The sequence below is a fragment of the Bos taurus genome, chromosome 25, assembly GCF_002263795.3.
Source record: "Bos taurus isolate L1 Dominette 01449 registration number 42190680 breed Hereford chromosome 25, ARS-UCD2.0, whole genome shotgun sequence".
Classification (NCBI taxonomy): Eukaryota; Metazoa; Chordata; class Mammalia; order Artiodactyla; family Bovidae; genus Bos; species Bos taurus.
In genome coordinates this window covers 17,642,645-17,786,823 of record NC_037352.1, presented here as the reverse complement: position 1 = coordinate 17,786,823, position 144,179 = coordinate 17,642,645, and the positions used below count along the sequence as shown (strand labels likewise).

The 144,179-nt window shown below is 43.3% G+C and overlaps 1 protein-coding gene across 1 annotated transcript; it reads left to right on the top strand.

Moving 5' to 3' along the window:
• The first annotated feature begins 98,855 nt into the window (after positions 1-98,855).
• Positions 98,856-141,422, top strand: GPR139 (G protein-coupled receptor 139). The gene is made up of 2 exons (NM_001192765.1): positions 98,856-98,979; positions 140,488-141,422. The coding sequence occupies exons 1-2, from the start codon at positions 98,856-98,858 to the stop codon at positions 141,420-141,422; spliced, it is 1,059 nt and encodes a 352-aa protein (NP_001179694.1).
• The last annotated feature ends 2,757 nt before the right edge of the window (positions 141,423-144,179 follow it).

Sequence of the window (144,179 nt, the reverse complement as noted above, 5' to 3'; positions counted from 1 at the left end):
TCAATAGAAATTTATGTCTCATAGTTCTAGAGACTTGGTGGCACCAAGACCCATGTGCCACCAAGGTTGAGGGAGGGCTATCTTCTAGGTCATATTCACACACACTGGAAGAGACAAGGGAGCTCTGTGGAGTCTCTTTTCAGTTCAGTTCAGTTCAGTTCAGTTCAGTCGCTCAGTCATGTCCAACTATTTGCGACCCCATGGACTGCAGCATGTGAGGCCTCCCTATCCATCACCAACTCAGGGAGTTTACTCAAATTCATGTCCATTGAGTCAGTGATGCCATCCAACCATCTCATCCTCTGTTGTCTCCTTCTCCTCCTGCCTTCAGTCTTTCCCAGCATCAGGGTCTTTTCCAGTGAGTCAGTTCTTTGCATCAGGTGGCCAAAGTATTGGAGCTTCAGCTGAAGCTGAACACAACCCAGACTAGTACCTTGCAGTGAATATTCAGGACTGATTTCCTTTAGGATGGACTGGTTATATCTCTTTGCTGTCCAAGGAACTCTCAAGAGTCTTCTCCAACCTCATAGTTCAAAAGCATTACTTTTTTGGCACTCAGCATTCTTTACAGTCCAACTCTCATGTCCATACATGACCACTGGAAAAACCATAACCTTGACAAGATGGACCTTTGTTGGCAAAGTAATGTCTCTTCTTTTTAATATGCTGTCTATGTTGGTCATAACTTCCAAGGAGCGACTGTCTTTTAAATTCATGGCTGTAGTCACCATCTGCAGTATTTTGGAACCCCCCAAAATAAAGTCCGTCATTGTTTCCACTGTTTTCCCACCTATTTGCCATGAAGTAATGGGACCAGATGCCATGATCTTCATTTTCTGAATGTTGAGCTTTAAACCAACTTTTTCACTCTCCTCTTTCACTTTCATCAAGAGGCTCTTTAGTTCTTCTTTGCTTTCTTCCATAAGTGTAGTGTCATCTGCATATTTGAGGTTATTGAAATTTCTCCCAGCAATCTTGATTCCAGCTTGTGCTTCATCCAGTCCAGCATTTCTCATGATGTACTCTGCATATAAGTTAAATAAGCAGGGTGACAGTATACAGCCTTGATGTACTCCTTTCCCGATTTGGAACCAGTCTGTTGTTCCATGTCCAGTTCTAACTGTTGCTTCTTGACCTGCATACAGAGTCAAGAAGTCTCTTTTATAAGGGCTGTTGCTACTGCTAAGTCACTTCAGTCATCTCTGACTCTGTGCTCTCTCTCTCCATGGATGGCAGCTCACCAGCTCACCCTCCCCCATCCCTGGGATTCTCCAGCAAGAACACTGGAGTGGGTTGCCATTTCCTTCTCCAATGCATGAAAGTGAAAAGTGAAAGCGAAGTTGCTCAGTCGTGTCCAACTCTTAGCGACCCCATGAACTGCAGCCTACCAGGCTCCTCTGTCCATGGGATTTTCCAGGCAAGAGTACTGGAGTGGAGTGCCATTGCTTTATAAGGGCAGTAATCTCATTTAAGAGTGCTCCAACCTCATGACCTAATCACCTCCCAAACGCACCACCTCCTAACACCATCTCATTGGGGATTTAGGATTCATCATGTCAATTATTCAGACCATGGGCGGGGGGGGGGGGGGGGGGGGGGGCTTTAGCAGAGAGATTCCACATAGTTTAGGAACCAGGAAAGTCTCCTTGAAGAAATCTCAGTGATTAGTAAGGGCCAGAGGCAGAGAAATCTGTGTGTGCAGAGTTCCTGATGTGAAAGATGCAGTCTAGAAACTGAAAGTCTGATGTAACTGGAACTTCATACTTGAAGGACAGAGCAGTGTGAGATGAAGCAGGGGTAGATCACACAAGAAGCATTTAGCCATTTCAAGTACTTGGGTTTGAAGTAAGGAAGGAAGGAAGCTGTAACCCAAAGAGGTTAAAGTGGTTTCCCCAACTAACTCACCCATGGTGAGACTAGAATTCAAAAATAATAAAAGTAAACATTGAGAGTTGGACCATAAAGAAGGCTGAGCACGGAAGAATTGATGCTTTCAAACTGTGGTGCTGGGGAAGACTCTTGAGAGTCCCTTGAACAGCAAGGAGATCCAACCAATCAATCCTAAAGGGAAATAAACCCTGAATATTCATTGGAAGGACATGCTGAAGCTGAAGCTCCAATACTTTGGCCACCTGATGGGAAGGGCTGACTCACTGGAAAAGACCCTGATGCTGGGAAAGATTGAGGGCAGGAGGAAAACGGGATGACAGAGGATGAGATGGTTGGATGGCATCACCAACTCAACAGACATGAGTTTGAGCAAACTCCAAGAGATAGTAAAAATCAGGGAAGCCTGGCATGAGGCAGTTCATGAGGTTGCAAAGAGTTGGACACAACTGAGCAACAACAATCACTGATAAAACCCAGTAAGAATGTACTTGACACTGGTCTAAATGTTCTACAAATAGTAATTCATTTAATCCTGCCAAAAACTCTCTGGGGTATTATCATATCCTTTCTACAATGAAGAAATTGAAGTACAAAAAGTTAAATAACTTGTCCAAGATCATTAACTATTAACCAGCAGAGCTGTGATTAAAACTCTAGGATATTTGCTGCAGAGCTTCACCTCCTAGCCACCTTGCCATCCTCCCTCTTAAATCAAAGTGCTTATTACATCTTTACTGAGGATCCACCAGGTGTGAAGCACTGTTCTTGGTCCTGGGATAAAGCAGAGACAGAAACAAAATCCCTACTCTTGTGGAGCTTTCCTGGTGGAGAGAAACAAAGACAAACATCACCTACTCAATGGACATGAGTTTGAGCAAGCTCCAGGAGATTGTGAAGGACAGGGAAGCCTGGCTTGCTGCAGTCCATGGAGTTGCAGAGTCAGACATGACTGAGTGACTGAACAACAATAAAACATAAATGTAGAAGGTTATTAAGGTCATACAGAGAAATAGATCATGGAAGAGGGTAGAAACTGATGGAGGCTCTTGGATAAGCTAGTCTTGAGCAGAGATGTAAAGAATTTTTGTGAGCAGGTCAGAGGTTATCCCAGGAAGCAGTGACAGCATCCAGGCTTTGAGGTAGGAAAGTTCTTACTAAATTCAAGGCCCTTCCAAGAAGGCATTGACCTTGGAGGAGTGAGAAGATGTGGTGGGAGCCTTGGTTTGAAGGTTTCAAGAGGCACATGATGCACAGCCTTGTAAATAAAGGTGGAGACCTGGGATTGCCCTTTGCATAGATGAGGAGCCCCAGGGGCAGTGAGGAGAAGAGTGATGGAATGTGCCATGTTTTTAAAGTCTCACTCTGCCTTTAAGAAGTGAAGATGGGAGCAGAGAGAACATTTAGAAAGCTGTTGTAACAGTCCAGGGATTCATTTTTTTTAATTTAAATTTCTTTATTTTAATTGGAGGCTAATTGCTTTACTATATTGTGTTGGTTTTGCCATAGATCAACATGAATCTGCCACGGGTGTACACGTGTTCCCCATCCTGAAACCCCCTCCCACCTCCATCCCTGTACCTTCCCTCTGGGTCATCCCAGTGCACCAGCCATAATGGCTTGAACCAGGAGATGATGACAGGAGCAGTCAGATTCTGGATGTATTTGAAGAGGACGCCAATAGGACTTGCTGACAGATTGAATGTGAGTTAGGAGGAGAGCACTGAGGTGTTTGGTTTAAACATCCATAAGGAGGGAACTGCCTTTAACCAAGGGGGAGGAAGAGAGGGAGCGAGAGAAAACTGAGGAGAGTGAAGTCTCCCTCCTGACATTTGGGGAGGGGCCTAGAGGGTGAAGGAAGGATAATGAATGAGTCTTCTCACCTGATACAGATACATGAACTGAGTCATATCAGGTCAAGGCTGTAAACAGGGCTAGATTTTTTTTTTAATTTTATTTTATTTTTAAACTTTACATAATTGTATTAGTTTTGCCAAATATCAAAATGAATCCATCACAGGTATACATGTGCTCCCCATCCTGAACCCTCCTCCCTCCTCCCTCCCCATACCATCCCGCTGGGTCGTCCCAGTGCACCAGCCCCAAGCATCCAGTATCGTGCATCAAACCTGGACTGGCAGCTCGTTTCTTACATGATATTTTACATGTTTCAATGTCATTCTCCCAAATCTTCCCACCCTCTCCCTCTCCCACAGAGTCCATAAGACTGTTCCATACATCAGTGTCTCTTTTGCTGTCTCGTACACAGGGTTATTGTTATCATCTTTCTAAATTCCATATATATGCGTTAGTATACTGTATTGGTGTTTTTCCTTCTGGCTTACTTCACTCTGTATAATAGGCTCCAGTTTCATCCACCTCATTAGAACTGATTCAAATGAATTCTTTTTAATGGCTGAGTAATACTCCATTGTGTATATGTACCACAGCTTTCTTATCCATATTTTAAAAAAGGCAAAATCATAGGGCACAGAAAGATGAACTCCCCAGGTCGGAGGGTGCCCAATATACTACATATCAGTGGAGAAATAACTCCAGGAAGAATGAAGGGATGGAGCCAAAGCAAAAACAATACCCAGTTGTGCATGTGATTGGTGATAGAAGCAAGGTCCAATGCTGTAAAGAGCAATATTGCATAGGAACCTGGAATGTTGGGTCCATGAATCAAGGCAAATTGGAAGTGGTCAAACAGGAGATAGCAAGAGTGAATGTCGAGATTCTAGGAATCAGCGAACTAAAATGGACTGGAATGGGTGAATTTAACTCAGATGATCATTATATCTACTACTGCGGGCAGGAATCCCTCAGAAGAAATGGGGTAGCCATCATGGTCAACAAAAGAGTCTGAAATGCGATACTTGGATGCAATCTCAAAAACGACAGAATGATCTCGGTTTGTTTCCAAGGCAAACCAATATCACGGTAATCCAAGTCTATGCCCCAACTAGTAATGCTGAAGAAGCTGAAGTTGAACGGTTCTATGAAGACCTACAAGACCTTGTAGAACTAACACCCCAAAAAAGATGTCCTTTGCATTATAGGGGACTGCAATGCAAAAGTAGGAAATCAAGAAACACCTGGAGGAACAGGCAAATTTGGCCTTGGAATACAGAATGAAGCAGGGCAAAGGCTAATAGAGTTTTGCCAAGAAAATGCACTGGTCATAGCAAAAACCCTCTTCCAACAACACAAGAGAAGACTCTACACATGGACATCACCAGATGGTCAACACCAAAATCAGATTGATTATATTCTTTGCAGCCAAAGATGGAGAAGCTCTATACAGTCAGCAAAAACAAGACCAGGAGCTGACTGTGGCTCAGATCATGAACTCCTTATTGCCAAATTCAGACTTAAATTCAAGAAAGTGGGGAAAACCACTAGCCCATTCAGGTATGATCTAAATCAAATCCCTTATGATTATACAGTGGAAGTGAGAAATAGATTTAAGGGACTAGATCTGATAGATAGAGTGCCTGATGAACTATGGACGGAGGTTCATGATATTGTACAGGAGACAGGGATCAAGACCATCCCCATGGAAAAGAAATGTAAAAAAAGCAAAATGCTGTCTGAGGAGGCCTTACAAATAGCTGTGAAAAGAAGAGAAGCGAAAAGCAAAGGAGAAAAGGAAAGATATAGTAAGGAGAGATAAGAAAGCCTTCCTCAGTGATCAATGCAAAGAAATAGAGGAAAACAACAGAATGGGAAAGACTAGAGATCTCTTCAAGAAAATCGGAGATACCAAGGGAACATTTCATGCAAAGATGGGCTCGATTAAGGACAGAAATGGTATGGACCTAACAGAAGCAGAAGATATTAAGAAGAGGTGGCAAGAATACACATAAGAATTGGACAAAAAAGATCTTCATGACCCAGATAATCACGATGGTGTGATCACTTACCTAGAGCCAGACATCCTGGAATATGAAGTCAAGTGGGCCTTAGGAAGCACCACTATGAACAAAGCTAGTGGAGGTGATGGAATTCCAGTTGAGCTCTTTCAAATCCTGAAAGATGATGCTGTGAAAGTGCTGCACTCAATATGCCAGCAAATTTGGAAAATTCAGCAGTGGCCACAGCACTGGAAAAGGGCAGTTTTCATTCCAATCCCAAAGAAAGGCAATGCCAAAGAATGCTCAAACTACCGCACAATTGCACTCATCTCACATGCTAGGAAAGTAATGCTCAAAATCCTCCAAGCCAGACTTCAGCAATACATGAACCGTGAACTTCCAGATGTTCAAACTGGATTTAGAAAAGGCAGAGGAACCAGAGATCAAATTGCCAACATCCGTTGATTCATCAAAAAAGCAAGGGAGTTCCAGAAAAACATCTACTTCTGTTTTATTGACTATGCCAAAGCCTTTGACTGTGTGGATCACAACAAACTGTGGAAAATTCTGAAAGAGATGGGAATACCAGACCACCTGACCTGCCTCTTGAGAAATCTGTATGCAGGTCAGGAAGCAACAGTTAGAACTGGACATGGAACAACAGACTGGTTCCAAATAGGAAAAGGAGTACATCAAGGCTGTATATTGTCACCCTGTTTATTTAACTTATATGCAGAGTACATCATGAGAAACGCTGGGCTGGAAGAAGCACAAACTGGAATCAAGATTGCTGGGAGAAATATCAATAACCTCAGATATGCAGATGACACCACCCTTATGGCAGAAAGTAAAGAGGAACTAAAAATCCTCTTGATGAAAGTGAAAGAGGAGAGTGAAAAAGTTGGCTTAAAGCTAAACATTCAGAAAACAAAGATCATGGCATCTGGTCCCATTACTTCATGGCAAATAGATGGGGAAACAGTGGAAACAGTGTCAGACTTTCTTTTTTGGGGGGCTCCAGAATCACTGCAGATGGTGATTGCAGCCATGAAATTAAAAGATGCTTACTCCTTGGAAGGAAAGTTATGACCAACCTAGATAGCACATTAAAAAGCAGAGACATTACTTTGCCAACAAAGGTCTGTCTAGTCAAGGCTACAGTTTTTTCAGTAGTCATGTATGGATGTGAGAGTTGGACTGTCAAGAAAGCTCAGCACCAAAGAATTAATGCTTTTGAACTGTGGTGCTGGAGAAGACTCTTGAGAGTCCCTTGGACTGCAAGGAGATACAACTAGTCCATCCTAAAGGAGACCAGTCCTGGGTGTTCATTGGAAGCACTGATGCTGAAGCCGAAACTCCAATACTTTTGCCACCTCATGCAAAGAGCTGACTCATTGGAAAAGACTCTGATGCTGGGAGGGATTGGGGGCAGGAGGAGAAGGGGACGACAGAGGATGAGATGGTTGGATGGCATCACCGACTCGATGGACATGAGTTTGGGTGAACTCCGGGAATTGGTGATGGACAGGGAGGCCTGGCGTGCTGTGACTCATGGGGGTCACAGAGTCAGACACGACTGAGCAACTGAACTGAACTGAAAGAACAAGGGATTAGGATTAGTACGAAAGGATGAGGAAGCAGTGATCTGTAGGAATCCTTGGACCAGGGTGCCTGCAAAGGTATTTCACCTAGGGTTATTTAAAGAGGTAGGGCACTGGACATTTGGCATTCTGTACTGAAGGAAGAGGAAGAAACAAGGAAGCACAGATAGCATCATGGCAACCAGGTGGGTAAAGGTGCAGAGTGAGGCATGGCTTTGACATGTGAGTGGTACTGTCAGTGTCCCCAGTGACCATCAGATGAAGTTTCCAGTGACCATCAGATGAAGTTTCCAGTGTCCAGCTTTCAGCCCTGCCCAGAGAGTGGATGGGAAGACATGTCCTTTTTGAGTTTCCCGGGAAGACACATTAAGATTAATGGAGAAACACAGATGGTGCAGCAGTAGCAACAAGCCACCCCTTTCCCAACCTGGCTGTTTGGATGATAAATTATTGATGGAGGCTGAGTAAGTGGAACCTGGGGAGGTGCAATTCACTTTAGTGATGTCTCAAGAACTTTCTCAGACACAAGTGATTTAGAGAAGATGTGAACAGTCCCCCTTTACTGTGGATCCCCACACCCCTTTCTACTCAGCCCTACTCCCCCCTACTGCTACCCTGGGCTAGACCACAGCCTTTGGTGGAGCTGAGAAGGGGTGACAGGGACCCATGGGGAAAGCCATTCTTCCACCTGCTAGACATGTGACCACATGGAGTGACACTCATAGGGACTCCTCACAGGGTACTTGTCACACTGAGTGAGTTAAGTTATGGAGAGCATGTGGAGCAGGGGTTGGCATGTACTAAGTACTCCATAAAAATTAATTGTAGTTAGTATTATTCAGTTCTACATCCACTGAGCTGAGAATATAGCCCAGCACATGACTAGAGTTCAATAAATAGTTGTTTAATAGAATTTGATACCATCGGCATTGTCTTCATCATCATCATCATCAACAACAACATCACTGAGCCTTTACAGTGTCCAGTTCTTTGCAGAGCAGTTTATAGACACTTGAGTGTCTTGGGTTATGGTGAAGGGGAAAATTCAAGGATCTAAAGGGTGTGTCAGGCACCAATTTTCCTCAGAAGCTCAGGCATCACTTTTAAAAGATTTTGGTCTTGCAGTTGGATATGGAGGATGGCAAAGCAAAACAGAAAGAATGAACTGAGAAGAGGTCATCCTGAGCACAAACCTGAGCTTTTTGATGTGTTTGGGGGATGAGATGTGTTCATACAACACTTTTTAATTTTTAAATTGGAGCTGGGAGTTAGTCAATGTCAGTTAATTAGTTTTACTTCAGGATTGATGTCTTTCCATCCTTCCTTTCTACCTCATCCCCCCTCTTCTCTCTCCCTCATTTCTTTCTTTCATTCTCTACTTCTTTCCTTCTTTTCATGAAAGAAAGACCGACGGTTAATGAACAATAAGATATAGCTCAGGTCAACACACAGACAAATTGGTACACCAAACACCAATTCCACAACAGCCAATTCCCTGAATGCTAATTTTTGAAATTTCCCACTTAGCAATTGACTTTCCTTGAATTTACCTAAATCTTTGAGGTATAGCTGAAGATAAGAAAAAGAGAGACAAGTGTAGGCAAGGAGGCCCTTGGAGAACATGAGCTATCAAGTATTGCTTAGAGAGTTGTTCATTAAGAGGTACCTGTGACTGAGAGGCGGTGGGGGGATTTGTCCTCAATAGGCCCAAAGGGAACTGGCTATCACAGGCTTTAAATATTTAGGAATAATTCTTAAGGGAGGAAGAAATCCTCAAGCAAAAGCTGGAGACTGGACGCCGCCTCAGAAACCATCCGAATGTGACAAGGAAACCAGTGTGAATTTGTTAAGTCCCACGCTCTGAAAGAGGAGGTAGGTTACAACACAGAGGTGGATTCTCCCCCAGAATAAGGAAAGCAGAGGTTCACAACCTCTACATGGGAGGTTTTTCCCAACTGAACTTAAATTCATGGTTCTTAAATTCCACACAACTGGTATAAAGTGTCCAGCATCCAAGTGAAGCAAAAGTTATGGAAGTTGTCTTCATTTTCCTCGTATTTTCTGTCTCCACCTTCCCCAGATAAGACTTTAATTGACCTCCAAAGATACTGCTGCTGCTGAGTTGCTTCAGTCGTGTCCGGCTCTGTGCGACCCCATAGACAGTAGCCCACCAGGCTCCCCCGTTTCTGGGATTCTCCAGGCAAGAACATTGGAGTGGGTTGCCATTTCCTTCTCCAATGCATGAAAGTGAGAAGTGAAAATGAAGTCACTCAGTCGTGTCCGACTCTTAGTGACCCCATGGACTGGAGCCTACCAGGCTCCTCCATCCATGGGATTTTCCAGGCAAGAGTACTGGAGTGGGGTGCCATCGCCTTCTCTGCCAAAGATACAGAGATATGTAATTTAATGATCAGGATTCAGGAAATGCCTGCCATGTGACCCTGTCTAAATCACATAACCCTAGAAGGGTGGTTGTGAATATCAAATTAATATTGAAAGTGCTTAGGAGAGTTCTTGACTCGTAGTAAGTGATCAGCACATGGTAGCAATGATCACTGTTCCTATGACTACTACTACCACTGTCGTTATCACTATTAACACAGTTGAATGAAACTACTCAGACTAAGATAAATCAGAGTTAAAATTGGGAAGGGGAGAACTGCAGACTTTAACTTCTTTGAACTTTAATTTAGAAGGAGAATGGGACAAGGCATGATCACTAGGAAGCTATGCTAGAAACATCACTGGGTATAATTTGAGATAGTCATTGAAAAAGAGAATTAATCTTTATTCTCTGTGGGTGCAAGGAGGCTTCACTTAATGAATGAGTTGTCAGAATTTATGTCAAAGGATTCTGGTGGGCTAGAGTTGAACCATATATCCCTCAGGTTCCAGGAAAACACCTCCGGTTCTGTTAGGAGGGAATTCTCTGGAAAGTACAAGCAGAACTGCCTACTTATGTTTCCAGTCCTCCCCCAAGGAGGAAAACTCTACTCCAGTTGACCACTGACTAAACTTTTTAACCCAAGAGTAGAGAAGCCTTTCAAAACTAGACAACATTTCAGAGGTGCATTTCTTCCTTTCTGCTCACATTTCTAGACTCTTCTTCAAAGGAAAAGAGAATTCTTGTCCTGTACCCTATTATCTGCCTGTCATGCAGTCCCACAGAAGGAGAAATCACCAGTCTAACATTCTCTGAGCCAAGCTTTGCTGCAGATCACAACACTGAAAGGAAAACCATTTTCTCCCACTATATGTGACAGATTCAGTATGGCTGGTCCTAGCAGCTCTTCCTTTGCATTTTCTTCAGCTCCCTCTGCAAGGTAAATGAAGGGTGTTACTTCTCAGGGTAAGCTGAATTATATGCTAGCCTCAATGAATAGGGAAGCAGATACATTCCCTATTCTTTTTCATTTTCTTTTTCCCTGTGCCTCCATATAGACAGTCAACAGGCAAAGTCAAAGCCAGCCTTCCTGCACGCAGTGTGGAAGGTAGGTCCACCATTCCCTTCCACCCAGTGTTCTTTGACTGACTTCTACCCAGCTCTCTTTCTCCCAACTGGCTTTCGTTCAGTGTGTAAAGGTACATTGTATGATGACCATATGCAGGAAAGTAGAGATAAGAGCACAGATCCAGTTACTTTGCATCTAATTCTTGTGTGCATGCTCAGTTGTGTCCATCTCTCTGTGACCCTATAGACAGTGAGATTCTCCAGGCAAGAATAGTGGAGTGGGTTGCCAGCTCTTCCTCCAGGATCTTCCTGACCCAGGGATTGAACTTGCATTTTCTGCAAGGAGAGGTGGATTCTTTACCACTGAGCCACCTGGGAAGCCCTTGTATCTAATGATAGATACCCAAAGAGCAATAGCTTGCATTGCTGTATTATATTGTATTGTAATATTATATTTTATTATATTGCTTATATAATCCCCACTTTGTAGAAGGGAAAAGAGACGTCCAGAAGACTTATACATCTTAAATATAGAGGTATGAAGCAGAGCTAGGATTCTGTGATTAGTCTTCAAATTCTAAATCCTCTTGCCAGTTCATCATGCCTTTTATACACATTCATTGCATATTGCCTTAATGCCATAATCACCGTAGAAAAAAATGTACATGGATATATCTGTATATACGTGTGTGTAGAAAACTAAAGTACATACGTATATATATGAAAATACAGTATGCATATGTATTATAAGATAAAATCATAAAATATGCCATCCAATGTCTAGGTGTCTGGAGGACTGTGTGAAAATCAAAATCTGTTATCTACCACCTCGATTCATTGGGCTCAACTCTTCTCACTTCCTGATTCACAGTGGACTCTCAAGACACTAGCCCCTTCCTCGCTGGCTCCCAGCCTAGCAGTCAGGTTCTGAATTCCACCCTCAGCATAGCACAGCCTCTGATGGAGGCTCCCTGGAGTCCTGGATGATCAACTCTGCTGGCAGTTCCAATCAGATCGATCTGAGGGAGAGAGGCCATGCTCAGCCCAGAGTGTGGACAGTGAATAACGGAGCTGAAGGTGGACCCGACTAGGCACGGATAACAGCAGAGGTTGTCGCAGAACGGGAAGCTGGAGCTTCCTCCTCCTGCCCAGCGTTGAGGCAGGGATCTGGGAGGAGGCAAGGTCTGTACGGAGTGTTGAGTGATGGGTGCAATAATGCCGACCAGACCGCCAGGTGCTCTGGGGTCGAGTTTGTTTCAATTAACGAATTAATGTTTGTAACACAGGGACAACGTGTGCACTGCGGTGCCTTGTGACAGAACAAGGCAGCTCTTCTCCCATTAATCCTGAGAAGGATTTTCTCCTCTTCTGGATGCGAGGGCAGGGGCTGGAGGTGCCAGGGCTGGAAGTACCACCAGCTCTGGAGTCAGAAACGTGGGCTCTAATCCCAAATGCATTCATACACAAGCTGCAAGACCTTGGACAAATCACCCCGTTATCCTGGGGCATAGCTTTTGCACTCTCATCCGTATAGAAATAATAACTATTTTATATGACATATATATTATATACTATATATTATACTATATATAAAATTTATATTACATATAAATTGTATATTTGTATATGTATACAGTTGGCCCTCTGTGGCTGCTTATGCAGAATCTGTGGGTATGGAGGGCTGACTAAAGGACTTCAATATCTGTAGATTTTTGGTATCCACAGGGGTCCTGGAACCAATCCCTCAGGGACACTGAGGGACAACCATACATGTCTATATATCTATAACATACATATGATGTACATAAAGTCATATGTCTATATATTATGTATATATATATATATGTATATAGACATTTATACCCCTCACATCAGGGGGACTGATGTCAAGATAAGACTAACTCTTATCTGTCCCAAGAAAGACTAACTCTCATAAGATATGGAGATACTCAAAAAGTGATACCTGTTTCCCCTTCATAACACTTAGGACAATTGTAATTTTAGGATATATTTATTTTATTTTGTGTCTCCTGTCTGTCTCCCCTGCTGGATTTTAAAATGGATGACAGTAAGAACTATATCTGCCTGTTCATGACTCTCCCCAAGTCCCCACCAGGGTGGGTGTTCAATAAATTGTGTTGCTTGAGCAAATGACTAAATGAAGACATTAGTGCCTACCTCCAGGAACTATAGTGGAATTCAGGAGATTGCATGCAGTAGAATGCATTATACGCCATTAAATTCTGTGAAAACAGGAAAGATTAGTATTGCCACAGTCTGTGAGATGTAGAGGGAATCTGAGACCACTGGGTGGGACAGGGATGAGAAAGAGGAGTATTAGAACTTAGGCAAAGAGTTGGAGGGAGATACAGGGAGGAGTCTTTAGGAGGTGACTTAAGGGAATGGAAAGATGAGTGACAGAGAGAGTGACATCATAGCTGGTCCAAGCACTCTGATTCCAAGATGAGATTTCTCCAAGGCTGCGAAGGTAGAAACTGAACAGATCCTGGAATGAACCCCCCAGTTCAACACTTTATATATATATATACATATATATATGTATATATATATATATATATATATGCCTTTACATATATATATATATATGTAAAGGCACCACGAGGTGGAAAAGTGTATATGTGTGTGTGTGTGTATATATATATATATGATTTACTTTTTTGCACATAGTATAAAATTTGAAAGTTATTATCATTATCCCTTCAGTCTCTGTGGTTTTGGAGAAGTAGATCCACAAAAAGCAACTGCACTTTAGAGGTCAGGGTAAAATTAAGAACAACTTGCTTTTCATCTAAAATTTATGTGTTATACACCACGTACTTCCCAAAAAGATTTGAGACAGTTTTACAATAACAATCATCTTTAAACCATCTGCACAGCCACAAAAATCATGTTTTCAGCCTTAATGGCACAAGGAAATTCTCAAAATGTAACTTTAAATGAAAAAGACCAGACAAGACACTTTATTTACTATCATATTGTTACATAATATAAAGATGGATGGGGAAGGGGAGAAGGAAGAGAGAGACTGAGAGAGAAGGAGACAAAACAGGGGACAAGAGGGGATAGGAGGGGAAAATAAAGTGGAAGGAAGTGTTAGCAATAGTCATTTCCCTCCTTAAAACTGTACTGAGAGACTTCATTGCTAACAGCAAAATTTCCCCCAAGATGTTGTAAATAAGATTGTCTTCAAAGGCATTTAGTGTTAATAGCTATGCATTCATAGTTCAAATGTGTATTTTTTGAAATATAACTAATGTATTAAAACTATATGTGCTGGTTCAATTTCATTCGCCCTGATCCATTTGCCCACTGCCTCTGCCCTGCTCTGTTCAGAGAAGGCTCCTTTGTCCTCTGGCTTTGGGTTGGTTGGAGCCAACAGGGACTTCAGTTAAATTATAGAGGGCAGAGGAGAGAGGGGTGACAGTAGTTGCTGCCCTCCCCCTAACCCTTCTGGCCTTGCCCCAACTCTGAAGAAGCTGTGTCCCCCAGTGCCTGAGGGTCTGTCAGACAGGCTCTCTTCCAGGGCCCCAGGGCACTTGGGTCCCCTTTATACTGTTCAGTTCCCCTCTACTAGTTCCTGCTGTTTTGCAGTCCTTTGCTGCTTCTCTTAACCCTGCCCTCAACTCTATAGTACAAGTCTCTTTATTAAACTCTTCTTAGTACTAATTAAAGTTTAATGGGCACAAGAATCCCCTGCAGGGCTAGTTAAAACACAGGTTTCTGCCCACCCCTGCACCCCCACTCCCACCCCTAGAGTCTGATTCAGTAGGTCTAGGGTGGAGCCTGAGAAGTTTCATTTCTAACAAGCTCTCAGGTCTCGGCGGTTGCTTATATTGCCAGTCCGAGGACCACACTTTGAGAGGCAGTCTCTTGGTTAACTCTTTGGGTAAACCTTCTACTTCCTGAAAGCTCCTACCAATACTTGATGAGGGCAGTTCAACAGAAGTTTTTCTGATGGCGAAAATGCTCTATAATATTCTTCACTCTCCAGTGGGGTAGCTACATATGGCTTACAAGCCCTTGAAATGCACCAAGTGCACTGACGAACTGGATTTTTAATTTTATTGAGTTTTCATTAATAAAGATAATTAGCTCTAAACCAAAAAAAGTCAGTTGGCACTCTCAGCATTCTGCCTGGAAATTTCCTTAACCAGATTGACAGGTTCATTAGGTACTATTTCTGTTTCCATGTTACTGCGGGTGACATTTTGCTAATCATTCTGGCAGTTCATTATTTAAGTCTCATTTTCTCCTGCCTCCAATAGCCTCCAAACTCACCCTTCCAGGCTTCATTAACAGTCTCCTAAAGGTGCCTCAGGCCTCCACCTACTGCCTGGTTCCAAGGTCATTGCCATGCATTTTAGATTTACGTTTCAGCAGCACCGTACTTCTGGCTACTGAGTTCTCTTTCAGTTATGTACTGCTGCATAACTAACTACCTGAGTGACTTAAATCAACACCCGTTTTTAGTATCTTTCCTGATTCTGTGGGTTGACAGGGTTCAGCTGGGTGACTCTTCTGCTCAATGTGGTGTTGGCTGGGGATACACTTGTCTTAATGGGGATGTAACATCCAAGGTGGTTTACTTATTTGACTGGCAGTTGGGGTCTTCTAGATGCTCAGATGAGGCTATCGACCAGAACCTCAATTCTTACCCATGTGTCTTCTCTGTGTAGCTTGATCAGGGCCGCTGGGTTCCAAGAGGCAAGAAGTAGAAATAGAAGCTGCTTGGAAATCCCAAGACATTATTTCTGGTACATTTTAGTGGTTAAAGCCAGTCATAAGAACCACACAGGCTTAAGAGAAATAAGTTTCACCCCTGAATGGAAGGAGTGGTGTATGCATTAAGGGAGGGGGTGGATTCTTGGGCACCTCTTTGGAGAGTAGCTGCCACAGTGCCTCTGCAAGAGTGTCTTTCCACAGCAAAGATGGGCTATACAGACCTTTGTTTCTCAAACCCCAGGGTTCCCGCAATTCCCTGAGGATTTAGATTCAGTAAATCTAAGTGAGTCCTAAAAGGCTACATTTTCAGGAGGCTGCTGATGCTGCTGAGTCACAGATCACAGTTTGAGTAGCAAGGATGTAGATTATACAGTGGAGTAGCAGACCTAGATTCAAACCCTTTTCTATCACTTTTTTGTAGGTCTTTGAATAAACTATCTAACACCCTCTAGCCTCAGCTTTCCCATCTGTTAAAATGGAATTATGGGACAATTGTAGCAACCAATAGCAAAAAGTACAATATAGCAGGATTTGAGTCTCTTTGAGTCCCTCACTAGCTGTATGTCTTAAGACATGTCCCCTCACCAAATGTTAGTTTCTTCACTTAAAATTAAAGTGAGAATGGGAATGCTAATACCTATATTGTAGGGTGTTTGTGAACATTCAGTGAAAGAAACCTAGAGTTAACGGATGGTGATTATATGAGAAGTCATGGGAAATATGCCTCCTGCTCAGCCTCATCAAACACTCCCCTGCAAAAGCAGCATTTTCTGCTATTTAGTGTAAGCATCGGCTACATGGAAGAAAGGAAGGACTGAGCTTCTGAGTTAACTGAGGTCTAAAGCTAACTCATGGTCTGCCTCTACCAATTACTGCTCCATAGAAAGTTAGGACTTTGCTTCTCCTTCTCTCCCAGTGGGTTGGAACCAAATGTAGAATCAAGAACTATATTTGTATTAGATGCCTGGAAAGTAGCATCAGTCACACACTTTGTAGTATCAGTGGCTGGCATGACTGATGATTCTTGCTGGGAAATTATGGAGAAGGCAATGGCAACCCATTCCAGTACTCTTGCCTGGAAAATCCCATGGACAGAGGAGCCTGGTGGGCTGCAGTCCATGGGGTTGCTAGGAATCAGACACGACTGAGTGACTTCACTTTCATTTTTCACTTTCATGCATTGGAGAAGGAAATGGCAACCCACTCCAGTACTCTTGCCTGGAAAATCCCATGGATGGGGGAGCCTGGTGGGCTGCTGTCTATGGGGTCGCACAGAGTCGGAAACGACTGAAGCGACTTAGCAGCAGGTGCAGCAGCTGGGAAATTCTACTGAGGGCTTCTGACAATAAGAAGAGTCATGAAGCACTGAGTCCCAGAAGGTTTCTGAGCTGGTTCCACTTGGGCTGGTCCCCATAGTGGGAAAGGGGGGCAGTCCTTGGACCATGCTTGGGAATCAAATGCTCTTGACTACTGAGGACAGTTCAAGTCTGTTTGGTCATATTCTTGGACTTTCTTCTGTTCATTGAGACCTGTGTAGAAAAAAAAAATGGCTCTTAAGACTTTGGGATTATGTCAAGATGTGAACCAAAGCTGTCATACCTGGAAATAATGCTATAGATAACAAGGTGAGAAACAATGGTTAATGCTCATTACACACTTGCTCCATGCTATGTTCTAAGATAAATGTATAAATATGTGTTATCTCATCCTTACAATAGCCCTAGGGAAAAGGCAGCCTAATTATCCTTACTTTACGAATAAAGAAACTGAGGTACACAGAGATCAGGTGTCTGCTCAAGGTCACACAGTAAAGTAGTAAGGCTCCAACTTGAATTCAGATCTTCCTCATGACAAAGACTGTGCTGAAATGAATTTTAAGACTTGACGGAGTCTGACTGGGGTCAGAGGGGGATATCATCTCACAATAAAACAAGATTTCTTCCTTGGTTCAGTTTAAACACACACATTCACATGCACACACATCTTGGGAAAGTGAAAGTATGAATGAAGCAGGAATTTAGGAAGCTGACTCGTGTAAGCTATTGACCAAGGCAGAATTGGAAGGAATTGTGGATCTAATCTTAATCACTGCTCCATGCATGTTATACTTGGCACTGGAAGCTTGGTGACCAGGTGCTCCAGCTGGATGCCCTATACAGATAAGGCTTGGCACCATCTCCCCTGCTGTGTGACTTCCTCTTCCCCACTGGGTGGTGTCTTCCTTGAGGACCCAGACCTCCTCAGAGTCCATGAGACAAGATCCTCTCTCTGTTGTCACTCTGCACTGGACTCCTTCAGCCTACCCTCTGCAATGACCTCTGAAATTAATTTATGCCATTAATTAATTAGTACAGTCAGTTCAGTTCAGTCGCCCAGTCACGTCTGACTCTTTGCGACCTCATGGACTGCTGCACGCCAGACCTCCCTGTCTATCACCAACTCACGGAGTTTACTTAAACTCATGTCCATTGAGTCAGTGATGCCATCTAACCATCTCATCCTCTGTCGCCCGCTTCTCCTCCTGCCTTCAATCTTTCCCAGCATCAGGGTCTTTCCCAATGAGTCAGTTCTTCACATCATGTGGCCAAAGTATTGAAATTTCAGCTTCAAAATCAGTCCTTCCAATGAATATTCAGGACTGATTTCCTTTAGGATGGACTGGCTGGATCTCCTTGCACTCCAAGGGATTCTCAAGAGTCTTCTCCAACACCACAGTTCAAAAGCATCAACTCTTAAGTGCTTAGCTTTCTTTATAGTCCAACTCTCACATCCATACATGACTACTGGAAAAACCATAGCCTTGACTAGATGGACCTTTGTTGGCAAAGTAATGTCTCTGCTTTTTAATATGCTGTCTAGGTTGGTCATAACTTCTCTTCCAAGAAGCAAGCATCTTTCAATTTCACAGCTGCAATCACGATCTGCAGTGATTTTGGAGCCCCCAAAAATAAAGTCTGTCACTGTTTCCACTGTTTCCCCATCTATTTGCCATGAAGTGATGGGACCAGATGCCATGATCTTCATTTTCTGAATGTTGAGCTTTAAGCCAACTTTTTCACTCTCCTCTTTCACTTTCATCAAGAGCCTCTTTAATTCTTCTTCACTTTCTACCATAAGAGTGGTGTCATCTGCATATCTGAGGTTATTGATATTTCTCCCGGCAATCTTGATTCCAGCTTGTGCTTCATCCAGCCCAGTGTTTCTCATGATGTATTCTGCATATAAGTTAAATAAGGAGGGTGACAATATACAGCCTTGATGTACTCCTTTTCCTATTTGGAACCAGTCTGTTGTTCCATGTCCAGTTCTAACTATTGCTTCCTGACCTGCATACAGATTTCTCAAGAGGCAAGTCAGGTGGTATGGTATTCTTACCTCTTGAAGAATTTTCCAGAGTTTGTTGTGGTTCACACAGTCAAAGGCTTTGGCATAGTCAATAAAGCAGAAGTAGATGTTTTTCTGGAACTCTCTTGCTTTTTCAAGGATCCAACGGATGTTGGCAATTTGATCTCCGGTTCCTCTGCCTTTCTAAATCCTGCTTGAACATCTAGAAGTTCACGGTTCACATACTGTTGAAGCCTGGCTTGGAGAATTTTGGAGATTTAAGTGATATCACTCAGCTTAACTATCCCTCGGGGTCTCCCACTGTCTTTTGGGTCAGAGCATCTAAAATATTTTCCAAACTCATCTCCTACCCTCCTTCACCCACAGCCACTCTCCAACCACATCCAGTTACTTGCAGCAATCCCATGTTGGTCCTCACTTCCTCACTTTTACTTATGCCATTTCCTGGATGATCCTCTCCTCAACATATCAACTTAGCAGTGTGGCTTTCAGCAAGTCACCTCCCTTCTCTGAAATTCAACTGACACCTCACTATGCTATGCTATGCTAAGTCACTTCAGTCATTTCCGACTCTGTGAGACCCCATAGACGGCAGCCCACCACTATGGTGAGCTAATAGTCATGCTTCCCTCACAAGTGGTTAGACAATTAAGGAAAGCAAGATGGGTAAATGTCCCAAACAGGACCTGACAGCCATTAGCATCCCACCTAGCTATGGCGGGAGGAGTCTGTTCCTTGGTCAAAATCCTCCTTTCCAATATCCCCTAGGAAATTATATACTTTCCCAAGGAAGCTTCTCACATCATCCTTACCTCTACTGAAGGCTTTTTTCCCCCAGAAAAGCTAACCCTGATGATTTATAGGGAACAAAGTAAAGTGGTACATTTTTCTCTCCTGTGGACAAGGGAGAAGGGATGGGGAGGGACAGAGAGCCCAGGAGGAGAGAATTTGGGGCTGGTCCCTGGAGTGCTAGAGACTCAGGCTCAAGCTGGGGGATAGGTGGCAGGAGGCTGATCACGTCCCTTTCTCTTTGAGAGTGACTTGAGGCATAAGGACAGTCTCATTCAAGACCATAGACTGCACTTTCTTGGCAAACTACTAGTATTTGTCACCCTTTGGGAAAAGCATGAGCAGAAGGGAAAAAATATTACAGAAGTATTTTACCCTAAAAGCCCTGCAGTCATCTGGATGAATTGTCTGCCATGCCTAGAGCCACAGGGAGGTTTTGAGCAGTTACCCGCCCAAGATTCTCATAAATTGTCGGCTTCAACAGTTGAATGTTAAACTGAACTTGAGAGACAAGAGGAAGAGGCATAAACATTAAATTCATAATCATTCAAGTGTGTCCCTTCATTTCCTGACTGTTTCTTCTCTGAAGGGAACCATTTTCCCTTTTCTTTCTCTTTTTCTCTCCTGTGTAACACTGCATGGAAGAGTCAGAGATCACCAGTTTGATTTATGATTCAACACCCTGATAGTGGAGAAGAGGGACAAAGAGGTTCAAGGAAAGCAGAGGTAGAAGAAGCAGCCAGTGTCCATTCCCATTCCAACCAAGTCTCCAGCGATGTGTTCTCTGGCAAGATATTAACCTTTCCAAGCCACAGCCTCCTCATTTGTAAAGTGGTTATAATCTGCCTACCACTCAGGATTGTTGTGAAATTTAAATGGAGGCATATGTATGGCAAGGGAATGTGTGGTAGGCACTCAACCAATGATTGATACTGTTGCTGCTGCTGTTATTACACTTGAACATACTTAAAATACTCCAGTAGCCACCAGTAAGAATCCTAGGATCCCTGTCTGTGCCTCAGCCCTGTCATTTCCCTCTCCTGCTTGGTTTTTCTCTGTAGCCCTTATCAGCACCTGATGTTAAAAAAAAAAAAAAATTCTGAATTTGTACTTGTCACCTTTCCTCATGGGGAATGTAAACTCCTGGGGGCAAAAAGCTAGGTCTACTTTGTCTCATTGCCAAAATTCCAGTGCTTATCAAATGCATGGCACATAGCAGATACTCAATAAATATTTTCTGGATGGATAAATAAATGAACCCATATTGTACTCTGATCTCTAGTTCTCACTCTAGCCTTCAGAAAAGGAAGAATCACATCTTCTTCTTGTGTACCCTCTGCAAACTCAATGACTGTCAAAGTAGACTAAACCAGAATATTGATTATAGATGTGTTTGCTGTGAAATAAACCACCCCAAATTTAATGACCCTAAGCTTAAAGTGTGCAGTATTAGTTGCTCAGTCACATCCAACTCTTTGTGACCCCGTGGACTGTAGTCTGCCAGGCTCCGCTGTCAATGGGATTTCCCAGGCAAGAATACTGGAGTGGGTAACCATTCCCTTCTCCAGGGAATATTCCCAACCCAGGGATCAAACCTGGGTTTCCTGCATTGCAGACAGATTGTCTACCATCTGAGCCACCAGAAAAGCCCCACTCTGTTTTTCTCATGACTTTTCCAGACAGAAATTCTGGTGTCACAAGCAGTTACCGTCAGATGTTGGCTGGGCTGCAACCATCTGAAGGCTCAACTAGGGCTGGAGATCCAGTTCCAAGATGACTTACACACATGGCTGGCAGCTGATGCTGGCCTCAGCTAGGAGCTCAGCTGGGGCTGACCCCAGGCATAACTACCATGACCTCTCCAGCATGGCAGTCTCAAGGGCAGTCAGATCTCTTACATGGCAGTTGGCTTCCCCCAAAGCAAGTGCCCCAAGGTGACAAGGCAGAAGCTTTGCCTTTTATTGATGTAAAGTCACACAGGGTCACTTCTGCTATACTCTATTAGTCGAGTAGCCACCTGCCCACCCAGGTACAAGGGGGGACATGGATCTTATCTCTTGAAGGGAGGAGCATTAAAGAACTTGAGACCATGTTTTAAACCACAGACATGATCTCAGACGGCTGTAGCAACTAGGCAGGTCTAAGAAGTGAGGCAGACGTGGGTGAGTGTTTAACAGGAGTGATGGGAACTGTGGGGCAATAGAGCCTCTTTCTCTGTCTGAAAGGACCATCCATAATTTAGCTCAAGTGAAATGTAGAATTTTTAGCAGTTGCCCAATTTTAAAAACACTGTATGAGCCAAAGTGGGAAAGACCTGTGGATTTTTTTTTCACTCATTGACTCTTGATAAATTATGTGAAGTGCTTTGTGATAACAGAGCAAGAAGTCTGCCCCTCATTCCTTCAGACTGGGTGACCTTGAAGGAACTTTTGAGCTCCCCTCCTCAGAACAGGAAACAACAGGTACCAGACAAAAGACCTCTTTGGTAGAAATGAGTAGTCACCAATTGTGAGAGCTGGGGAAAAATAAGTGGAATTAAGTGAAACATTTGTCGACACACCTCTCATCATGTGCCAGGCATTTTACATGTATTACTGCATCTAATTCTCACCAACAACTCCATGGCATGAGCAGTATTGCCTTCCCATCACAAGCAAATATATTGCTCCTCAGAGCAGTTAGATGCTGTGCCTGATTTCACACAGGCAGAAGGTGGTGGAGTCCAGGTGGACAGGACCCCAGAGCCCACACACACAGCCCTCCCCACCAGACAAGGCCCTTGACATTGCCAGGGCTGCATAATTAGTGTGGTGGCCCAAACTGGCTCAACCAAATCTGAGGTCACTGAGTAAATGGCATAATGGGAACCATGGGACCTTGAAGTAGCCCAAGCTTTACCATCCTATACTTACACTTCCTGGTTGATGGTCTCTATTCCATTAGAACTTCCTTATGGTAATAAAAATGATAATAATAAAGGTACTGTTTATGGAGTGCTCCTTATGTACCATCTTCTGTGGGGGGGGTGGGTAGGGAGAGTGGGGTGGGGGGAGGTGCTTCCCTGGTGGCTCAGATGGTAAAGAATCTGCCTGCAATGCAGGAGACCTGGGTTCAGTCCCTAGGTAGGGAAGATCCTCTGGAGAAAAGAATGGCTACATTTTTCAAACTTAATCCTTAAAATGATCCATTTTAGAGATGAGGAAACTGAAGTACAGAGAGGTTAAACAAACTGGCTGAGATAATACAGTAGCAAGTGACAGAGTTAATCTGTTTGACTCAAAGTTTGTTCTCTGTAAACCTAGGCTACCCTGCCCATGCGGGCTTCCTACATGCAATATTAATCAATGAAGCTTGAATGGACTGTGTCTATCAATATAAGACTACCACTAGGAGAGGATATAGAACTGTCTCTCAAGGGGCCACGTGGGATGACCTTACCTTGGTCATTCATTCTTGGCAAGGCACAAGGACTCAGCACCCTAGAGTCAGTGACGTTCAAGGAGACTGAAACGTGCTGGCAAAACTCACAAGAGACAGACATATATACTAAAATGAACATATAGTAAATGCCTTCATTTATAATGATTATTAGAATTGCCAAGAGGACCAGAATGCATCTGCTGGCATTAACAGAACATTCATTCCTTGTCTGGAGCCAAGTTGTAATCATTTATTCATTAAACAAATATTTATGAAACAGATGCACTGGGGTCAACAGAATCAGACATAGCAAAAAGAAGGTTGATGGTGAGCATGTAATCAGCAAACGGACACAGATTCTTTGGGTTGTAGGTAAGAGAAGGCCACTTATATTTGCTTAAATGGAAGGATCAGTTTATTCCCCTCCTCCCCTTAAATATAGGAGTGTCTCTTGGAATCCAAGGACAGGAATTAAACTTTCATCTCAAGAGGGGGATAGAAATTAAGAATAGGAAATACTGTGTGTGTGTGTGTGTGTGCACGCGCGCGTGTGGTATGTTTCTTTCTCTCCTGCTCTCTGTCTCTTTCCACCCATATTTGTCATCCCGTCATCTTAGCTTCTCTCTGTACATCAGCTTTATTCTTTTCTTGTATCAGTCAGAAATATTTGCTGCACAGTAACTGACTCTGGTTAATCTAAACAGAAAGAGAATATATTGCAAGGATATCAGAAGACTCAGAATCTCCAGGAAGCCCAAAGAACAAGAAAAAATAAAAATAAGAACAAGGAAGGGCTAGACAGCCAGACCCAGCCAAAATCATGCTACAGCCCATGCAGGGTGAGGATGTACATCCTCACTGCTGAGGCTTTGGAGAAAAACCAAATTCTCAGCTGGCATCCCTCCCCCACTGGCCGGGGTATTGTGTGCTGCTGGGGCACTGCTGCCAGACCAGTCTCCACTACGCCTGGATCATGTGTGTTAGCTTTTGTTATGAAAATATATACATGCACACACACATGCATATATATATACATACTATATATGTGGTATATACATGTGCATAGATTGATAGATATAGACATGCTTGCAAGGAGAGAGACTAGTATAATGAATTCTCCTTACCAACTTAAATAATTCTCAGCTTGTGGCCCATCTTGTTTTATCTGCACCCTATACACTTCTTTCTGCCCTCTTCTGCCAATGATATCTTGAAGCAAACACCTTGATCTTATAAAACTACAGGATCAAGGTATAACTATGTCAATGTGTATCTCTAGAAGAAGCTTTTGCAACATCAGCATTATCAACATTTTCAACCAGATCATTTTTTGTTGTCACTGTCCTGTGTGTAATAGGATGTTTAGCAGCATCCCTGGTCTTATCCCTAGTACCAAGTGGCAGTACTCTCCTCACCCCTAAATATGTCTCTTGTTGTTTGGTTGCTCAATCGTGTCTGACTCTTTGTGATCCCATGGACTGTAGCACACCAGGCTTCACTGTCCTTCACTATCACCCAAAATTTACTCAAACTCATGTCCATTGAGTCAATGGTGCCATTCAATCATCTCATCCTTAATCACCCCCTAGACATTGACAAGAGCAAAACTGCCCTTGATTGAGAAATGTATATATATATCCACCAAACTATTATCACTCTTCAAAGTGTTAAAATAATTCCTCAATATCATTAAGTATTAAGTCAGATTTCAAAGTTATCCAATAGTCTCATAAATATTTTTACAATATTTATTTGTTAAATGCTGGGTTGAAATAAGGATGATATCTTGCAGTTGATTAATATATAATATATTAATAATATTATAATATATAATAAAAGAGTCTCACAAGCCTTTTTCAACTACAGGTTTCTATTTCCCCTTTTCAACCTGTTTGTTTAAGACATCAGTTCCTATAGAATTTCCCTCAGTCTGAATTTTACTGATTATTTCCCCATGGTTTAACCTACCGTGTTCCTGTTTCCTGTACATCCTGGAAACCAGCTGTTAGATCTAGAGGCTTGATCCAATGCAGGTTCTATCATTCCCTGCCTCAAGGTCATGGAGCACACTTCTATTAGAAAGCCCTGATGACCACTTGCCTCTTTTGTTGGATACCAGCAGCAATAGGCAATGCCTTCCTAAATTCCATTAGGTATTAACAACAGTGAACTTCTATCATTCCTTCTTCATTTATTAGCTGGAATACTTAAAAAGATAAACTTGCCTTTCAATTGTAGGGTTACCTCGACAGTTTCTAAAGGGAAAGCAGAATGATTTGTTTCCTTTATTTATCAGTTTTCAAAATAATTCATTTGGAAGCCAGCATTCTCCAAAGGAAACCTGTGAGCTTTGTTGTTATTGATACAATCTTGAATTCATGAGATAAAACAAAATAGAAATGTTTTCAGTCCCTTGCAGTTATATTCCTTTTGATGCTCAATTGTTCCAACTCTGGCCAGTAGGAGCCCCTTCAAGTTGGCTCGCAAGTCCTTTGGCAGACTCCAGTCCTGGGCAGCTCCCTGGTTCCTGATATGGAAAAAAAAAAAATATATATATATATATATATATATATTGCAGATTCATTGTGTACATTTCCTGCCCCTGATCAGGAATCAGACATTTCTCAAAGGAGCCTTAGTTCCTTCTAGTGTGTCCCCACTTCCTGACCACCCTGTCTCCAGACTCCAGCCCAGACTGGAGCTGCTGATCCCATCTGGCCAAGGACCACTTGCCCCTGCACCAGCAGCCAGGAAGTCAAGGGGCCAAGGATCTGGCTTTGACGACTTCTGTAATGTGTTTCTTTGCTCCCACCAAGCTGACAGAAAGGAAGGCTCCCCAGATATGGGGAAGATGGTGAGACAATAGACAGCCCCCAAATGCCACATGCCCCCCACCAGTCTCTCTCCTCCTCTAGACATTCTCATTATACAAAGCCCAATATGGTTGTCCGACAGCCCCTGAGTTCACACATTCTCCCAGCTCAAGAGCTGTAGAAATTGATTCTAAATTTTCAGAAGCTTTCATCTGATTGCTCCAATCAGGGTCAAGTATAATCAGCTTTAGCCTAAGGGCAGGATCAGGCAATACACACCTGTCCATAGGGCCTCCCCACTGAAGAGAGAAAATAAGTTTCAAGAAAGGGAGACCTACCTGAGCCAGCACCCCCAGAATACACCCTCTGCCTAGAAGCAGAGTTGAGAACTGGATAATGATTCAGACTTTGGAGGCTCTGTGTTCTGGAATCATCAGTTCAGTTCAGTCACTCAGTCATGTCCGACTCTTTGCAATCCCATGGACTGCAGCATGCCAGGCCTCCCTGTCCATCATCAACTCCCAGAGTTTACTCAAACTCATGTCCATTGAGTCGGTAATGCCATTTACCATCTCATCGTCTGTCATTCCCTTCTCCTCCTGCCTTCAATCTTTCCCAGCATTAGGGTCTTTTCCAATGAGTCAGTTCTTTGGATCAGGTGGCCAAAGTATTGGAGCTTCAGCTTCAGCACCAATCCTTCTAATGAATATTCAGGACTGATTTCCTTTAGGACTGATGGGTTTGATTTCCCTGCAGTCTAAGGGACTCTCAAGAGTCTTCTCCAACACCACAGTTCAAAAGCATCAATTTTTTGGCGCTCGGCTTTCTTTATGGTCCAACTTTTACATCCATACACGACTACTGGAAAAACCATAGCTTTGATTAGATGGACCTTTGTCAGCAAAGTAATGCCTCTGCTTTTTAATATGCTGTCTAGGTTGTTCATAGCTTTTCTTCCAAGGAGCAAGCATCTTTTAATTTCATGGCTGCAGTCACCATCTGCAGTGATTTTGGAGCCCCCCAAAATAAAGTCTGTCACTGTTTCCATTGTTTTCTCATCTATTTGCAATGAAGTGATGGGATTGGATGCCATGATCTTCATTTTCTGAATGTTGAGTTTTAAGCCAACTTTTTCACTCCCCTCTTTCACTTTCATCAAGATGCTCTTTAGTTCCTCTTCACTTATAAGGGTGGTGTCATCTGCATATCTGAGGTTATTGATAGTTCTCCCAGCAATCTTGATTTCAATCTGTGATTCATCCAGCCCAGCATTTCACATGATGTACTCTGCATAGAAGTTAAATAAGCAAGGTGACAGTATATAGCCTTGACGTACTCTTTTCCCAATTTGGAAGCAGTCTGTTGTTCTATGTCTGGTTCTAACTGTTGCTTCTTTGTGTGTGTGTGTGTGTGTGTGTGTAATAAAGTTTTATTAAAGTATAAAGGAGATACAGAAAGCTTCTGACATAGGCATCAGAAGGGGGTAGAAAGAGTACCCACTTGCTAGTGTTAACAATGAGGTTATAGAATCCAAAGAGTGTCTGGAGGTTGTAAAGACCTCATCAGACCTATGACCTGCATACAGATTTCTCAGGAGGCAGATAAGGTGGTCTGGTATTCCCATCTCTTTAAGAATTTTTCACAGTTCATTGTGATCTGCACAGTCAAAGGCTTTGGCATAGTCAATAAAGCAGAAGTAGATGCTTTTCTGGAACTCTCTCTTTTTCTATGATCCAACAGATGTTGGCAATTTGATCTCTGGTTCCTCTGCCTTTTCTAAATCCAGTTTGAACATCTGGAAGTTCTTGGTTCATGTACTGTTGAAGCCTGGCTAGGAGAATTTTGAGTATTATTTTGCTAGCGTGTGAGATGAGTGGAATTGTGCTCTAGCTTGAACATTCTTTGGCAGTGCCTTTGTTTGGGTTTGGAATGAAAACTGACCTTTTCCAGTCCTGCGACCACTGCTGAGTTTTCCAAATTTGCTGACAAATTGAATGCAGAACTTTAACAGCATTAGCTTTTAGGACTTGAAATAGCTAAGCTGGAATTCCATCACATCCACTAGCTTTGTCCATAGTGATGCTTCCTAAGGCCCACTTGACTTCGGACTCCAGTATGTCTGGCTCTAGATGAGTGATCACACCATTGTGGTCATCTGCGTCATTAAGATCTTTTTAGCCCTTTCTGCAGTTCAGTATGTGAAGCTCCAAGGATCACACACTAAGCCATCTATAAGCCTACCTTGCCTCTTGTCTCGGTAACACCAGTTAGTGATCCCTCTTTCTTCAGCTAACAATCACAGCCCACACTCACAGAATCATCACTGCAGGCCTGTCAGCCTGCTACCCATCATACATGCCTCATTTCTCTGAATCTTTGAAGCTTCTTGTGGTGGGCACTACTGTCATTGTCCTTATTGTTCTGATGGAGAAACTAAGATTTGGTGACATTAATTTCAACACACCACTAGTTAGAGATGAAGCCAAGATTTGAATGCAGAAGATTTAAAGCAGGAGCCTATGCTCTTCAATTGGACACCATCTTGCCTCATCAGCATCTGCAGGCATTTGAGTCTTCCCCTGTCCTGTAACCATAGGGTCTCATGAAGGTGACTACCCCTCTAGTTTCATCTAAGTATCTCCCATCTGCAGTTATCTCTTAGTGAGCCACCTGATTTTAAAGTCAGCACCCATGCACCAACCACAAAATAGAATTCAAGAGCCAAACTGTTTACTGTGGTCTCATATAAGAGTCTAGTTATCATAACAAACAAAGCTTCATCATAAAACTTGCATCCTTTGTGTAGATAATGTGGATTTTTACAAACTATCAGAAAAGTATAAACTTATATGTTGAAACTTAATCCCCAATGTGATGTTGTTAGGAGGTGAGCCCTTTGGGAGGTGATTAGGTCATGAGGGTGGACCTCTCATAAATGGGATTATTGCCCTTATAAGAAAGACCCCAGAGAACTCTTTTATCCCTTCTTCCATGTGAGGTGCAGCAAGAAGGCAATCTATGAACAAAGAAGTGGGATCTCACCAGATACCAAAACTTCCAGCACCTAGATCTTGAACTTCCTAGCCTTTAGAAATGTAAGAAATCAATTTCTGATGTTTATAAGTTACCTTGTTAATAGTGTTCTGTTATAGAAGCCCAAATTGGCCAAGATACTCATTTGATCGTGTGAGAAATATTTGCTAAGAACTGTTTCAGGCAAAAACATTAGAAACATTTTAGGCAAAGAGTAGGACATGACTGAGTGACTGAACTGAGAACTGAGTTTTAGGCATGGGGTGAAGTAGGTAAGAAAACAATCAAATAAAATTCTGGATGCAGAATGGGGAAGTGAGACAGGCAGCAAACAAGAAAGATAAGTAAAGTTCTCTGGGGAAAAAAATTAAAAGGGATGATGAATGTAAAGTGTTGAAGTTGTTATCATTCAGTTGCTAAGTTGCATCTGACATTTCGTTATCCCATGGACTATAGCATGCCAGGCTTCCCTGTCCTTCACTATCTCCTGGAGTTTGTTCAAACTTGTGTCCATTGGGTTGGTGATGCTACACAATCATCTCATCTTCTACCACCCCCTTCTCCTCTTACCCTCAATCTTTCCCAGCATCAGGGTCTTTTCCAGTGAGTCGGCTCTTCGTATCAGATGGCCAAAGTATTAGAGATTCAGCTTTTAGCATCAGTCTTTCCAGTGAACATTCAGTGTTGATTTCCTTTAGGACTGACTGGTTTGATCTCCTTGCTATCCAAGGGACTCTCAAAAGTCTTCTCCAGAACTGTAATTCTAAAGTATCAATTCTTCAAAATGTTGAAGGCAAGGAGTTAAAATTTTAGATTGGGCAGTAGGGGATCCATATAAGAGTCACATGAATAAAGTACAAAAGGAAGTGAAGTAGTATGTCAGTCTCTGAGGAACAACATCCCAGGCAGAAGGAACAGCACAAGCAAAGAAACTGAGGTTGGAGCCTGACCACAGGATGCTCACGGCCCAGTGAGGCCATTGTCAGGAAGGTGAGTGGAGGAGAGGCAGAGCAGAGGAGGTGGGAGGGCCCTGAGCCAGTCCTGGAAGGCACTGACGGCCAAGGTGAGGACTTTTGGCCTTTACTCTGGGTGAGGCTGAAGGCAGTAGAAGAGTGACATGATCTGAATATGTCTTCACAGCAACATTCTGACTGTGGTGCAGCAAAGAGACACCCAGCAAGGAAGCCAGGAAACAGTTAGTAGGCTGCTGCAGTAATCTAGTGGGAGCTGCTGTGGTTTGAACCTGAATGGTGGCAGAGGAGATGGATGTATTTCTCTTCCTTCCTCATAAAAATAGAAGCAACGAAATTGATGTGGCATATAAGAGAGAAGGAGAAGTGTCCAGGCAGCTCCCCAGCATGGCCTGAAGTTCACTTCCTCTGAACTTTAAACTTCCAAGTGAGACAGTGCAGCTCAAGTCACCTCAAAGCTGGCCAGGCTGCCAGCCTGAAGAGAAGTTGTTCTTTCCCATTATATATTTTCTTTTTTCTTTAACAAGGCCAGCTTGAAGTCAATTTGTTTATAACTTAAAAACCTCAAAGGATCTTTGCAGGTCAATACAGTGCTGCTGCTGCTAAGTCGCTTCAGTCGTGTCCGACTCTGTGCGACCCCATAGATGGCAGCCCACCAGGCTCCCCCGTCCTTGGGATTCTCCAGGCAAGAACACTGGAGTGGGTTTCCATTTCCTTCTCCAAAATAGTGCATCTCCTCCCTAAAAGATGCCTGCTGTATTTTCAGATCACTAATAAGATCTCTCACTGCCTGCCCAGCCCCCGCCCCAGGCACACAAAGGTGTTATTTTCCTGAGAGCCAATTTCAAATAAAAATAAAAATTTCTGGTTCACTATCCCAGACAAAAATTCCATATACTGCTTAAATACTGTCAGTCCATTAGTTAAAGTTTTGTAAATGCACACAGGTGCTACAGGCTAGGAGTGTATGTAGATGTATGTCTGTGTGTATTATACAGTTTCTCAGAGTATGCTGAAATTAGGAGAAAACTGTGGAATAGAAAGAAAAGCAGAGCTAGAATGAGAGGGGTTAGACCTTTGGATTTAAGACAGCAAATTAACAAATACTTGGGTACTAAGAAAGGAATTTAAAAGAAAAACATCTATCTCAAATCTGCTAATACACAAACACACACCTTAAACACTTGTCTCTAGGGAAACATCTTTAGATGTTAACCCATTAACCATCAAGCTGGAATAGATTTCTCCCCCTATAGATTTGCAATGCTGTTTCACAGTATATTGAATTTATCTTTGGAACCAAGGCATTTTGATAGACACAGGCATGTCCTATCACAGAAAGAAAAATAATGTCTTCTAACCACAAGTGACCAAAAATTCTAAGCTTGATGCATAAGATGTTCTATCATCTGACATACTTCCTGGCTAAGAGGAAGCTTAGTGGTGTGGTTGAAAACTCTAAACAGAACAGAGTTGAAATCCCAACACTGTCCCTTTGGAAATCTTTAAAAGGACTAACCTATCTAAGCCTCATTATCTGTAAAATGGGAACAATTCTACTGTAACTCATAAAGGAGCTGTGGAAATCAAATAATGGAAAGCCAACTTCAGCTTAGTACAGTGCGGGGCATAGAGTAGGACCTCAATAAAGGTTGGTTACAACCCTGTCACTACTTACAAGAAGGCCTGGGGGTATTGATGGCTCTGTCCCCAGACTCATCACCAAGCTTCCCTCCTGGTCTGTTGTCACACCCCACCAGTGGGCCGTGAATGTTTAACGGAACACAGAAGCCTGTTCCAGCAGCATGTTTTCCTTTCTTGGGCTGCAATTTCTTAATTGCTCTAAAGCAGATGTACTTGGTTTGCCAGCCAAGTTGCAGGAGATTGGTTTCAGGTTTTAGGTTTCAAAACACAACATTGGCACGGGATTGTTTCATGATTACAAGACAGTCTCTGGAAGCAACATGAGCAGAGTTGGGGATGGGAGGTAGGAGACAGTTGTAGCATTTTCTGGATTAATTAGAACATGCCCAGGGGAGTGACCCCTTGGTGTCCTACCCACCTAGTGATCTAGACACAGACTGCAGGATGGAAGAGGAAGGGCACTGGTGGCTACAAAGAGCCCCAAATAAAGTGAGAGCAGAGGAAGAAGCCTCGGGTGTCATTAAGGGCAGAGGTTGTCAAACTGTGCTCCACAGAGCTCTTTAAGGGGGCCCATGGGCCCTGTCAGCTCCCCCTCCCTTTTAATAGCATCAGTTATCATCATGATCAGGGCCAGTTCACTGTGCTCACACTGTGCTGAACATAGTTCTAGGCACTTTGCACAGGCTGAGGCGTTACATCCTTACAAGAGTTCCCAGGGGTGGGTGCTATCATAAATCCCTTTTCAAAGAAAAGGGAACCAAGGCTCAGAGAGGTTAAGTAGCAAGCTGAGTACAAGGTCACCCAGCTGTAAGCAGCAAGTCCAGGACTCTGACCCAGACGGTGTGGGCTCTTAAACACTCAGGTTTTATCTTTATTTGTGCAGATTTCTGTGTGAGATTCCATTTTATTGCCATCTGTGTGCACACACTCGAAGGCACACATATGCACCGGTGTGTGTGTACTCAACATGAACACACATGGAAATCATTGATCTAGTCTACAAGAGGATAAACTACTTCTGACAACATTTAAGGAGTATTAGGATCCCTTGCTCTCTCAGCTGCTTCTTCCTACTCAGTCAGTTGTTCATTCATTCATTCAACAATTTCCACAGGGTCGAATGGGAGTATAGCCCAGGGAGCACTCTGTAGGACACAGCAACAGCCTGACAAACAGAAGATGGGTTCTTGGGGCAGAGGAGATCTCAGAACCATCCCCACCAAATGCAATGGGAGATGCAAACGGATCTTGATTTGAAAAATCTCACAGACTTGTTCAAGACAATGGGGAATGTGAATGCAGGTGGGTATAGAAGATACTGAGGATTATTGTTAATTTAGTGAGAGTGATCCTGGTATGTAAAACATGGCTTTGATAGCCTGGTTTCTCTAACAAATAAACTGCAAGGGAGAGAAAGAGCGACGCCATTGGTTAAAACAGATCAACTGCGACATATGGTCCTTGCTGCTACACTGACTCAGACAGACTGTAAAAAGAGAAAAGGTGAAGAAAGAGGGAGAGAAGGATGCAGAAAGAGAGGTAGAGAGAAGAAAAACAATAAAATAGTATGACAGGATCAGAAATATGTGAGTATCAACTGAATGTTTGAGGATATGAATAAAATGATTGTAAAATGTTTAGGTGTGAGAATCGTATTATGGCTATTTTTAAAGAGACCTTATCTTTTATAGACACATGCTGAAATATTTACAGATGAAATGATAAAATATCCAAGACTTGCTTCAAAATAACTGACAGGAGAGAGAAAACAAAATATAGATGAGGGTGTAATGCAACAAGACCAACCAATATTTGATAACTGTCAAAGCCTGTGATATACATGAGGGAAGTTATTATATTATGGTCTCTACTTTGGGTACATGGGTTTAAAATTTCCCACAATAGGGTTTTCTTATGTTTGCATAAGTTAGAGATACAAACTAACATATATGTGAAATAACATTATGTCTGGGATTCACTTTAAAACTTTCAAGCAAAAAGATATAAAATAGAGGAAAGATTAAATGATAAAGCTGTGACTTAATTTCTGGAGTTAACTGATGTAGCCATGGTTATATGTTATTCTATTCTACTCTTCCTAGTTTGTTTATGTTTGGAATTCTCCTTAATACAGAGGTGGGAGGAAGAACTTGGACTCTGGACTGACAGTACTTTTGTCTGCAAGTGGCTTTGCCATTTATGAGCTCTGTGTCCTTAAGCAATTGATATACCCCCTTCCTCAGTTCCCTCATCTGTAAAAAAATAGGGCAAAATAAAACTTGTCCATACTATCTTTCTTTTAATAGCTCAAAACGAGAGACAACCATATGCCCATCAACAGGTAAATAGATAAATAAATTGTGATGCACCTATACAATGGAATACTTGTGTTTTTGTTTAGTCGCTAAGTCATATCCAACTCTTTGTGACTCTATGGACTCCATAGCCTGCCCAGGCTCCTCTGTCCATGGGATATCCCAGGCAAGAATCCTAGAATGTGCTGCCATTTCCTTCTCCAGGGGGTTTTCCTGACCCAGGGATTGGACCTGTGTCTCCTATATTGGCAGGCAATTCTTTACCACTGAACCACCAGGGAAGTGCCACAATGGAATACTACTCAATAATAAAGAGGAATGAACATTGATACATTCAACAAAATGAATGAATCTCAGAATAATTACACTCTTTAAATTAGCCAGACCAAAAAAGGAGCATACAACATTTGTCTAGTAAGGGGGCATTGCCAAGAGGGCTGGAATAGAAGAATTATAAAGGGGAACAAGGGAAGTTCAGGGTTGATGGCAATATTCATTATCTTGATTGTGGTTTAGTTCTCATAGGTGTATACTTGTCAAAATTTATCAAAGTGTACACTGTAAATAGATGTACTTTATTGTATGTCAAACATAGTTCAATAAAGCCATTAAAAATAAGGAAAAATTATTTCAGAAAGTTGTGAGAATTAAACAAGTTGATACATGTGAAGTACATAGAACCAGATCAGGCCCCCAGCAAGCTCTCAGGCAACCATTAGTAGGTGTCAGATTCTGTACTAGGTACTGGGAGTACAAGAGAACACAAGACAGATGGGGTCTTGAATCCTGCCCTCATGAGACTTTTAGGCTTCTCAGAAGAGAAAAGAAACAAATTCTAAAATATTACAATAGGGAAGAACCATTTGTAGGAAGGGAGGATATAAGTCAATGCAGGCTTCTTGGAAGAAGAAACATATCAGCTGAGTAAGAGTTGTCCAGCAAAGAGCCTGGATGAAGAATATTCCAATCAAAGAGAAAACATGTGCAAAGGCCCCGAGGCAAGGGAAAACATGGTATAGTTGGGGTGGACAAATTGTCATAATGGGTAGAGTGCAGAGGGCATTAAGTTCTGGGAAAGGAAGTGGCAGAGAAAAGAGTGAAATGAAGAAGAGAAGGAGGAGAAGGGAAGAGGAAAAGGAGAAGAAGGAGGGGAATCACTAGTATGTACAGTTTCATATCAGCCAGGCTCTGTACTAAGCATTTCACATTCATGAAATTGTTTATGTTCAATAACAAACTTATTAGGTGAGTATGGTTATTCCTGTTTTACACTTGAGGAAATTGATGCACAAAATGATTAAGCCTCTTTATTCAAGATCACACAGCTATTAAGGATGGCAGGGAGATTCGAATGCAAGCCTGGATGATTCCAACTTTCAACCATACCTTAACACTCTAGCTCCCAAGAAAGTATCAGAGAGTTCTTGCAAGTATTGAAGAGGTGTTAAAGACAGCCAAATGGAGTATTTCTCTTCAATGTAAAGAAAAGGATTAAATGTGGGAAACATTGCCTTGGCAAATATTACCAACCTCCATTTAACGAATAAGGAAACTAAGCATCGGAAAAGTCAAGTAACTCGCCCAAAGTCACAGAGTTTGGTAAGCTCTGGAGTCTGACTCCAAGTCCCAGCCAACACTGTATCTTGAAATTATCTCTCCCTGAAGGTACCATTTCACCATTCCTCTTTTGTATCTCCCCAGCCTGTATCTCTGCAGGGCTCCCCAGCCTGTATCTCTGCAGGGCTCAGGACTTCCGTTTTCCTCCCCTTTACCAATGCCTGGCATCTAGCAAAACTGAGGAAGGTCATCATGACCCCTGTGGGCATGGGAGGCCATCAGACTTCTACCTCTTGAAAGTGGGTGTCAGAGTCTTATGACACTGTGCTCTCAGTCAGCCCCTCTTTCCTATTGAATTAGCACTGCATGATACAATCCCTCTTTTGCCATTTTAATGTCATAAGTGGCTAATTTGATTGGATTCAATGAGATGTAAATGATTGGATTCAATAAAGAGCCAGAGAGAGTTTCCCTCCACCCTGCTGACCTCGTTTCTCATTGAAGGTACTGCTTTCTGCCCAGGAGCACTAAAGAGGAAATGGAAGCCCCTGTTTGCACCTCGTTGATAAGGAAGACTTCGGGTTCCTCCCTCCTCCAGCTCCTGGGGTCCTGGGGTAGACAAGCCTTGATTCTCTATAATAGGATCGTCAGGTACCCAAATCATTACCATACCTGATCTCTTTGCCTCTAAACTCTTCCCTCCTCAGGCACACTGTCCCAAAGGGCAGCCTCAAAGTGTTTTGTTCATGTTCCATCACATCACTCCCAGAGTACTATCAGCCACCCGACACAGAGGTGCAAAGCAACCAAGACACTCTCAGAGGGATGGGAGTGGTAAGTACCTGATGTAGTGAAATCCCTTGAGGAGAGGTCCTGGGGTCCAGATAGGGTTTCCAGATAAAATATAGCCCAGGTAACTCTGAATTTCAGATAAGCAATACATAATTTTTAATATAAATATGCCCCAAATTTTACATGGGACATTTGAAATTCAAATTTAAATGGACATTCTATATTTTTATTTGCTAAATCTGGCAACCCTTGATCCACAAGTATAAATAGATTAACCTTCAACCAGGAATATAACATGTCTTCCATTGTAAGAGTAGAGGATGAGTTTTCTTTTTTTTAGTTAATTAATTTATTTTAATTGGAGGCTAATTACTTTACAATTTTGTGGTGGTTTTTTCACACTAAATGCAGTGTGTCTTGTGCAAGTTACTTAACCTCTCTCTGGGCTTTATTTCCTCATGTGTTTTTGGAGATGATATGAATACCTGCTGTGAGTTAATATATGTAATGTATTAAATGGGTTAATGAACGTAAATTATTTAAAACAGTCTCTGACACATAGTTGGCATTAATAAAAGAGATTGTGATGATGATATTGAGGGTGAAGAAGAAGAGAAGGAAGAAGATGAAGAGGATGGTGTCTATAACCATATAAATCTAATGGTGGCTATAACTACAACTTCCTGTTAAAACAGGAAGTAAAGATACGAAGTGCCCATCTGATGGCTTGTATTTTCTCTGTGAAACTTTTAGAATGCAGGAGCCATACCCTTCTTGTTTTGGTCACTGCTAATTCTCCGTGCATGCTATGTCGCTTCAGTCATGTCCACTTCTTTGCAACCCCATGAACTGTAGCCCTAGAGGCTCCTCTGCCCATGGACTTCTCTGTAAATATATCTGCCACATATTAGATGCTCGATAAGTATTTGGTGAAAGAAAGGACAAAAGGAAAAAGAAGTGGGAAAATGGTGGTAGGGAAGGAGGTTTAAGACAAGTTTAAAAAGTTGGAAATAAGAGTGTTGACTATAGTAACAGAAAAGGAATTCTAGGCTATGCTGAAAGTGGATCTCTTGAATTATAGTGGTGCCAACAAAGAACTTTATAGGATTTAATCCAAGACAGCTCACCAGAACAGACGTATGTGCAGGTAGTCAGAAAGATGGGGAATTCACCAATGGTACAAGAGAGAGAGAATGAAGCAAGAGGTTGAAGATATTGCTAAGAAAGTAGCTCAGGGACTTCCCGGGCGATCCAGTAGTTAAGAATATGCCTTCTAACACAGAGGATGCATGTTTGATCCCTGGTCAGGGAACTAAGCTCTCACATGCTGTGGGGCAAGTAAGCCTGCATACTACAACTGCAGAGAAGCCCACAGGTCACAACGAAGATCCCTCGTGCCACGACTAAGACCCAACACAGTCAAATAAATGAATCTTTAAGAAAGTAGCTCAAATGATGGACTATGCTTCCTGGACTTGACAGGGGAGGAAGTGAAGACAAGTGGAAGTTGATAAGCATAAAAATATTGAAGAGCCAACAGCCAGCTTTAGTAGGAGTAACTGAATAAAAACTTCAAGGACAAGAGGGTGTGACCTGAGTGCAAGGTGGTGTTCACATGTTTTATTTTAGTGACAGAACAATTCTGGGTGACCATGAGGCTCAGATTATGGCCGGAGAGATCTGAGTTTGACACTCTCACTTAAAATGTAACAGCTCAAACTTATTATGGACACCTATGTTAAGAACAAGAACATTCTTTTCATACATTATCTTTTCTATCATTACCTCATTTGATTCTCACAACACCCCTGGGAGCTACTCTAATTATCTCTGTTTTAAGGAAGGGTAAATTGACACGTACAGGGTTAAATACCTAGATTAATACCTAATAATTACAGGGTCACAGAAATAATGAGGCTAGAACCAGGATTTGCATACAGGTGAACACCAATGCCTGTGGTCATAGTCTCTTCACTATGCTGCCCAGGTAGGGCTCAAGGAGAAAAACAGAGAGCCAGAATGAGCCATGACTCACCCAGAGTGAGGGACTCAGAACCTAAATCATTTTCTTCTGACCTCTAAGAAAAGTAAATCTGGTAAAGTATCTGGCACAAAATGTCTGGTACGTGATAGGAGTCCAGTCCCTGGGGTGATAGCTAACTTCCAAGATGGCATTTAATGATCCTCACCTCCAGGTATTCACACCCTCTACAGTCCCCTCTGATAATGTACCAGTGTTGGTCTGTGTGGCCTATATAATGACAGAATAATGACAGAAATATTACCATCAATATTTATTGATGGTAAATAATGGTAACCTGGTCACTTCCAAATTAGATATAGATGATACTTTGACTTTTGTCTGGGCTTGCTGTTTCTCTTGGGTCACCCACTCTGAAGAATCTGGGTGCTGTACTATGAGGACACTCAGGCACCCTGTAGAGAGGTCCACGTGGCAAAGGAGTGAGATTCCCATTCAATAGCCAGCCGAGAACTGAGGCTGCCAACAACCACAGGACTGAGCAGGGAAACAAAGCCTCTCTACTTAAGCCTTCAGCTGAGTGCAGCCCCAGGCACACAGGAGACCCTGAGCCAGAACCACTGACTAGCTGACCCACAATTCCTGACACATCAAAACTGTGAGACAACAAATGTCTGTTGTTTTAAGTTGCAAAGTTTTGGAGTAACTTGTTACACAGCAATAGATAACCAACACATCTAGTGACTATTCTTAGAGTTCAAGTCAAGTTCATCTCTGAGGCTCTCTGACCCTCAGCTTCCTCATGATTTTTTTTTTCAAGAAGCAGACAATAAAAGCACATTATTAAAATCTTGAATGTTCCTCAGTTTAGACCTTTCAGTCAAGAATGGGATCTGGAGCTAGTCTCTTCAGGTCTGTAACCCAACTCTAATCCCATGACTTTGGATATATTATTTAAACTTTCTGAAACGCAGTCTCCTCTTCTTCAAAACGGGGATAATATTAGAACTCCCCTCAGAGAGTTGTACAGATGAAACAGAATAATGACTAGCTTAAGAGCCTGGTACATAATAAGTACTTAATAAACATTGACTGTTGTGGTATTAGTGTTATTGTTAGAATTAGCAGTATAAGGCTAACTGAATTTAAAAAACTGTAAGAATTTCTGTTACCTAAACTGTTGGGGATTCCCAGGTGGCAGTAGTGGTAAAGAACCCCCCTGACAATGCAGGAGATATAAACTATTTAAAGACTAAACAGAGATTTGAAATAAGATTTAAAACAAAACAAAAACCTGCCAACACAATGACCTGCAAAGGGTACCAATGAATGCTGATTGTGCAAGGTGTGGAAAATCACTCCAAATGGTACTCCCAGGTACCTCCACCTCAAACACCCAAAGGTGGGCCAGAACGTTGGGCCCAGATGTGAGCTGACTTCTGGGCACTGCAGATTTCCTCAGAGCCTGACTCCTCAGGCCGTAATAGAAATGAGTCAATGGCTTAGTCACTGCTTGGCATGTAACAGAGGTTAGATTAGGAGAGAAACTGAACCCAGAAGCAGAGTCTGGTCTGAAAAAAACCCCAACTATTCCATCTTTCCTTGGTTGCTAGAAATCCCCACTTGCTCCAGAGCGGTCCCCTCTTCAGGGGACGGCATCTGGGGTTAGGATGTCCAAGATGAAATCTGTCCTGTGTTTAAAGAAATCTTAGATAAGGGCTTCTTTCCAAACACCAGTGGAAAGAACTAGAACCCTGGGGTCAAAAACAGAAGTCAATCCCAAGACCCAGTTCAGCCACACACCAGCTGTGTGTCCTTGGGAAAGTCACCTTATACAACTAGGCCTTAATTTTCTCAACATAAAATGGTACAAACTGATGCCTACTTGGCAGGATTTTGTGAGGCTAAAAAACAAGATCAACATGTAAAGCAAGGTACATAGCACACAGTAGGCCCTCAATAAATAGTTGCTGGATATTTATCAGGTTCCGCTGGTAGCTCAGATATTAAAGAATCCACCTGCAATGCAGGAGACCTGGGTTTGATCCCTGGGTCAGGAAGATCTCCTGGAGAAAGGAGTGGCTAACCACTCCAGTTTTCTTGCCTAAAGAATTCCATGGACCGAGGAATTCCAGCTGAGCTATTTAAAATCCTAAATGATGATACTATTACAGTGCTGCATTCAAAATGTCAGCAAATTTAGAAAACTCAGCAGTGGTCACAGGACTGGAAAATGTCAGCTTCATTCCAATCCCAAAGAAAGGCAATGCCAAAAAGTGTTCAAACTACTGTACAATCGCACTTATTTCACATACTAGCAAGGTAATGCTCAAAATCCTCCAAGTGAGGCTTCAGCAGTATGTGAACTGAGAACTTCCAGATGCATAAGTGGAGAAGGCAATGGCACCCCACTCCAGTATTCTTGCCTGGAAAATCCCATGGATGGAGGAGCCTGGTGGGCTGTAGTCCATGGGGTTGCTAAGAGTCAAACACGACTGAGCGACTTCCCTTTCCCTTTTCACTTTAATGCATTGGAGAAGGAAATGGCAACCCACTCCAGTGTTCTTGCCTGGAAAATCCCAAGGACAGGGGAGCCTGGTAGGCTGCCGTCTATGGGGTCACACAGAGTCAGACAGGACTGAAGCGACTTAGCAGCAGCAGCAGCAGCAGATGCATAAGTTGGATTTAGAAAAAGCAGAGGAACCGAGATCAAATTGCCAACATGCATTGGATCATAGAAAAAGAGAGTTCCAGAAAAACATCTACTTCTGCTTCATGTTCTCTCCCCCATCCTCTGAGTGGATACAGGAGACTCCAAGGCCCTAGATGAGAGAAAAGAGCCTGAAGATGAAAAGAATCTGGGCCAGGAATCATCCCATGCACAATCATCTCAGTGACTAGGAATACCTATGTTAGGCCAATATATGAGCAAGAAATATACTTTTGTAGTATTAATCTACTGGATTTCAGGATTTGATTCAGCATCTGGAGAATCCAATTCCTACGATAAAGTGGACCAAATGAATAAAATGAACTTGGCTGCTCCAGGGATTTGAGAGATAGATATTCCACCTACAAATGAATTGCTGTGACTTCAAAATTGCCATAAAGGAAAAGCTTGTGGGGAATTAACCTAGGAGGTACTATCCATAATAATATTCACCATTTCTGAGAGCTTTCTTGTGCCACACACTGTGTTAAGCATTGCTAATGCCTTATCTCAGATACACCTCATAATAACCATAAACAATATTAGTAAGCCCATCTTACCAAGAAGGGAACTGAGGTCAGTGAAATTAAGGAACATTTTCTCATTTTCACAGCAGAGAACTGACTCTATGTCATGAGACACTGATGGCTCCATTTTATCCAGAGATGGGGGAGGAATATGCCCTAGGGTCCTCTGGGAGCTGACAGTGGACAGGAGGGTCCCCAGATCACTGAGTACAGAAATTAGAGAATGATATCATTTCCAGATGGCAGCGGAAAGCCAGTGTTCAGACTTCAAAATATTTGCCACAGGTCAGCCCTGCCCACTGTCTCATGCTTTACTAAGATATTTTATTTATTTATTACCTATATCCACCTGATGCATATTCACATCTGTGGGTTTGAAAGCCTTCCCCTACCTTTTTAAGTCAACCACTAAATGACTGTCTTTTGAACTCTCACTGTGTGAACTCAGGCAAGTTATTTAACCTCTCTGAGTGTCATTGCTCCCATCCAAAGTATAAAGATAACAAAGTGCCAACTCCCTTGGGTTGTTGTAAAAATTAAACAATGCGATACATGTGAAGTGCTTGCCTTGGCATATGCTCAGTCAGTTGTGTATATGCCAGTATGTATATGCATGTACAAATATGGTGTGTGCCTACCTAAAACAGAGATAACATTAACTCCTTTGGTACCAAGAGAACTGACTAAAATAACATACTTCCAGTCAGGATAGCATCTTGCACAAAGAAAACTTTCAAATAATCTTAGCTGTTAATAGTATTTCAAGTCACCCACCATCGGCATTGAACATGGATGAAGAAGTTCCTGGTTTGAGTTCTGGGTCTCCTGGGTAGCAGCCTCAGCCAGGGCAGCTGAACTATCTATGCCTTAATCAACAACATGGGGATAATGATGGTCACTGCAGAGGATTTTTCTAAAAGCATTGACTAATGTATAAAAATACTCTACAGATCGGAGAAGGCAATGGCACCCCACTCCAGTACTCCTGCCTGGAAAATCCCATGGACGGAGAAGCCTGGAAGGCTGTAGTCCGTGGGGTCACTGAGGGTCGGACACGACTGAGCGACTTCACTTTCACTTTTCACTTTCATGCATTGGAGAAGGAAATGGCAACCCACTCCAGTGTTCTTGCCTGGAGAATCCCAAGGACAGGGGAGCCTGGTGGTCTTCCATCAATGGGGTCACACAGAGTCGGACACGACTGAAGTGACTTAGCAGCAGCATTCTACAGATAGAAACAAACTTTTTAAATGTGTGTAATTAGAGTTACTTAGGGACATATCCTCTATTCTTATTATTAACAGGAAGAAGAGTTTGCTTTGTTAGTAGTCCCCCAGTACCCAACACAATGACTGGCACATCGTAGGTACTCAATAAATGCTGAACAACCAAATGAATGAACAAATGTATGAATGAATGGGTTGCATGTCTGGGACTATTTTAAGCTTCCAGAACTCAGGGTTATTGTCTCTGATGCAAATTTCTTTTGGAATAATTATCTGTATAATCCACTGGCCCAGGGCCACTAGCTTGGTTTTCAATAACAATAATGAGGACTTTCCAACCCTTTCCGATAAACATAACAATAATAATAATTGAATGCTTTACTTTGAAAAGACCTTAACATCTATCATTTCATTTTATTCTGTCAGCACCCTTATAAAAGCAAGAGTTATTATTTTCATTTTGCAAATGGAAAAAAAATTGAGGCTGATAAAGGAAATTCAATTTTTACAATTCTGCAAGCCAGTGGCCTGTCTGGAATTTCTAGAAGAAACTTTATTTCAGTTATTCTTTCCCTTCCTCAGAAATCTGGCATCTTGATTTAGGGATTTGGAAAAATGCCATCATTGTCAGTGTTCCTCAGTGTTCATTCCAGAGTGGATATTTGCTCTACTCTAAGAGGTAAATGGCATCATCTTCTATACCATTGTCCAATCTAGAAATCTGGAAATTATCCTGGGTTCCTCCTTGTGTCTTATGCCCCTCCAGTCCATAGCCCACACATTATTCCACTCTGGCATGTGCATTCACAAACCAGTCACCAAGTTTTGTCCATTCTTCCTCTAGATCATCTCTAGAAACTTTTTGTCCGTCTCTACCATTCCTGCAGTAGATGAGGACACCATCACTTCCCATCTGGATGACTTCAATTTTCTGATTGACCGCTTTCCTTCCATCCTAGCTGCTCTGACAATTCCCCACATTCTCAGTGGTCTTTTAAATATATATATATATATATTCTATGTCATCACCTTAAGATGGAATATAAACTCTTCTCATAGCCTTGGAGAGAATCCAAACTCTTCACATGACCCACTGGCCCTTCAAGATCTGCCCTCTGCCCTCCTGACTTCCTCTCTGACTACCATCCTCTCATACATTCCCACCACAGAGAAGTCCTTGAAATTTCTAGAGTGTTCCCTGCCCTCTCTTACCTCTGACCCTTCACACACATTGTCCCCTCCTCTCTATATCATTCTGTTCCCCAAGGCCTGCTTCCCTTCTATATCGTCCTATTCTCCAAGACTCGTCACAAATATCTCAGACTCAACTTTCCCTTGTTCTTGCAATCCCCTTATTCATGCATTCAACACTTGTTGCTATTTACATGGTCCCATCACCAGCTGTGAGAGCTAAATAAGGTTGCATTGAGCCACTATTTCTCAATGAATTTTACTCCTTCCCAAAGCACTTCCAAATACTCTGAATTCCAGGGCAATATAACTTCATAGGTTCCTCTGACAGACCACATTGTGCCCACTGGGAAACTCAAGCTTTTCTCCAGTTTTCACATTAGAAAACCAGTCTCACTGATACAAAAGGGATTGTTTGACTGTCCTATAATATTTGGAGGTTCCCATAGAGGGAGTTTGGGGCCTGTGGCTCAGATGGTAAAGAATCTGCTGCAGTGCAGGAGACCCAGGTTCAATCTCTGGGTCAGGAAGATCCTCTGTAGAAGGAAATGACAACTCACACCAGTATTCTTGCCTGGATAAGTCCATGGGCAAAGGAACCTTGCAGGCTACAGTCCATGGGCTTGCGGAGTTGGACACAACTGAGCAACTAACACATGCACCAAGAGAGGTATTTCAAGATGCTATGTAGAAGCACATATCCTTCTGCCACTTTTCTGGAACATTCTGCATTTAGATGCCCTTCACACTCACCCTCCTTATATCTTGCAAAACAGCCTAACAAATCCCATCCAAAATGTTAGCCAGTAGCCACATACAACTACTGAACACTTGAAATGTGGCCAGTCCAAATGAAGATTTGCCATAAATGTAGAAAACACACTAAATTTCAAAAACTTCATACACAAAAAGAATGCAAAGATATCATTGATAATTTTAATATGATAATATTTGGATATATTAAATTAAATTATTTCACTTTTTTTTTAATTTTTGATGTGGTTACTAGAAAATTTAAAACTTTGTATGTAACCTAAATTGTATTTCTATTAGATAGCATTTATCTACACCACTGGGCTCACCAATGGCAGTTGTTTTCTCAGGAAAAATTCCAATGCCAGGTTTTAAAGTGATGTTTAATATCTTTCTCCCCTTCGTACACTATACGGTGAAAACACTGTAACACAAAAGTTCATCTTCTCATAGTTTATTTTCCCAGTGATAAAGTAAGAGGGGGTTGTTCCTTTGACAAACAGTTCTGGAACTTCACAATACAACTGGTACTAGGGATTTGAGGTGAATGAAATAACATAGAACCCACCCTCAGGGCTGGATCCAGAAGAACTTTATGATCCCTTCTATTTCTAAAATATTCAAGTCACCTCAAACCTTCAATTTTCAGTTGCACAATCTTTGGACCACTTGTGGTCCAAACACGAAGTCAGAGTCTTGGAACTTGAGAAATGTTTTTCCATAGACGTTCCATTGTAAAACGTGAAATATAGGCCTTAGACGACTATATTTTTTAATTGATAATTACAGTGATATATTATTATTCTGCAAACACTATACATTTTTAAGAATGGTCTCATTTAATTTTCAAATCAACCATGAGAGTTCAACATTAATATATTGGCTTTTCAGATGAAGGAACTGACATTCAAAGAAGTTTAGCAACTGTCCAAGTTCACACAGCGTAAAATACTAAAACTGGTTCTTGAATTGTACAGATGTGGAGGAGAGGAGGGCTGAAAACCATAGCATGTGTCATTAAACCCAAGTAGAATTGGAGGAAAAAACTCTTCTTCCTTTCCCTCTACTGGACACTCCATTAGATTTTCTTGCCTTCTCTGTTGGAATTTGATCCAGAGCATGAAAGCTGTTAAGAATCCTGAAATAAATGGGACTTTTTCTCTTACAACTTGTAGCTTACAAAGGATGGAAAATCCAACATACCCTGATTTAAGCCAAACAAAGATGGAGACAGAGTCAGAATTATTGCCTCAGCAATTACAAAGTTTATGGATATTTGGCTTCCAGCATAGCTTGCAGTAGTTCAACCCATGTCATCAGGCCCTGGTTATCTATCCATTTCTTGGCATCTTGTTCTCCTGATTCCCTCTCCTGTGCTCTATGATCCTACAGCTTCTATCCTTCATAGCAGTAAGACTTCCCTTCCCTACCTGCTGCTGGGTGTGCGCTCAGTAGTGTCTGACTCGTGACCCCCAGGCTCCTCTGTCCATGGGATTTTCCAGACAACAATACTGGCGTTGTTGCCATTTCCTACTCCAGGGAATCTTCCCAACCCAGAGATCAAACCCGTGTCTCTTGGGTCTTCTACATTGCAGATGGATTTTTTACCACTGCACCTCCTGGGAGACCTCACTTCCCTAGAGATGCTGCCAAAGCTTCATAATTAGCTCTGATTGGCTGTGAGTCATGTGTTCATTTATGAACTCTTTGTGGCAAGCAGAATGAAATGCTCTGGCTGGCCAAACTAGATCACATGTTCACTCTGACCTGGGGAATATAATCAGTCCCACTCAAACCACTGGCCTGAATTGAGGGAGGAGTAATTCCTCAAAAGAAATCTGCTGTTACCAGGGGAGGCAACTGCTGCTGCTGCTAAGTTGCTTCAGTCGTGTCTGACTCTGTGCGACCCCACAGACGGCAGCCCACCAGGCTCCTCTGTCCCTGGGATTCTCCAGGCAAGAACAATGGAGTGGGTTGCCGTTTCCTTCTCCAGTGCATGACAGTGAAAAGTGAAAGTGAAGTCGCTCAGTCGTGCCTGACTCTTAGTGACCCCGTGGACTGCAGCCTACCAGGCTCCTCCATCCATAGGATTTTCCAGGCAAGAGTACTGGAGTGGGGTGCCATTGCCTTCTCCAAGGGGAGGCAAAAGAACAGACAAAACCCACAAACATCAACTGTGGGTGTTATGACCAGTATGCAGGTAAACTGGCTCTCAGAAAACAAACAGACCCTGATTTATAACATTTGAAGATGTCATTGATGTAAATAATCTCACCATGGCTAATTTTAAGCTACCAACAGTTTAACAACTCCTTCTAAAATTCCCTAATATTTAACAGTGTGTTCTCTTAAGCAAGTCAGAGGTGACTTCATCATGCCACTACATCCTCCAAAGGAAGAAGAGAAGAACCCTTCAGAGAGGAGGTATTTATAATAGGAAAGGGATTTCTTAATCCCTTTTATATTTGGTATTTTATTAAATAAAAGTGTAAGTATACTCTGAGAAGATGTCCTTCCTCTAATCCCTAGAGCTCAGGGAGAAGCAGGTGACAGCTCCAGTGACCTCAGGGTAACCAGTTCTAATTCTTCAGATACTGTCAGAAGCTCCACCATCCATTTATGCAGAATCTCTCCACAACAACACTTATTGCCCACACTAAAGCTCCTCTTTCTACCTTAGGATTTGGGTTTAATGTTATTATCAAAACACCAATTCAAAGAAGATTCTGCTTTCTGTGAATATCTGTTGTCACTGGTTAGAAACCACTCAGACCCAAGCTATTTCCCATCTTGCTCAAATTAACAGCAAAGAGACACCATGGCCAAGTTCTTCTAAACAACATTTAAGAAACTGAGATGTTTCCTTAAATGGGCAGGCAGATGAGAACTCACCATAACAACCATGAGTACCAGGAAGTGCAATGCATATTGCAAACGTGGAGGTAGCTGTATTAGTCTGGGTTCTCAGAGAAATAGAATCAATAGGAGATAGATATGGATACCAGTTGAACTATTTCAAATCCTAAAAGATGATGCTGTGAAAGTGCTGCACTCAATATGCCAGCACATTTGGAAAACTCAGCAGTGGCCACAGGACTAGAAAAGGTCAGGTTTTATTCCAATCCCAAAGAAAGGCAATGCCAAAGAATGCTCAAACTACTGCACAATTGCACTCATCTCACATGCTAGTAAAGGAATGCTCAAAATTCTCCAAGCCAGGCTTCAGCAATATGTGAACTGTGAACTTCCAGATGTTCAAGCTGGTTTTAGAAAAGGCAGAGGAACCAGAGATCAAATTGCCAACATCTGCTGGATCATGGAAAAAGCAAGAGAGTTCCAGAAAAACATCTATTTATGCTGTATTGACTATGTCAAAGCCTTTGACTGTGTGAATCACAATCAACTGTGGAAAATTCTGAAAGAGATGGGAATACCAGACCACCTGACCTGCCTTTTGAGAAACCTATATGCAGGCCAGGAAGCAACAGTTAGAACTGGACATAGAACAACAGAATGGTTCCAAATAGGAAAAGGAGTACATCAAGGTTGTATATCATCACCCTGCTTATTTAACTTATATGCAGAGCACATCATGAGAAACGCTGAGCTGGAAGAAGCACAAGCTGGAATCAAGATTGCTGGGAGAAATAACAATAACCTCAGTTATGCAGATGACACCATCCTTATGGCAGAAAGTGAAGAGCAACTCAAAAGCTTCTTGATGAAAGTGAAAGAGGAGAGTGAAAAAGTTGGCTTAAAGCTCAACATTCAGAAAATGAAGATCATGGCATCTGGTCCCATCACTTCATGAGAAATAGATGGGGAAACAGTGGAAACAGTGTCAGACTTTATTTTTGGGGGGCTCCAAAATCACTGCAGATGGTGATTGCAGCCATGAAATTAAAAGACGCTTACTCCTTGGAAGGAAAGTTATGACCAACCTAGATAGCATATTGAAAAGCAGAGACATTACTTTGCCAACAAAGGTCCGTCTAGTAAAGGCTATGGTTTTTCCTGTGGTCATGTATGGATGTGAGAGTTGGACTGTGAAGAAAGCTGAGCGCCGAAGAATTGATGCTTTTGAACTGTGGTGTTAGAGAAGACTCTTGAGAGTCCCTTGGACTGCAAGGAGAGCCAACCAGTTCATTCTAAAGGAGATCAGCCCTGGGTGTTCTTTGGAAGGAATGATGCTAAAGCTGAAACTCCAGTACTTTGGCCACCTCATGTGAAGAGTTGACTCACTGGAAAAGACTCTGATGCTGGGAGGGATTGGGGGAAGGAGGAAAAGGGGACAACAGAGGATGAGATGGCTGGATGGCATCACTGACTCAATGGACGTGAGTTTGAGTGAACTCTGGGAGATGGTGATGGACAGGGAGGTCTGGCGTGCTGCTATTAATGGGGTCACAAAGAATCGGACATGACTGAGCAACTGGACTGAACTGAACTGAACTGAACTCCTTGGAAGGAAAGTTATGACCAACCTAGATAGCATATTCAAAAGCAGAGACATTACTTTGCCAACAAAGGTCCGTCTAGTCAAGGCTATGGTTTTTCCAGTGGTCATGTATGGATGCGAGAGTTGGACTATGAAGAAAGCTGAGCACCGAAGAATTGATGCTTTTGAACTGTAGTGTTGGAGAAGACTCTTGAGAGTCCATTGGACTGCAAGGAGATCCAACCAGTCCATCCTAAAGGAGATGAGTCCAGGTTGTTCATTGAAGGACTGATGCCAAAGCTGAAACTCCAATACTTCAGCAACCTCATGTGAAGAGTTGATTCATTGGAAAAGACTCTGATGCTGGGAGGGATTGGGGGCAGGAGGAGAAGGGGATGACAGAGGATGAGATGGCTGGATGGCATGACCGACACGATGGACTTGAGTTTGAGTGAACTCCAGGAGTTGGTGATGGACAGGGAGGCCTGGCATGCAGCAATTCATGGGGTCACAAAGAGTCAGACACGACTGAGTGACTGAACTGAATTGAACTGAACTGATAGATATTTATGATAAAGAATTGGCTCACATGATTATGAAAGATAAAAATTTTAAGATAAGCCATTGGCAAACTGGAGATCCATAAAACTCAGTGATTTAAGTTCCAGTCCAAGTCTGAGGGTTGATTGTATAATTTTTAATCTGAATCCAGAGGCAGAAGACTGGTGTCCCAGCTCAAAGACAGCCCAGTAGAAAGGATGCTTTCTTTCTTACTCAATTATTTACTCAGGCTTTCAGCAGATTGGATGAGGCCCACCTACTTTGGGGAGGGCATTCTGCTCTACTGTCTTATTATTCAAATGCTAATCTCATACAAAAACACCTTCACAGACTCACCCAGAAGTGTTTAACCTAATGTCTGGGCACCCCCATGGCTCAGTCAAGTTGACACATAAAATTAAGTATCAAAGAAGCTACTTCCCCTATATTCCAAGTGTTCAGCAACAGTATATTAGTCTGAGACCTTATATTATGCATTTTATAGTGGAGTTCTGTAGAGAAATATCACACAAGTTCAATCCTCCTCACTTCCTCATGTTTGGATTCCAAGTGAGTGGAGTGATTCTTAGGTTGCACCACTGAATATCGGAAATTTGATGTTTTTATGCTGGATGTCTTCATCCAGAGGGTTAGCATAACAAAATAAGAACTCAGCTTTTGAGTTTGGATCAGTTCAGGTCAGTTCAGTCACTCAGTCGTGTCCAACTCTTTGCAACCCCATGGACTGCAGCACACCAGACTTCCCTGTCCATCACCAACTCCCAGAGTCTGCTCAAATATGTCCATCAAGTCGGTGATGCCATCCAACTATCTCATCTTCTCTCATCCTCTTCTCCTCCTTCCTTAAATCTTTCCCAGAATCAGGGTCTTTTCCAGTGAGTCCCCTTTTCCCATCAGGTAGCCAAAGTATTGGAGCTTCAGCTTCAGGTTTACAGAACCCAGACTAAAATCTTCTAATGAATATTTAGGACTGATTTCTTTTAGGATTGACTGGTTTAATCTCCTTGCAGTCCTTGGGTTCGGATAGACCTGGGTATACATCCCATCACTACCACTTTCTAGCTGAGTGGCTCTGAGCATATCTCTTTTAATGTCTCTGAACTTAAGTTTCATATCTATGTGCTGGGAATAATAACAGCACTTCTTCCCAGAGAATAATGGTTTGAGAAAATACAAAGAATTTTAGCACTGGGGCTCCCAGTTGATAGGCTCCCAAGTAGTAACAAATAATTTTTGAATCTCAATATTATTCCCTTATTGAAAATGCCCCCATGACTTAGGTGTTAAGCCACTGAAGAGAAGGTTGATAAACACATGAGCTGTGTCTAAGGGGGTCTATAAAAGAGGCTGTCTCATAGCCTGTTTGCTTTAAAGAATGCAAGACTTCAACTAGGTAAGTTTTAAACTTCTTTTGCTGTGAAGTGCTTCTTTCTGTCAGCATTTATTATAATCTATTACACTAGGTGCTGTAGAGGTCACAAAAGAAATAGAAGAGACGGAAGATGAGGAAATGCAGTGATCAGTGTGAATTCAGAGCCCAGCTCTAGAACTTTTTTTTCCCCCAACTCTACTACCTTTTGAATGTGTGACTTTGGGCAGGTTATCTAACCTCATCAAGAAAATGAAAACTGTCCCTATCTAACAGTATGATTTTGAAGATTCAGTGAGATAATGCCTGAAAATATCTAGAATTTAGTTAAGAACAATGTTAGAACTCCTCTGCCCACAGGTGGGAGCTGATTTTCTAGGAGAGAAAATAAGATACACAGAGAAGCCATTTGTATTATGTTTACAATGGACCGGAATTTGCATGCTGATTTATCGTGTTCTTCACCTTGTTACTGTCACAGCAAAAAAAAAAAAAAAACACGATACTTTCCCCGCCTCCACCCATGCTGGAATAAAAGGACTTTGTTGGGGGAAAAATGCAGCCCCATCAAGGAATCAAGCTGAAGTGATCTTAGAGAGGTGTAACGAGAGTGAAGGGAGCACTAAGAGCAGAGAGGGGAGTATCCTAAGACTGGGAGCACCCGGTGAGGGGCGGGGAGGCTATCCTCAAGAGAAGAGTCCTGGACCCTAAGGAATCAAGTCACTCCACCCTAAGGAATCAAGACCCCACCCAGAAAAAAAACAACTTCCGGAGTCTCTTCCTTTGAGCCTGGGCAGGCTAGGTGAGCATAGCTAATTCCCAAGCGCCTCCAGCGATCAGAGGACCAACTGTCAGCTAGGGTACCCACAAAAGCAACCTCAGATGGAGATCTCTGAGGATCAAGAATGAGCCTTTCTTCAATTTTCTTTAGCCTGTGGAGTTCTTTTAAAATCCCAGTGGGAAGACAGACTGAACTCCACCAACCAAACAGATGAGCCTTGAGGATCGATTTGATTTGTTGCAGTAATAATGATAATATATTTCTTGAATCTGAATGCCATTTATAGGTAAGGCTTTGCTAAACATGTTCACTCATATTCTGTCTAGCAAACGTTAATCAGGCAACAAATTGTCCAAATTACCCTATGAGACAGGCTTCAATACTTCCACCTAACAGAGAAAGAAACTGAGGCTACAAGATTATAACAAATTGTTTTAGATCACAATTAGTGAGAAATGGTTAAAGAACATTTATAGCACCGACTATATATTTGACACAGGGTAGGTGGTTAATACATATGTGTTGAATTGATGACTGAATGAACAAAATAGGTAACTTCTCAGTAAAATCCAATTGAAATAAAACTGGATAACAATAATAGCTGGCATGTGCCAAAATTGTTTTAGAACTAGACTCATCTAATCCCCAGACAAACCCTAAGAGATATGCTGTCTCTGTTCTACAGATGAAAAAGCCAAAGCCAGAAAAGTTCGGATGTTTGCTCTGTTAATTGCCTAGGAAGTGGCAAAGTCAGCATTTAAACTCAGTATGTCACTTGGCTCCACAGGCCAAGTGTTTAAGTGCTGTATTACCTAGTGTCTGGATGGGATACGGAGTGAAGGAACAATCCTAGGAATTGGCACAACAGGACCTCACTTTTTCTTTCTAAGATTGGGAAACAGGTAACATGAAGGTTAAGAGCAAGAGCTCTGGAGAGAGAAAAACTTAACCCAGATCCCAGCTCCAACACTTTCTAACTCTGTGATCTCAGTCAAGTGACTTTGTTCTTCTGGGACCCAGTAAGCTAGAGGTGACAATCAATTGTGGAGAGAGGCAAATGTTACAGCCCCTAACTCAGCACACAGGACCTGGTGTAATGGCAATAAATGGGTTAATCATAATAATAAAAGCAGTAGCTAGAATGGCAGTTATGATAATGATGTTGATGATACCAGTGATGAGGAAGGAGGAGGAGGAGGTGGAGGTGGGGAAGAGGAGTCCCTTCCAGGAAGAAGGGACTTCTAAGATGGGTTTTGAAGATAGAGAGGGATACAAAGTCAGAGAAGAGAATATTCCCCAAATTGGGCAAGGGCATCAGGGAGGATAGTACATCAAAAGACACAGACATTAACTTTGGAACCCACTCCTTGCCAAGCATGTGCTGGACACCAGGAAGAGGAGAGCCCCAGACAGGCAGATGAAGAGGCAGCCCCTGCCAACCCAAGGCCCAGCAGCTTAGCCCCTACAGTCTACAGCCATTTTTCAGCAAGTCTGTTATTACAGCCCAGATGACTTCACTTGGAGACATTGGATGGCACACACAACAAGACTGAATTTCCAGCCACATCCTCCACATCCATTTTGGCACAGATGCTATTTGCAGGGACCAATCAGAAGTGTCATCTTAAATGCAACTCGCTTGATTGGAGTAACATCCTCCCAGGGCCTTGAGTGCCTCAGTACACGCAGACAGACACTGCTTGTGCTTGAAGTGTTAGGTTTGCCTGAAGCAGTTGAGCAGAGACCCAAATTCAGAAAACAATTTGCCACTCATACGGAGCCATCACTCAGAAATGCACTAACCGGATTTGGAGCTTTCACTCAGAAATGCACTGACCGGATTTGAAGAATCAAGGCCATCACCTGTGGCTCCTTATTGCTCTACTTAGATTGGATGACCTTGAGACATGGGGTTTCCAAGGTTCAGGGTCTAATAACATTTTTGTTGACTAAACAAAGACCCCATGCACTGGGGCCAGGAACCAGAGAAGCCAGCATAAGAATCTCAAAGCCAGGAGAAGACAGAATGAGTCTCATGCTTCCTCCTCCCTCTTCTGTCAATGGGATTTCCACTTGTTGCAGTCGTTAAAGACCTTGGTTGTTCAAATCATGGTCCATGGAAAAGCAGTGGTAGCATCATCTAGGAACTTGTTAGAAATGCAGAATCTTAGGCCTTATCCCAGCCTTGCTGAATCAAAATCTGTATTAAGCAAGATCCCAGGTGATTCTTGGGCACATCACAATGTGAGAGGCATGGTTTGGAATGAATCACAGCCTCTGAACTCATGTGCATAGCTGGAAACACATCACTGTAGACTTAACTAAAGGCAAAGCAGTCATACGTTTATGAAAGCATCAGGACAGTTACATTTATCAAGGGCCCCTGGCATACCAAGGATAATCCACTTCCCTTCTCCCACTTTCCAGATTCAGCACTGAGACTCAGAGAGGTAATGCAACTTTCACAAGGTTATCCATCAGGTAAGTGACAGAGCTGGGCCAGTTCTGGTTTATCCCCAGACCAGGGGATATGGCTCACTTTCCCAGAGCACATGGCCATAGGCTATATTATCAAGGAAGATGGAAATGGTTATTGGATGGAACACCAACAGTGTCAGACACATCTGGACTGGAAGAGTAGACTCTATTCACAAAGCCCTGACACTCATGAAATGAGGGACATGTCTCTCAAGAGAGAGCAGTCATTGCCTCAAAGAAGGGAGGGTCTGAAGGAGGAAATGATTCCTCTGCTAGTGTCTGGGTACCCAAGTGCTAGTTCTGATCTATTGCCTGTCCTCATAATAGTACAGGAAGGAAGGGAACTGATTTTGTTCGGTGCTTGAACCACCTGATCTCACTTCTTCCTCAAATAGGTCCTATCATTGTTCTCACTATACAGATGAGTAATGTGTGGTTTGTAAAGTGAAAGTGAAAGTTGCTCAGTCATGTCTGACTCTTCGCGACCCCATAGACTATACAGTCCACGGAATTTTGCAGGCCAGAATATTGGAATGGGTAGCCTTTCCCTTCTCCAGGGGATCAAGGTGATATCAATTCTCCAAAGACAGCTGAGACTCAGATCCCCTCTGGTACTACAGCAGAACCCAAGCCCGTCTTACAATATGACACAAAAGATGATAATGTCCTGAACAGCAAAAGAAATGATAAAGGAGATAAATAGAGGAGACCTCATAGAAGGAGAATCTGCCAGTCTGGGTCTTTCTTTAATATTGCAAAGGCAATATTAAAGGTCATTCTGAAATTTAAAGTTGACCACTGTTAAGCATGGTCAAGTGACTCATCATCTTTGTCAAAGTTAATTGCTTAGCATTGAATTTCCAAGGGTTGGAGAAAGAACACTTTCAATCACAGGGGATCCTGTTCAATTACATAGCATCCTCTTCCTCCACATCCTTCTCCCTAATGTTTACAATAATTTCCAGAAGGAATATAAGTGAGATCAGAGGCAACCACCTCCAAATAAAATATCCCAGGTCCATGGGAAGATGGCCAAAAGAGCCTGCAACATCTTTTACCCACTGGAGAGGCCTGGGAAACACACCCTCCTCCCACCCATTCCCCAGATGCTATTACTCACCTAACATCCACACACACTCTCTTTTCATCTCACCATCTTTACCTCCATTTCATCTCATGGAACTGACCATTCTTCTTAGGGCGTAACACAGTTCCTCCCACCTCAACTCCCTATCTCCTCCAAAGCTGGAGAATCTTTTGGACTAAATATTTGAATATTAAGGAGGAGCTTCTCTCTCATGTAAAACTGCTAAGCCTATTTCCCAACTGACAACAAATCCAGAATGAACATTAACATGTCCTCCCATATACAGAACCCCAATCAAAGTTAATGCATCTACAGAAAAGCATCACCACAGTTAGTGGTGATGGCCTTCTAACTGCTCATTCGATTCTCTGTTGATTGAGCATTCACATCTACTCTCACCTCAGTCAAACTGATCTTCCACACAACCTTCAGAGTGATGTTTTTAAAAAATCCAAATTGGATTATGTCATTATTCTGCTTAAAGCTTTCAGTGACCTCCCATTGCATTATGATAAATTCCAAACTTGTTAACATGGCCTGTGAAGTTCCACATGATTGGGTCCCTGCCTTCTTCTTACATATTCTCTGATGCTTCTTAGTAAGTAAGTATCACCCTTAGATCTGGAAAAAGAGGAGTCCTCATCCTAGGGCTGTGTCCTCACAGTGTACACAGCCCACAAACACAGAAAAATAAATTTTTAAAGAACACTAGGACAACTCTTAAAACCACTTGAGATCTGTCATTCAATTTCAGCACACGGGGGCCTATACCCTTAAAGATGCGCTCTTATGAGTAACACTATTCAAGCCCCAGGGAAATGCTCCCTGCATCTTTTGCTCAGTATCTTTAAAGAGGCAACTGCTTCCAAATGCCTTGAAGGATTGTCTCTGATGTCCCTGCTGATTTTGGAAACAAACACTGCTTGGAAGTCAGAGATTTCAGCATTTCACTTAGGTAAGAGAAAACGAATTAGTTGACTCGTCACATCCTTCCTCTCAGATAACACAAATGCAATACATTCTTACAAAATGAAGCAGTGTTTCCTAATAATGTCAAGCAGCCATTTTGTTGCTTCCCTTCATGTTTCAATTCATGAATCCAGAGGTACTCATAGATTAGCACAGTATTTGCAATGGTTGGACATGATAGCTCAGAATATTTAGCAATATTAAATGATGTATATTACCCTGAAGTTTATATGTAGGTCTAGATTCTATTCAAGGCAAGCATAAAGCGTGATATCTAATCTTTACATGGATAACTTGCTGAACCTTGAATGCTAAAATTAGTTAATGAGTTTGAATTTAAGTTCTTTTTAAATAATCTTATTTATTTTACTTTCTTAGCTGTGCTGTATCTTCATTGCTGCACAGGCTTTTCTCTCGCTGTGTCTAATGGGGTCTACTTTTCATTATGGTGGGCAGGCTACTCAGTGTGGTGGCTTCTCTTGTTGCGGAGCACGGGCTCTAGGGCACATGGGCTTTAGTAAGTGTGACGTGGGCTTTAGTAGGTGTGACATGGGCTTCAGTAGGTGTGACATGGGCTTCAGTAGGTGTGACAGCAGGCTCGGGAGTTGCAGTTCCTGGGCTCTAGAGCACAGTCAATAGTTGTGGTACATGAGCTTACTTGCTCACAGCACGTGGGATCTTCCCAGGCCAAGGACCAAACCCTTGTCTCCTGCATTGGCAGGCAAATTCTTTATGGCTGAGCCACCAGAGAAGCCTTTCTATTTAAGTTCTTAAAGCCTTGATTTGCTTTATTCAAATCATTTTGATTTGTATTTTGATATTCATATAATATCAATCTCAGTAGAATCCCTTGAGTTCCTCAAGTGCAATGTCCTCTTTCTTACCTCAGGCCTTTGCACATGTAGCTTCCCTCACTTGGGTCATACTTCCCCTCAGTACACTTCTGGACAACTCCTCTCACAGTTTATGAGTGAGTGGGTGAAAGTCACTCAGTCACGGCCCACTCTTTGCGACCCCATGGACTGTAACCCTGCAGGCTTCTCTGTCCATGGAATTCTCCAGGCAAAAATATTGGAGTGGGTAGGCATTCCCTTCTCCAGGGGATCTTTCTGACTCAGAGATTGAACCTGGGTCTCCTCCATTTCAGGCAGACTTCTTACCATCTGAGCCACCAGGGAAGCCTCTCACACTTTATATGTCAGCTTAAACTTCTCACTCTTTAGGAAGCCTCCTTGGTTCCTGGCTGTGTTCCTTTATCATGTATACCCATCAACTTCGTTTTATCATGTATACCATACAACCTCTTTTGTATGTTTTAGTTCAATATCTGCCATCCCCAGTAGACTGTAAGCTCCTTGAAGGTAGAGACTGGGTCTGTCTTGTTGACACCTTTCTCTCTAGCACCTGGAAGAGAACACAGTATACATCAGATTCTCAGTAAATGTCATTCAACTAAACCAATAACTGGGCAGAGCACCAGCTCCAACCAAACTGAATTGGAATTGCTTATTTAGGTCTTTCCAGTCATATCATGAGCCTGAGGCCCCAAACTGGCAAACCCTGGGCTAAAAGTGGCCTGCAGTTTGATTAGTTTGTCCTGCAAAATACTGCCAACACCATGTCTTTAAATTTTTGAATTAACTGCCAATGTTTACACACTGGGAAATCACACTTTAAAAATCCAGGTTTTTGTCTTGTCCTGAAAAAACTAAAGATCTGGTAACATTTTCACACTGCAATGCTTCTCTGAGCTGAGATGCATCCACTCCTACAGAGTGCTCACTTGCTCTGCCCACCACTGTCCTGATCTACTCTATCTCACTCCTTCCATTACATGCCTGTGGCTGAGAGTAACATTCCATCACCAAACATTTTCCTCTTCTCCCTGAGCTCAGAGCTATATTACATTTTGCTGCCTGCCTTGTGGGTAGGTATGGCCACGTGACTGAGTACTAGCCAATGAATTCTGATAACATGTGATGAAGATCACTTCCGGTCCCAGCCCATAAAAAACTCCTATGCAAGGTTTTCTCTCTCTTCCCTCATCTGTCATCTGAATATTTATATTCAGGGCAATTCTGGAAGGCACATGTTGAAGATGGAAAAACCTCATCAGCCTAGGTTCCTGAAAGATTGGGTAGAAACTTCCCCACCTAACTGCTGCCCACCAGGAACACCCATTTGGGACTGTTTCATTAGAGAGTAAAACATTCTTATTGTGTGAAAGCCACTGAAATGTTGGGTTTTATTTTTCACAGCAGTTAATGTTACTCCAAGACAGCCTCCATAAGGCATTTGAATTTGGTACCCCTGCATAGGGTTTTGCTGGTAGCTCAGATGGTAAAGAATCCACCAGCAATGCTGGAGACTCAGGTTCAGTCCCTGGGTCAGGAAGATCCCCTGGAGAAGGGAATGAATACCAACTCCAGTACTTTTGCCTGGAGAATTACATGGACAGAGGAGCCTGGTGGGCTACAGTCCATAGGATCCCAGAGTTGGACACAACTGAGTGACTAACACACATATATGCACACATATCTGGGCATAAGCTTTTGGAAAACAGAGATGATATCTTACTCACTCCTTTATCTGCAAGACCTACCACAGTGCTGGGCCCATGGTGGATGTTCAAAACATGTTTTGAGCACATTTGCTCGTGAATGAATTACAGCAATAGAAAGAATCCATGTAAACTGCAAAAGAGATGAGACAGGCCAACTCTACCGCACCACACTCCTTAATGGCAGCACCAGCCCTACCTATCACCAACTCCTAGCCTTGCAGTTCAGATTTCTCCTACAATACCCTCTCCATTTGGACTCAGATCTCCCTTATCTCCCATGCTGTCATGGCCCATACCTGTGCAAAGGACAGTAGGAAGTGACATGTGGAATTGGCAGTAAGAGATAGGCACATAGTTAAAGAAGCTGCTTGGAAAATAAATTGCATGGAACCAACTGCTACTCCTACTCAAATCTCACCTGGAAACTGCTCTTGGAGTCCCTGCTTCTGCTTCCTTCTCTTGGTTGCACAATGCCCTGGAAACAGAGTTCCATTGGCAAGAGGAAGAACAGAACAAAATCTACCTTCAAAATCATGCATCACCAAATATTTATTAACATGACTAGCTTAGATAATAGTGGATGCTGAGCAATTTCTATGTATGCCTTCTTGTCCAGGAATGTGAATATTAACAACTTGTATTTTAGATCACAGCTTGAAAATCCCATTTGATACTGAAACACCCATGTGGTAATATGCAGGCAGGATAGGGATAGAGGCATTACACACATGCAAAAAGTTCTCAAATTTTTGCTTTATATATGCCAGGCACTATGCCTCTTGAGAAACCCGTATGCAGGTCAGGAAGCAACAGTTAGAACTGGACATGGAACAACAGACTGGTTCCAAACAGGAAAAGGAGTACGGCAAGGCTGTATATTGTCACCCTGTTTATTTAACTTATATGCAGAGTACATCATGAGAAACGCTGGGTTGGAAGAAGCACAAGCTGGAATCAAGATTGTCGGGAGAAATATCAATAACCTCATATATGCAGATGACACCACCCTTATGGCAGAAAGTGAAGAGGATCTCAAAAGCCTCTTGATGAAAGTGAAAGAGGAGAGTGAAAAAGTTGGCTTAAAGCCCAACATTCAGAAAACAAAGATCATGGCATCTGGTCCCATCACTTCATGGGAAATAGATGGTGAAACAGTGTCAGACTTTATTTTGGGGGGGCTCCAAAATCACTGCAGATGGTGATTGCAGCCATGAAATTAAAAGACACTTACTCCTTGGAAGGAAAGTTATGACCAACCTAGATAGCATATTCAAAAGCAGAGACATTACTTTGCCAACAAAGGTCTGTCTAGTCAAGGCTATGGTTTTTCCAGTGGTCATGCATGGATGCGAGAGTTGGACTAGGAAGAAAGCTGACCGCCAAAGAATTGATGCTTTTGAACTGTGGTGTTGGAGAAGACTCTTGAGAGTCCCTTGGACTTCAAGGAGATCCAACGAGTCCATTCTAAAGGAGATCAGCCCTGGGTGTTCTTTGGAAGGAATGATGCTAAAGCTGAAACTCCAGTACTTTGGCCACCTCATGCGAAGAGTTGACTCATTTGAAAAGACTCGGATGCTGGGAGGGATTGGGGGCAGGAGGAAAAGGGGACGACAGAGGATGAGATGGCTGGATGGCATCACCAACTCGATGGACGTGAGTTTAAGTGAACTCCGGGAGATGGTGATGGACAGGGAGGCCTGGCGTGCTGCAATTCACGGGGTCACAAAGAGTCAGATACAACTGAGCAACTGAACTGAACTGAACTGATGCTATGAACTTTGTATGCATTATTTCATTCAAAGCTCAAAACTACTCTGAGGCATTTTCTATTACCTACCATTGTGTCTATTTTACTACTGAGGACTCTGAGGCCTAAAAAGATGAAGTGACTTGCTTTGACCCATAAGATAGGAAGACTTAGAGCCACAAATTGAACCCCTGTCTGTCTGACTCTAAGGTGCTATATATTTCTTAGCTTAGTAGAATTTGAATAGTAATTGAGTTATTTTTGTTATGTATATGTCTGTCTTCTCTACTAGATTACGAGCTCCTCTAGGCAAAGACCGAGCCATAACACTCTTCCCAGCAAGCACGGTGCCTGACACCTCCAACAGTATATATGTGATAGATGACACACAAAAAAGGAAGAGTGAGTGAGACTTTAAATGACCTGCCCACAGTCACAGACCCAGTAGCTCCCTGACTTGAGACTCAGAGTTTTGAATCCAAAAACTTTGCAATAATAGTAATGGGAATAACAATAATGATAGCTATCATTTATTGAGAACTCACGTCAAGCATTTTTATGCCTACACTGTTTCATTTAATTATTGAAATAACCTTGTGAAATGGGTATAATAATACCCTCATTTTGAAACAGAGACTCAATGAGATTAAATAACTTGCCCAAGATCACCCAGCTAACTAAAATCAAAGACTCAGTTTGTCATATCTGGGTGACTTAACACTTCACACCTTACTTCTCTGAGAGTTGGACCCAGTCTCTGTAACTGTTCCAAGCTGATTGAATCTTTCCAAACCATGACTTTCCACATTTGACTATAAGAACCTCACTACTCAGATGGAGCTGAGATGGAGTTCCACCTCCAGAGGAAGCCCCTTAGATAAGAAGAATGCTCCTCAGAATTATACCAGAGGGGCCAGTAGCAGGAGCTTCTGCACCAGGCAGACCACGTTCCAATGCTCTGCTGCTTTCTAGCTGCATAAGTAGTTAGAAGAAAGAAAGGACTTACTGCAGGCTATTATTTCTCTATTTAGTGTGGTCTTCAGATAGATTATATTCTTTGCAGCCAAAGATGGTCAGCAAAAACAAGACCGGGAGCTGACTGTGGTTCAGATCATGAACTCCTTATTGCCAAATTTAGACTTAAATTGAAGAAAATAGGGAAAACCACTAGACCATTCAGGCATGACCTAAATCAAATCCTTTATAATTATACAGTGGAAGTGAGAAATAGATTTAAGGGACTAGATCTGATAGACAGAGTGCCTGATGAACTATGGACTGAGGTTCGTGACATTGTATAGGAGATAGGGATCAAGCCCATCCCCATGGAAAAGAAATGCCAAAAAGCAAAATGGCTGTCTGAGGAGGCCTTACAAATAGCTGTGAAAAGATGAGAAGCAAAAAGCAAAGGAGAAAAGGAAAGATATAAGCATCTGAATGCAGAGTTCCAAAGAATAGCAAGAAGAGATAAGAAAGCCTTCCTCAGAGATCAATGCAAAGAAATAGAGGGAAACAACAGAATGGGGAAGACTAGAGATCTCTTCAAGAACATTAGAGATACCAAGGGAACATTTCATGCAAAGATGGGCTCAATTAAGGACAGAAATGGTATGGACCTAACAGAAGCAGAAGATATTAAGAAGAAGTGGCAAGAATACACAGAAACTATACAAAAAAGATCTTCATGACCCAGATAACCATGATGGTGTGATCACTCACCTAGAGCCAGACATCCTGGAATGTGAAGTAAAGTGGGCCTTAGGAAGCATCACTATGAACAAAGCTAGTGGAGGTGATGGAATTCCAGTGGAGCTATTTCAAATCCTGAAAGATGATGCTGTGAAAGTGCTGCACTCAATATGCCAGCACATTTGGAAAACTCAGCAGTGGCCACAGGACTGGAAAAAGTCACTTTTCATTCCAATCCCAAAGACAGGCAATGCCAAAGAATACTCAAACTACAGCACAATTGCACTCATCTCACAGGTTAGTAAAGCAATGCTCAAAGTTCTCCAAGCCAGGCTTCAGCAATATGTGAACTGTGAACTTCCAGATATTCGAGCTGGTTTTAGAAAAGGCAGAGGAAACAGAGATCAAACTGCCAACATCCGCTGAATCATGGAAAAAGCAAGAGAGTTCCAGAAAAACATCTATTTCTGCTTTATTGACTATGCCAAAGCCTTTGACTGTGTGGATCACAATCAACTGTGGAAAATTCTGAAAGAGATGGGAATACCAGACCACCTGACTTGCCTCCTGAGAAACTTGTATGCAGGTCAGCAAGCAACAGTCAGAACTGGACATAGAACAACAGACTGGTTCCAAATAGGAAAAGGAGTACGTCAAGGCTATATATTGTCACCCTGCTTATTTAACTTATATGCAGAGTACATCATGAGAAACGCTGGGCTGGAATAAGCACAAGCTGGAATCAAGATTGCCAGGAGAAATATCAATAACCTCAGATATGCAGATGACACCACGCTTATGGCAGAAAGTGAAGAGGAACTCAAAAGCCTCTTGATGAAGGTGAGAGAGGAGAGTGAAAAAGTTGGCTTAAAGCTCAAAATTCAGAAAACAAAGATCATGGCATCAAGTCCCATAACTTCATGGGAAATAGATGGGGAAACAGTGGAAACAGTGTCAGATTTTATTTTAGGGGGCTCCAAAATCACTGCAGATGGTGACTGCAGCCATGAAATTAAAAGACGCTTACTCCTTAGAAGGAAAGTTATGACCAACCTAGGTAGCATATTCAAAAGCAGAGACATTATTTTGCCAACAAAGGTCCATCTAGTGAAGGCTGTGGTCTTTCCAGTGGTCATGTATGGATGTGAGAGTTGGACTGTGAAGAAAGCTGAGCACCAAAGAATTGATGCTTTTGAACTGTGGTGTTGGAGAAGACTCTTGAGAGTCCCTTGGAGTGCAAGGAGATCCAACCAGTCCATCTGAAAGGAGACCAGTCCTGGGTGTTCATTGGAAGGACTGATGCTGAGGCTTAAACTTCAATTCTTTGGCCACCTCATGTGAAGAGTTGACTCATTGGAAAATACTCTGATGCTGGGAGGGATTGGGGGCCAGAGGAGAAGGGGACGACAGAGGATGAGATGGCTGGATGGCATCACCAACTCAATGGACATGAGTTTGGATGAACTCTGGGAGTTGGTGATGGACAGGGCGGCCTGGCGTGCTGTGATTCATGGGGCTGCAAAGAGTCGGACATGACTGAATGACTGAACTGAACTGAACTGGGATCTGTAACACATCTTATATTGTGACTATATATTTCAAGATGTTCCATCCATCCATCCATTCATTTATGCACCCATTCCTTTTTTTTTAATATAAATTTATTTATTTTAATTGGAGGTTAATTACTTTACAATATTGTATTGGTTTTGCCATACATCAACCCAACCCATTCCTTTTTAAATCTATCCATCAATCCATCAAACTTGTATCCTTTACTTTCTTTTATCCATCCTTTTAACAATGTACATTCCATCATCTTTCCTTCTTCCTTCGTTCATTGCTTCCTTTCTTCCTTCAATCCATCTACTCAGGAATTGTCTACTAAACAATTGTCAACTGAAAACAAAAATGCACCATCTAAAAGTTGAGAACTGTCTCTTACTCAGGAAACAGACTGAAGACTAAAGCCTGGGGGAAGCCTCTCAGATACCTCTGAGGGACTCTTCTGAAGAGGTAAGGGAAGAGCTAGGATATATAAGAGGTTTTGCAAAAAAAAAAAAAAAATACATCCAGGTAGTCAGAACATCGAAACATTGCTGTTAATTAAATAAAACCAGATATCTTAAGTTAGTGAATTTAGCACTTTTCTATGTATGGGAAAATACAAGAATCTGGGCTCACTGAAATTATTCCTTTGATATACACCATAACTATCTAAGACCAGTCTCCTGCTGTTGTCCATCCTAAACCTCTTCAGGGTGCAGTACGGGGCAGGTGCAGTGACTGACACTTGATGGCCACAACGTCCTTTGATTACTGGTGTGGCAGGTAACATTTTTCACCCACACATAATAATCCCACTACTGTGTTTCCAACATTGTACTAGGCTCTAGGTTTACAAAGGTAAGACACACACATGATATAGTATGGTAGTCAAGAAAGGGGTCAGCAAAGAGAGAGAACTGAGTTAACATCTGGGCTCTGTCACTGACAATCTGACTTGCAAGTGACAATTACAATTGTCTGAGCCTCTCTGAATCTCAGCTTCCACTTAAATAAAATGGGGGGAGGTAGTTCATGACACCTAAAGTTACTTGTGAGGAGAAGACAAGATGAAGCATACAGTCAGTGCACAAACACCCTCAGCTAGCATTGTTATTATAAAGCCAGTTCCTGCCCTGGAGGAACTCACAGGAAGGCACACTTGTAAATAAGTTAAGACTTGTGATAAGAGACCAAGTGGCGGGAAGTAAATAAAATCAGCCTGAGGCATTAAGGCATCAAGAAAGAGAAAGATCCCAGCTTTTTTTCTAATAAAAAGGTACCTCTTCCAAGAGAAGATACATCCTGAATTACTTGATGACCTTGAGGCATTTAAAATGACTTTACGAGTAATCACCTCTCTCCTCCCCTTGACCAAGGTCTCTGCCAAAGTATTTTTAACACCCTGGTTCTGTGCTAATATCCTGTGTCTGTTTTTGAGTTTAACAGAGCTTCATTCTTCCATATACTGCATCTAGAATGTACTTGGATCTTAATATATCTTAGATACATCATAAAATTACAGCAATGAAAAGTACCTTAGGTACCATCTACCCTACACTTCTACACTCACTAGAAGAAAAGGCCCAGAGAGGTTAAGTGAGTTGTCTGAGATCACACAACTAGCCTTGTGACTCAATTGAGATCTGATCCAAGGTATTGCAAAGCGTATTCCAAGGTTACTTCCAGCCTACCATGATGCCTACTCCTGTAATTTCTTATGCCACCTAACACCAAACTGCCACCCTATAGTTCTCTTTCCGTGTGTTACTTTCTCTCTTCCTCACCCATCATGGGGTCACAAGTTGAGGGCCAAATTATTTGAGAAAACTACTTTGCCTTTCACTGAGTCTGTTTTCCCAACCGTAAATGATCTTGAGAAAGCCAACTTCGTGGATTTGATGTAAGAACCAAAGGAGAGAAGTTAAGTGAAAGCACTTCAAGAAATGCTATATATTGCCTTTGATTTTCAGAACAGAGTATAAGTGATAGAATCAGGACTCAGACTTAGCTGGACCTGATGGCAATGTATATGTGCTTTGCACTACATTTCTGGCACTTAGTTGATGATTAACAAATAAATTCGGGAAGGCAATGGCACCCCACTCCAGTACTCTCGCCTGGAAAATCCCATGGATGGAGGAGCCTGGTGGGCTGCAGTCCATGGGGTCACTAGGAGTCGGACATGACTGAGCGACTTCACTTTCACTTTTCACTTTCATGCATTGGAGAAGGAAATGGCAACCCACTCCAGTGTTCTTGTCTGGAGAATCCCAGGGACGGGGGAGCCTGGTGGGCTGCTGTCTCTGGGGTCGCACAGAGTTGGACACGACTGAAGCGACTTAGCAGCAGCAGCAGCAGCAACAAATAAATTAGCTTCCAAGAAGGTCAAGTAGATGTACTTTTCTCTATTCCTCCTGCTAAGTCCAACTAAAATCCCTGGACATTATATATAAAACAAATGTAAGTACAACTTCTACTTCTACCTGAAAGTACAAGGCAGCACCACCCCTCCCTGCTGCCAGAACAGTGTCAGGAAAAAAAAAAAAAAAAACACTCAACCCAAATGCTTCAGAAATATCCAGGGTCTCCAGCATAATACAAAAATGTACACACTTCAATAAAAATCACTCATAAAACCAAAAAACCAGAGTTTTTTCTAGATGGCAGAGGAGTAGGTGGATATAGAGTACGTCCCTCTCCATAGATGCATCCGGAATACATCTACAGATGCAACAGTTCTCACAGAACACTGACTGAATACTAGCAGGAGTCCTGATCATATGGATCCATGCATAACTGGCTGTGATGAAAGAAAGAAGGAAGGAGGGGAGCAAGCAGGACCAATCCATACCCTGGGGTGAGGGAGCTTAATTAAGCAAGAGATTCCTGCATCTGAGGAAATTGGTTGAGACAGAAGGGAAGCATTTGAAGGTACCAGAGAAGGGTGAAGCAGCTGACCTGTGACAGTCTGGATAGAGTGAGAAACACACAGACAATCCATGCCATGGCCCTAAGTGCTCCAGACTGGGACTTGCATCCACTGGTGCATGTGGGGACTGGGAAGAACATGGGGAGAGAGAGAGAGTTAATTCTTAGGTAGGTTGATAAGGAGTCCAGGGATCTCAAGAAGGACTAAAGGGTCCAGAGATGTCGAGGAGGAGAAAGAGACAAACTTTTTTTTCTACATTCCTTTGTTTTAGTCACATAAGACATTTTTTCTTAAACTCTGAGTTGTTATGACAACAATCTTTAAGACTAACTTTCTATAAGCCCAGAGCTAATGGCTAAAAGATATATTTTTCCTTAAGCTCTGTACCAATGATAATGTAACTGTACTAATGATTCAGTTAGTTCAGTTCAGTCACCCAGTCATGTCCAACTCTTTGCGACCCCATGGACTGCAGCATGCCAGGCTTCTGTGTCCATCACCAACTCCCAGAGTAAGGCAATGGCACCCACTCCAGTACTCTTGCCTGGAAAATCCCGTGGATGGAGGAGCCTGGTAGGCTGCAGTCCATGGGGTCGCTGAGGGTCGGGCACGACTTGAGCGACTTCACTTTCACTTTTCACTTTCATGCATTGGAGAAAGAAATGGCAACCCACTCCAGTGTTCTTGCCTGGAGAATCCCAGGGACGGGGGAGCCTGGTGGGCTGCCGTCTATCGGGTCACACAGAGTCGGACACGACTGCAGTGACTTAGCAGTAGCAGCATGCTCATTGAGTCAGTGATGCCATCCAACCATCTCATCCTCTGTCATCTGTTTCTCCTCCTGCCTGAAGGATCTTTCCTTCAGGCAAATCTTTCCCAGCATTGGGGTTTTTTCAAATGAGTCAGTTCTTCGCATCAGGTGGCCAAAGTATTGGAGTTTCAGCTTCAGCACCAGTCTTTCCAATGAATATTCAGGACTGATTTCCTTTAGGATGGACTGGTTGGATCTCCTTGCAGTCCAAGGGACTCTCAAGAGTCTTCTCCAACACCACAGTTTAAAGGCATCAATTCTATGGTACTCAGTTTTCTTTTTAGTCCAACTCTCACATCCATAACATGACTACTAGAAAAACCACAGCTTTGCCTAGACAGACCTTGTTGTCTCTGCTTTTTAATATGCTGTCTAGGCTGGTCATAACTTTTCTTCCAAGGAGCAAGTGTCTTTTAATTTCATGGCTGCAGTCACCATCTGCAGTTTTAGAGGAAAACATAGGCAGAACACTCTTTGACATAAACCCAACAAGATCCTCTTTGACCAGCCTTCTAGAGTAATGGAAATAAAAGCAAAAATGAGCAAATGGGCCCTCATCAAACTTAAAGGCTTTTATACAGAAAAGGAAACTATAAACAAGATGAAAAGACAACACTCAGAATGGGAGAAAATAATTGCAAACAAAGCAACTGACAAAAGATTAATCTCCAAAATCATGCAACCCAAAAGCAGCTCATGCAACCCAATATCAAAAAAAAAAACAAGCAACCCAATCCAAAAAAAAAAAAGAGCAGACCAGACATTTCTCCAAAGAATACGACATACAGATGGCAAACAAACACATGAAAAGATATTCAGCATTGCTCATTATTATAGAAATGCAAATCAAAACTAGAAGGAGTTATCACCTCACACCAGTCAGAGTGGCCATCAACAAAAAATCTACAAACAATAAATGCTGGAGAGGTTATGGAGAAAGGTGAAGCCTCTCGCACTGTTGGTGGGAATGTAAATTGATAGTCACTATGCAGAATGGTATGGAGATTCCCTAAGAGACTAGGAATAAAACTACCTTATGACCCAGCAACCCCACTACTGGGGCATACACACTGAGGAAACCATAATGCAAAACAACACATGTACCCTAATGTTCACAGCAGCACAATTTACAATAGCCTATCTTACCTTCAATATACTAACATTAAAAGAAAAGAGAAATAGAAAGAGCAGAGAGTACATCACCAAATGGGGTTTTGACCAGCATCCAGACTTAAACAGCTCTGGGAAGTCCCGTGTCACAGCACATCTGGAGTCCGAGTTGGGAAAGGGACATTCATTCATAGATAGATGAATGAATAAAGAAGTTTTGGTACATATATACAATGGAATATTAGTCATAAAAAAGGAATTAAATTGATTCAGTTGTAGTGAGTTGGATAAACCTAGAGTCTATCACACAGAGTGAAGTAAGTCGGAAAGAGAAAAATAAATATTGTATATTAATGCATGTATATAGAATCTAGAAAATGGTACTGATGAACTTATTTGCAGGGCAAGAATAGAGACACAGATGTAGGGAACACATTTACAGGAGACAGTGGGACGAATTGAGACAGTAGTAGTGACATATACACATTACCATATGTAAAATAGACAGCTAGTGGGAAGCTGCTGCATAACACAGGGAGCTCAGCTTGGTGCTCTGTGATGACATAGAGGTGGGATGAAGGGTTGGAAGGGAAGCTCCAGAGGGAGGGGATATATATATATACTTATAGCTGACTCATGTTGTTCAGCAAAAACTAAAACAACATTATAAAGCAATTATCTTCCAATCAAAAATTTTAAACATTAAAGTTAGGAAAAAAATACAACTGAGAATATCTTAAATTGAATGAAAAATGAAATTAATGGATGCCAACACCAAGACGTCAGAAATGCTAAAATGATCTGACAAGAAATTTAAAGCAACCATTGTAAAATTGCTTTAATGAGCAATTACAAATACACGAGACAAATAAAAAGATTGAAAACCTTCATTAATAAGTAGCAACTATTTATAGAAATAGGATTGAAATTGTCAGAAACAGGTAGAAGATATGAAAAGGAACCAAATGACATTTTAAAAAATGAAAAATACAATAACAAAAATTTTAAAAGTCAGTGAATGTGATAAGAAACATAAAGGATGGGAGAGAGGAAATAATCAGTGGACTGGAAGATAGAATAATAGCAATTACTCAATCACTTCATGGCAAATAGATGGGGAAACAGTGGAAACAGTGGCTGACTTTATTTTTCTGGGCTCCAAAATCACTGCAGACGGTGACTGCAGCCATGAAATTAAAAGACGCTTACTCCTTGGAAGGAAAGTTATGACCAACCTAGACAGCATATTAAAAACCAGAGACATTACTTTGCCAACAAAGGTCCATCTAGTGAAGGCTATGGTTTTTCCAGTGGTCATGTATGGATGTGAGAGTTGGACTATAAAGAAAGCTGAACGAAGAAGAATTGATGCTTTTGAACTGTGGTGTTGGAGAAGACTCTTGGGAGTCCCTTGGACTGCAAGGAGATCCAACCAGTCCATCCTAAAGGAGATCAGTCCTGGGTGTTCATTGGAAGGACTGATGCTAAAGCTGAAACTCCAATTCTTTGGCCACCTGATGCGAAGAGATGACTCATTTGAAAAGACCCTGATGCTGGAAAAGATTGAGGGCAGGAGGAAAAGGGGATGACAGAGGATGAGATGGTTGGATGGCATCACTGACTCGATGGACATGGCTTTGGGTGAACTCCGGGAGTTGGTGATGGACAGGGAGGCCTGGCGTGCTGCAGTTTATGGGGTCGCAGAGTTGGACACGACTGAGTGACTAAACTGAACTGAACTGAACTCAATCTAAATAATAGAGAAAATATGCTGAAAAAAAGAAAAGTGAAAAAGCCTCATGGACCTATGGGACTCTAAAAGGTCTAAGACTCAAGTCATTAGAGTCCGAAAAGGAGAAAGAGATTGAGTTTGAAAAAATACTCAAAGAAATAATGGCCAAGTCTTCCCAAATTTGGCAAGAGAAAGAGACCTTCAGATTCAAGAAGTTAAGCTACTCCCAAACCCAAAGAGAATTACACATCATGAACAACCTTCTGGAAACTAAAGAAAAACAAATAAAAAATTTTGAGAACAGCCAGTAAAAGAAAAATGACACCTTACCAATAGGGAAGAAAAAGTTCAGATAACATCAGATTTACTATTAGAAACCATGCAAGCTGAAAGGAAATGGCACAATATATTCAGGTGTTGAAAGAAAGAACTGTCAGTCCAGAATCCTATACTCAGTGAAAACGTCCTTTAGGAATAAAGAGGAAATCAGTATATCCTCAGGTGAAAAAAATAAGAGAATTTGTCACCAGAAGCCTAAAGAGTGGCTAAAGAAGGCTCTCTGAACAGAAAGGTAATACTTTTTTTTATTGGACCATCAAAAAGGAAGAAAAAACACAATAAATAAAATATAAATAAATATAATATTTTTCCTTTTTCTATTGTGTTTTCTAAACAAGGTTTAATGGTTGGAGAAAAATAGATAAATTGTCATTATAAGAAGAGAAAAAATATTGGAACTAATAAAAGTTTTGGAAATTTTCAAATAGAATATCTTAATATCTGTATTATTTAGAATATCCAAAAACTTCATTTTTCATTTCCCCTCTAAAAACTCCAAATGCCAAGAAGATCTATCTGTCATATTTCACTTCTTCCTAATCAAATTCCACCCAGGTAAGGCACTATGTGCCCAGCACCCAGAAAATTCTCCTTTGTTTCTCTAGAAAACTTCCTTAAGCATGGCTAAATTAGAACTCTTTGATTGCAAGTAACAAATACTCGGTTTGAACTTTTTTAAGTCAAACAATAGGAAGGTCAGGCCTGGTGCTAAAAAATGACTAGAATAGGTGTCTCCAATGCCATCAACTTACCTTCCATCTCTGTCTCTTGCACTTCTTTCTGCATACCAATTTCATGATCTCCTGTCTGGGCTTTCTCTGAGTTTACATCCTAAGAGCCCTGGACCAGAGTAGAAAAATATTTTTTCCTCTGCCTCTCATTTGAGAAAAAAATATCTCTGGAAATCTCTTGCAGTCCAGTGATTAGGACTCAATGCTTTCGCTGCCAGGGCCCAGGTTCAATCCATGGTCAAGGAACTAAGATCTTGCAAGCTGCCCAGCATGGCCAAAAAGTAAAAACGCAAAGTCTTAGGAAAGAACGCTTGTTATTCCTGAGAATTTTCTTCCCTTTTGACCAATTTTTTAAATCTATGCCTACAGGGTGGGATCTTTTACCAAAAGAGAGTTTTGATGCTTGTGAAACACTTAAAAAGCATTGAATCAAAGCAAGGCTTGACTATTCTTCTCCCACTAAATGTATCTTCCCTAGTTAAAAATCCTTAAGGAATCTGATCATAGCAAGGCAGGGTTTCTCTGCCTCAGCTCTACTGATGTTAGTTGCCAAATAAGCCTTTGTTGTAGGGGCCTGCCCTGTGCACGGTAGGATGTTGGATAGCATCCCTGGTCTCTCTGCCTACTAGATGCCAGGAGCAGTGCTCCATCTCCCATTTGCAACAACCAAAACTATCTCCAGATGTTGCCAAGTGTACCCTGGGAAACAAAACTGCTCCCAGCACAGTCACTGCAGTAAAGGAATGTGACATGGGAGAACAGGGGGCCTTTTCCCAGAAGCTATTACCAAAATGTGCATCTTGAGGGGTGAGGGGAAGATAAAGAGAATAACATGGAAAAGGGGAAAGAGGAAGGATTGAGACAGCAGTGCTTCCAGCACCTTCCATCTCATTTACCATCTTCCCATTAGGCCCTGCTGCTGCTGCTGCTGCTGCTGCTAAGTCACTTCAGTCGTGTCCGACTCTGTGCGACCCCATAGACAGTAGCCCACCAGACTCCCCCATCCCTGGGATTCTCCAGGCAAGAACACTGGAGTGGGTTGCCATTGCCTTCTCTGCCATTAGCCCCTGGGAATCAATTAATTTATCATGTTATCTAGCTGTCACCTTGGAAGAAGAGCTAGGATCCCAGGGCTTATGAAACAGAATGAAGCATATGAATACTTCAACCTGGGGATGTGGGGAGGAAAGAATGGACTAAGGATTCAGACTCCTTAATTAAGTAGACGGTGATAGTTCAGCATCAGTGACCACAACCTGAGGGTCCTGGATTGTGTTTCTTGTGAAGGTACTGGATTTTTTCTTGTGTCTACTACCAATTGTTATCCACACTAGCAAAAGAGAACACTTGTAATTTAGAGTTTTCATTGGGCTTTTCAGACCCAATCTTTGATTCTCCTCTAAACCCTTGAAGTGGGCAAGGTAATATCTTGTTATGCCCATTTTCATATGAGAAAACTGATATCCATTATATAGGAAATAGAGACACTATGACATGGGCACTAAAAGTATGGAGCTTTTAATACAGACAAATCAGACTTCAATTCTTGGTTCCACAACTTACTAGTTATTTGATCTTGTCATGTTACTTAATACTTCATCTGTAAAATGTAATCAATGCCTAGGTAATACAGGTTGTCATGAGAATTAGGTTAATTAATGCAGGTAAAGTATCTACTATGGTACCTGACACTTAGTAAGCACATAATAAAAGATAGCGGATATTATTATCATAGTTATCAATATCCTCACTGAAGTTCCAAGGAAAATTAAAATATAGCAATATAGCCAGAGTCTCACAGCCTGTAAAGGATGGGTCACGTCCTTAAAATCAACTTTTGAACATCTGGTATCATTTTAATATTCTGTGATAACAGATTGAGTAAGGGGATAAAGACTGATTATTCACTATTTACATTACCTTACTTAACCTCACTGTGTTAGAGAATCAGTCAATGGTATCTCCATTTCACAAGAAACAAAATTTGAGATTTAGAGAAATAACTTGCCCCTGTCACCCAGGTTGAGAGTAGGGTTGGATCATCAGTTTTGTAGTATTGTTGCAAGAAGAGGGACCCCTTTCAGAACATAAATCTAATACCTTAATTTAGATCAGGTGGGGAGAGTCTTCTACTCTATTAGACAGGACAGCACCCACTCCCAGAATAAAGTAGTTACAGAAGAAAGAGATGTCTACCACAGTTCCTAAGATGTATCTTAAGTGAGGTCTCTCGGGGTTGGGGGAAGGGGGGCAGTTATTAGGGAACTGTTGACCAAAACTACTTGCGTTGGCCAGGCTGGTTTACCTCGGTTGTCTCACAAAAGGAGGCTCCTGTAAGGAACACGGTGCTGACACTGAAAATTAACTGGGAGAATTCAAGAGGCCAAAAGTTTCTGGACCACATGTCTTATGAGTCTGGGAAATATTCCCTCTTGTTGCTTATTCCTGTATCTAGAGTTCAGTTCAGTTCAGTTCAGTCTCTCAGTCATGTCTGACTCTTTGCGACCCCATGAATGGCAGCACGCCAGGTCTTCCTGTCCATCACCAACTCCCGGAGTTCACTCAGACTCACGTCCATCAAGTCAGTGATGCCATCCAGCCATATCATCCTCTGTTGTCCCCTTCTCCTCCTGCCTCCAATCCCTCCCAGCATCAGAGTCTTTTCCAATAAGTCAACTCTTCGCATGAGGTGGCCAAAGTACTAGAGTTTCAGCTTTAGCATCATTCCTTCCAAAGAAATCCCAGGGCTGATCTCCTTCAGAATGGACTGGTTGGATCTCCTTGCAGTCCAAGGGACCCTCACTATTACAATTATTGATCTCATATAGAACTGTATATCATCAGTTTATTGGAGGCTCAGTCACACACTTGGTAATGCAAGAAACAACATTTTTTTAAAACAGGCAACATAAAAAATATAACAGCTAGGAGTACTAGTAAGGTCATATGCAAGAACTTAAGTCAAGAACTTCCATGGCTATAGCCCACTATATTCCAGGTCATCTGACAGTCTGTTCTGTACCAACTTTTGTATTTAAGGAAAATTACATATTGGTATTGTCCATAAAGCACCCAGCCCAATTTCCTAGTGCTACTAGTCTGGCTATTCCTAGTACAGTTTGATTGTTCCCAACATAAGGGAGACTTTAAATTTAAATGACCATAGCCTAATGTTAATCCCCTGGTTGCAGATCATGAAGCATCTGATCTTCATCCAAAGATTACTGAGTTAAGCTTCAGAAACAAATTTAGAGTGTCCTTTTAGTAATTCAATTAAAGTTTACAACAATATAACCTAACAACAAAGATCTATCTGGGAAGTGAGTCAGTAAATAGAGACACCAAAAAACAGAATTAGAATTTGATATCCAGAAAAGACCCTGATGCTGGGAAAAATTGAAGGCAGGAAAAGGGAACAACAGAGGATGAGATGGCTGGATGGCATCACCGACTCGATGGACGTGAGTTTGGGCGGACTCCGGGAGTTGGTGATGGACAGGGAGGCCTGGCCTGCTGCAGTTCATGGGGTCGCAAAGAGTCGGACATGACTGAGCAACTGAACTCAACTGAACTGAAGCCCACTGGGGCTTCCCTGTTGGCTCAGTCAGTAAAGAGTCTGCCTCCAATGTGGGAGACCCAGATTTAGTCCCTGGGTCAGGAAGATCCTCTGGAGAAGGACATGGCAACCCACTTCAGTATTCTTGCCTGGAGAATCCCGTGGACAGGACAGTCCATGGGGTCATAAGAGTCGGACACGTTTAAGTGACTAAACCACCACCATCCATTGACGTGTCTCTTTCTCTCTAAAAGTATGTTCTGTTTTTATCAAATATGGTCAAATCAAGATTAATTTGTCTGCAAATTGTCTGATTAATTGATAAAAGATCCCCTACGAGCAGGAAAGCCATGTCAGAGGTTTGCACCAATTTTGCCTTGCAGATTTAAGTGAATTCCTCCCTTTTTGAGATCCACAACATACCTTCAGACTCCTGCACCTCTTAGAGAGTGGCCTTCCTTACTTAATTTATCTTATAATGCTGCTGGGAACCTAAGAGTTTCCAATCTCTGGAAAGATCAAGTAGAAAGAAAAGAGAAAAGTTTCAATTTTATTCACAGTGGTGTCATTTACCAAAGTGCTGTAAGTCATAAGTAACTTGAGGGGAAATGTTTCCCCATATTTGGAAGACACAATTCAAAACCAGTAATACTCCAAGATGAAACCCATAAAAATTATAACCATATTCACCAGTTCACTCAGTAAACAATCCTGTTGTTAGCTTTTCATGAAGACTTCCTGGTGGCAAGCCCATCTCTCAACCAAGATGGATTCCAGCAAGAAGGACTCTGGGAGGTTGGTCATCTCCTCTCTCTTTTGATCCCTCCCGAATTATCCCAGTTAGCTGTTGGTGGCAGCACTATGCTCCTTATAACTCAGGCAACTCAGGGAAGCAGGCCTGGTCAAGGTGGGTGGTTTTGATCAACAGTTCCCTAACAGTCCCTTGGACTGCAAAGAGATCAAACCAGTCAAACCTAAAGGAAATCAGTCCTGCATATTCATTGGAAGGACTGATGTTGAAGCTGAAACTCCAATACTTGGCCACCTGATGTAAACAACTGACTCATTGGGAAAGACCCTGATGCTGGGAAAGATTGAAGGCAGGAGGAGAAGGAAACGACAGAGGATGAGATGGTTGGATGGCATCACCAACTCGATAGACACGAGTTTGAGAAAGCTCCAGGAGTTGGTGATGGACAGGGAAGCCTGGCATGCTGCAGTCCATGGGGTCGCAAAGAGTTGGACACAACTGAGTGACTGAACTTTCTTTCTCCCTAACAGTATGAAGTGGAGAAGGCAATGGCACCCCATTCTAGTACTTTTGCCTAGAGAATCCCATGGACGGAGGAGCCTGGTAGGCTGCAGTCCATGGGGTAGCGAAGAGTCGGACACGACTGAGCGACTTCACTTTCACTTTTCACTTAGAAGTAAATGGCAACCCACTCCAGTGTTCTTGCCTGGAGAATCCCAGGGACGGGGAAACCTGGTGGGCTGCCGTCTATGGGGTCTCACATAGTCGGACATGACTGAGGCTACTTAGCAGCAGCAGCAACAGTATGAAGCCCTACCACTCATTCTTTTGCAGTTCTAGCGACTGATTGAAGTGTGGAATGGCAAGATAATCCTGCCCATGAAAATCTGAAAAGTCTCAAAGACTGCTGCTGCTACTCCTGCTAAGTCACTTCAGTCGTGTCCGACTCTGTGCGACCCCATAGAAGGCAGCCCACCAGGCTCCGCCATCCCTGGGATTCTCCAGGCAAGAACACTGGAGTGGGTTGCCATTTCCTTCTCCAATGCATGAAAGTGAAAAGTGAAAATGAAGTCGCTCAGTCGTGTCTGACCCTTAGCGACCCCATGGACTGCAGCCTACCAGGCTCCTCTGTCCATGGGAGTTTCCAGGCAAGAGTACTGGAGTGGGGTGCCATTACCTTCTTCTCAAAGACTAGGGGACCTTTTAAAAAAGCTTTTCTTCATAAAAAAGTAAAGATGCATAGGGGAAGAAATGGCCCTTCTTTTGTGTAATATGCACAGAATGAATAGCTGCTACCATCTTGCAAGCATGAGAAGAACAAACCAGAGAGGAAAGATGAAACATCAAAGACAGCAGAGCAGATGACAAAGACATCTGGGCCATTGATGATGTCGCTCAAGAAAGTACTGATTTAACAGACCTGGGAGCTCTATGTCAGCTTTGTTTTCATGGGAGAAAATTAATTTCTATTACATTTTAACCATTTGAATCAGATTTTCTGTTATTTGCAGTGAAATGCCTGATAAAATTAGCCATAATGATATCTGTATCTTACTATGATAACTGATGTCTTATTACTACTAATAAGATTTATTGTACACTTACTACATTTCAGATACTGTACTAAGCTTTTCAGGTATTTCCTTTGAAATATTTCATGTTTCATTCCTATAACAAATTCATAAAGTAGATACTATTATTAATTCCATTTTGCAGATATGTAATAAAGTAGAAGAAAAGAAACTAGCATTTGTAGGTTACAAACATACCTATGTAACTTCCTGGGACATTGAGAACATGACTCAGAGTGCAGACTCCTGAGTCAGACCATCTATGTTCAAATAGTTTTTAATCTCGTACCAGCCCAGATCACAGATCTTGGGCATGTACTTACAAAATATTATCTTTGAGCCTGTTTCCTTAAATTGACATGATAATTGCATCCATCTGAAAGTGTTATGGGATGAAATCAAATTCATTGAATCAACAAATACTGTGTGTATGATTTAATATTTCCCTTAATTTTGCAAGGGGGGGAAATACTACCTCCATTTATGTAAATGAGGAAACAGGTTTAAAGAGGTAAAATTATTTGTCAAATTCTATTGTTATTGTTAATAAGCAGGGTGCTGGGATCCAAATCCAATTAGGCTTCTTTTAGTTTCAAAGAAAATGGTATAGTTACATGACAAAGGTTGTTTGGGTCCAAGGTTGGGACAGAGAGCTGGGGGATGAACTAAACACAGGCTGTGAAGAGCTCTTTGTGCTTTTTCAAGGAAAGCGGGGAACACATTGGTGTGAGAAGAAGAAGGCAGCAAGGTCTAGATCTGGCAGTGGAGAGCAGGAGAAGGGAAGAATTGCCAGATGGGTGACACTCCATCTACAGATATGAAGCCAGTCTCTGGGGATACACTCTCCAAGGATGGCTATGGGATCACCTCATTCATTTTTAGATTTGCCTTGTGCATTGTGATATTGTGAATTTTAATAAGACATATGTATTTGTCTCTGTCCTGTTTCTGGCACAGAGCTCCTAAAATGTTTAGAATTTCCTAAGTATAGGGAGTGATTTTGGTGTCTTCTGTTATGTAAATGAGGTGAGTTTGGGACCACACCCAGATGAGGGATGGTTGTCCAAGTAACCAACCCCATGATTAGAAGGTTGGAACTTTCAGTCCCATAGCAGGAGGAGAGAGGTGCTGGAAACTGAATCAATAGCCAGTGGCCAATGGCTTAACCAATTATGATTACGTAAGGAAGCCTCCAATAAAAACCCAAAAGAAGGGTGTCCAGAGAGCTGCCATGTTAGCAAACATGTGGAGGTACTGAGCTCCAATTCCCCTCTCCCCATACCTTACTCTTTGTATTTCTTCTACCTGGCTATTCCTGAGTTATACTCTTATAATAAACTGGCAATCTAGTAAGTAAAATGTTTCTCTGATTTTTGTGAGTCACTCTAGCAAATTAATTGAGCCTGAAAAGGGGGTTGTTGGAACCTCTGATCTATAGTCAGTTGGTCAGAAGCACAGGTAAAAACCTGGATGACCAATAGACATCTAAAGTAGGACAGAATAGGAGTAGGGGACATCCTTGTGGGACTGAGCCCATAACCTGTGGGACCTGACATTGTCTCCAAGTAGGTGGTGTCAGAATTGAGCTCAGTTGTAGGACACCCAACTGGTATTGTAGAATTGCTTGGTGTATAGGAAAAAAATCACATATTGAAACAGTGTCAGAATATTATGCACCTTTGTTGCCAAAAATCCTTGAGATGTTACCGATTGTTACAGTTCAGTCACCTCACCATCAGCCAACATGGGCACAAACTCACCTCAAGCATTTGGGCAATCAGGGCTATGAAGTCTCAAATTTGTTGAGCCACTCAGTGCTGTCTAACTCTTTGCGACCACATGGACTGCAGCACGCCAGGCTTCCCTTCTCCCAGAGCTTACTCAAACTCATGTCCATTCAGCCATCTCATCCTCTGTCGTCCCCCTTCCCTCCCACCTTCAATCTCTCCCAGTATCAGGGTCTTTTCCAATGAGTCTGTTCTTCGCATCAGGTGGCCAAAGTATTGGGAGTTTCAGCTTTAGCATCAGTCCTTCCAAAGAATATTCAGGGTTGATCTCCTTTAGGACTGACTGGTTGGATCTCCTTGCAGTCCAAGGGACTCTCAAGAGTCTCCTCCAACAACAGTTGGAGGAAAGCATCCATTTGAAAGCATCAGTTCTTGAAAGTATCAGTTCTTGAGCACTCAGCCTTCTTTATGGTCCACATCTACATCCATACACGACTACTGGAAAAACCATAGCTTTGACTATACAGACCTTTGTTGGCAAAGTAATGTCTCTGCTTTTTAATATACTGTCTAGGCTGGTCATAGCTTTTCTTCCAAGGAACAAGGGTCTTTTAATTTCATGGCTGCAGTCACCATCTGCAGTGATCTTGGAGCCCAAGAAAATTAAGTCTGTCACTGTTTCCATTGTTTCCCTATCTATTTGCCATGAAGTAATGGAACCATATGCCATTATATTAGTCTTTTGAATGTTGAGTTTTATTTATTTATTTTTTTTGAATGTTAAGTTTTAAACGAGCTTTTTCCCTCTCCTCTTTCACTTTCATCAAGAGGCTCTTTAGTTCCTCTTCACTTTCTGCCATAAGGGTGGTGTCATCTGCATATCTAGGTTTTGATATTTCTCCCGGCAATCCTGATTCCAGCTTGTGCTTCATCCAGCCCAGCATTTCTCAAGAAGTACTCTGCATATAAGTTAAATAAGCACAGTGACAGCATACAGCCTTGACATATTCCTTTCCCAATTTGGAGCCAGTCTGTTGTTTCACATCCAGTTCTAACTGTTGCTTCTTGATCTGCATACAGATTTCTCAGGAGGCAGGTTAGGTGGTCTGGAATTCCCATCTCTTGAAGAATTTTCCACAGTTTGTTGTGATCCACATAGTCAAAGGCTTTAGTGTAGTCAATCAAGAAGAATTAGATGTTTTTCTGGAATTCTCTTGCTTTTTCTATGATCCAACAGATGTTGGCAATTTGATCTCTGGTTCCTCTGCCTTTTCTGAATCCAGCTTGTACATCTGGAAGTTCTTGGTTCATGTACTGCTGAAGCCTAGCTTTGAGGATTTTGAGCATGATCTTGCTAGCATATGAAATGAGTGCAATTGTGCTGCAATTTGCACATTCTTTGGCTTTGCCTTTCTTTGAAAGTGGAATGAAAACTGACCTTTTCCAGTCCTGTGGCCACTGCTGAATTTTCCAAATTTGCTGGCATATTGAATGCAGCACTTTAACAACATCATCTTTTAGAATTTGAAATAGCTCAGCTGGAATTCCATCACCTCCACTAGCTTTGTTCGTAGTGATGCTTCCTAAGGCCCACTTGGCTTCACACTCCAGGATACCTGGCTTTAGATGAGTAATTACACCATTATGGTTTTCTGGGTCATTAAGATCTTTTCTGTATAGTTCTGTGTATCCTTGCCACCTCTTCTTAATATCTTCTGCATCTGTTAGGTCCATACCATTTTTGTCCTTTATCCTTCCCATCTTTGCATGAAATGTTCCCTCAGTATCTCTGATTTTCTTGAAGAGATCTCTCGTTTTTCCCATTCTATTATTTCTCTCTATTTCTTTGCATTGTTCACTTAGGAAGGCTTTCTTATTCCTCCTTGCTAGTCTCTGGAACTCTGCATTCAGACGGGAATATTTTTCCTTTGCCTTTCACTTCTCTTGTTTTCTCAGCTGCTTGTAAGTCCTCCTCAGACAACCATTTTGCCTTTTTGCATTTCTTTTTCTTAGAGATGATTTTGATCTCTGCCTCCTATACGATGTTATGACCCTCCATCCATGATTCTTCAGGTACTCTATCAGATCTAATCCCTTGAATCTATTTGTCATTTCTACTGTATAATCATAAGGGATTTGATTTATTTCATACCTGAATGGTCTAGTAGTTTTCCCTACTTTCTTCAATTAAGTCTGAATTTGGCAATAAACAATTCATGATCTGAGCCATAGTCAGCTCCTAGTCTTATTTTTGCTGACCATATACAGTTTCTCCAACTTCAGTTGCAAATAACATAATTAATCTGATTTTGATATCAACCATCTGATGATGTCCAAGTGTAGAGTCATCTCTTGTGTTGTTGGAAGAGGGTGTTTGATGTCTCAAACTATCTTATTCTAAAAAGAAAAAACAACAACAAAAAACATGATCAAGTGGCTACAGTAGGAAGTTTGGGGCCAGGCAGAGGTGGTCTGGAATCCTTCTTACTAGGTGATCTTAAGCACAATGCTTGCCTCTTGGGCCCTCAGAATGATGGTTCGAGAGTCAGACTATCCATATTCAAATCTTGGGTTGCCACCTACTGGCTGTGTAACCTCAAATAAATCACTGATAAGCTCTCTGAAGCTGTTTCCTCATCTGTAAAATGGGGAAGATAAGTTTACCTACCTGTTAGAGAGGTTTAGATGAAATTATGTAAGTCCTATATTCAACGAGTAGTTGCTGAGAACCTTCTAAATGCCTGTCAGGGTCTGGTGGTGACAAGATAGGCAAGATCCCTGTTCTTGTGGAGCTCACACTGGAGTGAGAATGAAGAGATGATACAGAGATAATTGAAATAAGAAAATAATATTAAGCAGCGATCAAAATAGAGCTGCTCTGGACACAGAAAGGGAGGCCTGAACCAAAGTTGAGTATTGGTTGACCAGGGGCAACAGCAGGTACAAAGGCCCAGAGACAAAGCAGAGTTTGGCACAATCATGGAGGAAAGGACCAGAGTGTCTGGACTGAGCAAAGGGAAGGGCAGTGCAAGAGATAGCCAAGGGTTGGGCCCCAGGAAGTCTTGTTACTCTTATTTTGGGGTTTACTTGAGAAAGGAAGACATTGGTGGAGGTTTTAAAGCAAAACAATCCTTAGCAGAGTGCCATCCATTCTAAAATTCATTCCCAGGATTTGTTTGAATGAGGTATGGTTCGACACGCAGACATGGAAGCGACTGTTATGAGGGAAGTTCATACTCACAGATGCCTAGAAGGAGGGATCCTTCACAGGAGCCAGGCCAACACAGGGAAGCACCAGGTTCAGCCAGGAGGCAGAGGTGGGTTAGGGCAGAGTGTGGCCCAGGGTCTCCATTGGGGTGCTTGCAGGAAAGAAAGGGTGAGGCAGGGGATGCTTGTTGAGTAACTTTAAAGCTGGATGGTTTGAATAATTTTGATGGGCTCTGGACTCTAGTGACAGTCCCTAGCTGTCTAGTTCCTGGCCCTGGGGTGATTTAGGGCAGGGGAAACATTGGTTCTGTGTGTGAGAGTTTGATAAAGGAAATGATTGGAGAGTATGGGTTCTTTACTAGTTGGTTTGTACATCAAAAGCACACTCACCAAGAGAAGTTGGCCATTTCTAGGAATTGGCTAGCCCTGAGAAGGCCATCTCTCTAGCATCAAGGCCCTAGATGTCAAAACATCAAGAATACAGAAAATAAGGAAGTTATATCCAATACATTATCATATAACAAGTTTTTCATAATTGATATCCATTAGTATTATCTAATCAGAGAAGGAAATGGCAACCCACTCCAGTGTTCTTTCCCAGAGAATCCCAGGGACGGGGGAGCCTGGTGGGCTGCCGTCTATGGGGTCGCACAGAGTTGGACACGACTGAAGTGACTTAGCAGCAGTAGCAGCAGCAGTATTATCTAATAGAGATGAGGGCAATGCCTCCTATTTTGAAAAATTGTGGACAATTATTGTACAATGTATGCAAAGAACTTAAAACATAGAAAGCACTCAAAATTTTTATTTCTTTCCCTTTCCTGCTACAACACATTTTGACCTCTAATGATGTATTCAGACCAGAAAATACCCTATAGCAAATGGGTTTTGACCTGCATTTTAAACTGATAACAAAGTTTTACTTCCCACATATCAAATCAGCCCTGACATATGATTTTTTTAGTATATTCATTGTTAGATATTGCCACCATATTTGAACCTCTGACAGTTACTTAAAAAGACGGTGGGATGATTTGAGAGAATAACATTGAGACATGTATATTACCATATGTGAAATAGATGACCAGTCCGAGTTCGATGCATTAAACAGGGCATTCAAAGCCAGTGCATTGGGACAACCCAGAGGGATGGGATGGGGAGAGAGGTGGGAGGGGGATTTTGGAATGGGGGACACATGTGCACCCATGACTTATTCATGTCAGTGTATGGCAAAAACCACCACAATATTGTAAAGTAATTAGCCTCCAATTAAAATAAATTAATTATTTTTTTTAAAGTAGTGAGAACAACAGGGCAAGGGAAAGAGAATAAACATTTGTTGAGTGTATGTTATAGGTCAAGCCATGTGTAAGATGTCCATCATCACAGTGTTTCCCCAAATACAGTCACAAAAGATGCTATGGTCTGACCATTGTACCCATATTTCAAATCTTGTGCTGAAATCCTAACCTAAAAAGATGAAGGAGTTAGAAGGTAGGAGCTTTGACATTGATTAGGTCAAGGGTCAGAGAAGGCAATGGCACTCCACTCCAGTACTCTTGCCTGGAAAATCCCATGGACGGAGGAGCCTGGTGGGCTGCAGTCCATGGGGTCTCGAAGAGTCGGACACGACTGAGGGACTTCAATTTCACTTTTCACTTTTCACTTTCATGCATTGGAGAAGAAAATGGCAACCCACTCAGTGTTCTTGCCTGGAGAATCCCAGGGACGGTGGAGCCTGGTGGGCTGCCGTCTATGGGGTCGCACAGAGTCGGACACGACTGAAGCGACTTAGCAGCAGCAGCAGCAGCAGCAGGTCAAGGGTGGAAACCTCATGAATAAAATTAGTGCCCTTATAAATTAGTGCCCCACAGAGCTTCCTAGTCCCTTTCCATCGGATAAAGACACAATGAGAGGGCTCTGTTATGAGCCAGGACATGAGGTCTCACCAGCCACCACACCACATCTGCTGGCACCATGATCTTAGGCTTCTCAGCCTCCAGAACTCTGAGAAATTTCTGTGGTTTATAAGCCACCCATTCTGTGGTATTCTATTATAGCAGCCTGACAAACCAAGGCACCATGGAAAAGATAATTTTAGAGATCCCTAGACCCAATATTAAATGGCATTGAATCACCTGAAGGGAGAATTAATCCCTTTCCCACCTTTCCAACTGCAGCAAGAAAAAGTCCCAAGAAAAGGGCTCTGCTGCTGCTGCGTCGCTTTAGTCATGTCCGACTCTGTGCAACCACATAGACAGCAGCCCACCAGGCTCCCCCATCCCTGGGATTCTCCAGGCAAGAACACTGGAGTGGGTTGCCATTTCCTTCTCCAATGCATGAAAGTGAAAAGTGAAAGTGAAAAGTGAAAGTGAAGTCACTCAGTCGTGTCCAACTCTAGCGACCCCATGGTCTGCAGCCTTCCAGGCTCCTCTGTCCATGGGATTTTCTAGGCAAAAGTACTGGAGTGGGGTGCCATTGCCTTCTCCGAAGCGGGCCCTAGCATTCCTTAATGCCTCTCTAACACTAATCTCCCCCTTCAACAAAGAAGACTCGGAGCCTTGGCAGGCTACAATACTAGCTAGAATTCTAATGATATTGGTGTTTCCCCTTTGATTCCTTTTTTTTAATATAAATTTATTTATTTTAATTGGAGGCTAATTACTTTACAATATTGTATTGGTTTTGCCCCCCCCCCTTGATTTCTTAAATGATTTCCTTCTTTACAAAGCAAGACAGACTAGTGTGACTACATGTGATAAAAATTAATTTAAAAATTAATTTTAAATATCTAATTTTTAAATAGAAGTATTTCTAAGTGAATCGGCTTAAAAAGAAACACTATGTTAATAATAGTACAAGCAGCAAAAATCACGCACATCGTATACACACACAGGAAATACTAGATTCTTTCCTTTATCTCAGTGGCATCCTCATGAGGCAGACGCCGTATTGATCTCTGGTTTACCTATAGGAAACCGGGACACAAAAAGGGGAAATGACTCAGCCAAGGTCACACAAGCCTCTGCAACCCAGTTCCTTCTGGCTCCAGAGTTTGAGATCTCACCACACTGATAAATCAGGGTGTTTGTTTCCAGAATCAGAAGTTATCAATTTGGGAAAGCCTCCTATGTCTCTCTTAAGGAAGCTAAGGGACCTGCTGTCTTTAGAAATTAGCAGCCAGGAGTCTGGGTAACCCTCACCTGGGAAGCCTGGGCAAAGCACGTGATTCTCTCTTCAAGTCTCCAGCAGCTTCTCCTCCCATATCACAGCTAAAGAGAAAGGCAGAGCAACACTAGAACCAGATGTTACATTATGAATTGATCTCTTAGATCAGTAATGCAGAGTCCCTGGGAAGACAACCTTGTTCCGGAGAAAGCAGCCTTCAGTGCTCAGGTATTCAGGACACTGTGAAATTTCCCTGAACAGGACAGATCATTCTTCTGCCCCACCTAGCCTGGTTCAGCCATTAGATGGCCTGCCTGCTGTCCTTTCTAGCTGTTCTTCTTCTGTGCCCATTGCTGCCTAGTGGAACTGGCCTTATCCAGACATTGATGAGTCATGCTTCTGTACATTTCAATGTTTTATCCCTGCAGGGAAGATTCTGGTAAGTATCTTCACTCTCACTGTTCTTAATACCCCATGTCTCCCTCTTAGGACTATTTCTAAGACTCTTAAAGAAAATTGAACTTTTTGGCAATGATTGGGAATGGGAAAAAGCTCAAAGATTGGGGTGGGGCAGGGGGCGGTGGTCTCATGATTAGCTGGCTGGAAAGAATATTCAAACCGTCTCTCTTCTTCTAGTTTCACAACTTAAGTACCTCGAATGTTCTAGGTGTTACACAGTATGTGAGAATTCTTGGTCTCTGAAACTCCACAAATCAAAGGAAAATGACATTTGGTAACTTTTTACTCATACAACACACAGACATGATGGTAACTCTACTATTATTGTCTCTTTTGGAGCCAATTCTCAGTTGTGCTGAGAATGGCTTCAGCTTTGAGTTGTACAAGCTGTGTTTATGTCCCAGCTCTGATGCTAATGCAGTGTGTGGTCATGGACATATCGCTTAACTTCTCTGGATCTCAATTCTCTCATCTGTAAAGTGGGGCACTTGGATAGAATTCTCTCTGTGGGTCCCACTCAAACACTAGGTCATTGTAGGCACACTGCTTCCTCTCTCTGAGCCACAGATTTCCCATATGCAAAATGAGCTAATTAAGCCCTGGTCACTTCACAGAATAATGATGATTAAAATAGAATGGTTTATGTGGCTATACAGGCATACCTTGAAGATATTGTGGATTTGGTTCCAAACTATAGCAATAAAGTAAATATCACAATAAAGTGAGTCACTCAAATGTTTTTATATCCCAGTGCACACGAAAGTTATGTTTACACTATACTGCAATCTATCAGGTGTGCAATAGCATTATGTCTAAAAAAACACATTAAATAAAAGATACTTTAGCTAAAAGATGCCAACCATCGCCTGAGCCTTCAACTAGTCATAATCTTTTTGCTTGGTGGAGGATTTGAAATATTTTGAGAATTACCACAATGCGACACAGAGACATCAAGTGACAAAATTCAGTTGGAAAGATAGTGCCCTGATGGATGTGCTTAATGCAGAGTTGCCACAAACTTTCAATTTGTTAAAAATGCAGTATCTGCAAAGCCCAATAAAACAAGATATGCCTGTACTTTGTTAAAAGTCCTATCAATTGTGAAGTGTTACTGTAATGAGAATAAAGATCTTTGGCTGATCAATGTGTGTCTTTTAAAGGAAAGGCAGAGTATTAGGGGTGTTTTTGAGAAGTACTCCTCTCGTCATTACAGAGCTTTATCTAGACCATCTTTGTCTCTAGAAGATTATTTTTAAATTGTAGGAAGAACATTTGGGCTTCCCAGGCAGCACTAGAGGTAAAGAATCCATCTACCAATGCAGGAAACATAAGAGACACAGGTTTGATCCCTGGGTTGGGAAGATCCCTTGGAGGAGGGCATGGCAACACACTCCACTATTTTTGCCTGGAGAATCCCATGGACAGAGGAGCCTGGCAAGCGACAGTCCATAGGGTCTCAAAGAGTCAGAAACAGAAGTGACTTCGCACATAAGAACATTTAACATAAGATCTGCCCTTTAACAAATTTTAAGTGTATAATACAATATTGTTAATTATAGGCACGATGTTAAAGATAAGATCTCTAGGATTTATTTGTCTGGCATAACAAAAAGTTTATGCCCTTTGAGTAGCAACTCTCCCTTCCCACCCACTCCTCAGCCCCTGGCAATCACCATTCTACTTCTGCTTTAATGAGTTTGCTTTGTTTATGTAAGGAGAATCATGCAGTGTTTGTCTCTCCGTGACTGGCTTGTTTCATTCAGCCTAATGTCCTCCAGATTCATCCATATTATCACAATGACAGGAATTTCTTCTTTTTTAAAAGCTGAATAACATTCCATTATTATATATGTATGTACATATGTGTGTATATATATATATATATATATATAACACATTTTCTTTGTCCATTTATCCATCAGTGAACATTAGGTTGTGGCCACATCTTGGAGACTGTGAATAATGCTGCCACAAACATGGGCATGGGGAGATACTAGAGGGTTCACGGGGAAGCAAGAAGTCACAAATCTGGAATGGACAGAAAGCATGAATCACAGAAATGTCCCCAGAGCAGATGAGTCCTGTTGGGCTGTCCCCACAGAGATGAGTAAAATCCATCTCTTCTGCCCATGTTCCACTCATTCAAGATTCTAAGCCCCAGCAGACAGAATCTAACTGACCAACTTTAGGGTACCTGACCGGCCCCCACTGTCCCAATTCAAAGGATCTGGCCTCTTCTGCTTCTGTAAAGGGGTGACAACTTCCTGAATTCACGCTCCTTCTGAGAACACATCCAGTGGGGAGGATCACTCTTCGAAAGGAAATCAGGATCTGTTAGGAAAGGGAATAAGATTCTGTGCAGCCTCCGAGTGTGAAATAGCCACTTCCCAGAGGTCACTTAAATGCTTAAGTATTGGCAATCACAACATGTCACCCTCAGATATGATTTCTTTTTTTACCTTTTGCTGTTGCATGTTTCCCCACCTTATAAGAAAGAGGTCATTTGATGAGACAGACTGGTTGTCTCTTACCTCCATCTCCTCTCTCTTTTCTCCTCTCCTCACTCCTCCCCTTGCTTTCTGTCCTTCCCCTCCTCTTTTCTCTCTCTCCCTCACCTCACTTCTGTCAGGTATGGTGACAGGAGCAAAATGAGCCTTAAAGGCTATTTAGTAGTCTTGTAGGTCTCTCTGAACAAGAGAAAAGACTGTTCTCCAGTTTCAACATCCCGACCAATTACAACCTCCCTCATTCTACCACACACATGCACATGCCTTCCCTCAATCTAACAAGCACAATCTAATGTACACCTATGTGTGCACACATACACACATGAACACACACATATGTGAAGAAATACACAAATACACATGTGTGGGTACATCACAGAGGCCTGCACACATGTGCACGCACATACAAATGCTTGTACTTATAAATACATGTTCATGCACACAGGTCAAATACACACACACACACACACACACACCTAACTTTCAAATCCTTTCCTCTCAGACAAAAGCCCATTTCCTTTCCCTCATCCACAGCCACTCGTCTCCTGTTGATGAAATTTACCTTTTCCCCCCACAGAGCCATAGGGGAGAGAGAGGCACACAGTTATGGAAATATTCTCTTCCTGCACTGACCACTTGACAGGTCAATAACAAGAAACAAAAGACTTGACCCAAATTCCATGAGAATTGATATGCTCCTCAAAGAACCTAGTGCATGGCTATTACAAGCAGTGCTGTAATGAATCCTCAGCAGCCCACCAAGATGTCCTCAACCATAAGCCGTGCCTGTGGAGTAAAACCAACACTGCCTAGGAACTCAAGGAAAGCAAACAAGAGGCTGCAGACAAAGACTAACTGGTAAGGGATCTATCGGAGCTGGCCAAGGGCAGCAGAGAACCAGGATAATCAGGGGGATATGTCAGGTACCATTCTGACAGCCTAATAGCAGGGAAGGAATGGTCTTCTGTAACACGTCTGAAGGCTGGATGTCTAAGGAGCTGCAACACCACAAGGAGGTGTTGATTTCAACAATAGCTTGTAATAACCTGCTTGGCCAAGAGACTTTACACAAGGCATTTTTTCCTATGTATTACTATAAGAATTTTCAAGGATACATAAAAATTGAAAGAGGTTTCACAGTGAAAACTCATATACCCATGACCTAGACTCCACTGTTAATATCACCTTGCTTAAACACATATCTATCCACCCTTCTCTCTAGTCATCAATGCATTTCAATTTCTGATGCATGTTACAGTGGCACACTAAGTTCTCACTCCAGAACTTCAGCAGGCATGTCATTAACTAGAGTTCAGTGTTTGTTTATGGTTCACACACAAGATACTTTTGATATTAAAAAGGAGGGTTAAGCAAAGTTGGAAAAGACACATATAGCCCCATGTTCATTGCATCGGTATTTACAATGACTGGGACATGGAAGCAACCTAGAGGTCCATTGACAGATGAATGGATAAAGAAGTTGTGATACATTATAATACAAAGGAATGTTACTCAGCCGTAAAAAGAAACTCATTTGACTCAGTTCTAATGAGGTGGATGAGCCTAGAGCCTATTCTACAGAGTGAGGTGAGTTAGAAAGAGATAGACAAATATTTTGTATTAACACATTTACATACATGGACTCTAGAAAGAGAATACTGACGAACCTGTCCACAGAGCAGCAATGGAGACTCAGATGTAGGGAACAGACTTGTGGGCATGAGGGGAAGGACAGGAGGGCTGAATTGAGAGAGTCACATTAAAACATATACATAACCATATTTAAAATTTGATAGCCGGTGGAAATTTGCCATATGACACAGGGACCTCAAATCCAGTGCTCTGAGATGACAGGGTGGCAGGTGGGAGGGAGGTTCAAGATGCAGGGGACATGCATGTACCTATGGCTGATTCATGTTGCTATATGGCAGAAACCAACAAAATATTGTAAAGCAATTATCCTCCAATTTAAAATAAAAATTTTTAAAGGGGGCCTAGGAAAAGGAAAGGATGAATAGGTGAAGCACAGAGAACTTTTAGGGCAAGGAAAATATCCTTTATGATGCTATAATGATGGATAATGTCCTTAAATATTTGTATAGACCCATAGAATGTGCACCACCAAGAGTGAAGGCTAGTGTAAAACATGAACTTTGGATGATAATGTGTGTGCATGTTCATCAGTTGTAACAAATGCACCACTCTGGTGAGGAATGGGGGAGGATCCACTCGTGTAAGGGCAGAAGAGATATGGGAAATCACCCTACTTTATGCACAATTTTGCTGTGAACCAAAAACTGCTCTAAAAAAACTTAAGTCTGGTTTTTAAATTACATAAATAATTTTTAAATGAAATAAAACATATGACTTAGCTCTAAGAGAGGACTAACAGACTGGCATCCCATGGGCTGAATTCAGCTTCCAGATGTGCTGGCTTTACCTGCCCAGCATCTATTCCCATTCCTTCTGCTACAGAATCTCAACTTTCCTTTGGATAAGTGGTCTATCTTATTTCACAGTCCAAGTGGTTAGGGAGGAATTTACTGCTTCTCTTGGCTCCATCGCTGGACCCATGAGCCCCAGATGACCAATGCGTACATTTTTGGCTGACTTCAGAAGTCCAATGCAAACTGGTGAGTTTGGTTGACATGGATACACAAGAAGGGCTGGTCCAACAAGAGCCAAGCTTCTCTTTTAGCTCAAGTTACTAACCTGTTAGGATACATCCAAGGATGTCCATCTTATTATGATGCTGTAAGAGCCTATAAGAGAATGCAGCTAATCCAAAGCAAAGCAGAGTCCATTGGTGGAAAGGGATGGGTACTTTTTGCTCCTGGATCCAGCCAGGCCTAAAGTTCAGCAAACATCCATACTTTCCAGTTATGACTCAATACATTCCTTTAAAAAAATGAAGCTGGTTTGATGGGGCTCTGTAACAACTTGGAGGGATAGGGAGGGGTGGAAGGTGGGAGGGAGGCTCAAGAGTAAGGGGACATATGTGTACCTATGATTGATTCATGTTGACATATGGCCGAAACCAACGTAATATTGTAAAGCAATTATCATTCAATTAAAAACAAATAAAATTTTAAAAATTAAGCTAGTTCGAGCTTTTTTATGTTGATTTCAATAAAAAGATTTCTGATGAATACACAGTAGTGAGCTGATCTGCGATATGCATCCAGGTCTGGGTTCAAGACTACACCAAACCTGCCTCTTGAGAAACCTATATGCAGGTCAGGAAGCAACACTTAGAACTGGACATGGAACAACAGACTGGTTCCAAATAGGAAAAGGAGTACATCAAGGCTGTATATTGTCACCCTGCTTATTTAACTTATATGCAGAGTACATCATGAGAAACGCTGGGCTGGAAGAAACACAAGCTGGAATCAAGATTGCCAGGAGAAATATCAATAACCTCATATATGCAGATGACACCACCCTTATGGCAGAAAGTGAAGAGGAACTCAAAAGCCTCTTGATGAAAGTGAAAGTGGAGAGTGAAAAAGTTGGCTTAAAGCTCAACATTCAGAAAACAAAGATCATGACATCTGGTCCCAACAGTGGAAACAGTGTCAGACTTTATTTTTTAGGGCTCCAAAATCACTGCAGATGGTGACTGCAACCATGAAATTAAAAGACACTTACTCCTTGGAAGGAAAGTTATGACCAATCTAGATGGCATATTGAAAAGCAGAGATATTACCTTACCAACAAAGGTCTGTCTAGTCAAGGCTATGGTTTTTCCAGTGGTCATGTATGGATGTGAGAGTTAGACTGTGAAGAAAGCTGAGCACTGAAGAATTGATGCTTTTGAAGTGTGGTGTTGGAGAAGACTCTTGAGAGTCCCTTGAACTGCAAGGAGATCCAACCAGTCCATCCTAAAGGAGATTAGTCCTGGGTGTTCATTGGAAGGACTGCTGCTGAAGCTGAAACGCCAATACTTTGGCCACCTCATGCGAAGAGTTGACTCATTGGAAAAGACCCTGATGCTGGGAGGGATTGGGGGCAGGAGGAGAAGGGGACGACAGAGGATGAGATGGCTAGATGGCATCACCAACTCGATGGACGTGAGTTTGAGTGAACTCCGGGAGTTGGTGATGGACAGGGAGGCCTGGCGTACTGCAATTCATCGGGTCCCAAAGAGTTGGACACGACTGAGTGACTGAACTGAACTGAACTGGGTTCAAGGAGCCACTACACACCCTGCAGCGAGGTCTTAACAAAAGATTAAGACTTCCTTCCTCTTCCTCTATAAGGAAGAAAACCCACCCTGCCCATGAGGTAATCCAAGTCCAGAACTGCAGGTGACAGGTAATGCCTGAGTGGCAGCATAACACGGTAGGTGTTGCAGAGGAGGAGTGTGGTCAGGGAGCTGCAGGGGGTGTGCTGGGCAGGAAAGGCTTTGGGGATGAAGAGTCTCAAAAAGTGAGGAGGGACCAGTGGTCAAGTTACATTCTTATGGGAGGTGGGGGAGAGCAGGTGGGGCCTCCAGCACTCCAAGCCCTTTTACTCCAACCCGCCCAGCTTGAACCATCTCAGTCATAATCACTGTGGGTCTCTCTCTCTATCCGTCTGTCTTTCCATACATCCATCCCTCGTCTCTCCATGTCTCTCTCCGCATCTTTGTCTCTCTCTCACTGTCTCTTCCTTATTTTCCTCTCAACCTCTCCCTCCCTCTCCCTCTTTGTCTGGTGTGGCCCCGTCTCCCTCCCCTTCCTCCTCCTCCCTCTGCTTCACCCACTCTCTCCTAACTTCTGGGAGGCAGTCGGCTCCATCACCAACACCACTGGAGTTCAACGGAGCATCATTTTTCACATGTCCAACTCAATAGCCTCAAACTTGTCGTCCCACCCTCATTCTTGCCTCCCTTCCATCAATCCTCCACCTCCTGACAAAGCAAATGTTTTAAAATGCAAATCTAACTCTGGCACTCCCCTGCTTACAACCAGGGATAAAGACTGAACTTCTCAGCACAGGCTACAAGGCCCTTCCCACTCTCCAAGCACAGCCAGGTCCGTGCACCCTGGCTCACTGCACCCCAGACTCCCACCTCTTCTCAAAGGGTCCGTCTCACTCCTGCCCCAGGACCTTTGCTCTTGTTCTTCTTTCTCCCTTGAAATGCTCTCCTCACTCCCAACCTGCCATCTCTTTCCTGAGTAACTATTATTCATCCTTCCCATCTTCTTTCAGGTCCAAATATCACTTCCTCAGAGAAGCCTTCCCTGATTGCCAAGCCACATCAGATATCACTCTTATATGCTCTCTCATTCCTTTGACTTTTTCTTTAAAGAATTTATCCAAGTTTATTATTATTTGTGTGAGTGTGTATGTGTCTGTCTGCTTCTTTAAGGTATCAGATAGATTAATTCATGCCTATCTTGTGCACTTAAGATCCAGGAAAGCAGAGACCAACTTTTTTAAATAACTATATACCCTGAACTCAGTACAGTGGCTGGCACATACCTTTAGTTTTGTTTGTTTTTTTTTACAGTCCTCACCTCTTCCTATGATTTTCCCAACACTGAAAAAGTGTTAGTTACAATATGTATTATATTTTTGCAACTGTTTTTCTCAGAGTAAAGAATCATTACTTCATATTCCTGTCCCTGTAAAGGGAGGAGAAATGAAAGCTAGACCAAGAGGGCCAGGTGTCACCAGGAAAATGGCACATTTCCTTATGGAAGTGAAGAATAAACCATAGTTCTGCTCCACTCATGTTTATTACCTCCCCAGGCTTATAGGCATTTGAGTTTGCAACTCTCTCCCCTAACATTCTCCATATATTTCTGTTCTATTATTTAAGATTTGTTGCTGGACATCTCCCTGGCACTGTGCACTGCAACACAGCAGGGGACAAGACAGAGGAAACCACTGCCCTGGTGTCACGTGGAGTCCAAGTTACATTATGTGACAGTTTTCTGTTGGATACTTGTCCTTCCACTAAACTAAGCTCCTCCCAACAGTTATAGCACAGGCTCTGAAGCCAGACTACCTTCAACCTAATCCCACCCAGGTGGCCTTGGCAAATTACTAAACTTCTCTGTGCTTTGGTTTTCTCACCTGTGAAATGGTGCTAATCATTGCACCTTCCTTCCAGTGTTACCATGAGGATAAAATGGGTTAAGACATAGCTGTTTCATAAACCCCCAATCAACGTTAATTTTCATTACTCACCTCTGTATCCTAAGCAGTACCAGCTTCACAGGCATGCTGTCACATAGGCCTCTTTCTTAGAAGAGCTCCTTATTTGGTTTAATGCTCTGCTGTCTTTAATTAAAATTAGAGAATTTTAATAACCCTAAAATTCTTAATTTTTTAACAAAGGCCCTACGTATTCATTTTTGCATCAGGCTGTGCAATTATGTGGCCAGTCCTGGTCGACATACATCAAATGTCCAGCAAAAGTCTGTTGAAAAATGAATAAGTATATAATTTTCACCAACCACAGTTGTCAGCTCGCATACACCATTGTCTTAGAGAACCAGTCAAGTGGGTCAGCACTTGAACAAAGTGGGTCAGACCTTGTTGTTGACTCATCACGTCCCTCTCCCAGAACCAAGAATACCCAAGGCCTGACCTAGGACTGAAAAGCTTTCTCATCCAACCCACCCATTTCCCAGGAAACTTGGACCTTGACAAGCTGCCAAGGCTCTTGATAGAGCCACAGAGAACCCAGTCCAATTCTCTGTTCTCCAAAATTGTACTCTGCACTGTCTTTGCTGTTCCACACCTTCTCTCCCTCCTCAGCATCCTTCGAATGAGGCATACCTGGTTTCCTTCATCCCCATTTTATAGATGGAGAGATGCAGGCTCAGAAACAAGGCCTATTAAAATACCCCATGTAGCACAGTTCCTCTGCTCAGTCAAGTTTCTGGTTTTATAAAGAGTCTCTAACCAGAGTCCTCGTTCTTCTAGTCAAGGCTACGGTTTTTCCAGTGGTCATGTATGGATGTGAGAGTTGGACTATAAAGAAAGCTGAGCGCCAAAGAACTGATGCTTTTGAACTGTGGTGTTGGAGAAAACTCTTGAGAGTCCCTTGGACTGCAAGGAGATCCAACCAGTCCATCCTAAAGGAGATCAGTCCTGGGTGTTCATTGGAAGGACTGATGTTGAAGCTGAAGCTCCAATACTTTGGCCATCTGATGTGAAGAGCTGACTCATTTGAAAAAACCCTGATGCTGGGAAAGATTGAGGGCAGGAGGAGAAGGGGACAACAGAGGATGAGATGGTTGGCTGGCATCACCGACTCAATGGACATGAGTTTGGGTGGACTCTGGGAGTTGATGATGGACAGGGAGGCCTGGCGTGCTGCGGTTCATGGGGTCGGACAAAGCTCATGCTGCAGCAGAGTCGGACACAACTGAGCGACTGAACTGAACTGGAGTCCCAGAATCCAACCACATAAATTATTTTTAAAGTATCAGTCATACATGATAATTGCATGCTAAACCTGAGCTTGTGCCCTCCCCAACCCTACTGGGGCCCAATTTTCTGACCCTCTATTCCACAAAGACAAACTCATTTCCCTATACCCTGCATGCCCCAGGTCAGTGCTGCCAGGGCCCTCCATTCTTTCAGTGTTTGTTGAGAAGCTGCAAAATGCAAGCACTGTGTAGAAGCACAGATAAGAAACAAGCTAAAAAACAAATTGTATATAGTATGTCCATGGTGCCAAGCTTAGAGAGAAAATCGAGCAGGGGAGGGCCAGAGGAGTAAGCATTTTGGCCAGGAGTAGGGTGAAGATCTCAATTTTAAATAGGAATGTTAGGGAACGCTTCAGTGAGAAGGACACATATAAGCAAAAACCTGAAGAAGGTGAAGAAGCAGGTTAACACAGTTTTCTGGAGAAAGAGCACTACAAGCTGAGGAAAGAGCCAGTGCAAAAGCCCTGAGGCATTATCCATGGGTCACAAGGTAAGGAAATCTCTAAATAGCCTGGAAGCTTTGTCAAATCACACACACCTGCCCTTCCCGAACCCCAGTTTCTCATCTCAGTCTGGTCGCCTGCAGACAAATCTAATCTATAGGTTCTTGAACAATTATTTGCCAAACCTCTATGATGGCATGCTTTATTTATTAACAACCTGGAAGGTTTTTTTTTTGTTTTGTTTTGTTTTTATTTGGGGTAATCACATTTAAATGGGAGAGTTCACAGAAAAGTTTTAATATCCAACTTGGCTTGAGTTATCATGTGGCCTCACTGGGCCCACATGACTCTGTAATAATCTAACAATGACATGTAATGATCTAACAAATCTAATGATGGGAACTGGACACAGGTCCCTTGTTGGGCAGGGGAGAGGCAAGATAGAGGGGCCAGGAGCCTCTTTATCTTGGGCCACCTGGAGTGCACCCAATTCCCTTCCCTCTTGCAATAAATGTTGAAGGAGAGTGGGACACAGAGGGGAGACTTAGTCTTCTCTCAGCTCATCATATGCTCCTGCCATGGCAGCTGTTCATCCCCACCTCTCCTTGGGATTTATTTTTAATTTTAATTGGAGGCTAATTACTTTACAATATTGTAGTGGTTTTTGCCATACATTGACATGAATCAGCCATGGGAGTACATGTGTTCCCCATCCTGAACCCCCCACCTACCTCCCTCCCCCATCTCCTTGGGATTTCTATAGAATCTCTAACTCTCTCACACACACTGTCTTGAGTCCTGGACAGGCATATCTCCTTTACCAACTCTGTTGTGGCCCACAAAAGAGCCACATGGAGAACTCTCCCTCTGCCTACTGTAACATGGGAGTGCCTGTTGACCCCAACTCTCCAAGATTGCTGATATCCCCACCAGCTTCATTTCTTTTATCTTTCACTCAACCTTCAAACATTAGTCCACCCTGCAGATAGTTTCCACGTGCATCTGTCTGGGTGCCCCCTGAGTGTGGTCATTGTGCATGTTGATGAGGGTGCCCCTCCATTTTCACATGTCTAGATGTGGGATGAAAGGGTTTCCACTTGCAGGCCTGAGTGTATGAGTGTGCCCCCGTGATGAGGTACTACGTTTGTGAGCGTGGATGAGTCTGCCTGTGTGGCTGCCATCCTATCTCTGGCAGGAGGGCTCCTGTGTGGAGGGCTTCTGCTACCCTGCCCGCATCCCATTCAAAGGCACTCAGCTCAGGTACAGCCCACCTCCGGCCTCCCCCAGAGTCAGCACACACACTCAGCTGCACACACTCTTTCTTTTAAACTCGGGCCCTCTGGACCAGGAAAACAGAGAACCCTAGAGCATCCTCATGTATGGATATGAGAGTTGAACTATAAAGAAAGTTGAGCACCAAACAATCGATGCTTTTGAACTGTGGTGTTGGAGAAGACTCTTGAGAATCCTTTGGACTGCAAGGAGATCAAACCAGTCCATCCTAAAGGAAATCAGTCCTGAATATTCTCATTGGAAGGACTGATGCTGGAGCTGAAGCTCCAATACTTTGGCCACCTGATGGGAAGAACTTACTCACTGGAAAAGACCCTGATGCTGGGAAAGATTGAAGGCAGGAGGAGAAGTGGATGACAGAGGATGAGATGGTTGGATAGCATCACCGACTCAATGGACATGAGTTTGAGCAAACTCCGGGAGTTGGTGATGGACAGGGAAGCCTGGCGTGCTGCAGTCCATGGGGTCACAAAGAGTCGGACACGACTCAGCGACTGAACTGAACTGAGAGCATCCTTGCTTCTACTACAGCCTCCTCTTCTCACCCCCTGCTCTGAGTGGAGAGTCTTCTGTAGGAGATGGACTTGAAGCACTGGCGGGAGGGAGGAGGGGGGAGCGGGAGGTAAAGGGGGAGAAGAGAGCTGGATGAGGGGAAGGTCGAGAAAGGCAAACTGAGGACACGCCGCCTCGATACAGAACCTTTGCTGGAGAAGCAGGTCCCACCCACACCACGCCCCTCCCACTCAGGGCGGGGGACGGAGGGTTGGAGATGAAGGTAGCCTGTTTCCACCCAGTGTTCCTTTGGGGTTCTCAGGTCTAAGTTCATATCTCCTCCAGAATCTGGAGCAGAAAGGGGCAGCTGGGACCCCTTCCTCCAGGGCATCTCACCCGACCCCGCCACCCCTTCCTTCCACCGGGTCCAGGCAGTTGCTGATTGGCTGCGGGGACCGGCGTCCCAGCCCCCCGGCTCCGAGGCGGGAGCCGAGCGAGCCCGAGGTGGGAGGCGCACAAATGGGCTCCGGGAGCCCCTCCCAAGTCCCAGCGCCCAGCGCCCTGCGGGAGGGCTGAGCCGGGATTCCAGGCGGGCAGGTGCGGAGGGAGCGGAGGGGACCGCGGCCAAGGGTAGAAGCAAGTCCTGCGGGAAGAGAGGCGCTGCTGCTCCGGCTGCTGCCTAGGCGGTCGCCACCACCGAGCCGGCGTCCGGAGCGGGGCTGGCAGGCCGGGCGCCGAGCCGCGGGGAGCGAGGGGCGCGCTCATGGAGCACACGCACGCCCACCTCGTAGCCAACAGCTCGCAGTCCTGGTCCCCCGGCTCGGCCTGCGGCTTGGGCTTCGTGCCCGTGGTCTACTACAGCCTCTTGCTGTGCCTCGGTTTACCAGGTGAGGGGCGTGGGGGAGAGGGAGGGAAGCCGGGAGCCCAGAGAGTGCGGGGCGAACCCTGCCCAGGGCCCCCGGGCCGGGCCACCTTCTCGGTGAGATCCCTGGCGCCCCCTCTGCAAAAAGTTTACGCCTTTCCGGGCAACTGCGGACATTTCCAGACTCTGGGGGGTGAGAGGAAGTTGCGGTGGCCTGGCGGGGACGGTGCGTGTGTGTGTGTGTGTGTGTGTGTGTGTGTGTGCTTCTCAAGAGTATGCGCGGTGGGCGATGGGCCAGGATGTGTGGGGGGTCGGTGCGAGCGAGGGGACTTTGAGCTCCTCGGTGTGTATTTGTGTGCGCGACTGAAGGGCTCTGTCAGGCGTCCGTGAGGGGCTCCAGGGAGGGCCGTGTGTGTGTGTGTGTGTGTGTGTGTGTGTGTGTGACTCTACTGCAAGTCCGGACAGATGGTGTCATGGGGGCCTCCTCTCTCCCGTCGCCCCCCACGTCCACCCAGACTAGGGGCACCTCTGCCCCACGCCGCCTAACCCCAGAGGACGCTGTAAACCCTGATCCTGGGCACTGTCTTGTTCCGGGGGGTGCTGGGATGGAGCAAGGGATGAGCCCCCCGCTGCCACCCTGAGGAAGGCGAGGCCGGCTAGGAAGAGTCAGGGTGGCTCCAGGACCATGCCCTGGACAGGGCAAGGGTGCGGAGGGACATGCGGGCTACCGAGGCCGCCACCGCAGGGGGTCACAGTCTCCTTGAGGACCTGCCTCACCCCTTGGCTTTGCCTCCCAGTTCACCGACCCTGGGCAGCTCACTGCTGCTGCAGATGTCTGTCTGGTTCCACATCTTAGCCTGCTGTCCGAAGTGTAGCTGAGACTTGTACTGAATTCCTGAAGAGAGCTTGGGGGGGCGGGGAGGGCGGCAGGGGGCGTTGCCGACGCGGGGAAGTGGGGAGTTGGTGCTTGCCAGGGCACCTGAGGCAAGGAAGGGTTTGGAGGGCTCCAGCTGGAGATGGACATTTCTCCCAGATAGTCCCTGCGACAGTCCCTGAATCTCTGTGGCAGAAATATTCCTGAAGATCACTTGCGGGCAGATGGGAGAGAGGGACAGAAAGAAATAAGAAAAAAAAAAAAAAAATCCAGTCCTACCTAAAGCCTAGAATCATAGCATCATCTACCCTACTGCCTTCAGGATCCTGGGAACTTGGGAGCTGGATTTCTGAAGAGCCTGGCTGAGATTTCCTTTCCAAAACATTCAACTTGGTAGCCACAGCCTCTGCCGTATTTAAATAAATCACCCCTCTCCCAAATTTGGCAGGTAGGAGAAAGCATAAGTTTGCTAAGACTGAGCCTCTCTGTCAGTGAGTGATGAGGCTTTTATTACTAACTAATTGCTCTGACTGCCCTGGCAGAGAGCTAGCCTGATTCGCACTGCTGGGGTGGCGGGCACATGTCCTGTAATTACCCCAAGCTGGGATCGATTTAGGCCCAGCTCCCACCTCCGAACCCCCACCCCCTGGCCCTCCTGAACCTCTCCAGAACTGTCCTTTGGGGAGTGTTTTTGAGAAGGTTGCTTATTTGATGAACCACAGAAATGACAGAGCCCCCTTTCCTTTTAGCCCTCATAACAGAGTATATCTGACTCCCATCAGTCACCTCTCCATCTCCTCTTTAGACTGAAGTTACCACTCTCTCAGGCTTTTCTTCTGAAAACCCCTTGAGGCATAGAACCATAGAGACAAGGAAAGGCTCTAAGGGTCCAGAGCAGGGAAATGAGGGTGAGGAGAATGAGGGAAAGCTCATATCTTCAAACTCCTCAGGGTGGGAGTCAAGGTACTGCACACATTTACAGATTAACTCCCATGCCTGCCAGGACCTTCCTGGCCCTAGCATTGGCACCTGTCTTATGCCAGGCACAGACTCTTCAAGGCTGAGCCCAGGGCTTGGAGATTTAAAAGAGTGAGGAATTAGAACTTGGAGGACATTGATGTGTTCATACATTCAGAGTTATGACCACCTACTGTTGTGCCAAGAGCTGAGGAGGTATGAAGAGGTGACTCAGAGACCCCTAAGACACAGTCTCTGAGATCAGGGAGCTCAGAGATGGACGCAGAGGGACCAAACATCCTGGAGAAGAGGCCAGGCTTGCAGGAAGATCATGGGCTGGTAACAGCTTGGTTAATGGCTTGCAACGTAGTTCAAGGGTGACATCCTTAAGTCATTCTCTTAAAACCATAAGGACAAAAAATACGTCCTAGTGACTAAGAGTGCAGACTGTAGAATGAAGCAGAGTTGGCTGTTAATCTATGAACTTTTTAATGTCTCCGTGCCTCAGTTTCCCCTTCTGTGAAATGGGCATTGTGAGAGTACTTCCCTGGTGGCTCAGACGGTAAAGCGTCTGTCTACAATGTGGGAGACCCGAGTTCGAGCTCTGGGTTAGAAAGATCCCCTGGAGAAGGAAATGGCAATCCACTCCAGTACTATTGCCTGGAAAATCCCATGGACAGAGGAGCCTGGTAGGCTACAGTCTATGGTGTCGCAAAGAGTCGGACACAACTGAGCGACTTCACTTTCACTTTTCACCCTTGAAATTGTGGTGAGAAGTAAAGATGTTGATGGAGATGAGGGTGCAAGTCAAGCGCTCAGCTCAGTGCCCAACACACCACGCATTGATTGCTGCTGTGTGTGCTGCTGCAGTTGTGGTTATCATGAAGCTGATTCAGTTGTAGGAAGGACGGGGGCTGCTTAGCCATGCCTGAGCTGGAGGAAGGACTTGGAGGCATGCTGAGAAGAGCATTGGGCTCAATGCCGGCTCCTCCGGCAGAGCTCACTTCGGTATTCCCCGCCCTGCCCCCAGCCCCCAACAATTAGCAAACCCTGCCTCCGAGGCTGAGCTATGCTGGGTGTGAAGTAACAGACCGAAGAGCTTGGTAATATTGTGAAAACTGAGATTTTAATTGAATCACTTTCCTGGCAGTGGACTCACCCCAATTTCAAATTCTCACTGTGGTGGTAGAGGGTTAGGGAGTGGCTGTGTGTTGGCAACAGGGGAGCCAGTAACTAGGAGAAAGCAAGGCTGTTTCTTAGCCCCGTCAGCCTCTAGATTGATAGGAAGAGCTTGAGAAAGGCCATATGGTCCAATCCCCTGCCTCTAGGAATTGCCCCCAGACAGTCTGATTTAACTGGTCTGGTGGAGCATACAGGGGTTTCTAACGTGGAGTATAGGCAAAGCTCTGCCACTTGAGAATTCTTACTCTCTGCACCACAGTTTTCCCCACCCATAAAATGGGCGGAGCACACAGGCAGTTTATGTTAAGATAACCTATGTTAAAATGGCTTACCACAGTGCCCAGACTGTGGAAAGCACTGTCACTCAATACCTTCTCCACACTGGATCTTTTTCCTGTATTATATGCTTATATTGTTGCACTGAATCTCCCCATGATGTGTCCATATCCTGAACGTGTTTTACGGAGGAGCAAACTGAGGTTCTGAGAAGTGGAGCATCTCGTCTATAGTAGAGCAGTCCAACCAGCATGTGAACACCTGTCCTTTCCCTTGCATCCAGTACCTTCATTACTGTTGAGAAGTTATTTCACTCACTTCAGTCCTTGCTGTGTGCTCAGTGGAGAAAATTGGTGTCCCAGCTGTTCCTAAAACTCTGTCTCTTTCCTCCTCCTTTTAAAATAAACAAGATATTTCCAACTTTTCAAAACACATACAATAAGCCAACAAAATCGAGTTGGGGACCCTGATTGGGCCAGCTGGGACAAGACAGTGCACAGCAGAAGGCAGTGCAGGAGGAAAAGATGAGCCTGAAATGCTTGAGGAAAGAGAGCAGGAGAGAGGACCAGTGAGCCTGCCTGATAAGGAAGGAGAAACGCAAAATTATACTGAGATTTGAAAGAGATATTTTTAAAACTTTTCCTGCTAAAAGGCACAATGGATGTTAAGGGAGACAAAGTGAGGGAGATGAAGCCTGAAACTACATGCCACACAGCAGACGGGAGCGTTTGCCCAATTGCCTGTCTGCCTCTGGGGGTTGGTGCAGGATGAAAGGAGATGATGAGGCTGTAGCCTATCAGGTAGTAAGTGCTTTGACATGTGCTAGTTACTGTCGTCGGAGAAGGCAATGGCACCCCACTCCAGTACTCTTGCCTGGAAAATCCCATGGATGGAGGAGCCTGGTAGGCTGCAGTCCATGGGGTCGTGAAGAGTTGGACACGACTGAGCAACTTCACTTTCACTCTTCACTTTCATGCATTGGAGAAGGAAATGGCAACCCACTCCAGTATTCTTGCCTGGAGAATCCCAGGGACAGGGGAGCATGGTGGGCTGCCGTCTATGGGGTCGCACAGAGTCAGACACGACTGAAGCAACTTAGCAGCAGCAAACTGTTCTGAGCCTTCTAGACGTGTTCTCTTTTGCCTCTAAACATCTTTGGAGAAAGTGTAGTAAACAGATTAAGAGTACCTAGTCTGAAGCTGGACTTGTGGAGTTTGAGTCTTGGCTTTGGTACTTAGAAGCTGTGTGACTTTAGACAAGTGACTTTAACTCCTCTGTGCCTCAGTTTCCCCATTTGTAACATGAGGATGATGACAATAATGGAGTCATAGCGTTCCTGTAAGGATTAAATAAGCACTTAACACAGTGCCTGGCACACAGCAAGCACTCTATAAGTCATTTTTTCATCATTTAAAAATTAGGGAAATCAAGGGAAAATTCCTGACTTGTTATATGACATCGACTTTACCCTAATATCAAAACAAGACAAAGACATTATAGGAAAACTAGCAACCAATAGTCTTCATGAACATAGACATAAAAATCCTTAACAAAATATTAGCAACTCTAATCTGGCAATATATCAGAAGGACAGTATTGAGTTGGCCAAAAAGTTTGTTCAGGTTTTTCCATAACACCTTATGGAAAACCCAAATGAACATGTGAGCCAACATAATACACAAGGCCAAATTGGATTTATCCCAGGAATATAATATAGTTATATATAGTTATAAAATAGTTCAATAGTTGAAAATCATTCACCATATTAACAATGTGATTCACCATACTGACAAACTAAAAAAGAAATTCTGTATTATCATTTTAATAGATGCAGGAAGTACTTGACAAAATTCAGTATCCTTCCATTTGATAAAAAACTTATCAAACTAGGAACAGAGAGAGAACTTCTTGAATCTGATAAAGAACATCTATTACCTACAGCTAACATCACATTTAATGATGAAAGATGGAATGCTTTTCTCCTAAGATCTAGAACAAGGCAAGGATGTTCTCATCACTCCTATTCAGCATAATACTGGACATTTTAGCCAGTGCAATAAGGCAAGAAAAGGGGAGAAGAAGGTGTACATGGAGGAAGAAATTAAATTGTTTCTATTCACAGATGATATAATTGCCTTCATAGAAAATTACAAAGACTCCACAATAGAAGCTTCTAAGGACAAAATTAATGAGTTAACATGTTTGCACATTGTTAATATGCAAAAACCCTATTGTATTTCTACATATTAGCAATGGACAATTTGAAATTAAAAATTGGAATTAGGGGCTTCCCTGGAGAGGGTAATGGCAACCCACTTCAGTACTTTTGCCTGGAAAATCCCATGGACGGAGGAGCCTGGTAGGCTGCAGTCCATGGGGTCGCTAAGAGTCGGACACGACTGAGCGACTTCACTTTCACTTTTCACTTTCATGCATTGGAGAAGGAAATGGCAACCCACTCCAGTATTCTTGCCTGGAGAATCCCAGCGACAAAGGAGCCTAGTGGGCTGCCGTCTATGGGGTCGCACAGAGTCGGACACGACTGAAGCAACTTAGCAGCAGCAGCAGCTGGTGGCTCAGTGGTAAAGAATCCACAGACCAATGCAGGAGACACGGGTTCAATCCCTGGTCCAGGAAAATCCCACATCCCCCAGAACAACTAAGCCTGTGCACAACTACTGTTGAGCCTGTGCTCTAGAAAGCAAGAGCCGCAGCTACTGAGCCCATGCTGCAACCACTGGAGCCCACACGCCTCGAGCCTGTGCTCTGCAACCAGAGAAGCCACCACAATGAGAAGCCCAAGCACCGCAACTAGAGAGTAGCCCCAGCTCACCGCAACTGGGGAAAGCTCTCTCACAGCAGTGGCGACCCAGTACAGCCAAAAATAAATAAATAAATAAAACTGAAAAAAAAAAACATTTTAAAAACACTTAATTTCAACTCTCTACTGTAAAAAAATAAAATGGGATTAAAAAATATATATTTCCAGGTTCCCTTAAAAAAAAACAACTGAAAACATTAGACTCTTGTTCCCAAAAAGTAGCAGTCAGCTAGAGCTGAGCAATAGGCTGCTTTGCCTTTCCTATGCAGTTATGTGTGTGTGTGTGTGTGTGTATGTGTGTGTACACGCACATTAACAGGTAATAACATTCATAGTACTTGAAAACCTAATAGTATAGAAAAGGCACACATTGCAAAGTCTCCCTCCCGTTCCCTTTCCCCTGCTCATCAATACCCAAAACCATCCCACCATGACCACCACACATAAGTAATCTCTGTATTAGTGTCTTTGTTGTCGTGTTTCAGTCACTAAGTCCTGACTCTTTGTGACCCCATGAACTCCAGCATACCAGGCCTCCCTGTGTTCTGCTATCTCCCGGAGCTTGCTCAAACTCATGTCCACTGAGTCTATGGTTCCATCCAACCATCTCATCCTCTGTCACTCCCTTTTCCTCTTGCCTACAATCTTTTCCAGCCTCAGGGTCTTTTTCAATGAGTCGGCTCTTCACATCAGGTGGCCAAAGTATTGGAGCTTCAGCTTCAGCCTCAGTCCTTCCAATGAATATTCAGGATTGATTTCCATTAGGAGTGACTGGTTTGATCTTGCTGTCCAAGGAACTCTCAAGAGTCTTCTCCAGCATCATAATTCAAAAGCATCAATTCTGCAGTGCTCAGCCTACTTTATGGTCCAACTCTTACATCTGTACATGACTGCTGGAAAAACCATAGCTTTGACTATACGGACCTTTGTCAGCAACGTGATGTGTCTGCTTATTTAATTTTAAAAAAGTGTCTAGTTTCCAATTTATTTCAAGGTTTTTTAGTGTATATATACAAGCAAATATGAATAGGGGATTTCAAGTCTCCTTTTTTTTTTATTCTCTTGAGCACATAATATACACCATCCTATATCTTGCTGTTTTCTCACTTCATATATCGATAACCCAAAACAGTATATATAATGCGTTTTCCTTTTTTAATGAAGTGATGTAGGATTCCATTGTATATTTGTACAATCTATTGAATGGTTACCCCTTCAAAAGGACACAGGCACCCCAGCTCGAGACAGTCCCTATGTGGTGCACCTAATTCTCTGTAACCTGTCTGGCCCCTCTTAATTCTCATTTGGGCTTAGGATCCTCGTTATAACAGTGGGAGAAAGAGCTTTGCATGAGGAGTCCTGAATTCCAGGCTTGGTTCTGGTAATAACCCACTGTGTGACCTTGGACAAGTCATTCTTAATGAGTTTGTTAAAGGCCCAGGAGAGCTGAACTCTGCTTGTGTTGCTCAGTTGGAGATATTCCCCATTGATGGGATTTAAGCACAGACCAATGAGGTAGCTATGCTGGAGGCTGTCTGGGCTGGCCTTGGGCTGGAGTCCAGAACAATAGCTTTGTAATCCTTGCCTCTGACTAAGAGTTCAATAAATGTTATTAACCTTCTATTCCCTGCATTGTTTTGTGGTAATTTGAAGTAAAACATGCAAAGGCTTCGCATGGTCCTTCACACATTGTAGAAGCTCAATAAATAGTAGCTCAGATTGTTTTTATTGCCTAACATATCAGTGTGTTCAAGCACTGTAAATCCCCTAAGCCACAGACTGCTTTGTACATAGGACTTTTCTATAAATGCACAATTCCACTCCAAGTGTACCCACCAGGCATGAAGCCCCACGTCCTGGCAAACTAGGAGAGAATGATCCAATGGATTAAGCAATCAGTGCCATCATAAGCCTAGGGAATTTGTACCCCTAAGAGAGTTGCCTGTGGCTCAGTGAAGCCTCCAGAAATAATATCAGTCCAGGTCATGATATGGTCTTCAGCTAAAATTTGTGAAGAGAATGATAAGCACCACCAGCAAGTTCACACTACGTGCTACAGCTAGGATGGTGAACAGACGAGGGAAGAGAAGTGAACACAGATCCTGCCACTCAGCCTCTATGTGGATCTGAAATATGTGGATGATGTTTATAGGAGATGCAGCTCTGCAGTGCTAGGGGTGGGGCAGTGCAGGTGTCTTGAATTCAGATACCTGCATGGGGCAGCCCAACAGTGTAAATAAACAAAATGGGCCAGTTTTAAGAACTGTTTCACTTATCCAAAGAATTGTGCTTCCCTGCTGTTTTGCTGAAAACATGTGACTCTTTCAGTCTATTTCCTTTTTTATCAATGGAGACATATGTACCAAAAACACTGCCCTTTCCTCTTAATGATTGCTAACACTTATGTAGCACTTACTTTGTGCTGGAGATTCTTCAAAGCACTTTACATACATTCAGTTCAATTCAGTCACTCAGTCATGTCTGACTCTTTGTGACCCCATGGACTGCAGCACGCCCAGCTTCCCTGTCCATCACCAGCTCCCAGAGCTTACTCAAACTCATGCCCATTGAGTCAGTGATGCCATCCAACCCTCTCATCCTCTGTCATCCCCTTCTCCTCCCACCTTCAATCTTTTCAATGATTGAGCATCAGTCTTTTCATCAGAGTCTTTTCAAATGATTCAGTTCTTCGCATCAGGTGGCCAAAGTATTGGAGCTTCAGCTTCAGCATCAGTCCTTCCAATGAACACTCAGGGCTGATTTCCTTTAGGATGGACTGGTTGGATCTCCTCACAGTCCAAGGCACTCTCAAGAGTCTTCTCCAACACCACAGTTCAAAAGCATCAATTCTTTATAGTCCAACCCTCACATCCATACATGACTACTGGAAAAACCAAAGCTTTGACTAGACAGACCTTTGTTGGCAAAGTAACGTCTCTGCTTTTTAATAAGCTGTCTAGATTGGTCAGAACATTTCTTCCAAGGAGCAAGGGTCTTTTAATTTCGTGGCTGTAGTCACCATCTGCAGTGATTTTGGAGCCCAAAAAATAAATTCTGTCACTGTTTCCATTGTTTCCCCATCTATTTGCCATGAAGTGATGGGACCAGATGCCATGATCTTAGTTTTCTGAATGTTGAGTTTTAAGTCAACTTTTTCACTCTCCTCTTTCACTTTCATCAAGAGGCTCTTAGTCCTTCTTCGCTTTCTGCCATAAGGGTGTTGTCATCTGCATATCAGAGGTTATTGATATTTCTCCCAGCAATCTTGATTCCAGCCTGTGCTTCATCCAGCCCAGCATTTCTCATGATGTACTCTGCATATAAGTTAAATAAGCAGGGTGACAATATACAGCCTTGACATACTCCTTTCCCGATTTGGAACCAGTCTAGCTTATTTAATTCTCATGACAACCCTTTGAGGCATGGACAATGATTATGCCCATTTTCAGATGAGAACATTGAGACACTTACCCAAGGTCACACAAGTAGAAAATGATAGAGCAATATTTGGTACTGCTGTCCAGGTTTATTATAAGAAAATAGCAGCAGGTGTGCAATGACAGCTGACAATTGACACTCAGGCTGGACTGAGAGGTGGGGGTGATAGACATAGGGAGGAGGAGGACCTGTGAAGAGTTGACTCATTGGAAAAGACCCTGATGCTGGGAGGGATTGGGGGCAGGAGGAGAAGGGGACGACAGAGGATGAGATGGCTGGATGGCATCACTGACTCGATGGACATGAGTCTGAGTGAACTCCGGGAGTTGGTGATGGACAGGGAGGCCTGACGTGCCGCAATTCATGGGGTCGCAAAGAGTCCGACACTACCAAGCGACTGAACTGAACCACCACTCAGTTTACCAGCCAATTGTCCAGGGTTGTAAATTGTTCTAAAAACTCTAGAAATCCAGATATTTACATGAAATGCCCAATGTTTCAATGTTGGCACTGAAATTCAAAAAATTTTAAATCACTGTATGAGCCAGCACCACCAGAGCCAAATCAAACATGTCTGCAGGCTTGATGCAGCCCACCAGGCTGCCAATTCACAAACTCCAAAGTGGGCAGAACTTCAAGAAGGACCAAGAAACATCAAGCAGGTCACAGTGAATTGAGAATAAAAACAAGCTGAAGGGAGGAGCAAGAAATAATAGAGATGGAAACCAAAAGAAAGTGTGGGTAAATCAAAAAAGCATACCAACTCAGAAAACCAGGGACTTGGCATAAACTGGAAGGAAAAGTTCCAAGAAATCCACAAACTTTATGCTGACAGTGTCTTGAAAGCCTACCATTTAGGGGGAAGGGAAATGCCCTGCGAATCTGACAATGATCGCTCAGTGGTCCCCAGACATGGATTCAGGTTCTAAATTCGTGGCTTCTATAGGTGGGGCTCTAGCAGATTGCTCAAAGCTCTCTGAGCCTCCACATTCCTCTCTGCAGAGAGAGTGGAACAGTGCCTTTCTCACAGGGTTGATGGTATGGACAAAATGAGATAATTTGAGACTAGCCAGGGCCCAGAGCCTGCCACTCCACGGTTGCTGGGTTTTGGTGAATCTAAACACTCCCATTTCCCAAAATGAGGAAACTGAGACCTCACCCAAAATCGCAGTGCTGGGAATGGCCGAGTCTGAACCAGAGCTTGGTTTTTCCAAGTCTTACTTAGTTCACTTCTTACAAGGTCACATGCTAGTGGTCTCTGAAGAGGAAACAAAGTGAAAAGAGTAAAGGAGCAAAAGGCTGCTTTTAGAGCGAAGAGTGATCATCTAGATGCAGAGGAGGGGGGGTGGGGGGCGGCGCTGGTCCTGTTGTTGTTTTATGTAGGATTATTTTAGGTGGTACAAGGCTGCAGCATCAAAATCCCTTTTCAGTTTTCTTAATCCTTCTAATTCCATCAAAGGGAGAGTCTCAGCTAGGTGCCAGTGTGTCTTTAACACCTTTTCACATGTGCTAAAACTCTCCCTTTCTAGCAGACACAGAGCAGACCTAGAGCTCAGCACCTCGGCAGGAAGCAGTATCTGGCGAGAATTTAATGTCACTCTTGTATTGTTATTGTATTTATTTTTAAGGCTACCTTCTGTTTACAACAGGGAGGTGGGTTTGTTTGTGACGTGTACGATGGTCACATGTCCATGCTGTCCAGTATAGTCACCGCCAGCCACATGTGGCTCTCGAGCACTTGACATTTAACTAGTACAACTTGCAGAACTGAGTTTTTTATTTCATTTCATTTCAATTAATTTACAATTAAAATCTGATACTCGACTCAGTTATTAGAAAATAACTGTGGAACAACGTGAGTATGTAAGTCTATCCTTTCAACTGTACATTTCATGACATCTAAACAGATCAAGGATTTTCAGTGAAAATTTAGCATCCATAGAGAGATGTGCAGGAAGTATAAAAAAATACAGCAGACTTTGGACATTTAGTGTGAAAAAAGAGTTAAATATCTGGATAATTTCCATTGATTACATTTTGGATGAACAAGGTTAAATAAAATATATTGTTAAAATTAATGTCACCTGTTTCTTCTTATTTTTTTCTAATGTGGCTTCTAGAAACAATGAGAGTGCATATGTGGTTCACATTACATTTATATCGGAGAGTAGTATTGTATAAAGTATAAATTCAAGAAAAAAGCATATCACTTTAAAACAAGATGCCAAATAAATAATAGTACACAGGACACAGAATATGGCAAAAGTCACAACATTAATGGGTCAGGTACTAAAATATGGGGAACACTGATCTAATAGAATGTTCTTGATGAAGAAACTGAGACCCGGAGAGGGCAAGTTCCCCCAAAGTTTCATAGCTAATTAGGGGTGACCTTGACCCCAAACCTTCCAAATTCCAAAGTAAGTAAGCTTTGACCACAGCAAGGGGAATAACCCTTCCATCTCCACCTCCACCAAAGGAAACATAAGGAAAGATGGATCACCGTGTGGGGAGGAGGTGGCTACCCTGAGTCCCAGTGGAATTCAAAGGGAAGGAACCTCTTTGTATGGATGACTTAGGAGCTTGGCCTTCCTACCAAGTGAAAGCAGAATGATTGGGACTTCTCTTGAGGAAAGACATGACCAGCTGAACTACATTTAGGGCAAAGTAGGCTTTTATCCCAAAGATAAGTATTCATTTTGCCCCATGACAAAGAAGGATGAGATAAGAAATCAGACAGCACAGTTCCATTCAGAGAGCATCTGCACTCATTGATTCACTAATCCACCCATCCCTCCATCCATCCACCTGTCCATGTAACGGGCAATGCCAAGTGCCAGGCACTGTACTGGCATGCCGTAAACCAAAAGAGATCCCCGCCTTGCCTTTGTGTGCATGTGCACACAACCACACACACACACACACACACACACACACACACACACACATGTACATAAAGAGATGGGGAAAACCAGCATGATCAGAAATCCTAATAAATGTAAACAGTCACCTGTGAAAAGATCTTGAAGCAGAGAGGGGCACGTGGTGACCTGCACATATAGGGAGCCTCAAGGGGAACAGCTGAAACCCGAGGCTGAGGAAAGAAAGGATGGAAGGATGAGGGCAACGGGAGTGGGCTGTGAAGCCACCCTTCAGGAGGGGACCCGGTGCCCGCACAGCTGAACAGAAAAGGCACCCAAGTCTGGGAGTAAGGTGGCTGAGGCAAGGTGAGAGCATGGTGTGAGGTGCAAGCAGAAGGGAACAGAAAGCCAGAGCTTCATTAAAACCATGCACACCGATCCTGAGCTGGGACAACACACTCTGCAGTGTGAGGACTGGTGTGTCCACCAGCAACTTCTATCCTTCCCCATCGTTTGCTCTTGCTAGAGCTCAGGGAGTTGCTTTTCTGCCACAGACATTTCTTATCATTTTCAGCTAAGTGCAGAGCAAGCTATCAGCCATATCTCTTCAACTGAGGGCCTCTACACACACACACACTCACGAACAGACACATAGACAGACACATACAGACATGCACACATATACACCCCCCACACAGACATATACTCCATAGTCAAAGGAAAAGAATGGCCTGTGATTCTCTTCTGGCTGCAACCCTTGCTTTTAGCATTCCTGGCCTCACCCCACGGTTCAGCTCCACAGAACCTGCTGACAAGGGCCATCATCTGCCTCTTAAAAAAAAAGCAGCGGCGTCCCTAGAAGGTGGTAGAACAGAGTGGTGATTGCAGGGGCCAGTGCTGTGAGGAGGGGGTGCTGCTGCTGCTGCTGCTAAGTCACTTCAGTCATGTCCGACTCTGTGTGACCCCGTAGACGGCAGCCTACCAGGCTCCTCTGTCCCTGGGATTCTCCAGGCAAGAATACTGGAGTGGGTTGCCATTTCCTTCTCCAATGCATGAAAGTGAAAAGTGAAACTGAAGTCACTCAGTCATGTCCAACTCTTCGCAACTGTAGACTAGTCTACAGTCCATGGCTCCTCTGTCCATGGGATTTTCCAGGCAAGAGTACTGGGGTCAGTTGCCACTGCCTTCTCCGAGGAGGGGATGGATGTGCCTTAAAGGAATCACAGGCCCCACGAGCTCTTGATCTTCACAGAGCACGGTTCTCACACATGTCCGCCCTCCACACCCAGGATCCTTCCAGAACTCCACTGCTCACGGCCAGAGGGATCACAGAAATAACACTGGTTTAGGAATTAAGTGCCATCTTGCCAGTTGTGAGGTCTTTCCCCATCTTCAAGCCTCAGTCTCCCACTGTGCATGTGTCTGTGGAGACCCCGTCAGGTGCCAGGTACCCCTGTGGGCACTGAGGGAGGCAGCAGGCCCTCCAGGAGGCAGACAGCAGTGAGCGAGAAAACAGTGTTGCCACAAAGTCACGTTAGATGCTGATACAGTCTGAGAGGGTAAGAAGTGGTAGAGGGAGGGGTTCAGGACAGGGCTCCCCAGAGAACTATGTCTGAGCAGAGGCTGGAATGACAAGAAGGAGGGGCATGGCAGCGGGAAAGGAAGGGGCAGGCAGAATGTGAAAGCGGGGGAGGGGGTGTGCTGCTCGAGCTGGAAGGCAGGGCTGGGGGGCTGGAATGTGACGCTGAGAGGTGGGGATCAGGGAGTCGCAGGCTGGACGGTGTGGGCCTTTGGGGTCGATGAGGCGCTTGGGTTTTACTCTAAGTGTTGCAAGACACACTAAGCAGGTGACATGACCTAATTTGAGTTTTTCAAAGACCTGTCTGGATGCTGTGAGAAGAATGGAGGGAAGGTGGTGGGAGGGGAGAGGCTGAGGAGGTGGCTGCCATCGAACGGGGTGTGAAGGGCCTCCGGGACCTGGCACAGGGCAGGGCACGCGGTGGGAGTGTGGGTCAAAGGTCATGTGTACAGCCTGCCCCACATCCCACTCCTGCCCCATCCACCATCTCCTCTGTCTCTAAGTAAAACAAGCAGCCAAGAGAAGTGAGCCAACTGAGGATGTCTTCGGACATGTGCCTGCTCCGGGGCGGTGTGGGACCCTGTGCTGGAAGATCCCTGATCAGGGTCGTGGCCCCGAGCAAGTCCCGCTGATGACCCAGCTGTCAGTTGCGGAGAGTTCTGACCAGAGAGGAGGCGAATGCCTGGGTGAGAACAGTAAGTCACCTTCAGCTCTATCACTTGACAAAGGAACGGGAGCGAGTTGTGGCCAGCGTGGCAGCAGGACGTCGTCATCGTGGCTGCACTCAGCTCTGAGGCCTAGGGTCCAGTGGGAGGAAGGGAGTAATGTCCCCAGGGCTGTGGTGGAGACGCTGAAGACATTGTGACCACGGACGGAGAGGTGTGTGGAAGACGGAAGAAAGGGCTCTTGGATCGTCTCAGAGGAGGCCTTCTGGCCAGAAGAGGAGGAGTCTGAGAAATGAGATGACCTTTTTTTTTCCTTAATCACTGCCAGCACTAAATGCTGGTCAGATGCTTGCTGGTTAACACCCTCCTCAAGCTCCTTGTTTCACTTCCGGAAGAGGTCTAGACTGGGGGTCACAGCTTCCGGCGGCCGACTGGAAACTCAGACCTTTCAGAATATGAGAGAAGCCTATTCAAGGTTTTCTTAAAAAGTAGCAACTTCTCTATTAACTTTCAGAGAGAAGTTCATAACAATTTACATTTCTCATGACTCTTGAGAAATTTTAAAGTCTGGCCAAACTAAGCTCTCCCTGACTGTTATCAAGCGGCCAGAACCAGGAAGCCTGACCACCTTTGCAGGAGCTGGTGCTGTGCAGTTTACCGCAGCCCCACCTCTCCTTCAGTTCAGTTCAGTCGCTCAGCCGTGTCCGACTGTTGCGACCCCATGAATCGCAGCACGCCAGGCCTCCCTGTCCATCACCAACTCCCGGAGTTCACTCAGACTCACGTCCATCGAGTCAGTGATGCCATCCAGCCATCTCATCCTTTGTCGTCCCCTTGTCCTCCTGCCCCCAATCCCTCCCAGCATCAGAGTCTTTTCCAATGAGTCAGCTCTTCGCATGAGGTGGCCAAAGTACTGGAGTTTCAGCTTTAGCATCATTCCTTCCAAAGAAATCCCAGGGCTGATCTCCTTACTCGCTCAATACAAAGATTTTTTTCTTCTACCTGGCCTGAATCTCTCACTTAAGTCCTCTGCCTGGCCCCTCTAGGATTTTGAGTTTTCTGTGTTAATGCCTTTCCTCAAATGTAACTATATATATACTACACACACACACCCATGTAAAGTGTGAGGGTGTAAATGGACATGGGTGTGTGTGTAGTGTATACATAGTTACATTTTTTGCACACTTTTCTTGCACACTTTATTGCAAGAAAAGTTGCTAAGACCTGGATCTGAGACCCACTGGACTTTCTAGGTGTATGTAGTTAACCTCTTTGAGCCTCTATTTCCAGATCTATTACAAAAGGTTAAGAGTACCCACCTTGCTGAGAATACATGACATCATGTACATCAAGGGTGTAGCAGGTGCTTAATAAATAAGGCTGATAAGGATTTCCTATCTGATCCCCACTTGGGCTCTTAGGCTGCATAAAGTATCAGGCTCCACTTCATGAGGTCCTAATTTGTGCAGAAGATTATAGGGGATAATGATGGAGGGAAAGAAAAAGATACAGTGAAATGGTCCCTTAAATCAATATCATAATATAATGTGACACATTCTTTAACAGAAATGAGGGGGAGGCATTGAAATTCATGTGTGAACCCAAACTTACCTCTGCCTGGGAGCAGCAAAAAGATACTGAATTAGGCAATGTGCCCTTGACAGTAGGCACAGAGTCTGAGTCCTCTCTTTGATTCCAGTGCCCTCTGGTTTTGGCACATGCCAATGGCTTTGGTAAGTATTGGGTGGGTGGATGAATAGATGGATGGATGGATGGATGAATAAACAGACGACTGCCATCTCAATGCCAAAAGTATAACTTCCTTAATAATCTTGAAGAGACTTAAAACACATCTTGACCATAACATCATCATCACCACCACTACCATTACTGAGCCCTTACTCTGAGACAAACACCAGATCAAACATTTTGCTCCACAATGCCTCATTTAATCCTCACAGCAGTGGCTATGAGCTTGGAACTTCTGTGGCAGGAGGGGAAACTGAGGCTCTGAGAAATACAGTGAGCCACCTGAGAGAATTCAGCCACTGAGCAGCAGATCTGAGCTGTGACAATCCTGTGCACCCCTGCTTGTGCCTGAGCTGCCACTGGGCCTGCCGTGGACATTGGTATTCAGAGTATAAGAAAGGACAAATGCTGTGTCTACAGACCTCTGCCTTGATTCACCCTCCCAGCCTGGTCTTTGCAGGCATTTTGAGGGACTAAGTCTTTCTTTCTGATTGAAGACACTTCCTGGTGTCCCTATTGCCTTTTCCCCAAGCAGATGCTTTAATTACTTGAAATTATTTTTAAGCAAGGACAGGAAGGTGAATTCCCTATCCACCCCACACCTAACCTACAAAATGGAAATTGAGTTGCTTTTTTTTTAAGTAGCATATTGTGATGAAATGACTTCCTGAAAAACTCTGCCATCTTCCAGAGACTTCCAAGGTGTCCTTTATCAGTCAGAAGCAAACTCACTTCAGTCAAGTGCTCAGAATTCCAAATCCAATTTATGTGGTGAATGTTTATTGACCACCTATTATGTGCCAGGCTCTGTTCCTAGTCCTTAAAAATAGTCATCAGTAATAGCCATTAATGTTAATATAGTGTTGGCCAATATACAAAGTGAATTAAAATTTACAGAGGGCTTGCTCATCCATTATGAAACTGAAGTTAGGAGGAGTCAAACAGCTTTCCCAAGTTACTCCCAATAGGCAGGCTTGGAAAAATAAAACTACATCCTTGAACCTCAAACCCAGGGCTCCATGTTCCACTAAATGCACAAAGCTATGAAAGACGGGAATGACCCCTACCCAAAATGGAGCCACCCCTCTGAATCTTGCTAGGACTGTACAGTATTCATTCATTTGAAAACAGAGTGCTCCCTACTGGTGCCACAAATAGATCTGTGCTCCTGTCCTTGGGGAGAGCACAGTCTAGTTGAAGAGATGAAAAAGCAGGTACATCTGTGTGGTATACATCTGTGGGGTGTGGTATACCATGGGACACAGAGGAAGGTATCAACTGCAGTCCTGGGATGGGGGATGGCAGTGCTGGAGATGGGGTGGAGCTGTCAGGGCAGATATTTACCACTACCTGGAAAATCCCCTCTTCCCCTCTGGGATCTGACATGCTACGTGTGTTCTGATCACAAGTCTGTTTCTTCATCACACACACACTAAGCGTCTCCTTCAGCGTCAGAACCACTGCCAAGGACTGGGGATGAGAAAGGAGAATGAACTTTTCCCATGCTTTCAAGACATGCACTACACTGTCCAGCACACAAAACAAGTAAATTGAAAATGATTAGGTTGTATCATATGAAATTGCCAATATTTGGCCACTTCTTAGCTTTTAAGAAGTCCATTCTGTATGGTTCAATCGATTACTCAATAATGTAATAACTTGCTGTACTAAAGAAAAACTCAAGATGATGTGAAAGTCCCAAACCCTCAGCACACTTCTTCCTCCACCATCCCCCTGTGGCAGAATCCACAGCTGCAGCTTGGAAAGCAGGACCACTGAAACCTTGATGGTAGAATCATAAGGAACTTTGAGTGTCTGCTACCTGTTGGACACTGTTTCCAGCACTTTCCATGAATTAACTAATTTAATCCTAATCAAGTAGGTGCTGTTATTACCCCTCATTTTACAGGTAAGGAAACTGAGGCACAAGGTAAGGGATTAAGTGGCTCAAGGTCACGCAGTTAGTGCTACTGCAAAGACAGACCTCTGACCCAGACACCAGGAGCCAGAGCCTGTGTGCCCATCTATCAGCTGCAGCAAGAGATGGAGATTTCCATGGTACTTTCCACCAGTTTTGTGAGAGATTTAGGGAGGTTTCAGGCACAAGCAGGGCTGCTTGGGAACCCAGGGGACAAAGTACAAACCAGAGTTGGAAAGGAGACCATTCTCCCCACCGTTGGGAGCTTAGAATGCTGTGGATAGAATCTTCTTTCTGTTCCATTTTCTAATCAACTATTGTTATTACATTTGACTTTGGTCCTCTTGAGGTCTCAGCTGCTGGTCCCAATAATGTTTTGACTACTTTCTTGAGTTCTCTAAGCATACTATTGTATTATCTCCAAATAAGAATAATAAGTTATGCTTTCTTGAATAGTTTCACCTCTTTGTTTAGTTTCCTACCTTAGCATTTTGTTTAAACTGTAGATTTGTATTAGTAGTAGTATTAGTATGTAACATTAGTTAAGTTAGTTTTACCAATTTCATTAGACTGAGGAAAATGGATTGAGGTTTTGAGCATATGTAGACAAATGGCTTCAGGAACAGAAGGGCAAGAGCCAGGGTGGAGCTGAGAAGTCCTGCAGTAACTCAGGTATAATATGATGCCATCTAGACGTGGTTGCTGCACTAAACAAATACTTGTCAAGTGTCTACTATCTGTCAGAAACTGTGCTAGAGACACAAAATGAGGCAGACATACACCTGTCCCCTACCCCAGAGCTCCCAATATCAGGCTGCCTGAGGAAAGAGAAAAGACAGGGTGTATCTAGGGAGTATTTGGGTAAAGAACTAGCTGGATGTGGTCTTACGGGTGAGCAACAAAAATGATTTCAAGCCTCAAAATCTGGTAGTATATAATTGATAATCACTAGGAAATCAACTGATATTTTTATTAGCTTCCAAAATCTATTACAATCTACTCACCTGAAAAAAAAAAAAAAGATGAGAACAAGGAAATGGGAATTTTTCATTTATGAATGCTTTTGAAAATATGGATTCAAGAGAAATTAACAGGCATTTTAATTTTCTGCTATCTCATTCCTGATACCAATGAGGCTCCTCTGAAATATCTCGTGATAATTAACATTTGCCTAGCGCTCTTCCAGTTGCAAAGCCGCTTCCCATGCATTGTCTCCTTCAGTCCCCACAACGACCTTGGGAGTTTGCAAAGCAATTTCACTGAGGTTCTCACTCTGCAGTCTTGAATTCTCAAACCTCATTTCCCCACGGTCCATATGCTAGCCAAGCCTGTCATTTTACAGTTCTGCAAACACAGCATGGTTTCACACTTGCTTGATTTTGTACTTGTGGTTCCCTCTGCCAAGAAAGAAGCCCATCCCTTCTCTGTCCAACCAAGGAGGGCCCTCTGCATTCTGGGAAACCCTGGGCAGGTAGGGAAAGACCTTTTACCCTGGGGCAGCAAGGAAGGTCCAGTACCTTGGAGTTGGGAGCACCCCAGGATGGTGCCCATGTCAGTGGCAGACCAGCAGACTAGTGAACACAGAGTCTGTCCTGCAGCTGATTTGGTGTCAGTAGAAGCAATGGTCCCAAGGCCCTCTGACTTCTTAAAAAGTGTAGCAGTTAACATTTTGCAGTTGGACAGACCTGAATTCAAATCCTGGCTTTGTGACTTACTAGCTGTGTAAACTTGGGCAACTCTTTAAATCCAGTACAATACCCTCCTCTATAGGATGGATCTGATAATACCCACCTATAAAGTGAGGGAAGCAGCAATGAAAATTGAGTATAAAACACTTATCATAAGATTGCTAAGTAGAAGTTATCCTTTTTATTATTAAGACCACTTCCAGGCATTCCCTGGCAGTCCAGTGGTTAAGACTGCACTTTCACTGCCAAGGACCTGGGTTCAGTCCCTGGTCGGAGAACTAAGATCCCACAAGCCATGTGATGTGGCCAGCCAAAAAAAAGAAAATGGAAACAGTGTGGAAACCTGGAGAAATATAGTAATATTATTTTTTAAAAAGACCACTTCCTTCATGACAGAAAAATATACAGAATCATTCATTGTCATCATCATCATCATCACTGTTACTACTACTGCTGCTATTATTATTTACATTTTCTCTTATATCTAAAAGGGGAAAAAAAAGACTTGCATTTTTTACTGACATTTTCCCTATCATCTCTTGGAAATGGTATTTCTGCTAAGAAAAGAAAGAGAGGCAGAGGCAGATTATTTTGTCATAGGGAGACCATTGGAGCATCAATGGGGGGAGGGGTGGACTAGACCAGCTGGCTCCTTAAGGGTCAAGGACAGGGGTCATCCTAATGAAATGGATGAGGAGCATTACAGGAAGGGAGAACTCCATAGGCAAAGGCTCAAAGCTGGAGACAATGGGCTTGTTTGGGGTGCTGCAGGTGCCACGATTCCTCTAAACTGGGAAACAGGGAAGGAAAGAGTGGTGAGTGAAATGGGATGGACAAGGGAGCTGAGGTCATAATTCCAGTGGTGTCTACTATGCACTTTTCTAAGCACTTTCGATGCATTGACTTATTTAGTCCTCACAGTTGTCTCCATTTCAAGATGCGTACATGGAGGCACAGAGAAGTTAAGTGATTTGCCCAGGGTCACACAGCAAGTAGGAGTCAGATCTGGATCCCGTGCCCATGCTCATCATCACAGCACTAGTAAGGGCACTACTGGTTTCTTTTCTTCTGTGATGTTCAGGCATAAAAGATACAGGCCCCCTCAAAATCACAAAGAAGCAAACTGTCCTTCACCTGCTGAACCCAGCTTGGGCAGAATGGTAGCTAATCTCTCTCTCTGCCACCTCCCTGTGTGCAGAGGTGGGTCTTTAGAAGTTCCCAAACATAAATCCATTTCCATATAATTATAGCTCCTTGACCTACATGTCGTTCAGCTGTGTACATGGGCTGGAGGCATAAAAACCAATTTCTCCAAGCAGAGAAAATTGCTTCCTGAGGCCCCCGGGTAATTAGACATTGTCTTCCGGGCATGGCCTGTTCCCTGTCCGTCCACGTCCCCTGGCACAGGTGCTGCCACTTCAGTCCCGCATCTGCTCAGGGGATACAGGTCCCCTCGTGGAACAGAACATCCACCAGGACGGTGGCCTTGAAGAGCGTGCAGTGTATGGGGGGTGTACATCAGAGAATTTTCCATGTTCTTGAACATCCAGATCCTGTGGAAGTTTCCCCTGCTAGCCTAAGAGGAGAAGGGGACACATTATGCAGGAAGATGGTACCTCTAAACATTTCTGCTGCTGCTGTCAAATTGTATATAGGAGGAGAGTTATTGCATATATGAAGAGAGTAACTTGGAAACTTACAATACTATATGTAAAATAGATAGCCAGTGGAAATTTGCTATATGACTCAGGGAACTCAAATGGGGGCTCTGTGATAGTCTAGAGGGGCGGGGTGGGGAGGGAGATGGGAGGGAGGTTCAGGAGGGAGGGGGACATGGGAAGAAAAAAACAGGAAGCTACAGTGCCAACCCATGTTTGAAAGTTTCAACGAAGTACGTAAAGGAAACTGTTCTCCACCACCCCTTCATCTACCTTCAGGGATGTCTGTGGTTAGGTACAGAAATAACAGTCCTCTTCCTTAGTAAAACCCTTTAGTGCTTAAAGCCCTTCAGTGAATCTCCATTGCCTCAGGACAAATTCAACTCAAACCCAGTTTAAATCATTAGAATCAAGTGCTATTACTTCTCTACCTCTTCTCCCACCAGGGCTCCCTCCAGCTCCCAGTCCAGCTCTGGGCTGGGGCAGGCAGATGGCAGACATGAGTGAGGCCCATGGGGGACTTGCTGAGCTGGAGGCTAGCCCCAAGTGGAAATGTGGGCCCAGTGTGGCCCGCCTCCAAGAGCCTCCCTCAAAGAGGTCAAATCTTTGATTGGACATGAAATATTCCAATTTGTAAACATGGCAACTGATTCAAAAACCTCAAAGACACACCTGCAGCCTGAAATCAGCCCCTTGGGCCCCCAGTCTGTGATTCTCTAGGTCAAAGTCATCACCCCTTCCTAAGCACATCCAAAGCATGCTTCCTCCTGCTATTGTGGAGCTTGTCTCTGGGGATTGATCTGGCTTCTGCCAGGCTAGGAGCTCCAGGAAGGAAGAAACTATTTCCTCTGATTTACTAGGGCATCCATGGCTGTAGCAAGGTGCCTGAATCCAGCAGGAAGTCAGTATCTCTAAGGGTTGGCCAAAAGGTTCATTTGGGTTTTTCCATGTGGGCATGCACGCAAAGTCACTTCAGTTGTGTCGGACTCTTTGCAACCCTGTGGACTATAGCCCACCAGGCTCCTCTGTTCATGGGATTCTCCAGGCAAGAATACTGGAGTGGGTCGCTGTTTCCTTCTCCAGGGGATCTTCCCCACCCAGGGATCAAACCCACATCTCCTGTGGCTCCTGCATTGCAGACGGATTCTTTCCACTGAGCCACCAGGGAAGCTCACCTTCCTCTGTAAGATGGCTCTAATAGAACTTAGTTGTCTTTAACTTCATTCAGAACAATTTTCTTACATAGTATTGTGACGGCTGACATATCAGGATGCATTTTTCAAAAAAGTATCAAAATTGGTCAATTTTTGTGTAACCATTTTATTACTGAAGATGGAAGGGAAAAAAGCAACATTTTTGGCATATTATGCTTTATTATTTCAAGAAAGGTAAAAACACAACTGAAATGCAAAAAAAAAATTGTGCAGTGTATGGAGAAGAGATTATGACTGATTGAACGTGTCAAAAATGGTTTATGAATTTTCTTGCTGAAGACCTTGCTAGAACAGTTGAAGTTGATAGTGATCAAATTGAGATATTAATTGAGAACAATCAACATTATACTACACAGGAGATAGCTAATATACTCAAAATATGCAATTCAAGTGTTGAAAACCATTTGCACCAGTTTGGTTATATTAATCACTTTGATGTTTGGGTTCACATAAGTTAAACGAACGGAGAAGGCAATGGCACCCCACTCCAGTACTCTTGCTTGGAAAATCCCATGGATGGAGGAGCCTGTTAGGCTGCAATCCATGGGGTCGCTAAGAGTCGGACACGACTGAGCGACTTCACTTTCACTTTTCGCTTTCATGCATTGGAGAAGGAAATGGCAGCCCACTCCAGTCTTCTTGCCTGGAGAATCCCAGGGACGGGGGAGCCTGGTGGGCTGCTGTCTATGGGGTCGCACAGCGTCGGACACGACTGAAGTGACTTAGCATAGCAAGTTAAATGAAAAGGAAAAAAACCTCCTTGACTGTATTTCCACATGTAATTCTCTCCTTAAACATAACAAAAATGTTCTATTTTTAAAACAAATTGTAATGGGTAATGAAAAGTGGATATTGTACAATAATGTGGAATGGAACATGGGACAAGTGAAATGAACCACCACCAACAATGCCAAAGACAGATCTTTATTCAAAGAAAGTGATGTTGTGTATATGGTGGGATTGGAAGTGAGTCCTCTGTTATGAGCTCCTTCTCGAAACCAAACAATTACTTCCAACAGTACTGCTCCCACCTAGACCAACTGTAGGTAGCGCTTGATGAAAACCATTCAGAATTAGTCAACAGAAAATACATAATCTTCCATCAGGATAACACAAGACCATGTGTTTCTTTGATGACCAGGCAAAAACTGTTACAGCTTGGCTGGGAAGTTCTGATTCATCTGCTGTATTCACCAGACATTACATCTTCAGCTTTTCATTTATTTTGGCCTTTACAAAATTCTCTTAATGGAAAAAATTTCAATTCCCTAGAAGAATGTAAATGGCACTTAGAACAGTTCTTTGCTCAAAAAAATAAAAGTATTGGGAAGATGGAATTATGAAGTTGCCTGAAAAATGGCAGAAGGTAGTGGAACAAAATGGTAAATATATTGTTCAGTAAATTTCTTGGTGAAAATGGAAAATGTGTCTTTTATTTTTACTTAAAAAACTAAAGGAACTTTTTGGCCAACCCAGAGGTAGGAAAGGGCAGGAAGCTGGACTGAGTAAGGAGTCCTGGTGAACACACAAAGTCCTCTTCACCCCTGAGTCTCTTTCGTTGAGCTGGCAAGCAACAAAATGACCACTTACTGAGCACTCACTGTGTGCCAAACACGCTTCTCAGCCCTTGATTTAATTCCCTCAAGAACCCTAGGAGACAGGAATTATTTATCCCCACTTTACAAATGAGGAACTTTAAGGCACGGATTATTTAAGTAACTCAGCCAAGACCACAAAGCTAGGAATTGACAAACTTGGGATTTAAGTCCACAAAGTCTGGTTTCTGAATTGGTGCTCCCCGCTTTCCGACAAGGGAAAGAGTTGATGCTCTAAGAAAGAAGCTATCACATCCAATGTACAAGTGTGTGTGTGTGCTCAGTCGTGTCAACTCTTTGTGACCCATGAACTATATCCCACCAGGCTCCGCTGTCCACAGAATTTTCTAGGCAAGAATACTGCAGTGGGTTGCCATTTTCTCCTCCCAGGTATCTTTCCTACCTAGGGATCGAACCTGTGTCTCTTGCATCTCCTGCCTTGACAGGCAGATTCTTTACCACTGAGCCACCTGGGATGAATAATACTTTTGAGCACCTACTAAATGCTAGGCATAGTATGAATGCTCTACTGTATGAGGTTACTCAGTCTTCTTTTTTAAAAATGTATTTATTTATTTTTGGCTGCCCTGGGCTTTGCACTTTTGCCTTCATTGCTGCACATGGGCTTTCTCTAGGTGCAGCAAGTGGGGAGTACTCTCTAGTCGCGGTGCACAGGCTTCTCACTGTGGTAGCTTCTCTTGTTAGGGAGCACAGGCTCTAGAGTGCAGACTTAGTAATTGTGGCACATGGGCTCAGTTGCCCCATGGCATGTGAAATCTTCCAGGATCAGGAACTGAACCCAGGTTGCATGCACTGGCAGCCTGATTCCTATCCACTGGACTACCAGAGAAGTCTGACTCAGTCTTCTTAAGAAGTCCTTTGGGAAATAGTATTATCCCCATTGCACGGATGAGGAAACTGAGTTAAGATCATGCCTGGACAAGTAAATGGGTAATCTGAACCCAGATCCATCAACCGTCTTAGGAAGAAACAAGAAAATTTTCCCAAGAGGCTACCTAGAGATACAGGGTTTAGAGAGAAGACAGAGGGATGGGATAAGATCATGTCATCATGGACAGAATGGAGCACCTCAGAAGTGACAGCCAGCAGATGAATGCTCCACAGAGACTGCCTTGGGGAATCCATTCATCCACTCATCCATCCATCCATCCACCTGTCACTCGTTTATTTCTCTAACATTGACAGAGTGCATACTCTTTGTCTGCCCTGTGATAGGCCCCCAAGGTTCACAGAAAAGAAATACAGTCTCTGCCTCCCAGAGACTCCCAGTTAATGGATGGTAAAGATTATAAAAAGGTTCTAAATACTCTATCCAATAAGGTGCTTACCTCAGTGCCTTGAGAACAGGAAAGGCTTTAAAAATAAAAAGTCTGCCACGCCAAGTGGTATAAGCAGGGAAAGGATTCCAGGCAGAAGAAATAGCCCATAGTGTGCTACAAAGCTAGAAAAGAGCACTGCACCCTGGGGCAACAGCTCATGGAGTGAAGAGCATTTGCATGGGATGCAGAAGGGAGCTAATGATATGGAAGGTATCTGGGTGTCGGTGCAAAGACACGGGATTTTGCTATAGAGCAGAGGTCTCAAATCCGAGACCATGGGTCACTGTGTGTTTTTGTATGTGTGTGTTGCTTGCAAGTCTCTCTTGAATTATTGGATAACCGAGCCACAGTTGGCTTCCCTGGTGGCTCACTGGTAAAGAATCCACCTGCAGTTTGACCCCTGGGTCAGAAGGATCCCCTGGAAACAGAAATGGCAGCCCACTCCAGTATTCTTGCCTAGAAAATCCCATGGACAGAGGAGCCTGGCGTGCTGCAGTCCACAGGGTTGCAAAGAGTCGGACATGACTGAGCAACTGAGCACAGCCACAGTTGGTTGTCATTCCCTCCTGGGAAACCACTTGTTGTTGTTGCTGTTGTTTCTCAGTCATGTCTGACTCTTTGCAACCCCATGGACTGCAGTACGCCTGGAGTTTATTCAAACTAATGTCCATTGAGTCGATGATGCCATCCAACCATCTCATCTTCTGTCTCCCCACTCTCCTGCCTGCAATCTTTCCCAGCATCACGGAAGCCAGTAGGTGAAACTGAACAGTGGCCGCTCTCTTGAAAGGGGATATAAGCTAGGGAGTCGACTAAAGGCCCCTGCAGGCTCACCTCACACATTGATGTCACCTGCCTGGTATCTTGTGCCATCTGAGTTTATAAGCCATGGCATAGTCATTGAAGGGAGCAAGGAGTTTGAATGATTCCTCATGTTGCCTTGGGATGAGTTATTCAGTAAGATCTCAGTGCCCTGAGCCCAGGGTCCTGTACTCCTTGAGAGACTGATCCAGGCTTGGCACATAGTTAGGCATCACTAAATTTATACTGAACCGAAATTGGAGTCACATGGAAGATTCTGGCACAAAACGTGGAGAAGCTGATAGTCTTTAAAAGATCTCTCTCCCACTGAACACTAAATTAATTTCCAATTACCCTTGATCACATCACCTGACTTATTTTCCACAGTAAACACTTAGCAATCTTCTAGTCTATTCAAAACTATGACAAAGCCCTTTTCTGCATGTCTACAATGCCACATTAATCTATATTCATAATCATTCATTCAATAGATATTTAGAATACCATTTAGAGTACCTACCATATGCCTAGGGCTTCTTTCATGCCTCAGTGGTAAAGAATCCACCTGCCAATGCAGGAGATGCAGGTTAGACCCCCGGGTTGGGAAGATCCCCTGGAAAAGGAAATGGCAACCCACTTGTGTATTCTTGCCTGGGAAATCCCATCAACAGAGGAGCCTAGTGGGTTACAGCACATGCTTGCTAAGTTGTTGCAGTTGTGTCCAACTCTTTGTGACCCAATGGCCTGTAGCCCACCAGGCTCCTCTGTCCATGGGGATTCTCCAGGCAAGAATACTGGAGTGGGTGTCATGCCCTCCTCCAGGGGATCTTCCCTACTGAGGGACTAAACCCGTGTCTCTTATGTCTCCTGCATTGGCAGGCGGGTTCTTTACCCACTGAGCCACCTTGGAAGCCCGAGTTACAGTACATATGGGTCACAAAAGAGTCAGGCACAACTTAGTGATTAAACAACAATCATATGCTTGGGACTGTGTAAGAGGTTGGCAATACGTGAATAGTAATAAGCAAATACACTTCATGCCCTTCTGGACTTCTAACCTAATAGTTATGGTGTTAAAATTATATGGCCTATATGGTACCATGCACTGTGCTTGACACTTTCCATGTATTAATTCATTTAATGCTCACAAAAGCCTGTACTGTATCATCTTTTACATAGATGTACCAAGTGAAGCACAGAAAGGTTAAGTAAATTGTCCAAGTTCACACAGCTAGAAAGTGGCAGAAACAGGGTTGCACCCTAGCAGCAAGTCTCCAGAATCTTTACTCTTTGCCTCTTTTCATTCTGGGATGACACTGGGAATCCCTGAAGTGCCTCCCAAATCATCAAAGAAGTGGTTGCGAGAGTTGTGCTCAGGTTGGTGGTGTCTATAGCAGTGGAACCCTGGGTAAGTAGATTAACCTTTACAACGTGTCCTGGGACTTTTGTTATCCTAGTGAGTGGGATTTGTTTCTTGGCATCACCTGGTATTGCTTTTCCTTCTTTTAACTTGGAGACATTTGATGCAGACCTTATTCTAGAAAGCAGCTGGAGGTGCAAAGTCGACAGCTGATTGCTGCAGGTTATACCTGGCTTTAGCTGCAGGGCAATCAGCTGTCCCTAGGAAATGGCCCCTGGAAAGAGAGCCTTCAGGCTAGAAAGACAGCTTGGGTTATTAGCTGAAGAATTATTTGTTTAATTTATCTATTATGTTCCTCGTTCTTGACTGTGTCACCTATGACCCCATTTCCTTTGCTCATGCAGGTCCTGGATCCCAGCTCCTCTTCACACTTTCATGCAGCTTTCCCAGGCCCCAAAGTCAGAATTCATTCCCACCTTCTCCCTGTGGGACCAAGAAAATACCTGGGCCCTCTAGATCACACTCGCTTCTCAGTCATGCAACCTCTTTCCCTACCTATGTGTTTGCACAGCACTGCATCTGCAGTGCATGGCCCCGTGCCTGGCACAGGGTGAGTTGCTCAGTAAATGTTTGTGAAGTGTGTAAATGAGTGCCAGCCTCCTTTAATTGTCCCATTGTCCTTGACTGCACAGAAGAAGACAGGCAACAGAAATGAAGCTTTCATACTGGCTGTGTTTTATATGCATGATTGATAAGAAATTTGCCCATAGCTGCAAATACCTACCCCCAGCAGCCATTGGGAGACAGATGGTGCTTAGCGCAAAATGTTTAATCAAACAGTGACAACCTGAGCGCAGCCACAATTAGCCTCTGACACCCAAGTGAACTCCAGATGAAGAGCCCAGAAGCCTCTGATTTCCTGTTGGTCCCCTGACACCCAGTGACCATCACTCTGGGTCCACAAAACTGTCAAGCAAATGAACATCCTGTGTACACAGCAGCCACCAGTGGCAAGCACCTGGGGTGAATCCCAGGGAGGATTAGCCGGTGTGAGCACCATTCCATATCCGGAGGAGCCATGGAGAGGGCCCCAGTCATAAGCCTTGTACTTGAAGGAAGAAATTAGACCCTCAGAGGCAGAGATGAACCCCCTGTCTCTTTACCCTTGTTTATTCCCAGGGGCTGGGAGTGGTAGGTGTCCTTTTTTAAAAAAAATAACTTCTTACTTTGTATTGGGGTATAGCCAGTTAACAATGCTGTGATAATTGCAGGTGAACAGTGAAAGAGTTCAGCCATATGTATACCTGTTTCCATTCTCCCCCAAACTCCCTTCCCATCCAGACTGTTGCACATCATTGAGCAGAGTTCCATGCGCTATGCAGTATGTCCTCATTGGTTATCCATTTTAAATACAGCAGTGTACATGTCCATCCCAAACTCCCCATCACTCCCTCCCCTTCTTTCCCCCTGGCAATCATGATTGTTCACTATGTCTCTGAGTCCCTTTCTATTTTGTAAGTTCATTTGTATCATTTCTTTTTAGATTCCACATATAAGGGATGTCATATGATATTTTGCCTTCTCTGTCTGATTTACTTCACTCAGTATGACAATCTCAGGGCTTCCCAGGTGGCGCTAGAGGTAAAGAACCCACCTGCCAATGCAGGAGATATAAGAGACCCAGGTTTGATCTCTGGGTTGGGAAGAGATCCTCTGGAGGAGGATGGCAACTCACTCCAGTATTGTTGCCTGAAAAATCCCATGGGCAGAGGATCCTCATGGGCTATAGTCCACGGGGTCACAAAGAGTCAGACATGACTGAAGTGACTTAGCACTTAGTATGACAATCTCTAATCTCTAGGTCCATTCATGTTGGCTCTATTTCATTCTTTTTAATGGCAGAGTAATAGTTCATTGTATATATGTACTACATCTTCTTTATTCATCCCTCTGTTGATGGACATTTAGGTTGCTTCCGTGTCTTGGCTACTGTAAACAGTGCTGCAATGAACACTGGGGTGCATGTACCCTTTGGGATCATGTTTTTCTCTGGATATATGCCCAGAGGTGGCACTGCTCTATTTTTAGTTTTTTAAGGAACCTCCATACCATTCTCCATAGTGGCTATACCAGTTGGTGAGTATTCTTGAAGGACTTACAAATCCTCTGTAGGGAATTTTTCCCTCAGCTACCTCATGCTATATACATGCCAGCTCATACCCACTGTTAAAAAAAAAAAGAAAGAAACAGAGAAAGAATTGACCCTTTTCTACTTAATGGTCAGTTCCCTTGAGCTAATCAAACATACTCTAAAGTCTAATAAATTGTTTTTGGATCCTAGGTCCAGCGCACATGTAGTGGGCCAGTCTCTTAACCCACTGAGCCTCAGTGTTCTCAACTCTATAATGGGCCTATTAATAAATAGTATCTATCTCTTAATGTTGTGTAAGGATTAAATCTGATTCCAGTAAAACCTGTAACAAGTGGGCCACAATAGCAAGTGCCTAGTAAAGGGAATCATTATTAATAAATGTCCCAATTATTACTGCATATGCTCAGCCCTTGTATTACAGATCTGTGTGAGTGGAAGAACTGGGAGAGGCATTTGACACTTTTGCATCCAACTTCAGTCAACTTCTTCACCCTCTGAGCCTCAGTCTCTCTCATCTATAATAAAGGGATGAAAAGAGTATTTACTTTATTAGCAAATATTTTATATTGGATATTTGAAAGTGAAAGTGTTAGTCACTCAGTCATGTCTGACTCTTTGCAATACCACGGACTGTAGTCTGCCAGGATCCTCTGTCCATAAAATTTTCCAGGCAAGAATACCGGAGTGGGTTGCCGTTCTGTTCTCCAGGGGATCTTCCCGACCCAGGAATCGAACCCAGGCTTCCTACATTGTGGGCAGATTCTTTACTATCTGAGCCACTAGGGAAGCCCTGTTGGATATTTAATATTAGATAATGTTTGATATTATAGACATGAAATATTCTTCGTAGATGAAGAACTGAGTTCAGAGTCTGACACATGTAAACACTCAGTAACTGTTAGCTGCCCTGAGAGAATCCCAGGGACGGGGGAGCCTGGTGGGCTGCCGTCTCTGGGGTCGCACAGAGTTGGACACGACTAAGCAACCAAGCAGCAGCAGCAGCAGCTCTGAGAGGATGGTGAGGGATCTTCCTTTTTCCTTCTCTTTGCCTTGGCACATACTGGTCACACTCTCTGGGAGCCCTCCCTTTTCTTGTGTACCTTGTGTTAAACCCCTGCTCACCTTTACCAAATGGGAGCTATGATGCTATTTTTTAAATTATTGCTTTATTAACTAGCTCACTTTGCAGATCTGGAAATTGAGGCTCTGAGAAGGGAAGCGACTTGTCCAGGAGCACAGAAGTGTCTATGTGAGAACTCAGTCTAATCCCAAGGAGTCTCCTAAAAAAATTGGAAAGGCTAAGGATGCTTTCTTTCTTCAGTTTTATCAAGATATCATTGGCATAAGTGTAAGATGTACAGTATGATGGCTGACTTACATATAGTATGAAATGATTACTCCAATAAGTTTAGTTGACATCGTCATCTCATACAGATGCAATACAAGAAAAAGAGAAAGCAGAGAAGGAAACAAAAATAGTTTTCCTTGTGATGAGAACTCTTAGGATTTACTCTCTTAACAACTTTCATGTGTAACATACAGCAGCATGAAGGACACTTTTACTGACCAAGTAAGAAAAATAAGTCAGAGGTCTCTTCTAGAGCCAGTTCTCCAAACCTCAAGAACTACACCAGGAGAAGCCCCACCTGGATTCGTGCTGTTGCCTCTGCATCAGGCTTTTGCCTGGTTCAGTTTGTCGCCTTCACAGGACTGGTCATCACACTCAAAGACACTAACTGAGACCATTTACCACACGCTCTCCCTGTACCAGGCACCATGCCAAGAGCTTTATCTGTGTGTGATTCCCTCTAATCCTCAAAATAGCCCTCTGGACCAGACACGACTGTTACCCTCATTTATCAGTTCCCCCTGCATTTACTTGCCCAAGGGTGCCATGAGAAATGTGAGGATCTGGAGCGCTAACCCAGCTCCTCCAGACTCCAAAATTCATGCCTCTCACTTTAACCCAAGCCCGTCCTTTCTGATAACTCTTCTGCTCTGTGTTTTCTGGCCAGTCACCTCAAGCCCTGCCCACATCTGTCTCTGTGACAAAAGCCTCAGAGCTGAGAAAACACAGCTGCATCCCTCACTTGGTACAAAACTTGACCCAGAATGGCACCATCAAGTGCTCTCAAAATGCTTCTTAGACTTCCCAGCTGTGCCATCTTGGGCAGGTGGCTCACCCTTCCCGAATATTAGTTTCTCCTCATTTGTAAAGTGGAGATCAGAGAATGCTTGCACTGCCATTTTATATACTTCTTTAAATCAACTCACTTTTTAAATAAAGTTATTTTATACACAGGCTTTGATCACTGCCCTAAATGGAAAAATAACATTCCTCTAATACCATTTAAATTAAATGCATAACTTTGAAAGTAAAAATGTTCACCAGCAAATCTCATAAAATCATCTCATCTATACAAAGCCACCCAGCACACAGTAGATGCTCAATATATGGCAGTCATAAGACAATGAAGCTTGGCACTGAGAAGTGTGGTTTGGAGACATTTGAGTAGTTGGCCAACTTGAATGTGGTTTCCCAGTTGAGAATCTAGTAGTTGTCGTGGTTACCCAAAGAAGCTGCCCCTGGTCAAAAAGCCAGAATCAATTTTACTGACAAGAGAAGGCCAACTGATTGGCCCTTGGCCTAGATGCTGACTCCCTTCTCCCCATTGCCCTGAGTCAGACTGACTGGCCTGGGGTGGCAGCCATCTTAGCTCTTGCTGACTAGGCAACTGCAAAGGCAGGCTTGGTTGACAGTGGTTTAGTCGCTAAGTCGTGTCTGACTCTTGTGACTCCATGGACTGTAGCCCGCCAGGCTCCTCTGTCCATGAAATTCTCCAGGCAAGAATATTGGAGTGGGTTGTCTTGCTAGGTCTCAACTAGTCCTGGTCAACACCGGAAATGACTACTTCCTTAAGTTCTGAGGGAAAGGAAAGCTGCACCATGGATCCAGGTCCTAAGACTTCCTCAGGGCAAATCCCCACAGCGTTTTTGTTTTTTTTCTCCCATGATGGTAGACATCACCAATCCATCACAGCACTACCAAACACAGGTGTGATTTTGGGGAAAGTTTCAATATGGTGCCCAGCAGCCCCTACCAATCAATTGAAGATTTAATATTTTTGTCATCCCTGCCTCAAGCTCTGCTCTCATGCTAGGCATGAGATCCTAGAGTGATTCAAAGAAAGCAGGAAACACTGATCCTACTATGAAAAGAATACATTCAAATGCTATGTGTGGCGACAAGTAGTATAACAGTGAAGGACATGATAGTAAAGTTACAAAGAAAATTAAGGGGCTATCAAAATAAGAACTAGAATTTAAAAAGAACAGAGGCTGTTTCAGAGAACGGAAGAGACAACTGAATCATCAAGTAGTAAAGCACAATGTTTTTCCTCCACCAAACAGAGAAACAAAGAGGAGGCTGGAGGTGAAATACAGATGCAGCTAGAGGGATTGGGAATGAAGAATTTCCAGATAAGGTGACAGGACTGTAATGCCCAGAATGATCCATAGAGGTAAACAGGACTCTTCTATGGATTCGTTGAGAGCTCGGACTCTCTCCTATTCAGCTGTACTTCCAGCACGGGGTCTGGCCTCCAGCTCAATATTGTCTGCTGAACTGAACAGTGTGTTCAGGCCAGATGTGAAAAGTAACAACTAACATTTACAGAGTGCTCACCATGTTCTGGGAGCATTTTACACACTGTATTTCCTCTATCTTTCCATCAGTCTATGATGGTATCATTTATATTGATGCCAAATTCACAGATGTAGGAAATGAGGCTCAGGGAGATTAGTCACTCTACTTCATAACTTCTTCCACTACGATTTGCAACTTTTAGCCTGTAAAGAGCAAAAGGAACAAACGGCCCTTCCAGGAATCTTGAAGGCATCTCTCAGGGATTACCTTCCTATGAGGTGGGGCCCCGCCACCTGATCTCCACTCCACCAGCCACAGTCAGTTTTATGCCTCTAACAACCAACTTCAGGAAGGACATTCCACATTCCCTGGCTTCTGCTCTGAACCAAGTGGAACAACAGGAAACAAGGATGGCCACTGGCCAGCAGGCAGTGCCTGGGGTTGGAAACCCTTCCCTGCTCCTCTCCTAGGAGCCCTCAGGAGGGCACAACCTCCTGAAGACCTCCTGACACCATCCACAGAGATCAAAAAATCTGAATACCAAGTCTTGTCAGCATCATCTTCCCCACCACCCCACCCCCACTGGAGACAGATTTTCCTGATGCTGATGGGGTGGGAAAGGTCCAGAGGGGGTGGGGGCGGAGTCAGTCAGCAGATGCAGAAGCAGCCTGGGCACGTGGGGGTAGGTTAGGATGCATTTGTTTTCCTTGGGTTTTGTGGCTCCTTCTTTGGGGAAAGGAGAGAGCATCTTGAGCAGGGAAGAGTTTGAAGAGCAGTGAGGGAGCAGTTAAGGACAGGACAGCTGAGAGCTCTTTACCTAACAGGACGCAGCACCTAGGCAGCAGTGTCTGTGGGAAAGCAGGGAGGGGCACCGGGCTGCTTCTTGGGGAGGGGCACAACCTTGAGCTCTCAAGAGTACCTGGTGTTCCCAAGCAGCGTGGAGCAGAGCCCAAAGCCCTTTCCTGTGGGCCTTTTTTAAAGGCATTCGGGAAACACCTCCAGGGGGTTCAGAATTGTCCTTTAGGCTCAGCTGGGGCACTCAAGGCACAACTCGTCAGAGGCAGGGGATGTCCCAAGCTGAGTGCTGTCCTGCCGCCAAGTTGAGCCCCCCTCCTAGCACACAGCATGGGTCTGCTCTGCTCCTTGAGAAGCCACAGGTATCAGGCTGGGCTCTCGGGTCTTCCCTGATGTCCACCAGGAGGCTGGGCACCTCCGGGTAGTGGTAACCCACTTCCGGATGCCACTGATGCCACACATTCTCTGCAGTGGAGGCACAGATGACAAAGACATTGGCCTAAGGGTGGGAGAGTATACAAGAGGGTCATACTCCCCCTGGCCCTGCATCCCACAGGTTTGGGCCCACCATGCACTCAGGGCACTATAATCATCAAACACTGCAGAGCTGTACTTCTTGGGGAAGGCATCAGTTGTGTAGCTCTGAGCCCCATCACCCCCCACCACACACCTGATACTCTGCATCGCAGGTGTGGCAGCTGCAATGGAAACAATGCCTCCTTCCTCTTCTGGACCCTCTAGATGCAGCAACCTGGTGCCCTCCCCACCACAAGGGAACCAGGGCAGTAGCACCAGCCTGGTTCAGGATTCCAGAGCTAGCATCATTTTGTTTCCCCTTTCTCCACTCCAAGATCTGTAATTGAAAAGGTAACAGTAGGAAAGTGACAGCCCAAAAGAGGCAATGTCCCATCACACAATTCAGCCCCCACAGCTGACTAAACAAGGACACTGCTGATTTCTTGCTTGCAGGACTTGGAAATTGCTTTTCCTAAAAATCTGTCCTTGAGGTACCTTCCAGCAGCCACATAAATAACATGACCAGAATTGCTCACAATGTCAGGGGTCCTGCTGTATCTGTAGGACATGTGGACTGCCTCTTCTAGTGCAAAACATGGGCATCTGAAGGAGAGGAGGATTCATTTAAGTCACAGGGGATGGTGGCTGAAAGGGTTGAATGGTTCTCTTTTGGGAAATTCACAAGAACATGATTTAGAATGCAGAGAGAGAGGATTTATAGAAGGTAATCCCAGGAATTTAATCAGCCCAAATACACAACTTTCTTTTTGGAAGACCTGCATGGACCAAACGGCTGTGGTATCAATGGCCTGCTCTAGTTCACGTAACTGCCACTGCAGTCAGAAAGTGCTCTTTGCTGTCTAACCTAAATCTTTTTGTAGCTTCAACTTGAGCTCCTTTCCTTCTTACAAATTCTATTAGCTGTCTTTAGGAAGAGAGGAGGCAGACAGGGAGGGAAAGAGAGAAGAAGAAAGCGAAAAGGGAGAAAGGGAAGGAAGGAGAGAGAGGGGAAGAGAAAAAATGTGTTATCCTTTAAACCAGCATTTCTACTTTGGAGAACTTATTCCACAGAAATATGCAAAGATGTTTATATATTTGTAAACATCTGTAGTGGCCAAAACTGTAGTGGCCAAAATAATAAAAACTCTGTAGCGGCCAAAATAATAAAACAAGTAATGTCCATCCATAGGTGAATATTTCATGAATATTGTTGACATGCTGCTGCTGCTGCTAAGTCGCTTCAGTCGTGTCCGACTCTGTGCAACCCCATAGACGGCAGCCCACCAGGCTCCCCTGTCCCTGGGCAGGCAGTGTTCCAGGCAAGAACACTGGAGTGGGTTGCTATTTCCTTCTCCAATGCATGAAAGTGAAAAGTGAAAGTGAAGTTGCTCAGTCATGTCTGACTCTTAGCGACCCCATGGACTGCAGCCTACCAGGCTCCTCCATCCATGGGATTTTCCAGGCAAGAGTACTGGAGTGGGGTGCCATTGCCTTCTCTATTGTTGACATAGGAAGATTCTAATTTCTAATTAAAAAAAAAAAAACCAGCTTGCATGACAGTATTAGTGTATGATCTCATTTTGCGGTGATGATCATATTACTAATTATATTTATAATTATAGGCATATAAATATCCTGGAGAAACAAACACCAAATGCTTAACCTCTGTTCTGGTTGCAGCATCGTAAACTATTGTAAACCAGTACTTAGAGCCTTAACACAACAGTTTGGGATTGTTTGTCCTGGTTCTTAGGCTGACTGGGCTCAGCTGGATGGCTCTTGCTCCAGGTCTCTAGCAGTTGCAGCAGAGGCGCAGCTGGGACTGCAGTTATCGGGGGTTCCACTGAGCTGGACATCCAAGAGTGCTCACTCACATGACAACTGGTGTTGGATGTCAGCTATGAACTCACCTGGGGCTTTCAATCAGAGTCCCTACACACGGCCTCTGGAAGTGACATGGACTTCTCACAGTTGGACTCCAAGACAGAGCTTCCCAAAGCAAGTATTCTTTTGAAAAACTTACAGTCTAGTTGTGCAATGTCACTCCCACAATAGTCTACTGGTTAAAAGGGAGTCACGGGACCGACTCTGAATCAAACGGAAGAGACTACACAAAGGCATGAATACCAGGAGGTGGTTCACTGAGGGCCATCTAAGCAACTAGATACTGTAATATTTCTAGGAAATAGGATTTGGACAGACTTTCACTTTCCAGGGTCTGATGTAATAGTTAAATGTACAAATGCAGGAGACAAAAAGCCTGGCTGTCCTGGCTCACCACTCGCTTTCTGAGTGACCTCAAACAAGTTACTTATAACCTCTCTGAGCCTCAAAGCTTTCAGATAACTGTTAAGACCTCACAGGGTGGTTGTAAAGATTAAATTGAAGTATTGTGTGTAAGATGCTTAAAAATAAATGTTCAATAAAAGTAAGTTAATAATATTATTATGCAGTGATATGTTTAATTTTTGCAAGTATATTTTACTTTTATAATTGAAAAAAATAATTTTCAAAGACCAAAAAAAAGAGACATGTAGCAGAATTAAGAGATGTAAACTCAGAACTCCCAGTCAGGGCTCTTCTGAGGAATCTGAAGGGACTCTTAGACCTCATAGACATAGAAAATACCTCGGAAAGACCTTTACCCTTCCCCTCTGCTCCAGTCAACCGTCCAGTGGTGGGGTCTGACAGCCCGACCTGTGTTGTTCTTTTAGCTGTTCCCCAAATCCTCTCAAATTTGTGTACGGTAAGCTGCAAAGTATAGGAAACGAATCCCCCCAATAATATAACCAAGAAGCTTTGCAATCGCAAAACATGGGCTTTATATTACCCAGGAGCTTAAACCTGTCCAAAGACAACATTGACAGAAAGGATTTGTTTTTTAGAAGCATTGACATTTTGATCATGAAGTTCATGGGGACTTGCTTGGATGGGATTTGGTTGGGTTTCCACACAACAGATTCTTGGGCCAGTTAGTTTGAGGAAAAAACTAAGAAATGGAATTTCAGGTGGTGATGACTCGGGTTCCTTCGCTTATTCAACCTTTATAAATACAGGGCCTGTCAACACCGCTCCTTTTCTTTGGGGAAAAAACTGTCACAGTGGAAATGAAAGGATTTTTCAGTGTGAGGAATTATAGCAAATGTCAAACCTTAAGAGTTGAAAATTCTACTTTCTGATTTCTTTTTCAGAAAATCAATACACAGGCACTGTTCCATTCCCCTCTGGGTCTCTGTGGCTCACACATCTCTCTCATCCCAAGGATGTCTTAAGTGTTCTTGATGTTGCCTTGGGGGCAAATCTACCTGCATGAAAGAAATGGGAAACTCAATGGCTGCGGGTTAGTTTCTCGAGAGATGCAATTACTAGGAACTTAAGGAAATGTCAAATATGAATAGCTGGCAATTTCATCTGAAGTTGATGACTTGCCTGGCTTAAAGGACTAATTAGATGGAGCTTGAATATTTTTAAAGAGTTCAGTTATGAAAGATTTTTAGCACCACACTACAAATAGGTTTCGATGAAGAAGTAAGAGATGGTGGTGAAGAGTCACTCTCTGCAGAATATATACAGTCAGCTCTCTGTATTTGTGAATGGCAACCCAGAGAGTCAGAGAGCCATCTGTACTCTACAATTTTATACACAGGACTAGAGCAGTGGCAGATTTTGGTATCACAGGGGGGTCCTGGAACCAATACCCTGTGGATACTAAAGGATGACTGTATGACATTTTTTTCTGGGGAGACCTCAGCATTTATTCATTCTGTCTTCCCTTATAAGGCGGGAGCAGAGCAGGGACATGAGAGAGAGCGTGGGCATTATTTAATGAATGGAAAAAGAGGTTCTGAGAAATAATGGCACTTTTCTAAGTCAGAGGCAACCTAGAGAACAGAAATCACTTTTCTCTGGCTGGAAACAAAGTGGAACGTGATATGCCATAAAGTCAGACAAAGCTGGATAAGTAAATTTTTGAAATTTCAGGATTAATAAAACAAAGAATTTTGCTTTAATGGGCCTCTTTTCTTAGGTGTTGACTTAAAGTTTATTTATAATGTTTCTTCATTATACAGGGTGTAGCATACCTGCATGGTATTCCCACCCCTGTTTAGAAGTATTGATATTATCAAGTGGTTTTGAGCTTGGGTATTAGTCCTGGGTTTGAATACTGGATAATTAATATAATTGGTACCTTAACTCTCCACCACTTCAAAATGTAATTTCCAAGTGCCTTGAACAAGAACAAGGACAGCACAGACTTAAACAAATAAATCAAAAACCTGACAATGCCAAGTACAGAGAGGTCATGAGCAACTGGAACACTCATAGTCTACTGCTGGGAGTGCAGGTTAGTAACACCACTCTACGGAGCAGTTCAGCAATATCCGGTAAAGGCGAAGGTGCACATACTCTGAAACATAGGAAACACACTTCTAATATGTATATACTACCTGAGAGAAACTCTCACATGTAGCTACTTCTCATGGAGAGCCATATCAAGGTATTAACTATAGCAGATTGTGAGAGCAAAATCCTGAAACCAGTTTAAATGCGTGTGTGTGTATATATATCCACATATAGATGTCCATATAATATGTCAGTATATATATACACTGTAGACAGCTAGATGTATATGTCTATGCAATACGTGTATATATACATAGAGGCATATATAGACATACGTTTGTATATGCATAAATATGTCTATGGATAAGTGAATAAATAAATTCTGGCAAATTTATTAATGGGATTGCTCTATAGTCATTAAGATGAGTCAAACAGATCTACATGTATCAGTAAAAATAGATCTCAAAAGCATCTTGTTGAGTGAAAAACAGCATCATGTAGAGTGGCAGGTTCTGCATAAAAGAAAGTTAAGATTATGCAAATGTGGCCCCAGAGACGACAGCACTGTGGCTGCCTCTAGGGAGGGAATGGGAGAAGGAAAGGATGAGCTGGAACAATTTCAAAGAAGACTTCAACTGTGAATATAGCATCATTCCTTCTTTAAAAACAAAATTAAAGCATATGTGGCAAGATGTTAACATTTGTTTAATCTGAGTGATGAATACGCCAGGGTGTGTATACTACATTTTCACTTGTGAACTATTGTGAAATAATTTTAAAGATGCATGCAAGACAGCCCTGGATACCAGCCCTGCCACTGCACTTCAAACAAGGGACATAAATTCTCTGAGACCCTTGTTTGCAAACTATGACTGCTAAGTCACTTCAGTCGTGTCCGACTCTGTGCGACCCCAGAGATGGCAGCCCACCAGGCTCCCCCGTCCCTGGGATTCTCCAGGCAAGAACACTGGAGTGGATTGCCATTTCCTTCTCCAATGCATGAAAGGGAAAAGTGAAAGTGAAGTTGCTCAGTCATGTCCGACTCTTAGCGACCCCATGGACTGCAGCCCACCAGGCTCCTCCATCCATGGGATTTTCCAGGCAAGAGTACTGGAGTGGGGTGCCATTGCCTTCTCCGAAAACTATGATTAACAATGTTCAAATTTCAGAGTTGGTTGTAAGTTAATGAGAGTCAAGTGTAGAATGACTTTCAGATGTTATCCATTGGGATATCCTTTTAGAATGAGTCCCTAATGACTTTGCAGATGTATCTTACTCAGAGAGATATTTGCTTCTTAAAATTGATCAGAAAGTATGTGGATGCATTTCAAAACAATTCTGATCTCCAGAAAAATAATGTATTACTATTCTTTTTGCAAAACTATATACAACATGTATTACACAGACATGTAAAGCACTAATTATTTAACTATGATTGCCCTGAGGGAGGGGTAATTGGGTGGTTGGAGTATAAGAGTGGAAGGAAATTTTATCTTTCTCTCATATTAACTTTAATTATGTACCATGTGTATAGACTACTTATTCTAAAAATAAATATAATTTATTTAAAAAATAATTTAAAGGTCATAATCTTCTCCATTCTAAACCCACTTACAAAGGAAAGGTCTTAAAATCTAAGTTCTAAAGATTCTCTAGAGGTCATAGAGTCCAATCTCCTACCTGAGCACAGGAAATGCCATTCCAGCCCCATATCCTCCTTGAAGTCAAACGAAAGAAAGAGCACAGGATTAAGGATTAGGAGATCTGAGTTTGTTTCCTGTCACATGAATTACTAACTCTTGACTCTAAGCGAGTTCCTTGCGTTCTCTGAACCTCAGTTTCATTTCAGAAATGAGGACAACCACAGCACCACTGTTGTGACTGCGTGAGGACAGAAAAAGTACAATGTGAACATGAAATTTTGTCATATAGTATCAGGATGTTTATATGAGATGCAACTGCAGTGCAGAAGTTTCCCTCAAGAACATGGGTTCAGTCCCTTTGATTTCCGTGGGAGTGCCCAAGACACTATTCCTAAGGGGCCCCTAGTAACCAGTAAAGTCACCTTGCTTCAGATGTAAACCAGATTCTCTTCTCTCCACAGCAAATATCCTAACCGTGATCATCCTCTCTCAGCTGGTGGCTAGGAGACAGAAGTCTTCGTACAACTATCTCTTGGCACTTGCTGCTGCTGACATCTTGGTCCTCTTTTTCATTGTGTTCGTGGACTTCCTATTGGAAGATTTCATCTTGAACATGCAGATGCCTCAGGTACCCGACAAGATCATAGAAGTGCTGGAATTCTCATCCATCCACACTTCCATCTGGATTACTGTCCCATTAACTATTGACCGGTATATTGCAGTATGCCACCCGCTCAAGTACCACACGCTCTCCTACCCAGCCCGCACCCGGAAAGTCATCGTAAGTGTTTACATCACCTGCTTCCTGACCAGTATCCCCTACTACTGGTGGCCCAACCTCTGGACTGAAGACTACATCAGCACGTCCATGCATCATGTCCTTATCTGGATTCACTGCTTCACTGTGTACTTGGTACCCTGTTCCATCTTCTTCATCTTGAACTCCATCATTGTGTACAAGCTCAGGAGGAAGAGCAATTTTCGCCTCCGTGGCTACTCCACGGGGAAAACCACTGCCATCTTGTTTACCATCACCTCCATCTTTGCCACCCTCTGGGCCCCACGCATCATCATGATCCTCTACCACCTTTACGGGACACCCATCCAGAACCGCTGGCTGGTGCACGTCATGTCCGATGTTGCCAACATGCTGGCCCTTCTGAACACGGCCATCAACTTCTTCCTCTATTGCTTCATCAGCAAGCGGTTCCGTGCCATGGCAGCCGCTACTCTCAAGGCCTTCTTCAAGTGCCAGAAGCAACCCGTTCAGTTCTACACCAACCATAACTTTTCCATAACAAGTAGCCCCTGGATCTCACCGGCCAACTCACACTGTATCAAGATGCTGGTGTACCAGTATGACAAAAATGGAAAACCTATAAAAGTATCCCCATGACCCCATAGGTTTGACACCTAGTGCCTCTGCATAATCCATTGCCAGATGGGAATGTGGCCCATCCTGTGGCTGAAGAGCTCTCCTTAAGAGTGCTAACCTGATTTCCTGTCTCCACAGACTGAGCACCTTTCCGACTGGTAGATGAGAAAAGATGGAGGAGAAAAACAACAAAAGCTTGAATCTTGTTTTCATTTATGCATTTGTTTCCACCAAGTCATGTAGACAGCAAAAGTCTCTACCAGCTTGAAGATGTCATTGGAGGTTGTGTCATTCTCCTGTTGCCTGTAAGGACACACCAGAGAGAAATAGTCTATGGACTTAAGCTTGGCATCATCCAGTCACTGGGAACTGCTCATTTACGTGACACATCAAGCCACAGTAACACATAGCTGAGCCCACACTCTTCTTCTGAGAACTGAGATCATCCATCATTTCCCTGTGTTGTTACCAGCAGCTAACAATGCAGACCGATTCGGGAATTGTCCAAGGCTCCCTTTGTCCTAGGGAGGGTTTTGGTCTTGAAGTGGCCCTGACATACCTATCTGCAGAATGACACTGAGGGGGCAGGGGAGGATTGAATCCTGCACAAACTCTGGCCAGAGTTTCCGTGAAAATGCTCCAACCAACATAACCATGACCCTCAGACCCTCAGGGGTCTAAGATCCAGTCTTTCTATTTGCCATCATGTATAGGTTTTATCTAACACCTCCAAAACAAAGACCCTGCCTGGTGTGCAGGGCCATAGGAGGAATTCTTGAGCCCAGAAAAACAAAAAATAAGCCCACTCTTGCCATAGTTTCAATCCACCCTTGAGTCAGCTGTGTATGATCTCTTTACTGAAATAGCTTCTTCTTGCTGTGCCACTCAAGCTTCCTGGAGAAGCCTTTATGTGTAGTGTTGCCAACTCTGCCACCCTGCTTGCTGAAGCCCTCACCAAACTGTTTTATTTGAAGTGACTTTTGAACTGGATTTAATTTTCGAGGGTCAGGAACAGTAGCTCTCCAGGTGTGAAAGGAGGCAGTCTCAGCTCCACCCCGCAGCCCAGCTGGCATTGCCATTTGGTCGCAAATGGTGATGAGAAGGTGCCCATGTTGTCTGCATGTCTGCCCTTTGATGCACATGGCTCAAAAGGGTGGTGCCAGTTTTCAGTGATGCTATTTAACCCAGATCCTTTGCAAAATAATACAATATGAATTTATTTATTCTTCCCTTGCCTGTACAAGGCAAGAACAGTTCTAGGGTATAATTAATGGAGGTTTCCCTGGGAATTACCACTCATGTGTGCATACACACAGACTTGAATACATTAGGCTCCTGTGTACACCATGGTGTGTTTTGAAAGAAAAATCTATGCTGGAGTTTTTCTCAGTTTTTTTTTTTTAACCTTCTTCCAGATTACCAGTATTTGAAGTTATCCCTGTTCTGAAAGAAGTATTCCAACATGATTTTGGAATTGTATGATATTTTTGGTGACCCAACAAAAAGCAGAGAGTCCACTTGAAACACTTGGTTCCTCGGGCTGGATTTTTACTGCACTTTTGTCCCTAAATTGGAAGACACATCTACCCTTTTAAAGGGAACTTGCAATAAATGAGCAGGGTAGAAAAGGCTCCAATGCCACATAATCCCGAAACTTCAGCCAATACCCTCAGCATTAAATCAGTACAACTTTAGGTTACGTTCACCCTAAAGATCCTAATTCCTACTCTGTTTAAATGATTGCAGAAGAGTCTCGTCTCACCCAAAGATTAGTTCTGAAGTCAGTGGAAAAAATCTGGCAGAGCCAAAGTTACCTCTGCAAAGTTCTCAGGAAGGATCCATGTTGGAGACCATATTCTATCCCTTAAAATTCCTAACTCAGATAAGTTTTTTTTACCCCAGCATTGGAACAGTTTGCTGTTTCTTCCACTGAAGACAGGACAGAATTGACTTACATTTAGAGACCGTATTGTGTGACTCCATTGTATTTGAGAACGTTAGGATCACACTGGTGCAGCAAGGTGCTCCCACTAAAAGATGTTCATGGAAGTTTGAATGAGGGAAGAGCAGATTCGTATTTTCCAGGTCACACACTCCCCAGGGCAGTGTGCATCGTGTGGGAGAATGGGCAGATTTCCCGTTAAGTTGCATTTCTGTTTCTTTTTTTGCCAAGCATGTGTAGTCAGGTACCTGTTCATTAACTGTGTGTATGATATGACTCCATCACACCCCTTTGTGAATGAACCAAAGGCTACCTACACCTAATATATATAAGTATTTATTTGATTATTTATTTTTAAACAATAGGTCTGAAAAATGCTAGTTTGAGCTATACATGAATGAGTCACTGTGCAATATCTATAATGGTTAAGCAATTCCTTTTTGAGAATGAATGTAAGATGAAAAATATGTATGTGGATCTCAGTGCTCTCTGCTCCACATTTTTAGGTGTGTGTAAAAATTAATTATTGATGTTTAAAAAGTAAAAGCTGAGTGTGTATTTGGAATGTTTTCCTCATACACTCATTTATTACTTCTCTTAATAATAGAGGCTATACCAATTAGTATTTGATCTCTTGTCCTTCTGACTGTATTTTATATTTTGATACAATAATATTTAAAAGAGGTCTGATTTTTGAAGGCAGTCCATGAGGAGTTGTCTTCTGGTTATCATGCATACAAATGCCTGTTGGCTTAGGTTGATACATATCTCCTAAAATTTATCTCAAATAATATAAGGACTTTTAATTTATTCTTATTTATAGTAATAATTGTGGA

What these genes read in the sequence shown, in the direction of transcription:
- GPR139 (NM_001192765.1), top strand. Translation starts at nt 98,856, where the DNA reads ATGGAGCACACGCACGCCCACCTCGTAGCCAACAGCTCGCAGTCCTGG. An exon ending in GCTGTGCCTCGGTTTACCAG is followed by an intron (nt 98,980 to 140,487) that starts GTGAGGGGCGTG and finishes TTCTCTCCACAG; the next exon opens with CAAATATCCTAACCGTGATC.